Raw genomic sequence first — 119,350 nt, forward strand, 5'->3', positions numbered from 1 at the left:
ACCCGCAGCAGCCCTGCCGCCCCTGCCTCTTGCGCTCACAGCCATTATTGCCCTAGCAGGGCTGAAGATCAAGAGAAAGTTGCCGTGGCATCGCCACTCCAGTCTCCTCCAGGTATCTTCGGGACTAACTAGGACAGTGGTTCTCAACCTGTGGGTCGGGACCCCATTTGGGGTCAAACGACCATTTCACGGGGGTCGCCAAACAACACAGTCCGCCATTTTTTCCCCTTTTCCTTAGCTGTGCTACTCCCTTTTATTCTATTGGTTTTTGAAAGCCAATAGAATAGATTCTTTTGAATAGAGTCTAATTCTATTGGTTTTCAAAAGTCAGTAGGAATTGTCCAAGATGTCTCTGCCCTGCTGAGCCCGCCAAAAGTCCCATTCTGCAAACGGTGCTGCACCAGTTGAGTAGTCCTCGACTTACGACCAGTTGAGTAGTCCTCGACTTATGACCAGTTGGGGGTTGCGGCATTAAAAAGGTTGAGAACCACTGAACTAGGAGATGGTATAGTTGGGTAGCAGGGAGGGGTGCAAAGTTCCTGCCACTTCGCCTTCGCTGCAGACAACTTACATGTGCAAAGTTTGCTGGCCGGGTGTTTTGGTGCGCTCAGCAGCAATTCCTATTGGCTTTTGAAAGCCAATAGGGGGAGTAGCACAGCTCATGCAAAAGTTGAAAAAAAAAACCATCAAAAAAAGGTGCCGGAATGCCGTTCTGAGCGTTCTATGAGAAAAAAAAGGCCCTGCAGATTAGTCTTCAAAAATAGAAAAGGAGGACATGTAGAAGGACACTTTTTGAGGGAGGACAGAACTCACAAAAGGAGGACTGTCCTCCCTAAAGGAGGACGGTTGGTCACCTTAATAGTATACTTGCTTTAGTATACTGTAGTAGTTAATGCACCAGGCTAGAGCACAGGAAACTGAGTTCTAATCCTATCTTGGGCTTGAAACCAGCTAAATGATCTTGGGCCAGTCATTCCCTTTAAGCCCTAAGAAGAAGGCAATGAAAAACTACTTCTGAAATCTTGCCAAGAAAACTGTAGGGAGTAGTCCAGGCAATCAGCAGGAGTCAACACTGGATCACACACTGACACAAATCTTTAGTAATTGGAACTAGAAAATCAGTGCTTTATCTAAATCCTGTTAATAGATAAAAAGATTCTGGATAAACGAACAGCAGCTAACAATATATTGTATTATGTGTTTATTGAACATCCTTTTCACTGTCAACATTCATTTGTTAGAAAAAGTATATGAAGCTCCTAGAATAATTGGCTTTCTTAAGTTGAACCATGGGTATTTACAATCAGTGTGATGACAATCACATGCAGATTTGAAGGGCCCTCCCCTATTTAAAGAAAAACATGTTAGTTGCCATCATTAGATTCAGCTCTTCATAACAGTTCAGGAGGGAACAAAGAAGCCCAGAGATACAGCAAGGGATCTGCAAACTACTCTTACATTGTTGATGTTAGTATAAGAAATATACTGAATAAGACTATACATGCATAGAAGATAAAAAGGAAGAAGCCACAGCCTTCCACAAAGCAGATTTTTGCCTGCTCAGGTTTGACAAAGACCACCTGGATGATCCAGCAGAATGATGTTCTCGGAACTGGTGAGACTAAAGTGGAAGTTTCTGGCTTTAATGAGGAATGTTCTGTTTGGAGAAAACAAAATTGTAATCCAGCAAAACAACCTTGTTCCAACTTTGAAACATGGCAGTGGGAGCCTTTTCAAAACGGAGGCAGTTTGCAATCATTTAGGGAGCAGCAAATTCTGCAATAGTTTGGAAAAACGTCAGGGTTTTGTCAGTTCTCTGAAACTTAAATGAATGTGGGTCATGTAGTGTGATAATGATTCTAGAGACACAAGTATATTTACAAGAGATTGTAAATATTGTTTATGACTCAGCCATTTTGTTTTGAAATGGCTGAGTCCAAGCCCTCCTTTTAATTCAAGTGAAATATCGTGCTAAGGTCTGAAGTTCATCCAAAAATATCAATGCACTGAAGCAGTTCAGTAAAGATGAGTGGGCCAAATACCTACAAGCTAATAATAATAATAATAGTAATAATAGTAGTAAAGTTGGAAGGGACCTTGGAGGTCATCTAGTCCAACCCCCTGCTCGGGCAGGAAACCCTACACCATTTCGGACAAATGGCTGTCCAGTCTCTTCTTAAAAACTTCCAGTGTTGGAGCTTTTTCTGCTTCTGGAGGCAAGCTGTTCCACTGATTAATTGTTCTCACTGTCAGGAAGTTTCTCCTTAGTTCTAGGTTGCTTCTCTCCTTGATTAGTTTCCACCCGTTGCTTCTTGTCCTGCCTTCAGGTGCTTTGGAAAATAGCTTAATTCGCTCTTCTTTATGGCAGCCCCTGAGATATTGGAATACTGCTATCATGTCCCCCCTTGTCCGTCTCTTCGTTAAACTAGACATACCCAATTCTAGCAACCATTCCTTATATGTTTTAGCCTCCAGTCCCCTAATCATCTTTGTTGCTCTTCTCTGTACTCTTTCTAGAGTCTCAACACCTTTTTTACATCGTGGTGACCAAAACTGGATGCAGTATTCCAAGTGTGGCCTTACCAAGGCATTGAAGAGTGGTATTAATACTTCACGTGATCTTGATTCTATCCCTCTGTTAATGCAGCCTAGCACTGTGTTGGCCTTTTTGGCAGCTGCAGCACACTGCTGGCTCATATTTAAGTGATTGTCTACTAGGACTCCCGAGGTCAGGATTGATTGAAGTTGCTGTTGCTAAAGGATATGCCACCTGTTACAAAATAAAACTTCACATACCTTTTCCAGTGAAGACAGTGGATGTTGGCTCGATAAAGATATAGCACAACACGTGTTTCGTGTGTTGCTTATTTTGCTAGCATCTGCTTATTAGTGTGCAGTAGTTGGATTTAGACAAAGCGCAGCTCACATTATGGGTTTCCATATACAAGAATGATGGTGAGATAAAGTTCATGTATTTTTAAAGATTGAACAAACTTTATCTCAATATGTCTCAGATCCAATACTTGGTACTTCCAGATTCAGCAACCAAGAATACGGAAGATACATAGAACCACTTTCCCTGCAGAGAACCTGGAGAGCTGCTGCTGAATGGAGCAGTCAAACCCAAACATCAAGACTTTCAAGTTGTTTGATTAGGGATAGCACATTAGGTAATCTGCCTTCTTTGCCAAAGTGAGTTTGTGCTGGAATTCAGCCCTGGATTGTTTCAGTATCATCTGTATGGACTGGAATATTTAATATAATCAACAAATTATGCAAACTGCCTTTCCTTTCCCAGGGCCTGTTTCCACATAGCAGGAATTAAGGAAAAAGTCTTCCAAAACATAAGGCATCTGGCCAGGTCTGGTACTTTGTACATTCAATAGTATCATTCAAAGCTCTTGGCTCAAGTTTCTTTTCTACCTGCTACTAGTGTTAAAAACTCATGTCCAAAAAATGTTTGCCCACTACAGACACAAATGGTACAATATCTTTGCTGTGATTACGGCATAGGTACATACATCCACAACCATCGATCAATAACCCTAATTGGCAGGGAAAAGGTGAGACAGCCAAAATAAGCAGATGTAATCAACTGTTGTGTGAAACTGACTGGTAGGCAAAAAAATCTTTTGGTGGGCAAAAAAAGAACAAGAACCAAGATCTAACATCCAAAACCAAGTCCCTTTCAATCAGGAAGCCTGTAAATGTTATTTTCTGTTCCTAAAAACTGAGCTGGCAATGATCCTAAGCAAGCTATTTTTACCCAGACAGAAACTAAAAACCTAGAATACAGCAAGAGGGGAGGTTGGCCTCTTTCAACAGAGTTTGCTAATTTTTATCTGATTCATAATTTTAGACTGAAGCTGCCCCAGAACAGAGTGTTGACAGATCTCCGGAATGATCTTTCCTTGTCCTGGCCCTTCAGGTTTTCCAATGGAGCACCATCACCATCGTATTTGAGCAGATCGACCTCGCTGCTGGATGTTTTTTTTCTTTCTCTCTTTCCCAGCATTATAAACTTCTCAAGACAACTAAGTCTTAACTATGTCCAAAATATAATAATATAAGGCTGGTCATTGGTATATCAAGGGAGAATTCTGGGTTGATTTGCCCAAGGATCCATTTGTTTGTTTTGTTAGCTATCCATAGTATTCTGAGTCTTCTCCAACATCAACATTAAAAAACTATGAATCTGCCTCTTTAAACAACTTTTGCAGGGAAATTTTGAGTTTTGTTTAGGGACAGCTTAACATTTCATCTAGCATTTGCCATAAAGAATGTATCCATGTGTTGCTAGATCCAAAGCACATTTTCATCACCCTTAGGGTCAATTTTCGAAATACTGATTGAATTCATATCTAGTACAGGATACTTGTTGGGGGGGGGGGGAGAAACCCTGGAATTTATTGGCTAATTTATTAGAAAGCTCATGGCACAATGTTAATTTTTAAGCTGTTCATTTGTGTTATATCACAGATTGTGACTGCAGATTTAATTCTGGCGCCCAAATGACCAACCCCCAAATCACTATCTTCTGCTACTCTAAGGATTAATATGCTAATTTATGCCAGAATAAAGAATCTTTTTTTTTTAAGGGCAGCTATAAGCAGCAAGCAAGCAATTGTGGGCACTGTAGTCCAAAATACGTGCAGGGTCTTAGGGTCCTCACTCCTGGTTTCAAACAGGAAGCTAAGAAGGCGGGATGCGGAGGGGAGCTGGATGGAAAGGCAATCTGCAGGTGCTCAGGAACTCTCGAGCTTTCTAGTCAGTGTCCTGGCGCTGACTCCTGCCTCCGAAAATGGTTCAGAGAGCACTAGGACCTGGTGATCGCCCTCAGCCACTACAAATCCCTAGCGGGCAGCCGGGAATCTTTTTGGAACCTGGAAGAGAGCGGTGAAGCAAAAAGCAAGCAGCGAGTTGTGAGCGGAGAAAACGCCGGGGCTCAGCTGTGGACATCCGAGAGAGGAAGCCCTGCAGCCACATACATGTAAGGAAGCGCACGCCCCCTGCTTCCGGGCTCAGAAGGGGCGAGTCTCGACTATCGTGTTTCTTCCTTCGGGGGAGGGGGGGGGAGGGAAGGGCGAGAAAGCCCGCTGCTTCTGGAGCTCTTTAAAGCCTTAGATCCTCCCGCCTCCCCCAGATGGGCTCGATTTAGTTCTGATTGCAGGGACGGCTGGGGAAGGCGGCCACGTTTGCACTGACCGGCAGTGGCTCTCATTTGCCCGAAGTGAGGGCCAGTTTTGAGGTGGCGCTTACTGCTGGGGCATTGCCTTCCTACTAGCAATTTGCACTTGGCACACGTTGTTCCTCTTGAAAGTCATCTGCCGCGAGAGTCAGGCCCAAATGCGCTGCACGTGCTTCAGCGTAAGCGCCTGGAGGCAGAGCGGCTTACTCAGAAGCCTGCAGCTGGTGGCCTCTCGCTGCGCCTGCGCTGTTGGTTCATCTGGGTTCATTGGATTTGGGGAAATTCAGCTATGGTCTGTTCATATACGGGTAGTCCTCGACTTGCAGCAGTTCGTTTAGTAACCGAAGTTAGAACACTATTGAAAAAATGACTTATGACCATTGTTCACACTTACGACCATTGCAGCGTCCCCGTGGTCACGCAATCAAAATGCAGACAACTGGTTCATATTTATGACGGTTGGAGTGGCCTGGGGGTCATGTGATCACCTCTTGCAACCTTCTCGCAAGAAAAGTCAATGGGGAAGCCAGACTCACTTAACAACCGTGTTACTAACTTTAACAATTGCAGTGATTCACTTAACAACTCAGGCAAGAAAGGTTATAAAATGGGGCAAAACTCACTTAGCAACAGAAATTTTGGGCTCAATTGAGGTCCTAAAGTCGAGCACTACCTGTATTGGAATTACAAGCTAGTCTGTAATGTAGTGTATTTGTTTGATGTAACCTAGGTTTAGGGATTAGCAGATAATGCAAACGCAGCCTGGCAGTCATCTTAGATTTCCCAGCCATTCCTGTAGTGAGAAAGGTATCTGCACGTGTGCTTTGGACCTTTACTTCTTGCTAATAGTCAAATCCTAGGAGTGATGTCTTGTTGGGAATAATAATGTCCAGGCTGAGTGAGGATGATGGAAATTAAAAAGCAATAGCTTGGAAAGAAACCAAGTTGGAAAGGCCAGGAGGAGCACTTTTGATTTTGTTCTTGACTTTTAGCAAGAAAATATAGCAAAATCCCCTCTCCCATGCTTGGCTTTAGAAGGTATTCTCTGCTGCCGTTCAAAAATTTGTATACAGCCCTCTGAATACCAGATGATAGTGATGATTTTTTTTCAACATGTATGCTGTCCAACTCTGACAAATTGAAATGCTGCTCTGGACAATACAGGATGCCAGCAAATGAGAGAATTACATTACATAGCATGTTTCTGATAGGGAGCCATAACCATTCTAGAGTAATGTCCAAAGGAACTGTTGATAAGTCAGCCTGATCGCACATTTTAATGTTGACTAAAGAAATGGACCTTTGCAATGTAAGTCTAGGTGTGTTTTTCTCCTACTTGTCTTTTGAATGGATCTTTTTGCTGAGTCAAAACAAGATTAGAATGTGTTTAAATATCAGGCCAAGCAAGGACAGGAACCCTGGTTTGTGTTGTCCTTGGTGTTTACTACCCAGACCAGAATATCTGACTCCAGTTTCTCAAGGTCACAGTCTTGTGAAGTATACAGCAAAGACTCATTTCATTGCTTCCAGAACAGCCCTCCTCCAAGTTCAAAACGGTTTGGATTGGAAGGTCAGTGGTGGTAAATAACCATCTAGAGGTGAGAGCATACTGCATTTGTCTACTCAGGGCAGGAAACCAGAGACTGGGAGAGAAGCTGGAAAATTGCTTATGATACAAATAAGTATATATTTTAGAAAATGTGAGTGTGGCAGAATGTTCTTTAGAGCTGTCTTATGTTGAAAGGCATCCTCTTCACCTGGAGACTAAAACATAGGAAGAACGGCTGCAGGACTTGGGTTTGGCTAGTCTAAAGAAAAGAAGAAATAGGGGTGACATGATAGCAGTATTCCAGTATTTGAGGGGCTGCCACAAAGAAGAGGGGGTCAAATTATTATCCAAAGCACCAGAGGGCAGGACAAGAAACAATGGTTGGAAACTGATCAAAGAGAGAAGCAACCTGGAATTAAGGAGAAAATTCCTGTTTTAGTCTCCAGGACTTTGGTCAACTTAGTTGCTTTTCTCTGAATTTTTTCCAAATTTTCAATATCTTTTTTGTACTAAGGTGACCAGAATAAAGAATGAAGAACTTTGATTTTCTGGGACTGTAGTTCCTTTGCTTCCTAATCATCGACTATACTGATTGAGATTGTGAGAAATTGGAATCCAAATATAGGAGGGTCTCCTTTTGCCCTTGGCTTTAGATAATTGGTCATTCTAACATCCTAGTACAGTGGATAATATGTATCATCATCTTATTGTCCCCAAATATCAAGTTAAAAAAAAAAGACGGTAAGGCATGTTTCTGCAATTTTTCCTCCAATCCCACTTGAGGGCATTGTTTGGAAAAGACAGAGCTAAATATTTTTTAAAGGGGCCGTTAGAACATAATTGTGTGCATACTTGTTTATAAGTAAACTGTCATTGAGTGCAGAAGGACTTAATTTCGGAGGTGCAATTAAGATTACAGCTTTTGTTTTACGGTGATTAACTCTCCTCCAAAGGTATTTGTGTATACTGGCAACTAAACATGTTAAGCAGAATATGCCTGGGGTTGTACATGATATTCCCCTATCATAGAATTGTGAATAGTGATGTTATTTGTCAAGGATTGTGTTCTGTCATCTAGTTAAGAAAAGCCTACTGGTCCAAGATGAAGCTTGCAAATCAAGATGAAGAGACAAACTTTCTTCCAACAACTAAGCATCATTTCTCCAATCATCAACATGGATCCCAGTTTCATCTATGTACATTTTGTGTCTTTTTAGTAACACAACGATCACAGACCTTTATCTTTGGAGAAATAGAGGATAGATTTCCAGAGCCCAACTTTGGGCTAAGATTTGGATTGCAAAGCATCCTGTTCAGAATGCAGAGTCTCTGAGGCACCACTTCAGGAAAGAGTTTGTTGTCTTTATTCTCCTACACAAGATAGCACAAGGTAGCCTGCTGCCAAGGGGAAATTGAAGAATGTGCCTGTTTCATTGTTGCAGTTAAATGGGGTGTAGATAGAGGAATTGTAGGATCTCTACCAGTCTGGCAAGCCAGTCAACGGAAAGGTGACATGGCGGAATTTTCTGATGATCAGATTGCCTGACGCCTTCTAATAATTAGATGGTCTTTCTTTTGTTAAGGCTCTGGTCAAGCCTGCTGCCCATGCCCTGATCATTCCTTCCCTATCAGACTCCTGCCCAGTTAATTCATCTGAACTTTGGCTGTTCTGAATTAGTTTCTAAGATCTAAGCAATAAACACACCCTGAATGCTTTAAGATTTTACTCTAGAGACATCAGTAGTACAAAAGATTTCTACCCCCAAATATTTTGAATTTTTGGCTTGGCTATATGAGGTCAAGAAAAGTACTTCAATTCAGCATCCTTTAATTTTTTTTGGGGGGGGTAGCTTGAGCTGTGAAATTGAGTTACTCTTCAGAGCCCTTTTTGGAAATATTGTGCATTGTAAAGGTAGTATATTTTATATCAGAATGCCCTTTAATAGGATACGGTGAAACCATATTTCTGGGTGAGAAATATGTTCTTTTCCCGTCATTGTTATGTTGGGCACCAATTTGCAACTAGTCCCTGAAAGAGCTAATCAGGTCTAGATTACAGAATATGATGAGGATGTGATGAAAATGACCCCAACACCAGATGATTCCCAAATGACTTATTTCCTGTGACATGCAGCAGACAAGGTACATTTCTGCCAAGAAGTCACTAGTTCAATTTGTTGCATTTCTATATTTACATCAGTGTTTCTCAACCTTGACAATTTTAAGGCATGTGGACTTCAACTCCCAGAATTCCACAGCCAGCATTGCTGGCTGTGGAATTCTGGAAGTTGAAGTCCACATGCCTTAAAATTGTCAAGGTTGAGAAACACTGATGTATAGCATTCCTCAGCCTAGATAAAGCCTAGATGAGATTTCAGAGGAAAATCTGTCTACCTGTATGTCTGAATCACTTCTGCTCTTTTGACCCACACAGTAGAAACACAGGTCCCACAGCTGGCTGTGGAATTCTGGAAATTGAAGTCCACATGCCTTAAAATTGTTAAGGTTGAGAAACACTGATTTACAGGAACTATATAAGCCAGGCAGGGAAATCTGCATTTTTCCTTATACCAGACTGTGGAGGCTTCCAGCTTTAACATGGGAACTGGTCATACCAGTATTGAAGCCATGTAGTTTTGGGTCAGAGTTGCTTTCACTGATGAAGAGGACACGGCGATAGAACAACATTTCAAATTGGCCCTGATCTTACCAAGCCACAGGAAACAAGTCATTTATTTCACAATGCAACTTGCCATATTTTGTGTGGCTTATCATAAATCACTACAGACTTCTGTCTACTTTTTGTGTGTGTATTAAACCATAAGTAAATGCTTTTACTACAAATAGGAGATTTACATTTCCATCTCTCTTAAAAATTCCAGTGGACTTTCAGAAATACTGGAAAAAAATATATACCAAATCTGAAGATATGCCTTAAAACAGTCTTTCCCAATCTAATTGCAAAATATGATACTGCAGTTCCCAAATTATCTGAAAAGCATCAGACTGGAAATAACTGCTAAATATTGATCTGTTGCATTGTAAATTATGATCACAGAAGTTTTGTGAGTATCCAATTAGCTTGTTCACTAAGATGGTGCATTTCAATATCGCTGAATAAAGGAGAGGCCTAGCTTGTGTAAATTGCTTCATTGTTTTTTTTTTTAATCTAGACCAATGGTTCTCAACCTGTGGGTCGGGACCCCATTTGGGGTCGAATGACCATTTCACGGGGGTCGCCAAACCACGTTGTCCGCCATTTTTTTCCCTTTTCCCTAGCTGTCCTACTCCCTCTTATTGGTGGCCACACCCACTTGGGGGTCACCACAACATGGGGAACTGTATTATGGGGTCACGGCATTAGAAAGGTTGAGAACCACTGATCTAGACCAAGGATTACAATACAGAAATCACTTTGAGAGAATAATAATGTCTTGCTTTACAACTTCTTGTATACAACTTTTACCTGGTTTGCTTTTATCTGATATTAATGTTTTGTCCTTTGCACTTGTAATCTTGTTAGCATTAAAAAAAATTCAAGTCCATCAGCACAATGAATAATACCAATTTAACACACTCATTTTATTACTGAATTGAAAAATATATTTTATGTCTTTGTACCTCTTTCCCCCCCCCTCTCTCTTCCCCCCCCCCTTTGACTGCTTTTCTCTCCACCCGTCATAGGATGCTCTATTTACTTGCATGGTATCTGTGAACTCTGTGAATTTGGTGGCAACAGCATAAAGGTCTTTCATTAATCATGCAGTGTGTTTGCTTGACTATTACAAGCTGGGAAAACTACTGCCGACTCCATATATAAGAACCCATCCCCTTTTAATAGATGTTATTTTTCTATAACATTATGGGAAAGAATGGATGTTCTAACAGCATGTATTTGATTACTAGTGTTATGCAATCTTGTTCTAGTTTTACGTGGATATCAATGCACATGTCACGGATGGAGGCATTATAATATCAGATTGGTTTCTGGATTATTTTAATGACAGCCCGTTGGAACACGCTCTTGCTCAGCATAATAGTAATGCACAAACATTCTTTATAGTGTGTGTCAGATTGCTGATTTTTTGGCTCCCAGTGCTCTTATACAACAAATAGGTTTTTATGCAACAGGTGTTGACTCCACTTGGATGTTCTGCATCCTATCGGAAGATAATTTCAGTGGCAAAGAGGCTGTTACTCAGTAACCATTTGCCAGTAATGTGGGGCAGTAAGTAGAGTCATTAAGCAGAAACAACATATAGAGTATAGGTTAATGAGGAAATAAGGAGAGAAAGCTGAGAAAGGAGAATGTTTGTGGAAGAATATATTCATTGTTGTTTTCTCAATGCTCAACAACGTCAGTCAAATATTTTGCAGCTGCATTGCACAGCATGGGAAGATTGGTTAGTTTTTATTTGGGTTAGACTCTTTTGTGTTGTATGTCAAACTCATATGCTTAGTTGATAGGGCAACATCTTGCATGAATCCCACACAATAGTGAATTCTTCAGGAATCAGGCTGAGTGTATTGACCAAACACAGGCATTGAGTTGTAGTAGAGGGAAAAGACCAAATCAGATGCTGAGTGGTTGGTTTTTTATTAATAATGTTTCAACCTAAAATTTATTTTCCTGCATCAATTAATTTTGTGTACAAAATAAGTACACAAAATCAATGGAAACCTCTCCCCCCCTTCTGAGAGGAGGCCCCACCTCAGAAAACCACCAACAAAGGGCCCTTGTATCTCGGTTTTTACCCCCTGGCTGCCTCTTTCCAGCTTATGACATTCCCTAAATTGGCAGCTGCTTCATTCTTCCTAATGAGCCAACCTGATGGCTTTCCACACTTAAAGCTCTTCTTAAAAACTATAGCTTAGAGTCAAGCAACTGTACACAATGGGTACAGATTTGGAAGAGAAACTGGTAGCTCAACGTGAGGATCCTTTTACTCTAAGAAATAGCAAAATAAGCCACTTCTTGGTGCTCAAGCTGACTGTTTACTTGTCCTAAGTTAAGAGATTAGAAGTACCAAAGCTGTTCACGTTTTGGTATTTAGAATTTTGGACCCTTAAAACTATTGGCTTCCTAATAATAATAATACCACCAGCAAGGAACCATTGTAAAGTCCTGTTTAGGTTAGTTATTTATGTCACACACAGCTCAGGTAGAGAATCATGCAGTGCAATTATGAGGAATGTGCACAGCTGGGTTGAAGCCAGAGCTACAGACAGTACAAGTTTGTTTCTGCTTATTGAGGCAGAAGGGCAAATGCCATTAATTCCGGGACAATTAATAGTTCCCCCAGATTGCCACATTACTAGGTAGAAAATATCACCACCTCAAGAGTGGTGGCAGAAGGCCAAATGGTGGGCATACATTTGCATGCCATCACAAGTAATTGGGCATAATGACCCCTTTGGATGCTGGTGCATTTGGAGCTTATGGGCTGCTGCAGCTGGGTCAGTTTGGGCTTGGATGGTTAGATCTGGTCTACCATTTATCAACCAGGAGGCTGGAATGAGATGCCTTCCAAGCCACACAAGTTTCTCCAGCAGAGGGCAGTCATTCCATATACTGCATTGCATTGATATCCCAACAGCACCCAAAATTTAATTGCTAAGCTCTCATTATCCCCATTATATAATTTCATTTTTAAGCATTCTTCATTATATTTGTACATGCATCTTCAAACTTTGTTCGCCATCTTGTAATTGGGTTATAGATTGTCCATCTATCACACCAGCAGTACAAAATAAATTACTTGGGAACTTACTACAAGCACTGTAGGTATAAGTACAATAACTCAAAATTTCATTGCAGCACGATTCATTTTTAATACCAACCTCTTGTCTTTTCAGTTAGCCTATATTAATACAGTACATGTTAAAGTCATCTTCACCAGTGTGAAGGTATTGAACTGAACTCTAAAATACAAAATTAGGATTAAGTACAATTTAATTCAAAATTGGTTTTAGGATAATGACCTTATTAGGGCAATCAGGAAGAAAAAAATGTCTCTAATTTAGATCTCTCCCCCCTTATGATTGATGTGGTTCTCATTGAGAGCTTACTCAGTGAAGCAAAATAATTATTATGAAGTATTTGCCTGTTGGTGGCAAGCACTGATTCTAGATTGGATTTGATGTGACGCATATATTGAATTGACTTACGCCTATCTTGACTGGAATCAAGTCTTGAGATTTTTAAATAATTACAAGGTGAATATGTTTGGAATTGCTGTTTAATTATTTCTTTATGCCTTGATTTTTTTCAGTGGTTGATTTCTCTAGGGATTGAACATTAATTCTCTCAGACCTAATTAGCTGTTGTCCAGGAATGTAGTTTGATTTTTTTTTTTTAGGAGAGCATGTTGCTTGGGTACTTACTCCAATAACTTGCATGATTTTATTAATTTTCTTACTAGCGTCTTACTTGCATTTTATTTAATTTAGCCCAAATATACTCTTTCGCGCAAATAGAGACTACCGTTATCCATATCTGGCCAGCCACTTAACCCAGCACTTCTTTGATAGTTATCCATTGGGTTTAAGAATATGGAACACTGGAAAGTATAAAGACTAGATCTGGAGAAGCAGGCAGTCCTTGATCTTTTTAACTATAATAATTGTGTAACAGATTATCCAAATATGTATCCCTCAGGCTCTTAACAGCTGCTATCACTCAACACACGCAAACCTCTGTTGATTGGACCATGACAAATAAATCTATTTCCTTCTAGATTCTTAAACTGGATAAAAATTTAGGTATTGTTTTGTGGTAGAGCATGTGTTTGGTCCTAAATCTCTTTGGTTAAGGCTAGAAAAGACCTTTTCTCCAAAACTTCAAACAGCTATTGACAGTCTCTATCTATTAGCAGTAATATTTAACTGAATTTATATGTTGCAATAGCTACAAACAGATTATGTAATGCTACTATGTTAAAGCCAGTCTCTCTTTGCCTCCTGTTTCTTGTGTATTTGGTGGAGAGATTCTGCTCTTAGGAGATTTGTGGATTCCTGCAACTAAGTGGAGGTGTTTTTAAATATTTACCAAAGAACTCATCTTGTTGATACTTTAAGATAAGTATTTTACATGTATTTCCAGGTATATTTATTTTATTTTATTTGGAACAGTCAATTAAGCAAAGTTCTACAAGGACAGATGAGACAAAAAAGCTGTGTTTCAGCTCAGAAAAGGTCTCTGTTTGTCCACAGTTGGTTTAACCACTGCAAAATACACAAATCCTACTTGCTTACTTCCTAATGTCATTAAGATGAACTCACGGATTAGCCAGATAAGGTTTCTGTGGATTGAAAAGCTCCACACCATCAACACATTAGCAAACATTAACATGACACAAATCATTAAAGGCCCCATTAAGGTTAGACACTGCTGCCCTGAAACTTCACAGTAAAGCTTTTCTTTTTTTCTTTTTACACATTGCACTCATCTCTGCACTGAATATTGGGGGTGGGTGGATTTGCTGGAAAATGTACTTTGCTACATCCTCAGGATCCCAGTTTACATGTTATGTTTTAGGAAAAAGAAAAGACACCTCCCCAAGATTAAGGACTCTGAAATTTGGGAGAAGTCAGCCTTTCACTTCAACTTTTTGATCCTTCCTCTTTGTAGTTTTCCTTTCCCAAATTGTTTATTGCTTTGTGCTGGCATTACTAAAAGCTTTATACTAAAAGTATAAAGACCGTAGGAAGAAATCAGGGTTCCTTGTTCTTATCACTGTGCCACCAAGCTCAACTCCTGGGGCTCACAAGCAGAAAAAACCTGCCCTTCCACATCTGGAATGCTTTTTTTCTTCCTCTGAAACAGGTTACGTTGGCATCACAAACCTCAGCCTTTGTTCTCCTGTTTTCCCTCATTCTCTCAAGCAAGGGTAACTTTTCATCTTTAGCTTCCTCTTTATTCCTGGCACGTGGTTTGGGGCAGCTGAAGAGCTGCTTATTCCCACACACAGCCACCCGCATACTTCATTTTCAGAGACTCTTTTCTAGAAATTACCACCCTCTGACATAGGAAGGTGGCAAGCAGCAAGAGAGCCTTCTTGACTTTGGGAGAAGAGACGTAGTTAAGTGTTACCAGGAGGAGTCAGGTGGCACCTTTTCAGATGAACAGATTTTATTAAACTTGATTTACAGTTGAAGAAAACTTACACATTTGGGTAAAATGAAGTATTCTGATTTCCCCAAGAAGTGTGGCTTGATCTTGGCTTAATCACTGTGGAAGGTTTGCAAAAAGGGCTCCTACAGATGGCTCAGTGAGGCACACAGATGTCATCCGGAAGATATTGATAGAATTGCTTATTTAGGTTTTTATTAATAATCTTTTTCTTCTCTGAATGACTTGGCTCAGAAGAGACTTCTTAAAATAAAAGTGCTAGAATTGTTCTCTCTCTATAGACTCAAGTCTCTTTTTCTGGCTTGGTTTCCCTAAAGCAGCAATAAGGCAGTATGTGTATACATTCTGCATCTTAATCCTATCTCCTGCCACATCAAATGTTAAGTGACGGTGGTTTTATCATCATCATACTAGGTAAGGTATGCAAGAGGTAATGTAATCTAGCAAGGCAGGATCAATGACATGAGATACCTCAACAGGAGTCTAGTAGCAATAGAATAGCCCGGGGCTATTAGTAGTGACTAGGCATGGAGCATAATCAAGGCACAAGTGAAGGTTATTTGATTGATAACTAAGGCAGACTTCTAGATAGGTTTTCATAAACATTTTGCCCAGTGTTCCCAAAGAGTCAAGAAATAAAGTCTCGAGCACCATCTCATTCTATTCATTGGTCCTCTGCCAAGGAGCAGCAATAATTTCCTGAATCAGAGATTTGAGTTTCAAGGCATGAGGAGTTGGAGGGGACTGGTTCCAATCCGGATTCCATGCTAAAAACTATTTTTTTTTTTGGAAGCAGGCGATTGTCTGCAAAGGCTGTGCTACCATCATTTGATTTTCCCTCTCTCAGCCCTATAAGATAAACCAGATCAAGAAACTGTCACTGTGTAGCCTAAAACTAATTAGAGTGGCGATAGGTAGGTAGTAAGAGAAACTTGCAAGTCTCAATGTTCTTCTCCTCCTTCCTCTTTTATCTTCATGTGAATTAAGGAGGCATCTGTCTTAGGTGGTTTTCTTACTCTTTCTTTGTATGGACCTAAACTGCATTTATCTGTTCATTGCCTTGGTAACGGATCTTCTGTCTTTCACGCCATCATCTGTGCTCTCTCCACCCTCTTCCTCCATCAAGATATCTGAAGGAATCATGAAATTGGTCACATTAAAAGATACAGTGATGGAGGACAGAATTAGCAGAAATACCTGTTCAATGATTGGCTTACGCTTTGGATTTTCTTTTTATTTTCAGGAAAACCTTCACTGCTGTTTCTCAAGGAAGCTCTTTACAGGTATTCTATAATTGAGCTGGAATTACAGACATAAGTCACTGTGGTTGTAAGTCGAGGATCATGTGACCCGATTTTCCAAATTTTGTAGGGGTGGGATAGTTGTTAAGCAAACACCATGATCAATAAGCAAATCAGTTTTCCCTAAGGGTTTTTTTTTTTCTGGAAACCAGAAATAAAAGCTGGAAACCGGCAAAAAAAAAAACCATGCAAAAACCATTGCAAATCTCAGTCATGACCGCAGGATGTTGCAAATGGCCATAAAGGCAAGCCAGTTGTTAAGTGCCCAAATTGTAATCATGTGACTGCAGGGGTGTGTTTGTGCAACCATCGTAACTTCACGAATGTTTCATAAGTACTTTTTGTGGGTCCACTATAACTTTGAACTGTCACTAAGTGACCAGATATAAGTTGAGTGCAAACCTTAGTTTCAGATTCTTGTACCAGGTTTTCCTGCAACACTAGGTTGAGTTGGTCAGTTTGTTCAATACTCTTTTTTTTCATTATTAGTATTAATTGTTTTCAGGAGAGGGAGGGATCCACAGTACCTATATCATTTTTTTCTCAATATTTTATTCAAAAAAAGTTAAAATATAAAGTTCCAAGAAAAAAAAATCCACAGGAACAAACAAAAAAGCATTTAAAAAGTGCATTAAAAAAACACAAATACATATACACCTATTATTCCCCCCCAGTTGAGTACCAATAAATATATTGCAACAATATTACTTTGCTACCCCTTAGAAACAGCCCCCCAATTTTTAAAATATTTTATAAAACAGAAAGCTATTTCTATCACTGATTAATTTGGCAGTAATGAATGAATGTCAAGGATTTGACAATTATTTCCTTTAATTGGAAACTTTTGTGGATTTTGCAAATGAGATAATAACATTTATCCTCAAAATATTAACACTATATGTATCAAATGTAATCTTTTTGGGCAAATGTTTAGACAAATCTAAGTATGCCCACAGCTGACTGATGTAACCTGAAATCTAAAGAGCCTTTCCATAGGTAATAACAAAGGAGGACTTTGTAGTTCCTTAACATATTTGCTAGTATCAGTAACTACATTCATTATGTTAGATAATCCTGAACATTGGTGTTGTTTAGAAGCTATTTCTTCAGTGACTTGGAACAATTTGGTCTGACATTTCTTTGGGCCATAGCCCAAACAAAATTATAGTTTCATTTCTTCTGATATCTAGTCCGACTGTTGCGGATTTGTCAGATAGTGTTAGAAGCACAAACTTGTAGTGTGGGTTTGTGAGAAGTTAGGCATCCCATATTAACTAATTATAGTAATCAGGCAAGAAGTCACTGTAGTGGATGTGTTAAATTAGCACTTTCTGATTGGGCCTTGCTTTTTAGAGAAGTGGTTAGCTTTTGCATCCCACTTTTAAAGATGTTCCTGAAAATCCATCTTCTTTATAGTAGTGAAGATATAACACTTTGCACATAGTCAGTGAACCCTTCATTAGTTGCAGGGCTAAACCCTAAGAATTCTGGTTCTGAAGTTAGGATTTGGTGCCATCACATACAGCCATAGTTTGGAGCTAGAGAATCGGTGAGAAAAGGAAAACAGAAGGCAATTGGTCTTTCACCGACTCTGTGAAGATACTGTTAATACTCTGCAAATCTCGAAAAGTACGGTAAATACATCCTGGCCTCTCCCCTTGCTTGTTTAACAAGCACATTATGCAGAGTGTGTGGTTTACCAAGATAAAAACAAGGAAAAGGCTTTTATATATAGGAAAAGACTCTGTAGTCTGTTTAAGATTCAGATCCATCCCTATGTTAAGTAGGAAATCATGGTGACCCATTTTACTGTCCAGGTTCCTTAGAGAGAGGAAGCCATTCCTCAAGTAGCCTGAAGGGTAGCCAAATATGGAGAACTTTGAGGAGAAGGGAAAGCTTTAGGGACCCAGGCATTGGGTGGGCCTAGCTACATCATGAGTAAAATTCATGCCAGGAAGAAGGAGTAGTCAAAGTAGGCTCAGTGTCAGTCACAAAGATAAAAAGGGTATTGGTGTATTGAGATGACAGAAAAGATAGTCTTCCCATTCCAGATTATGTATGTCTATTAAGAAGACTTATAATGCACCCAAATGAATAGGCTTAACTCCCAAGAAAACAAATTTAGGTTTGGGGCAAAAATTAGATTGCAGATTTGGTCTTAGCTGCATGTTAGGGCAGTTTTAATTTTCACATTTTTATACTACACACTCCTACAGTGGGCTTCACAATGGCTGAATTCATGAATATCTAGACTCATTTTCAAACTTTTTCAGACTTCAGATCCTGTTCTTAAAAAAAAACAAAAACCTCCCAGAACCTGTGCCCAAGAATAAGAACTCTAGTGATAAAAACTGGCTGCATTTGTGTGAAGTTTTTATTGGCCATTAATCTTTCATGGAGACTCTCCAATTCTCAGAATTCAGTTTGCAGAAAAAAAAAATCCCTGATATGGACAGACCATGGCTTTCTCAAGCCAATGTTCTTGATTTATAATCTACATTAAATCGTAAACTAATCATACAGGCCTTGGTTTACATAACACCAGCTAGAGCAGTGGTTCTCAACCTGTGGGTTGGGACCCCATTTGGGGTCGAACGACCATTTCACGGGGGTCGCCAAACAAGGCTGTCTGCCATTTTTTCCCCCTTTTCTTTGGCCACGCCCCTGGCACCCAGTGATGTATAAGTGGTTGGGGGTCACCATAACATGGGGAACTGTATTATGGGGTCACGGCATTAGAAAGGTTGAGAACCACTGAGCTAGAGGTTCTCAAACTCTATTGTGTTTTCCTGGGGATTTAGAGTGGGTTGCAAAACTTTTTTTTTTTAATTTTGCCTTAAGCATGTTGGTTGATCATGGAGGTATCAACAATAGTCAAGCTTACAAATCAGGTTCTACCTGCTTCTGTTTTTAATGAACCACTAATAGTACTATCGTTTTTAAGAGATCATGTTTTAGAACATTAGTTTGAAATTAACTTTTATACTTGCTCATCTAAACTGTACGAAGGTATCTATTAAAATCTGTCATGTTGAGTCATGCATTGTGGTGTTCCAATAGAAACCCTGTGACTTACCTATGCCTGTTCAACGGTGCGGTGCAAATAGAAAAGACTGTTTTGATTTGTGGCATTACACGGCACATGTATGCATATTAGCAACATATTAGCATATTGTATTCATTTTATAATGTGGTTAGGTGCTATTATTTGATATGAGTGCGTGTATACCAGATAACCCTCGACTAGCAAGCATTCCTTTAGTGAGTGTTCGAAGTTACAATGGCACTGGGAAAAATGGCTTATGGCTGGTTCTCACTGGACCATTGCAACATCCCCCTAGTCATGTGATCAGATTTCGGGCACTTGGCAACTGGCATGTATTTATTATGGTTGCACTATCCCAGAGTCATGTGATTCCCCCTTTGTAACCTTCTCAGCCAGCTTTTGACAAGCAAAATCAATGGGGGGAGACAGCCGCAATAGTTCACTTAACAACGGTGGCAAAAAGGTTATAAAATGAGGGAGGCACCACTCACTTAAAAACTGCTTTGTTTAACAACAGATATTTTGGGCTCAATTGCAGTCATAAGTCAAAGATTTACCTTACTGAATTATGGAAAAGTGATGGTATACCCGTATTTCACATTTTGCCCAACCCTAACCACAATCATGGGAGGCTTGCACAAATTGATCAGCTATGTTGGCAAAGTTTGTGAATTCCTGGCACCAGACTCAAATTTACGTTTTGCTCATTTAGCAGTTCAGCCTGTGAGGCAGGGGAAAAGGCACCCAGAGCGTTTTGTCTGATCCTCAATGCCAGTCTGGCCAACTGCTTTTGGCTCACGTGTGATACGTTCATAACCACAGCCTGAGATTATAAAGAACGGAGGCTCCACGAAAGAAAAGGCTTATTTATACGAAGCAAACCAACTTTCTGCGGTAGAAACACATCCTTTAGTTTGAGGTCCGGGTCCCTTAAAAATGGCGTAACCCCGGAGTAGCTGAACCGGGGGTGCGTCCGGAACCTCCTCCTGCCACAAATAGTGGTCTCCGTTCATCTCTGGACTCGCTTGCGGGGGCTCTTAGCTTCTTCAGTATCCCGCCTCGCAACCATCCTGCCGCACCACCGTGATGTCTGTCTGTGGCGGGAAGGCAGGCAGGCGGGCGGGCGGGCAGTGGGAGGGTCTCTCAGTGGGCGGGATTGCCTCGAGTGACCCCGCCCCGTTTTATGTCAAACACGAGGCTCTCGGCCGCTAGCTGAGAAAGGGCAGCGCGACCGGATTGGAGTTCCCGGGTAGGTAGAAGCTGTTGGTCCCGCTCTTTGCCGCTTTCCCTTGCAGGTGCTTTCGGGGAAGAGGGAAGACCTTCCAGCGCACAGCGGCACGTCGTTTCCTCGACGCCCCAAAATGCTTTCCTTTCATGGCAAAGGAGCGGCCGGGCGGGGGGGGGTGCAGAATGGGCGCCCGCGGACTGCCGCCACCTGTTGCTTCCTGGGCTTCTCGCCCGGGAGCGGGTGGGATCGGCTTCCTGGCAGACTCATTCCGAGCCCCTGAGAATAGCGCCACCATGAAGTCCGTCTCCATCTCCCCTCCTAACTTAGACGGAGCGTAATTCCCTGCTGAATAGTTTACGGCTGCTAATGCCGAGAATTTCCCCCGAAAATGTGCCGAGAGCAGACCGCCGTGGCGGCACTTTGACCAGCAGCGTTGAAATTGGCGGTTCGGACGTGGTGGAAGTGGGGTTTGCAGGACAACTCTTCTGACACCCCCCCCACACACACACACACGCATACATTGATGTTCTCAGAACTTTAGCTGTCTTTGAACAACGTCTCTTAATGAATCGGGCATAGGAAGCGTAATTTAAAAAATTAATGGTGGTTGGGCGGGAAAGTGCCGTGTGATATCTGTAACCTTGCAGAACACCCGTTTTGGGCTAGACAAGGAAAGCCTAGTTCGCACTTTTTTTTTTAATCAAGTTCACACATTGCTTGATTTCTCTGCCTTTGATGACAGTAGCAGAATGTGTGAATGAGTTCCTGGGAAAAGCATTGTGGAAGGGAAGGGGAAGAGCTCAATGAACAGGATGCCTGTTCTGCGTGCAAGAGGTGTCACAGCGTTCAGTCCTTGGCATCTCCAGGTAATGCTAGGCTAGGGAAAGGGAAATCTGGTGAGCTACTGCTAGTTGTAAGACAACTTGGTGTGGATCCAGAGCATCCTGTAATCTAAGCTAAGGCTGGGACGGTAACATTAATATCCTAATAATAAATTTAATCACTATGGAGCAATGCAAAATCACATGATTCATGCTCAACAGCAGGCTTGAAAGAACCCTAAAGTTCATAAAAGTACAAAGTAATATGGGAGAGAGAATCCCATATTGTAAAGACTGCATGCTTTGTTGCAGGTAGGCAATGCATGGAAAATTGAGAAGAAAAAATGGAATATTGTAGGATACCCTCAAAAAGGGTATAGGTAAATGCCAAAAATTCAAGCAAGAATATTCTTTTGCTGCATTTTGTTGAAAATTCTTTTATTTTTTCTATTTAGCTGTGAATTTAGAAGATGGCAGGTAGTCCTCGAATTACAACAGTTCATTTAGTGACCATTCAAAGTTACAACAGCTCTGAAAAAAGGGCTTATGGCTGTTTCTCACACTTATGACTGTTGTAGCATCTCCATGGTCATGTGATCAAAATTCAGACGTTTGGCAACTGACTCACATTTATGACGGCTCCCTGAATTCCAACCTAGAACTCTTGGCAGTAAATAAAAGTTAAATGATAGATGAAAATTAGATAGCAGTAAATTACATTTTTAAGGGAAACAGAATAATGTTTAGTTCTTGAATGTATATGGAAATATTGACAGATCTTGGCTGTTAACAGAAATCAATTTGATCTAGTTGTCAGTAATAATCCTTTATCATTTTAAATACAACTTGGTTCCATCTATCAATGCACATGCAAATCTGCCAGACCTGCTTCCTAAAGGATTATGGTATGTATTTTGATAGGCAGCATAAAAAAATTATATAAACTCTAAATCCTTCCCAGCTCTGCAAGAAATCAAATGATGGGTATTGAATTTTGGGCCTTCTCCAAATATAAGCTGTGCCCCAGTGTAAAGAATAATAGGCTTAACTCAGCAGCAGGGTCCCTTTTCATTGGAAACAATTTTCAGAAAATTTTTAACATCAATGATGCGTTATTAAAAATTGGAATTTTTATGGTATTTCTTTTCTATCATTATTGAAGAAAGGGAAGGGTACAAATAAAAAAAAATACATTAGTACTGCTTTCCCCAGCTATTCCCAGAACATCTGAAGGCATCAAAGAGACAATGCTTTATCTTATAATCTTGTGCTATTTAAGTGTCTGTTTTCTTGTAAAGAAAATGGATACAGTACATGGAAAACTACATTTATTTACTGTCTTTGCAGAGTGCCCTTTGCAGAATGTAATACATTGCGGTTTGTTACATTACTTTTCATAGCAACTCACTTGGTAAGGCTGAGAAAGTGTATGAGCTAAGATCATTTTTGTCAGTCTTATGGCCAAATGGAGGTCTTACCCAGATTTTCCCTGGGGTAATATTTCCTGTTTCCCAGTCTAGCTGCCCGGTGTATGTTTATATAAGGAACGAAGCTGGGAGAAAATGTAATTACTTAAATACTGTTATATATAATTGCAATGGGAACATGTAGATTTTTTCCTGTTTTATTTTCCATTTAAAAAAAATCTGCCTGCTATTATAGTCCTTAATGGACAAGGACCCTTGTTTTTTGTATTGAGTTTCTTTTATTTAATATTTTATTTTATTTTCTGCCACTAATGAACCGGTGTTGCCTTCTACTTTCCCTGTAGGAATTCTGCTACCAGTGCACCAAACAGACACCAGCCAATCTTGGGAACAACAAGCACAGAAGGTTGGTGGATAAATAAAAAACAATGATGATGAATGAAACAATGAGTTTCATCAACACGGCTGGAACAAATCCTTCCATGCAAATAAAGGAAGCCCTCAACTTATGCCCACAGTTTCCATTGCTAAGCAAAATAGGTGTTAAGTACATTTTGCCTCATCTTATGACCTTTTTTCCCACAGTTGTAAAGCAAATCACCGCTTTACATATGCTTATTAAGCAAATCTGGCTTGCTCTTTTGACTTCTCAGAAGCCAGTTGATAAGATTTACAAATGGTGATCATATGACCTCAGGACAGTGCAACTGTCATAAGTACATGCCAGTTGCCAAGTGCCCAAAGTTTAATCATGTGACCATGGGGATGCCACAATGGTCTTAAATGTGAAAAATGATCATAAATCACTTTTTTTCAGTGCTGCTGTAACTTTGAACATGACTGGTCGTAAGTCGAGGATAATCTGTACTGATGAGCTTCCTCCTAAATTTATCATATGGTAGTTGATTAACCATCTTAAAACATTCAGTAAGATCCTTCTATGTTCATAATATCCTAAGGATCAGAGGTTCTGGAAAAAACTTGTAATTTCCTTCTCTGTGGTAATTATAAATCCCTAAGATTGTGGGAAAGTAACAGAAACCAGCAAATCCCATGAAAATTGTATTGCTGTTACTTTCAATTCAGTATATAGAAAATAGCATTGGCTTGTATCTGGGGCTTCATTTGTCTCTGCAAATAAATTTGTTGGGATTTTTCTTAAAGGCAATCCTACCTATCACCAGCAAGGTTGCATGAAAAAGATACCAGAGAATTGTGGTGACACAGTTGTATTTGATTCTATCCTTGTGCACTATTGATATTTGCATTCTTTCCCCAATATATGTTTAGCAAGTTAATATGATTCTCAACAAAGAAAAGGTACATTGGCTTCTTATTATGCTGTGTTGTGCTAATGCTTTTGAAATGTTGGGTAAATATTTGTTTTACACTGTGCTAATATTGTACACAAACCTTGTTGATCTAGTCAAAAAGGAAAACTTGGTTCATCCCACTCTATAACATTTGCAAAATTATATTCACACATAATATCACAGATATCATTAGTTGTAGAAATGAGCTGTAGAAATTAGCTTGAGTTTTTTAATCTCAATAGTTGTAGATATGGTTTCATGAAGAAGCTACCCTGACCCCTTTCAAACCTTGCTTATTTGAATGGGTTCATGTTGCAGCCATATAGTTAATAAAACACGTAAAGGGGTTGTACTGACTAATCATATCCCTTCGTACAAGCATGAGCATAGCTAAATATTTAGCTATTTATTAATATGGACAAGCTCTGTGAATGGACATGGTCATGAAATAAATAGGGAGCTAGGTTAGCCTACACAGTCCCAAGGTCTTCACCTGCTTACTTAAAAGTAATATAACTGTGATGGAACAATCTTCTGTAAGAGATTCATCTGATTTATGGAAGAACAGAAGTAGGAATATACTTTGTACTGACTGCAAATAGAAGTCTATTAGATACATTCATGTATTGCATAATAGGAATGGGGGAAAAAAGCTTAGCTGCCAGAAAACTGGGTGGAACTCCAACATTTATTCTTTTCTAGTATTCTCTAGTCTCATGTTCTTAAAACGCAAACTCTGAGATGGGTAGAATTTGTCACTTGAACTATCCATCTGGGATGATCATTCAATAATGGGACCTGTGTTCTCAGTAGGTCTCAAGACATTTGGAAAAAGGCAGAACAGGGAAGGCTTTTCTCCACCAGTATGATTGTGGTTTTCCATCCTGCAGTGTCCTATAAAAGGTAGTTTGTATTGCAAAAGTTATATTAATCTTTCCTCATTAGCCTGTAAGATTATAGGTAGAATCCACACTACACTGAAGTTTCAGGGAGGAACTACCTTCAAAAAATGTATGTAGCAATACATTCTTGTTTCAGCAAGCTTTGCCTTTCAGATTTAAGGAAGGGAGAGTTGGCCTGTATCCCTGGACTTCACAAATGGGAAAGCCATCAAATCCAAAGCTGTCTGTAATCAACTCTGGAGGCCCTTCTTAGTTACTATTGATTACACTGTAGCAACTTTCATGCCACTTCAATCTGGTTGACCCTTATGAAAGTATTAACACACTCAGTATGAACCAAAATAACATAGTAACAACCAATTTAATATATTGAAATTGTACTCTTGGCAGCACATCTCAACCGAGGGAATAACTAGTGATTCATCTTCAGTCATTCCCAGAAGGCTCTAAAAACAGATCTTCACAAACCTCTGTTAACTCATGATGGAAGAGGTTCCTCCTATCTCCAAGACAAGCTATTTCTGAGAAAAGGAGCCCCCACAGAAAACTGTCCATTTGCTTCCCTAAGATTCCCTAAGGATCCCCTTAGGCACTTTTTATTTGCTCATTTGAAAAGAGAGATTCTGTTTGGACTAGACGGTTTTGAAGATTCTACGATGCTTGCTTAGGGGAATCAGTTGAGCAATGGGCCAAGAGATCCTTCTTGTCCTAAATTTTTACAAGTCATGTTAGCATTAAAAAGGTATTTTAGCAGTTGTGTAGCTTAGCTATCTTTAAACACTATTATGCTGGTTGGTATTTTTATAATCCTTTTTAAAGAAGGTTTGTAAGAAATAAAAGTTTTTTTAAAAAAAACCCTGGAAAATGCCTTGCAAGGTTATAAATATTTTAAATAAATAAATATGCTTCTATTTAACACATACTTGCAATTATTTTGGGAGGGGCGGAGGCTGAGTTGATTGCCTTCTAGCATTGATTCTAAAAACAGATGATATAAGTGCCAGAAATTCCTTTGACTTGTATTAGCTTAGAATTATTAGAAACCACAATAATTATTACAGTATTGTTGTTTCCAACTGAGTAGCCTCCATTCCTGGTCAGTTGTTTGATATTTTTCTCTGGAGGCTTACTCCCACTTCATTTCCTGGGAATGTTTTCTAATTGCTTGTGATGCTGACTCACATTTAACCTAACACAGAAACAAAAGACAATAAAAACATAAGGCAGACTTTCTAAACAAGATGCCATCCAGGTTCCGGGTTGGAACTGCAGTTCAGACTACCCAGCTCTGCACTAATTGGGAATCCTAGAATTCTCAGCACCAAGACATTATTAGTCTAATGAAGGACTAGGGGTGACATGATAGCAGTTTTCCAATATTTGAGGTGCTGTCATAGAGAAGAGGAGGTCAACATATTCAAAGCACCTGAGGTCCGGACAAGAAGTAAGAGTTGGAAACTTATCAAAAAGAAATCCAATCTAGATCAGTGGAACAATCTGCCTCCAGAAGTTGTGAATGCTCCAATGCTGGAAGTTTTTAAGAAGAGATTGGACAACCATTTGTTTGTTTGCCTAAGCAGGGGGTTGGAATAGAACAGTGTTTCCCAAACTTGACAATTTTAAGGCATGAGGACTTCAACTCCCAGAATTCCACAGCCAGCGTTGCTGGCTGTGGAATTCTGGGAGTTGAAGTCCTCATGCCTTAAAATTGTCAAGTTTGGGAAACACTGGAATAGAAGATCTCCAAGGTCTCTCCCAACTCTTGTTATTTTGTATTCTGTATTTTGCATTCTGTATTTAGAGAACGCGGGCATATGCTGAAAGTCAGGACATTGTTTTAGGAGTTGGCTATTGAAGCAGATTGAGCTGGATTTTTTTTCTTGGCATGGAATATGTGGTCTGTATTGATTTGGCAAGATCATATTAGGACAGGGGCCTCCAAAGTTGGCAATTTTAAGACTTGTGGACTTCAATTCCCAAAATATCTCAGACAGCCATGCTAGCTGGGGAATTCTGGGACTTGAAGTTCACACTAAGACATTTGCCAAGTTTGAAGACCCCTGCAAACCTTCACCCTAATGGTGGAAATACTTTTAAATACATATTGTTGGGGCAAGCAGCCAGGATGCTTCTGATCATGCAGAAAATGCCAGGACACCATGGACGTGTCTAGTCTTTAGATTCAGCATGCTTATCTGGGGAGAGGAAGGGTTCTCTCAATTGGCAGTGGAAACAAAACTAAGCTTTGAGGTCTTCTATTTGATCACCACCTGTGCACTACACAAAGTGCAACCAGAGATAATGGCAAATGCATGAGTGACCACAGTCTTTTCTAAGAAATCAGGCATCATGTATATATTTCTGCTAGATTAGCCAGGGTTGGGTTTCTCCCATATTGATACTTACTTGAAGACCTTTTTTAAAAGATTGCTCATGTAGAATCTATTTGAACTAAGCCCTATTATTTCAAGTGGGATGGGAAAGATCCAGTTATCACTGTGATTCACAAATTGTGTACCAGCTGCCAGAGAACTCCCAGGGGGTTATTTTAAAGAAGGCAACTGTGACAGTTAAATAATTTGTGTGGCAGTTGAGCTTTAGTTATACTTTCCCTAAAAACTATTGCAGTAGTAAGGAATAAGGCTGCATTGAATTTACTGTGGCCATAAATATAAAAAAGAGCCTTAAGAACTTCAGTCTGCCACTTGCTGGATTTCAGATAGTCTAGGACCATTTCTGCAGCACAGTAATAATCCTGAACCTTCAACTTGATCTCTGACATTTTCCAGCTTCTAAATCTTTTGTTGATCACATGAGATACCTGATTCAGCAGTTAGGTTTCCTCCCTCCTTGTCACGTTCATACTAACCACACCTTAGTTACTTGGCACAGAATTTGGTTAGAGTGATATTTTTCAGCTGTGTCACATGTAGCTAATTACTGCCACCTACTCTCTTTTTCTGAGCTACGTTGCAGAGAGTCCATATAAAAGAAGCACAGTGTTCCATGGAAATGTAATTGGTTTTGATTGTACTGACAATCTCTAAAAACAAATATCTCTTGTTAAATTAGTGAACAGAGTACAATGCTATTAATGGTTTCTAGGTATGATAGCTATATATAATCTTCAGCATCCAAGGCTGTATGTTTGTCCTCCTACCAGCTGCTTGGATCATAAATTAGAGAGAACTATTGTGTTCTTGTCTTTCTTGAAGTACACTGTGGTTATTTTCTTCTCTAATAAATCTATTAATAATTTATGCATTCTGATTCAAAACTCCAAATATTTACTATTCCTGAGAACACTTTCAGGCTGTCCAGATCTGGAAACTAGAATCCCCTGTTCCCAATCATGCTTTCAAATCAAGAATAAAATCCCTGTTAGAGTCCCAAATGTTGTTGCTAAGCTTTACTGCCTAATACGATGTGGGTAATGAATGTGGTGTATTAAATAGTCTCAGATTTATAGCTGTATATGTAAATAGTGCACTCAAAATAAACAGTGGAAAGTATACAAATAATGATAAAAGTTTATTTAATTATTCCAAAATGTATATATTTGGGTGGAAAAGCTTACACTGCTTTCTTTAGTAAAGCAACTGTTTGTACATTTTATGGGTAATGCCATGTGAGAGTCATTTGCTTAAAAATGAATTTTTTTTAGGAAACAGATGTTTAGTTAGGCAGAACAGATAGTTAGGCAGAATTATTGTTACCTGTACTATTGTATCACCTAAGATTTATAAACAAAATATTTAGGGGATATTGAGAGTAATTCCACTAAGAGCCTTTTTTACAACAAGGTTATTAAGAACTTCATTATAAAATTAAAACTAATACAAACTACAAAAGATTTAAAAAAATAAAAAGTCAGAAAAAAGAAGCTATCCCCCATCCCAGCAATGTATAGTAAACATCAACAGCATATCACTATCTCTTAAAATACAACCAACCATCTTGATTTTCGTAAAGTGGTCAATGATTTTGGGAGAAGAGACACTAAGTATAAGAAGAAGGATGTGGATTACCTCTTCATTCTGTGTCTACAAAAGGAGCTTACTAAAGTTCCCAGTGCATTTGTGAGAAGAGAGCAAGAGAACATAAAAAGAAAACAGATGTCTAGATATTATCTGAGGTGATTAAAGATGGTTTTCAGAAAGGGAAAAGAATACAGAACCAGTTTATTTGATCACAGTTAAAAATAGATGAATAGAGGACTGCTAAAAGATAATATTTGTAGCTGAGGGCTGAACTGTAGGGTCCTTCATGCTCTCTGAAGTTGGTTGTTTTCTTGCAGACATTTAATTACCAAACTAGGTAGCATCATCAGTGCTAGAAGGCAGTGGGGTTTACTATCATTTTATATACTAGAGGCTTGCCCTGTCAGGTTTGGTGGAAGTGGTCTTGGTGGTTCCTTGATTAGGCTGTTGTTTAGTGTAGCTTGTTTGTGTGAGTTGATTGGGACATAGTTATTCAAAATTTATCCTGTGCCTATAAACAACTGCTGAAGTTGTGGGCCTCACTGATGCATAGTGTTCAATGATGAATTATAACTCTAGGGAGAAGTTTGGAGTTGCAAGCCTTTAATGAAGCTAGAGGTATTTTTCTGAAGAAATATTGTTATAATTCTTTCTAACTGAAGGGAGATAATATGCAGAGGTGTTAGTGAAGAAGACTGGTTGAAGTGAGCAGTTAAGCTAGATACATGAAACATTTGTGGTAATCCCAAAGGTGCTTTTTCCAAAAGGTAACTGGACTTTTTTGTGTTTTTTTCTTTAAAAACATTTTGCTTCTTTTTCAAAAACCTTCTTCAGTTCTCTTTTTCAGAAGCACCGTGTGGACAATCACGACCTAGATCAGAGTTGCCCTTGGAGATCTTCTAGTCCAACCCCCTGCTTAGGCAGGAAACCCCATACCAGGGGTAGGCAACCTTGGCTCTTTTATGATTTATGGACTTCAACTCCCAGAATTTCTGAGTCAGCCATGCTGACTCAGGAATTCTGGGAATTGAAGTCCACGAGTCGTAAAAGAGCCAAGGTTGCCTACCCCTGCCCTGTACCATTTCAGACAAATGGTTGTCCAATCTCTTCTTAAAAACTTCCAGGGTTGGAGGCAAGTTGTTCCACTGATCTAGATTGGATTTCTTTTTGATAAGTTTCCAACTCTTACTTCTTGTCCAGACCTCACATGCTTTGAATATGTTGACCTCCTCTTCTCTATGACAGCACCTCAAATATTGGAAAACTGCTATCATGTCAACCCTAGTCCTTCTCTTCATTAGACTAATAATGTCTTGGTGCTGAGAATTCTAGAATTCCCAATTAGTGCAGAGCAATACTGTCTGGGAATTCGGAATTGCAGTTCCAATCTGGAACCTGGATGGTTTGCCCTATATTTTTATTGTCTTTTGTTTCTGTGTTAGGTTAGATGTGAGTCAGTATCACAGAGTTGCGGGGGGAGGAGAGGGGATGGTTCTGCGCGTGTGGTGGGTAAGTGCATACTTGTTGCTTGTGCAAATGGAATGTGCACACATGCTCACATGCTGCTTGGGGATGCATGTGTGCACTCATCGCTTCTTCCGGGGCCTACCAAAGGCTCGAGGCTCGGTATGGGCCAGGTGTTGGGGACCCCTGACCTAGATGATTGAGAATCTCCATAGACACTTATGGTTATCTAATATATTCCATTCATCTAGTTGGAAGTAGGGTTTTTTTTTTTTAATCTAGCAAGCCTTTTCCCCAGTCCTGTCACATAAGACTTATAGACACCATGGGTCACCATTAAACTATATTTTTCATTCTACTGATATCTCATTTCTTGATCAGATGATTTTAAAATCGCAGCAAAACATGTTCAGAAAGGCCCTAAAAAGAGAAAGAGAGAGAAAAGATATTACAGTAAAGTAGAAAAGTGTAGGAAAGGAAAATAAACTAACAGCAAAGATTTTAAAGCCTCTTTAAGTGCCAATTCACACTGTAGTAGTGTGAACGGTAGTTAATGGATGTCTCATGAGTTCATATTTCACAAGGGGCCACTACTTACATCTGTAATAGAATTTCTAGGTTGAATTTCAACTTAGGTAAGCCATTCAGAAGAGGTTTTCATTAGTAAAAATAAAAGTACTTATTATTGACTTTGTAGGAGGAGAGCCATGTTAGCCTATGGTAGCTACTGTATGTAAAAATCAGGAGGAATCTAGCTTTGTATCACTGAATGAGCTCAGTTCCATTCTATATACGGTGTCTTCCAGTCTAGGTACCCCCTCTATCCTTGACTGGGGTTATTTTAGATGCTGGCTCAGGAATTCTGGGAGTTGAAGTCCACAAGTCATAAAAGAGCCAAAGTTCCCTACCCCTGATCTAGATGATATGAAATCAGGGCAAGAACTGTTCAACTTCCATAATGTACAGGGCAGTAAATCAGAGTATTTTCTTGGAAAATCTTTGTGTTGATTGTTCTGAGATTTTCCAGATCTGCTGGTGGAGAAAAACACAAAATGCAGTCCACTCAGCCAAGATTTGTTATGGTTACCCAGCTTTTATTTGTTGCATTATTCCTACAGGTTGTTGATATTGTATGAAGGTGAGTGCCAGAGCTCACTAGGGGCCAGGATGCAAGCAATCAGTTTAGGTGTCCAGGTCAAAGTGCTTTTCAGTTCAGTGATAATCAGGGCTGGATAAATATATTTCAGAGCAGGTGCAAATCTAATTCCAAAAGCAACAACTGAAAGGGAGTTTTGCTTCATCCAAGGTAAGTGAACCAGCCCCCAAAGGAATAAACTTGTAATTTGGCAAAATTTCCTTGCAACAAAATGAGGTCATGTTAACATTTTATACAAGGCATAAGATGCTGCCTTTTATAAATAGTGAGAGTTGGATTGATTCTTGGGATTTAATTTGCAGCCAGTTGGCACCCATCAAAGTTTGCAGATTGAATAACTGCCAACATGGTTCTGGTGATATAGAAGATAATGTTTTAGAGTCTGGCTATTGTGGGCTCTTCTTCAGCATGCACCTTATACTACATGTTACATCATTTGTGAAAGAAAATGGCAGATTTAAACAACTTTTAATATTCTTTTATTTATGAATGCACATAGCTTAAATTGAGATAAAGCAGGCACTGCTCGACAGTACTTTCTATTTTGTCCGTGCTTAGATGCAGTGCTATACCCCTAAAGGGCCTCCAGATAACCCACTGTACTTCATGCATTCTCTCATTACCTCTGTCTATACTAAGCTGTTGTGTATCCATGTATGCCTTGTGTTGACAGTAGTGAGCATGTAGATCTATCAGGTTATCTCACATCTTTCATCCATCTTTCCTCTCCTTTTTATCAGATAATTTGCTTCATTATTGCCCAATTAGTCAAAATTTAAAGCTATGTTAGAGCCACTGTACATATGGGCTGCTTAAAACTGGAGTATCACTGTGGCAGCCAAAGTATATAAAAGCCTCCATTTCCTACTCTTTAGTGGTGATTTCCTGCCATCTAATAGAATTTTGCAGCTCATATGTGATAGTTCTGAGAGTATGTTAGTGGTTAAGGCACTGGATTAGAAGTAGGATGATCCAGATTCAAGTCATCCCTTAGACTTAACCTTCAACCAGTCAGTTTCTCTCAGCCTCGAATCAGCATCAGGTTGAGGAACCAACCCTCTATCACATCTTTCATTGATGAGACATTGCTGTGTGAACCAGGCAAGCACAGTGCAGCCAAATGGGACAAAATACTAAGAAAGTCCTAGATTCTGCTTGGTCTGCTATTTTGTCATGATCCAGTCAGCCATCATTATTCTTGAACTTTCTGAGGAAAATATGTACATCAGCAAACACATTCAACTTAGTTTGAAGAAACAGATGTGGTGATACACAAAGGTGTGGCTTGAAAAGAGGTATTTCTGCTTTAAAGTTGTGGAGAGGGCTGTGGAACCAGACATGACTTTTGGATAATTAATCTTCCATGGAGGTATCACTTTTCTTCTGCTGTTGCATACTGATGATCAGGTAGTCCAGTCATTTGGGATTTAGCCATTGTGATCAAGTCATGACTTAGTGCCATATGTAAAGGCAGCAATGTCTTTTGAAGGAGTGAACTGAAATATAGTTAGAAGGTAGATTAGAAGACCTGAGATTCTACAGCTCTGGAGCAGGGTAAGAAAATATTTCTTAAATAATTGTTTTCAATTTTTGGTGGTAGCAGAATTTTCTTTGTGTACTATCTTTTTCCTCTCTGCTTTTATTGATTAGTGATATTAGTAGTCAGTAGGGGTGCTTCTTGTGTGTTTGGCAGCTGTTTTGTATCCATTTGCATGCTTCTTCTTTTGTCCTTTCTTTCCCCTTGATAACTACTATTCCTGTCCATGGATTTCAATTAGAATTCATTATGCTATGCAATATTTGCTTTTGCATTAATTCCATCTCTTTTTAACATTTGAATATTGGTTTAATGTGATGTGAATGTTTGGCTAAAAGCTTGGCTTGAAATGGACCCAGCTTTTTAGCCCTTGCTGTCTCATGAAGTAAACTGAATCAAAACCATAAATATGATGTTCCTCCAGTAATGATTGCCTACCAAACTGTCAGTCTTCTTTGTGAGATCAATCATGACCCACAAGGACTAGGTCTGCCACTGTCAGCTTGAATTTCATTTTTAAAGAAATTATTTTTAGCATGTAGAACATGCTGTCCTGAATTTTGGTTTCGGCTACATTATCTTTGAATTAGAACCAGCTGCTAGGTTTTGAAATGGCCCCAATGCTGAATTGGAGAAGAGCAGAAGCCTCATATATCTGGAAGGGAGCAGCTAGGCATAAATAATGGTTGAGTGAAAACTGGGCCTTTATGAAGATGGAGGAGAGGGCCTCTTTTGCCATCCCATAGCAGGCCTTTATGTTATCTCACAACTCTGCCAATGTGAGATGTTCGGAATTATTTTTGTTTTGCAGTACATTCCAGATTGTGCTACTAACCAGCTGTTTGGTTTGATTGGATTAATTTCAGTAGTGGAATGAAAGAATAGTGATTATCCATATGCCGTAGAACTGGTTTGAATGTAATCTATTGGAATGTTAGTGCAAACGTACATGCTTTTGGAGTGATTTTGCCTAAATATCCTTGCATCATTCTGCTTTCTGTGTAGGATTTTTGCAAGGATTAAGATAATAGCTGAGGAAGAAGAAAAACCATAACATCCTGCAGAAAATTATATAGCAGACATACCTGCCATTTCAACATGAATGGCAGTGTTAATGTAGCATGAAGATATGGATCAAAACTTAAGGCCTGACTTGTTCTAACTGAAATATTAAATTTCATCCCTTGTGCTCTGATAACTGTATTATATTTCAGTTAATATAAACACTTTCTAGGCCATGGGTGTCAAAGTCGCCACGTGACATGTCGCGACGTATCATGACTCTCTTTGCATTGCTGGACGCTGCTTCAGTATGATGAAACTGGCCTGTGGGCTGGCAGCTTAACACCCCTGTTCTAGGGAGAGATCTGTGCTTTTTATATAAAAATACGAGAGTAATACATAGAAACTTGAGATGTTATCATACAAATGGCTTAGTGTACTTTTAGTGAAGACATTTCACAGTATGAAATATATATATATATATATATATATATATATATATATATATATATATATATATATATATCACAGTATATATATGTTTTCTGAGGTTTTCGCGGGTATTTGTATGTAGGTCTTTGGTTGTTCGAGGCACGAAGCTGAAAGCACCAGCCTGAAGATGACGAATGGGACTTCGTCGAAACGTCGCCAAGACACTTCCAATTTTACGTGGGAGAAAACCCGAACAACCAAAGACCTACATATATATATATATATTTGTTTTCTGAGGTTTTCGCGGGTGTTTGTATGTAGGTCTTTGGTTATTCGGGTTTTCTCCCGCGTAAAAATTGGAAGTGTCTTGGCGACGTTTCGACGAAGTCTCATTCGTCATCTTCAGGCTGGTGTTTTCAGCTTCGTGCTTCTAGGAGCAATGTGTGATCGTAGCTGTTTCTTCCTTTTAACTGCCAGTGGGGGTATGAACTGATTGGGTGGGAGCTTGGCTGCATTCTGATTGGGTGGAGGTGTGTTCTGATTGGTTAGGGGCTTGGCTGTGCTCTAATTGGATGGGGGTTGGCTTTGCTCTGATTGAATGGGGGAGTGTTCTGTTTGGGTGGGGGCTTTGTTGTGCTCAGGTTAGTCTGAGTTGCAGGGGGATTTGAGATAGTGAGCTGCGTTGCTGTTGTTTGGCTTTGTGGTCGTGCTTCATCTTCATGGTGGGTGTCAGTTTGCTTCATGTATGGATTGGAGGGGTTTAAAGTGGCTAATGATGCAGCTGTGGTCTGGCTTCTGGTTTGTGGTTGTAAATGACACCAGACCCACACTCACGAAAACCACACAGCATGTCACCACCACACATCCACGCAAAAAGCAAACCCAAACCCACACCTATGATGAGGCATACTGTGTGTGTGTGTGTGTGTGTGTGTGTGTGTGTATGTGTATATATATATATATGTATATAGATATACATATATATGGTAAGAAAAAGGATGGAGGAAGAGATAAGAAAACATGGAGGATTACAAATGGAAAGTGATATCTGGTTATTTAACAGAATAACAGAGTTGGAAGGGATCTTCGAGGTCTTGGAGGTCAGCATCCTGTGATGAGATTGGGCAACTGCACAAAAAGAGCTACACTTGGAAGCTGCCATAGATTTAGAGCAGACAATACTATTTTGAAAGTATTGTTGCCAGGCAAGCAGGGTAGATTGTTCTATTGTATACAGAAAATCGATATGTAGACTTTTCTAAAGGATTGTTTCTGTGCGTTTCACATGTGACCAATAGCTGTTTGGTCACTATTCTATCATCCCTTCATATAAGTGTCCAATAAGAATCTCTGCTGCATCTCTGCATAACTCCACCCAATTATATGGTTCTAAGTGCAAAATTACTCAATAGTTTCTAGATGGCAATGCCTGTTCAGCATGAGAAACCATGGCTTGCCACCTGCTAAACAAGAATGCACTGTTTCTGGGCAATCCATTGAGTTGAACTAAGGTGAGCTGCCAGGCTGCCACCTCCCTGCCAGTCTTTCTTTAAACGCTCCTCATGCTCCTGCCAATGGATCTGTATAGCACTCGGGCACCCTGGCCTTGCACATTAATACAAAATTTCTGGTTGCAATGCTCAGGGTCAGGTTAATTTTATCCTAGGCTACTGAACTAATTAGCACAGGTGATTGTGGAGCCACCAGTTGTAGAATTTGGAAAAATGTCATGACCCTAGAAGAATGGAGGAGAAAATGCCCTTGCTTCAGAGGCAGAGCAGGATAATTTTAATATATACTGGACAAGGTCCTTGAGATTATTAAACAGTATGTTTATGGACATATGGATAGGAATGTAACAATTAACAAGAATCAATTTGGGCTTGTTATCACAAGTCATGTCAAACTAACCTCATCTCTCTCTCTCTCTCTCTCTCTCTCTCTCTTTGCAGTATTATTAGATTAATAGATGGGGAAATTAATGGATATAGTGTACTTTGATCCAAGCAGCCCTAAAGATTTGACAAAATCCTATAGCTTCATTAATAAAATAAAATGGTAAAACATGGGCTTGATAATACAATTATTAGATAACAGTCATAATGGGCTGAATGACCACATCCCAAAAATACGCATTAATGATTCCATATCAGTTTGAAGAATATTATTGAATAAATATTTTTAGCATGCAGAAGAGAAGAATAAGAGGAAATAAAGGTAGCAGTCTTCAGATTTCTAGAGTTCTCATAGAAAGGAGGGCATAGATTTGTTCTGTTTTGCTCGGATGACAGGACCAGAAACTATAAGGAAGTAGAGTTAAGTTAAATATTGAAAGAAATTTCTTGAGAGAGTAGTTCAACTACTAGTGTGACATGTTGCACGATAGAATGCTATATTCTGCTTCATCTGAGGTCTTCAAATAGAGGCCGGAGAGCCTTTTGTCTGGAATCGTTCGGCAGATCCCACATTGAGCAGGTTGTTGGACAGATGATTTGCGAAGTCTTTTTAATACTGCTGTAGTGGTTTCTTAAAAGTTATGTAGGAATAAGTAAAAATATTAAAAAATAGTTTCATCTCATTATACTTTTTCTCTAATTTCGTTCAGGACACAAGTGGTTGTCTTGCTGTATGTGAGGCCATTCATCGCTTCGTCATTTCCAAACTGAAATATATTAAGACGTGGCTCACTTTAGTAATGTAGGCTGCAGTCCTATAGGTCAGCCTGCCCCAGCACAGGACCTTACAGAGGCTTGAGAAAAGCTCTTAAATGACCTCAGACTTCCTCACTTTAATACAAGAAAAATTCAGAAATGGCTTACATTTAGACAGGTGGTAGAGCGTTTGAATGGTTCATATAAACAGCATTTTCTTTTGATTAAACAATAACATAAAGTACACACTACAGTACAAAAGGCAGTATCTCATAAGCCACCCAGAGTTGCTTAAGATGGGTGGCCATTTTACAAAAATAAAATAAACATTTACATTGGAGGCCACCACCCTGCCATTTGTTATTAAATGTATAGGTATCTTGGTGGACATAATTTCATTTCCATATTTGTAATATGCCACAGTTCCAAGGGACTCTTGGCAATTCACAAAGTTAAAATACACAACTGAAACATTCATAAGCTTCTTTCCAGGGCTGAGAGAGAGTTGCTGGCCCAGGGTTATCCTCTTGACTACAAACCACTACAGCAAATTGGCCCTCTGCTGTGCTGTTTTCTTGTCAAATAAAGATGACCTTCTACTAGAAACAGTATGACCTCTTTGTTTTTGGACCACACCACATATTCAGCAATCCACTGTGAAGTAATAACTGTTTTCTAGTTAATTCTGTTTCCAGTCAGAACTAACAGCTGTATTAAAGGCACAAATTGGGGCCTCCTTTGGCTAACACAACTGTATATCAGCCTTCTCATGTTGGCTAAGTCCATAGCTGGAACAGTGAGGAGGATTGTGCAAAAGCATATTGCAAAGAAGAAACCCTGTGAGCTAGGAATAAATTAGAAATGTGTGCTTTCCAAATACAAATTTTTGTTCAATCCAGGAAACAAAACAATTAAAAAAATAAATACTTTTAATTTGTTTATTTTAATTTCTTTAATAAGTCCAGTAATCTGATTCAAGCCTTCCTTGGCTCATTTTTACAACTAATATGCTAGGGACCAACTGTGGTAATATGGAAATGTTGCAGCCACACCATATTTTGCAATGCAAATCCAAAGAATGTGGCCAAGCTTAACATGAAAGGAAATGTTTCTTCATCGTTTACAAAATCTGCATTCTGGTGATTCCCAGTGAAGCCCACCCATAGTAATTAAAAATAACAATCCAAACAAAAATAACCAATATAATAGAACACGTAAAAAGGTCAGATGAAACTTAACATTATAAAATTAATGGGGGAAAACAGCTAAGATAAATTTTTAAAGCTATCTAGAGAAGAAACAGATGTCACCCAAAAGGTATTATATTGAAATAAAAATAAATGGTACTATTAAACTGTCAAAGAAGTTCCATGAGATTATGGAGTTTTTTTTCTACGACTCTTACACCACACCAGCCTACTGTTTAACAACTTTTAAATCATTTTTCTGCTTCCTTCTACTTTTTCTCCTCTAGAAAAAAATCAGGGGTGCACAGGGAAAGTACTTTCTTTCCACTGAGAGGAAAGGCCTTGTCTTATCTGTCGGTGTTTAAAAAAGAAGAGAATGTTTGACAGGACATGAAAAGTTAATGCCTGTATCTCCCCTTTCAGTCCTGATACCTAGAACAGAGATCCTTTCACAAAGTTGGAGATGGCTGCAATTTATCTTTGGTAGTATTGTTCTGATGGTAACCTTGCAGCCAAAAATAGTTACTCTTATCATGTTAAGAAGCTCAAATGATAATTTGTCCCTAGTTGTAGCCTTGCTGGCTGCCACCTCTTGGCTCCAGCCTGTTGAAATGAATCTAGGTGAACCTCGTGAGGAAAATACAAGGAAACCATCTTCTCTGCAATCCAGAGGCTGGTCTGCTTTCCATGTTTATCTCTGCTGCAGCATGATGCCGGATGACAGCTGGATAATAGAACACTCTATATCAGTGTTTCTCAACCTTGGTGACTAAGATGTGTGGACTTCATCTTCCAGAATTACTCAGCCAGCATGTTCTGTATAAATAAAATAATATGAATCGTTATTATTTTTTCCTAGCAAGTTCACTGTTCCATATTCTCAAGAATAATGTGAATAGTCATTTTTAAAAGGTAGGTTGAAGAGGAAATGGAAATAAAATTTGTTTTCAACATATGACAATAAGGCTCTTTTTCAGCAATTTGTAGAATGACATGACTAGTTAGCATTAGATCTATTGGTGTCCTCCTCCTAGTTTGAGGATACTGGTTATAGCATACTGTGTTATCTTTTCCATGTCTCCACAAAATAGACATTTACCTTTAAACAGAATGATGGTCTGGCATATCCTACAGAGCAAATCTCTGTAGGAATTTATACCTCGGGAAAAATTGAAGAGGCCATCTGTCTCTCTGCAGCCAGAAAAGGGGTACTCTTGTATGCTGGAACTTAAGGAGTTACTTTGAATTATATCCATCTACAAAAGTGATTAAATGTTCAGAATGAACTTTGCACTTTTTTCTGAGTACAATATATTTTGCAACATTATGAGTATTTTGGCAAGAATTGGGGTAAAACAGGACAAGGGGAAAGGCAGTTTAGCCAAATGGAATTAGGTGGGGCCGTGGCTATTTTTGCTAATAATATTTTAAGCTTAGTCCTCAAGTGGAATTCACTTTTAGATTTTGTATATTTATAATTAGAATTATAATTGGTAAATTATTTTGGAAACTTTATGCACATAGAGAGAAAAAAAGGACAGAAGTCATCATTCTTTGTGGCCAGAAGGACTGCCTTCCATCAAGAGATTCTGGGCTGCACAAGAAAGAGTTTATCAGGCTGGGATGGTAGAGAGTTTGCCTCTCTGAGCACTGGGAAAGGGTGCTGGAGATACAAGATAGGCTTGCCCTAACTTATATAGGTAGTCCTCTACTTATAATCATTCACTGAATGACCAGTCAAAGTTACGAATGGACTAAAAAAAGTGATTTATGACTGTTTTACACACACGACTGTTGCAGCATCCCCGTGATTATGTGATCAAAATTCGGGCATTTGGCAACTGGCATATATTTATGACAAGTGCTCTGTCCCAGAGTCATATGATTGCCATTTGTAACCTTCCCAGCCAACCTCCAACAAGCAAAATCAATGGGGGAAGCCAGATTCCCTTAACAACCATATAATTCAGTTAACAACTGCAGTGATTCGCTTAACTGTAGCAAAAAGGTCATAAAATGAGGCCCAACTCACTTAAAACCTGCCTTGCTTAACAACATGAATTTTGGGCTCAGTTGTGGTTGTAGGTTGAGGACTACTGTACTTGTTTAGATGAAACTTTTTCTAATGCTAGTGTAAGGGAAACTTGTGAGGCTTGGGAAGAAAGGCAGTGAGGCTTGGGAAGAAAGGCAGAGTCTGGAGAAGAAGCTTGGTGAACTGAGAGGTACGTACTCAGATTTCGTTTAGCCATAGGCTAACAGCGCCATAATGGATAAGCAACCAGTGAATTATGTAGAAGCCATACTATACCCTTTATACTTCCCAGAGCATTGTAAAAGATTTCAGCAGGTAAGACCAAGGTGAAGGAAGAATTAGTTTACTTTCATAGATTTAGAAAAGAAGGATCTGAACTCCAACTCCACTTCTAGTTCCTGTTAAGATTTTATTGTCCATCATAAAATAACTATATAACATTATCTTAACAGTGAATCTCTTTTATACAGTTCTTGCCAACTAATGCAGTTGCAGGTCAGATATCAAAAAAGGTGAACACTAGGAAAGACACCAGGACTGATATTTATTAGAATAGTCCTTATGCTTATACACTGGTGAGTGATGCTCTCAGTACAACCACAGTCAGTTTGGATTGCAGTGAGGCCTGACTCACACAAAGGGGTTGACTTTATTGGGCAAGTTTCATAGTTCTTTATTCCTCCTCCAAGATTTGCTTAGTTTAGGTATCAGCAAAGGAAGCTTATATATTAGTGAAGATTTGAGTTCTTTGAGAGCCAGTATGGTCTAAAATCAGAGCAGGAACCAGGAGATATGAACTTGCCTTAAGCACAAAGCCAGCTGGGTGACCTTGGGCCAATTACTTTTTCTTAGCCCTAGGAAAGAGGCAGTGGCAAATTACTTCTGAAAAACCTTGCCAAGAAGTCTCTGAGAATCAGACATGATTGAACAGAAGAAAAAAAAAAAGTGTCTAATACAGTGTTTCTCAACCTCAACAATTTTGAGATGTACGGACTTTAACATCCAGAAAATCCCGGCCAGTCCATGCTAGGAGCAATGCACACAACTTAAAATTGCTGAGGATGAGAAACAATGGTCTAGAGGACATCGGGTGCTTGCTAAGACAAAGGAGGGAAAATAATTATTTAATTTGTGTCAAAATGGGAAGTTTGTTATCTCACAATATGTGAAAGTAAATTGAAAGAGCTAACTTGTTTAATTAGCCTCTCTTCCGTGTGTTATTTAAAAAGCAAGGATCAAACAGAGGACAACTTAAAATAATCGTTTCCTATTTTTTAAAAATGTAATCATTACTCTCTTTTTGTTAAAGGTTAATAATAATTCAACAGTATGATAACAATACGTTTAAAGTAGTTACTTGTAATGAAGAAAAAACCAAAAAAATTGTAGGTAAAAATTCAGCATTTCCAACTTTTTCCTTTCTAGCCACCAAATGCCAGTAAGAAAATGTTTGATTTTGCTGAAAACTAATTGAGTAGGACATCATTAAAGTCACTGGAGAGACTTATTTCTAACCACAAGGCTGTCATATGACAATCCTGCTCCATGTTGTTACTGTTTACCAGTAACGTATTTTCCGGCGTATAAGACGACCCCCAACTTCGGCGCCGATTTCCATGCCTAGAAAGTCGTCTTATACGCTGGAAACTACTGTAATTTCTGGTATATAAGACGACTCAGCGTATAAGACGACCCCTGACTTCGGTGCTGATTTCCACGCTTCAGAAAGTCATATGCCGGAAAATATGGTATATACATTGTCTCTAATATAAGTGAAAACCAGAAGATGACAGGAAATGAAGCTATAACTTTTGGCAAGCAACTCATATGCCTAGATGTGTATGTGAGAGAGAAAAGATTAATTAGCCCTATTCAGGGGTTTCACTTTTCATACATCAACACATGATGGGTAAGAACAAAGATGGCATATTAGTTTTACCCATCCATTGTTCTGGAAAATCTTGTGATACCTAGAATTATCACTGTCTGCTTTTCTGGATTCTGCCTTCTTCTCAAAGGGGCACTTGTTAGTGATCTGTCCCGTGAACACTGTTAAGAGCAGGTGGTTCAGCTTAGATACCAAATCTGTTGATTCCTCAAAGGCGTTCTGCAGGAGCTTTTGGCAAATGTAGCCTGTGCAGATTCCCCTGAACTCTGCATAGGTTTTATTTCAATGTTATTTTAAGATTAGAGGGGCTAAAGTCAGAGGAACGGAGATATTTCTGCTCAATCCTCTCCACCCCTTCTGAGATTTGAAGGTATAATTTGACTCATTTGTATAGTGTCTGAAAGAAGCAAAATTAGAAATGGGATTATTTTAGATGATAAAAAGTTAGGCAAAGTGAAAAAGGGCCCTTACTGTTTGCTTGACTAGTAAGGTCTAATTACAGATGTTATTAATTTCAGACACTGAATTATCTTGTGTAGAACTGTCCTGGGTAGTATTACTTCTCTGGTGGATGAATGTATATAGAGCTAGAGGTCTGGGAGAAGAGTACAAACAACCAATTAGTCTTTTGGATATTGGCAGTTGTTTCTAAGGGAAATCTGGCTCCAGTTGATATTTGCTGTGGCAGAGGCTTTTTGAAGATTGAGGAATAGAGTCTTTTCATGCTGCTTCCTGAAAAATTGGGTGTTGACTTGATTATAATGTTTATAACATGACTATAAGGTCAACATGACTATAATGTCCAGTGGCTCTTAAGTTTATACCACCTTAAGGGAAAAAATGTAACTACCCAAAGGCCTGTTCTGAATGTTTATATGTAAGTGTAGCGGTAATAAGTCCATGCAAATTGGCCCAGCTTTGCCCTCCAAAGAATAACATATAATGATAAATGAGCCAGCTTGGCAGTTGGTATAACAACTTGGATATTTTCAGTATGGCACCCACAGTTTATATAAGCAAAAGGGATAGATCTCTTTCCCTCTGAGCATTATTTGATTAATTTAAATTTTGTGTTGCACTTTTTTCTTATAGTTATACTTAAATATAAATAGTTAAGTACAAACTGCTCTAAGTTTCTGATTTAGTCTTTCATCAATTCCCTTTACTGGTATCTAATCCTTGTTGGGCTATAAATGAAGTTTCAGTGGATGTACATGGTTGCATTAGTTCAGTGCATTTAAATCATTATAAGTAAAGAAATTATCACCAAACTGTTTATTATTGAATATTGCTGTCATTTACAGTGCTGAGTCTTACAAGATTGCAGTGAAAACTTCAGTAATGGGAGCAATTTCCATGGCTAATGAAAATATTTTTTTCTGCACTAATAAAGGGAGGATCATTCAATCCCTTTTTCTTTAAGTGGGGACAAGTTTCATCTACATTTTCAGTTATTAAGTACTAAATGAATTCAACATCCAAGCTTCATTTGAATCATACAGTACTAAATTTTCCAGTTTTGTGGGCTGGGGGGGAGAGGGGATGGTTCTGCATGAGCAGTGGGCTAATGTGTGCGTGCACATAACTCCATTTGCACAAGCGGTGGGCATGGGCACTCACCACTCTCACAAATGGAGCTGCGCATGCGCTTTCCCACCACTTGTGCATGCAAAACTGTGCGCATACTCACCTGCCATTACTGCGGCCTGGGTCACCCCAAGGGGTTGAGGACCCTTGCTTTGGACAACTTCCCTCAATTCCATATCTCAGTTATAATGCAGAATAGAAATGTAACAAAACAGTACCCTCCTTTTACATCCATTTCATTCAGAAATTGTTCTCACTGGTTGCTCCAATGTTCCCACTTGAGAAAGTAATAGCTGCAAATGGAGGCTATAAAAAAACAAACGAACGCCACACACAGTTTGAGCTTTAGCCAAATAGTTCCCCCTCATTTTTTGGACTATAAAGCAATTACCTATATGCAAGTTGGAAACTTACAGAAATTAAAGTCCAACAGATCCGTGACATTCCAAAGATAGACCATATTATGATGGTGATACTACAGATGGATAGTTTGGGATTCAGTCATCTCTGACAATAGATTTGAAAGGCTAACTTTGAGTTAGGTGGGTGATAGGTTAGGGTCGTTAGGCTCTTCAGGAAACAACTGCTCTTTGATAAAGCAGTGTGTTTGTGTCTCTTTGAATATCAGCAAACCACAAGGAAGTGTCTTGACATTATGTTATACATTAATTTACCTAAGAAGACGAAGTCTCCTGATTGTCAAACAAAGCAAATGTTGTTTACATATTTAAAAAAACATACCTGTTGTAAAATTCTTCCTGTGCTGCTTTTTTTTTACTTTTATTGTGTTTTTCCCAATAGACTATATGATAATGTCAGTGAAAACAACTAAGATAGCTTCAGAGCAGAGAATATCAGTTTAAGAACAGAGGAAGAAAAAAAGGGAGAAAGAGACAGGACAGGAAAGGCCAAGTTCTAAGATCTTTGGAGATCCTTTCAGACAAAATGGGGATCCTTTTGCACAAAATGATGGTATCTCCTTATTTCAGAACAAGGTTAAAATAAGCGAAGCAGGAGCATAAATGTAAAAGAGCAAAGCAAAAAAGCCCTCTTAGTGTGTAACTGCTGATTGTACTGCTTGTCTAATGTTGTTGGTTGGGTTTGCAATGTGTTAAGGTAGATAAATGTTTGTTTATCAAAGGTTCAAGTGTTTTAAAATGGTACAAAGTTTTCCATAACATAACCTTACCCATGTCTGCTGAAAAGTAAGTCCTAGTTGTTTTCAATGGAACTTGATCCCAGATAAATTATATATAAGACTTCATTCTATGATTACACTTGAATAATATGGCTCTATTGATAACCAATGACAAGTAATTAGTAGTTACATGAAGTAGTTTGCATCTCATGTATTCAAACAGTTCTGTAGTTATTTTTATGGAATTGTACAGTATTGAATTTTAAAATTCATACATTTGGAGTCAGCCCATATCTAACTTGTTTTATTTGAGTAATGGCTTATCTATCAGTTTAGTACTTTTAATCCAAACAACTAATTGGATTCCTGTTATTGATATATTTGATACTTATCTTTTTCATAACAGTGAGAAATTGTAAAGAAGGTTAAGAAGTGACATGAGGCAGATAACTTTTAATTCAAATATGGGATGTATAGGAATGTAAATACAATTGTAACTTATTTTAAACCAATCTTTTTCATAATATCTTCAATTAAGAATACAAAACTCCTCTCTCCTGTACATTGTGTGAACATTTTTATAAAAAATATTAATAAATTTTACCCCACTAAAATATATCTAATTGATATCTGGAGTAGTAACACTTGAATTAAAACTGCCGTTTCTGTGAACATCTCTGAATACCATGGCTGGCTTTGTAATCTGCAGTTCTATTTTCTGACCAAGAATATTCTTAGGAATCAAGATGATGTATTATTAGGATTGGTTGCATAGTCAGCGAGATGCTTAGACTGGATTTGGCACTTTTATTCACCTTTTGAGGCCTTCCCAAGGACTTGGGATAGCAAATGTTGCTGTTAGATGGTGTCAAAATAATCATTGCAGGATGTAAACTGTTCCATATAAAGCTGCCTTTTGTAATTGACTAACGGTGATTTTGTCAATGCTGATAAGGTTCAAATAGTGCTCTTGATGTTATGGGATTGCATCCAAGCTGCCTAATAACTATGGCTTTTTTTGTCATAGTCATTCTGTTTGCTATAGGTCCTTATATTTTGTGATCTTCTCTAGTTCTTTCTGTTGTATTCTACTGTCTCCAGATATTGCCACCCTACCATTGTCTTTCTTATTGACAAGACTAGCAAAAATGTTTAAAAACATGTCAGATAGATGTTGGAAATGCAAACATAAGTCAGGCACTTATTACCAGGTTTGGTAGACATGTGCCAAAGCAAAGAGTTATTAGGAAAAGATACATGCTTGGCTAGAAAAGATGTTGGGAGAATACATAGATTTTAAACCTGAACTTTTTTTATTAGGTATAATGCCAGAAAAGACTGATAAACAAAGCATATATTTGACTTTGCATGTTACAACAGCGGCAAGAATTATATTTGTGCAGTATTGGAAAAATGAAGAAATACCATCAGATGAAGAAATAATTTAAAAAATACTAGAATGCGTGGCTGAAGGCTGAAAGAAAAAGAAGAAACAAAATATTATCAAACTTGGGACTTATTTTATCAATGGCTAGAGGAAAGAATAAAGGATTAGGAACTAAATATGCATTAGTCTTATTGAGGATGGTTAAGCCTGGGTGTTATGTGACAGATGCTTGTCTAGTTGAATTCTATGTAAATTCCAAGAGCACTTTATCTTCTTCGTTTTCAATTACTTCATCTATTCTGTGGCTCTACTACTGTAATATTTGCTTGCAGGTAAATGGTATTTCTTGCAGATATTCCAGAACATCATTGATACTACTGTGTCATATCATTGTTTGTAATCAGTTTGTGCAAATCTTCTTGCAGCAGCTAATTAGGTGATCCATTGTTTCTTCAGCTTCTTTGCAAAGATTGCAATTACTGCCTGTTGCTTTCTTCCCAATTCTGGCTTTGTATGCATTTGTTCTTAAAGGTTGGTCTTGTGCACACAGAATTAGTCCCTCTGGTTGTTTCTTCAACTTTCCTGTTCTCAGCCATTCCCAACATTTGTTGTTTTACCTGCTATTTTTTTAATGTTCTGGCCATGTAATACTTTGTCTTGCCATGTCTCTTTTTTATTTTTCATTTGGTCTTTCTTGTAGACCAGTTTGGTCTCTCCAGCAGTTAGTAAGCTTTCCTGGTATACTGTATTAGCTTCTGTGCATCTTCTTCACTACCCTTCAGATTGTCTTCCAATGCCCTTTTCTCTTTTTCAACTGTCTATTGTACTTGCAACATTTCATGCCCACCTATTTTCCTTGATAAGTAGAATCTGTCAACATTGCTGCATTAATGAAGTGCATCATTCATTGTCATTGTTTTTCTGGCATTCTTATCCAGGGTTTTAAATTCTCCTTGTGTTCAGTCCACTACTCCAGCCATTTATCTAATGACTGGAATTCCCTCAGGCTTCATTGTGCATCTATTTGCTTTGGGTCTCTTGTTTGTTTTTGAGGTATACTTCTCTGATGGATTATAATCTTCTTCCACCTTCCCCCTCCCCAATTCTTCAGATAATCCTTGATTTATAAGCTCAGTTGGGATCAGATTTTGCTTGTAAGTAGTTACAGTCATAAACTGAGGTACCCACATGACTGAACCCAATTTTACAACATTTTTGTGGTGGTTAAGTGAACCACCACAGTTGTTGGTAACATAACTCAGTATTATACAGTGGTGAAGGATGCTTCACATTTATAGTGATGTTACATTCACAATTGGATAAGCCATGCTCTGGATTAATTTTTCCTCTTTGAAATGGCTCACAGAGATAAAAGAAATATTTGACAAAGGATATGGATGAGAGATGTAAAAGACCTGATTCACATGTAACACATTGCAATGTATAAAGAAGGGGACAAAATGCCCAATCTAAGGATCAGCTCACATTTACCAAAGAATTTCATATGATCCACTCAGCTATTTTTGAGGGTGTTTTTGCATAACAACTACTTTGGAATGAAAGTACGGAGAAAATAGTTGGCAGTAACTCTTGGAAGCAGTTTTTGCAGGAACTGCCATAGTTTTGCTAGCGTCTAAAAAATAGATGAAATAATGATTTGATAAAGGAATATGCCAGCAAATTTTGTAAACAGAGTTTAGCTACATAATAGATGATAAATATTTAAACTATTCATTATAGTGATTATACAGAGTGACAGTTTGTTATCGGCATTTATCCAGAACCCTGCACCGTTAGGGCAGGATGCTTGTGGAAATTGGTGACAATGGATTTCCTGGTTGTTTTTGGCACTTTTAAAAATTCATTCCAAAGAAAGTTGTGTAAGATAAGTCATTGTCAGAACAGAGAAAAACAAGATTTGGGTAAGATTTTTTGAAGAGATATCTTAACTGTTAAATGTTTCTTATTTATCTGTTCTTGATTAGCTTCCTTTTCATCTTCCTTTATTCTTACTCCTTTAGAGTTAAATAACTTTCCCCCTTTTTAGCTGGCTTACATTCTGGCCCTAGAAAAGATTGTCAAACAATGAGTCTCCCAATTCTTATGAAAGAATGACTCTCTGTTATTCTAACTAATCCCAACTGAAGGATGGAATGAAGGGGTATTTTTTAAATTTTTTTAGATATGCCACATTTGAGAGGATTGACTAATATATTAGAGGACAAAGCTGCAATTTTAAATGACTTTAATACCTGAGTAATAGGCCAGATTCCGCAAGATGATGCTAGGTAAGAATGAATATAAAATATAGTGCATTTGGATAGGGACAGTCAAATTTATAGGCACATGATTGCAAAATTGGCTTGCTTGCTTATTAGAAATGTACTTTTTTGCATATTTAGTTTTTTTCTGCATTTTTAGGCCCCTCCTTTTGTTTTATTCTGGAAAGTTTTGCTGGAAAGGAATTCTTAATTCCCAAAGTTGAAATAATAGAGGGGACTTAGTAACTGTACTTCTGTCCTCCCTAATAGGAAGAAAGAGGCAGAAATAATGGTCTTGAATCTCAGAACAAATGATGTTGTAGCCCTGCTAATCCTTCCCATGTTCCTGACAGTGAAGAGCTTTCTCTACCCCATCTAATGCCAGACTCAGCATCTTTTATGGTGCTGAATTTTCAGTCCTATCCGGAAGGTGGGAAACCCACTATTTCCTTACTGAACATCACTGATCAGATATGACATTTCAGACCCTGCTCTGATGGAAGCTCCCTAGTTCAGCTCTCCAGCATGTAGGCCTTATTCTGAAACATAGAAAATACTATTTGGTTCTGTTTCCTTCCCACGGGTAATTCTCAAGCTCATCAACCCAAAACCTAGTGTATTGCCAAGAACATTTAGCATTTGCTTCCTTCAGTATACTGTGCTTACAACCAGGGTATAAACAGGATTATGTGTCATCATGTTGGTGTTGATTCTTAGTTAACCACGTCGTAGATAATCTCCAGGATGATGCGGCCCCACCTGGTTACACAAGCAGTATAGCATAGATATTTTTCTATTTGGCACATTTTGTCAGGTTCCTATTTCTAGGAAACACTGACAATATTTGTTCTATGTCACTACGTATGCAAAGTCCTAGATCCAAGGTGGAATTGGGTTTTGATGTCATGTTTTCCGGTGGCATTCCAATAGTGAGGCCTTTTCAACTACAGTAGTTAATAAAACTGGCAAATCTTCTTCAGTATGAAAATCAGACAATTCTAGAACATTAAAAGTGGGTATTGAAACAGAGCGATTAAACTGATTTAGGAGGACATTAGATGCATTAAATTATTTTCATTTTTTTAAAATGGAGAAACGAAATTTCCTCCATCTCATGGTATAAATAATAATATATAGTTAGCAATTTATTAATCACTTAAGGCAGGAGTTCTCAACCGGGGATGCTTGCACCCCCTGGGGGTGCAAGACAATATTCCAAGGGGTGCGAAAACTTGGGTTTTCAAAATTATGGTGTATACACATAATTTGTTGCTATTATTTCAAACTTTTGTAAGGGGTGTGAGAATATATCAGAATATATCAGAATCGTTCTAGGAGTACAGTTTTGTTTAAACCTTAAGCCACTGACTTAAGGTTTAAACAAAAATTAGGTCCATAGTAATTTTTCTGAAAGTGTCCGTATATGCACAATGAAGTATGTATTTTCTAAAATTACAGTGCTTAAATTATGTTACCTTTATTACGGTGGGTATTTCCAGAGAATTTCTCAGCACATAAACAATCCGTACCTTAAAACCTTTATTTGTGATCATAACTATTATATCTTTTTTGGAACTTGTCAGGGTATTTGAGCCACCTAATTCATTTTATTTTGTATTACTTTTTGAAACTTTGTTGTCTAATGCAAAGCATCAGTCCTAAACATAACCTCTCTTTTCTCAGATGATCTCGGAGTCTAACTTATATCTCAGAAACTTTCTTAGAAATAAAATGGTACATATTTGCAAGTCTCATTCGTAAGGGTGCCAAACTACTTAAAGGGAGGAAAGATAGCAAAGCATATCTAGGAGTATTATTGGCCCAACTAGGCTGAGGGATCCTGTTCCCCCCCACCCCTTTAAACTAACATATATTGTAGTTATTGTACTTCTGTAGATAATTTAAATTCTGATTATTTCTTAATCTTGTTTCTTGACTCCATGAATTATCCTACTTCTTTCTCTTAAATTAATTATTTTCTCTTTTCCCCATTGTTTTCTTTTCAGGTGATCAACCGTGACGTAAAACAATTCTGCAACCATTCTAAAGTGCCGTTATGACAGGCAACACTCCCCAAGACAGGTACAGTAATTGTATAGTGAGATGGTGTTGTTTCTCTCATGAACAAGTGCACACATGTCATGTAAATCAGGGCTTTTCAACCTTTTCACCCATTGTACCACTTTTAGGATATGGCAATATCAGAGTACCACCAGTTGCCTAGCAAGGTGTCAAGAACTTGATGACCCCCCCCAAAAAGGAAAAAAGTGATAAAGTACCGGTAGTCCTCGACTTACAACAGTTCGCTTAGTGACTGTTCGAAGTTACAATGGCACTGAAAAAAGTGCCCCCCAAGCCACAGCCGAGCAAGACACCTGCCTGCCCACCAGACGGTGCTCTTCCTCCTGTCCGAGGTTTTCATTGTTGTGAGCATTTCTGTTCAGGATTGGCAGCCGGGGTAGGGTGGGGGTGTTTGGTTTTTATTCTGCTGGGTGGTTGCAGCAGGATTTGGTCACTTCACATGACCCTGGGACACTGTGACCGTCATAAATATGAATCAGTTGCCAAGCATCTGAATGTAAATCACAAGACCCTGGAGAGGCTGCAACATTCCAGCTGATCGGCCCTTCTTCTGGGCTCAGCAGAAGCACCAGGATCAGCGCCGAGTTCCAGCTGGAGCCTGGTGCTGATCCTGGTGCTTCCACTGAGCCCTGACAGCCCTGCAGATCCAGCCATCTCTCGCTCAGGCTTGTGCAGTGCTGCCATTGGTTCAGCTCATTCCCCTCCCCCACTACTTTTTCTAGGATGGTCGCGTACCACCTGCCAGGTGCCAATGTACCACAGGTGGTACCCGTACCATTGGTTGAAAAGCCCTGATGTAAATGCAGAACATACTGTTTGCTAAATGCTAAGTCAGGTGTCAGTAAATTGCAGTCTTGGGCATCTGTTGGTTCCTACTGTCCTGACTAGGATTATTTTTGGTATCTGCTATGGGCAACCCATTAGAATATTTTTTTTCTGCTATTGGATAGAACCACACATTTAAACTTTGGAATTACTGCAAATTTAGCAAATATTTGACAATCAGGGAAAAAACAATTTACTTTGTCATTCTGGTACTAGACCATTTTTCAAGAAGCACATATGCGTTCTCCTTTCTTGTTAATTATTTTTATCTGAGGCTTTTATGAATTTGCATAGCCCTTCTATGCAGGGCTTTTTTTTTTTCATAGAATGCCCAGAACGGAGTTCCAGCACCATTTTTATAAAAGCCTTGCTTCTATGTATTTTCAGTTTCCTTGTATGGTTTATTCTGTTATTGTGAAATATTTTTAGTTTTAGTTGAGGGCGTTTGTTTAATAGTTTAAACAATATTTTAAGATTGCTTTTGTCTTTACTGTGTCTTTATTTTTAATTTCTGTTTTACACTGTTCAGGGATATGCAAGGATATTTGTAAATGTTACACATAGGTATTGTAGAGTTCCTGGTGCTCTCTGAGCTTGGTGATTTGCAGATTTTCATTGCCCAGTTAGAGAGAATCATCAGTATGGGTGGTGATGATGTTACCTACGTGTCTAATGAAACATCTGCAAGCAAACAGTAAGCTCAGAGAGAGTCAAGATCTCAACAGTTCAACAGTGAGGTATATGTATTCCCTTCTACTGGAGACAGACATGGATCCTCACCTTGCTTTGTCAATTTTAGTGTGCATTAATCAACCTTGTTTCTTATAGATATAAGACTGTTTGGCTCATCTTTTTCATACTTGGTCTTGGGACACTCTTGCCATGGAACTTTTTCATGACAGCTACAACAGTAAGTTAAAGATGTATGAGCATAATTTGTACCAGATTCCAGACCAAGGAATTGCCCATACCTCTGAGTCTCAGATTGTATGGTTCCACTAAGATTATATTAAAAGATGCAAAACTTTACATTGATCGTTGTTGAAAACACAGTACAGGTAATCCTTGACTTACAGCCATTCATTTAATGACCATTTGAAATTAAAATGGCACTGGAAAAAGATTTCTTATGACCGTTTTTCACATTTATGACCGTTGCAGCATCTCCATGGTCATATGATCAAAATCCAGATGCTTGGCAACTAGCTTGTATTATGATGGCTGCAGTGTCTTGGGATTATGTGATCACCTTTTGCAAACTTCTGACAAGCAATGGGGAAGCCAGTTTCGCAGTTAAGTAGTGATTCGCTTAACAATTGTGGCAAGAAAAGACATAAAATGGGCAAAACTCACTTAACAATGGTCTTGCTTAACAACAGAAATTTTGGGCACAGTTGTGTTTGTAAGTCAAGGACTACCTCTAATCCTTTTCATTTTAATGGGAGTTCAATGCAGTTAACCTACTCTCTGTTACTCTATTCAATTTATGTAACCGATCATTTTTAGTCCATTTTCTATCTTCATAAAGATTAAAAGTACTGGAGAAATGTGACTATTTTATACTTGCACACAAAAGGCGGAATTCTTCTGTGTGAACTACTTGGGAAATAAAAGAAAAGTGCTAGATTTGGAATTGATTTCTTTCATTGGTTTGTCTGACCAATTCTTTATTTGTTTTCTGTAGTACTTTACCAACCGCCTCAACATATCATCATCTGATTCCTATGCTAATGTGAGTGTCACAGGAAAAGAGGTAGTTTCTCCCAAATATTTGCTGTCATTAATCAACCAAGTGAATTCAAGGGGGATGTTTGTGAATTGTGTGAAGCAGCTGTACTTGATCTTGAATTCCTCCGTTAGGGCAGGTAATTGGAATGGGTCAGTGGTTCCAAGCCATACACTTTGGTAGTTGCAAGGTAGATTAGGCTTTCAAACAGTATATGTATCTATCATTGTATATAAATATGGTTTTTTTCTAAATGTTATAGTTTCTTTTGTTCATGAGATAGGTGCAAGCATCTTTATTTAGTTTACACACATTTGCCACAATGTGTAATCAATTTTATTATTTATTATTTATTTATAGCACAGTGTGATATAAATTTTAAAATAATAGTTGTTAAATTAAATTGTCAATAAAAAAAGTTTGAAAAGGATATATTGCAGTATATGGAGAATACAAGAGAAATAAATAGCAGAAATCACAGAAGAAAAAGAAGTAGAATGACTGTGGCAAAAGAAGGCAAATATAGTACCAATAGATAGGTGCCTTGGGTGCAATCCCTAAACATCTGGAGCACTACTTGAACACCATCAGCAATGACAAAATTACCAATAGTCAATTGCAAAATGTAGCTTTACTTGGAAGAACTTACATCTTGCAACAATACTGCCTAAAACATCTCCATTTCTTAGTTCCTTGGGAAGGGCTCAATAGATAGATAGAAATGCCACATCTAATCTAATTGGCTAACTATGAGACCAACCATAATAATAATGATGATGATACCCCTTTCTAATCACTTGCAGGACTCTTATAATTATACTAATGTGAATGTCACAGAGAAGAAGGAAGTTTCTCTCTCAAACCTGCCATCCATATTTAATAATGTGATGACATTGTGTGCCATGTTGCCTCTACTCATCTTCACGTGCCTTAACTCTTTTATCCACCAGAGGTATGATTTTTATAGATTTTCTGAAATGAAAATTTTAGACTTCAATTGCTCTGAGTCCTTTGATTTCCAGCATATTGGCAGCATTCAGACTAGGTCATTTTGAGCTTCTCAGTGGGAAAAGAACTTTATTTTCTGTTCTGCAAAGTTGGATCACTTTTAAATATTTATGATGCTATCCAAACATTTTAATTATTTCCATATAGTGATCCAGAACAGTTTTAGGAGCACAGTACCTAAAAGCAAAAAATAAATTGTTTCATTTTGCTGTATTGTCTTTAGGTTTTTGAAGTACATACCCGTAAATGCCGGCGTATAAGACGACTTCCGCAAGCGCTGAAATCGGTGCCAAAGACGGGGGGTCGTCTTATACGCCAAGTCGTCTTATACGCCGGAAATACTGGTAGTTTCCGACGTATAAGACGACGTTCTAGGAATGCGGCCCGGCTATAAAGACGGGGGTCGTCTTATACGCCGGGTCGCCTAATACGGCGGCATATACGGTAATTATTTCAGTTTTACTACATGTTACTTTTGTTTTATACAGATGGAAGCAACTGCTTATATCATTACTGAATCATAATGCAACAGATAATTTATACATACATAAAATCTCTTCATTTATGTTCACAAATTCAACATAGTCAGTCTAGATAGCTTCCCAACCTGAATGTTTCTAGATGTTTGAACTTTAACTCCTTGAAGCAGGATCTCTGTTGAACATTCTGAGAAATGAAGACCAGCCATTTGAAGGATGCACAGGTTGGGAAAAGCTATCTTAGATTGTGATTACACATCTAAAAATAGATTATCCATTGATTGAAGTTTTATCTCAATTGAACGAATTGGATTTTATTATGATTTTAGAAAGTCAGGGTTTTTTTATCTTTATCTTTTTCCATTTATTAGGATCCCTCAGCAAATACGGATCATATCTAGTTTGGCTGCCATCTTCTTGGTCTTCATGGTAACAGCAATCCTAGTCAAGGTCCCAATGGAGCCTTTGCCTTTTTTCATCATTACCATGGTCAAGATAGTTCTCATCAATTGTAAGTGAAGTTCTGTTGTGTGTCTATAAATTTATGAATTATTAAAGTGACCACACTTTTCCCATTCTTACAGGTATATATATATATATACACATATAGATAAACACATTCTATCTCTGATGTGCAGTATTTCACCCTTACCTGTGTTTGAGAATCTAAGCAGTTTTTAGCATTGAGCACTCTGTCAGGGTGTTGAAATGGGTAGAATGTAATTCTTGCAGATCCAATTTTTGCCAGTGGGAGAATGTGCAAGAGCAGATAGAAACATTTCCCATCCATGGTCAATATAATGTGCAAACTATAGTGATGTAAGCCAGAGGTCTCCAACCTTTCTCAGCTGGCGGACCAGAGAGAAAGGGAGGGAGAAGCATTTTACGCGTGCGCATACATGACATACAAACAGGGCCAAGAGCACGTGCAACGCAAACAGGGCAGTGTTAGCGTCCACGTGACACTTGCTAGCCACACCCATTTTTGCTGCACGGGCACTAGCAGTGCCCCAGTTTCACCACACTGCTCCTTGTTTTTGCACCGTACCTGGTTTTAGTGCTGCAAGGTGCTCTGTTTGCATAGCTGCGGTGCCCTGCTTTCACGGCGCTAGCACGAATGGGGGTGAGTGGGTACACACATGCATGCACTGGCCAGCCTGTTCCGCAGCCCGGTGGCTAGCAAGCCACAGCCCGGTAGTGGCCCATGGACCGCAGCTTGGGGACCCCTGATGCAAGCTACATCCTGTCCTTCAGCTTTGGGTTCATTTTATAGTGCTTACTTTTTGTGGATAAGATCTATTTACAATTACCTTTTAAATGTTTTTTTTCTTCTTTTTTGACAGCCTTTGGGGCCATTCTTCAAGGCAGCATTTTTGGACTGGCAGGGCTCCTTCCTGCCAGTTACACAGCACCCATTATGAGTGGGCAGGGCCTCGCAGGGACATTCGCAGCAGCAGCAATGATCTGTACTATTGCCAGTGAGTATTACATATTGCTTGTTTTGGTTTATGCTACACCTTTCAGCCTATAAAGCAGCCAAGGCTGGGTATTCATTATCTCTCTCTCTGTATTATTGATGTACAGCTGTACATCACTTACAGGCATCCTTTGTTTTTCAGAGAACAAGAGGTTTGCTCATTAGCCACCCATCACCAAAGAAAGAGTCACCACTTTTCTCTAAATCTTTTTTCAGGTGGTTCCAGACTAGAAGAAAGTGCCTTTGGTTACTTCATCACTGCCTGTGTTGTGATCCTGATAGCAATTGGCTCCTATATCATGTTGCCTCGTCTGGTAAATATGTTTTTTTCTGGAAATAGCCTTGAGTATGCTGAGGTAGTGGGCAAGTGGGGGAGTCTCCTGACATGCAAGCACCTTTGTGCAAAGAGAGCTGAGCTCTTCATTCAGTCCTCAATAAGAGGTATGAATAAGTCAGAAGATACCCAGCTTGTTTCAGAAGAGTTCCCATTGTCCAGCCACAAGCAGTTTTTTTGACCCCTGTTTCATTTTCATTCTACACCACCTGCATAGTATCTTAATATTTCCCCAGGATTTTTTCTGCTTTTATTCGATGAAGAATAAGAGAGAATATGCAACTTCTGTGACTCAGGCTGAGATGGAAACAAAAGTTGATCTCATCAAGAAAGGTAAAAACTTGAGTATGGAAAAAAGGGAAATGTATTCGTGTCCATTAATGCAGGTTGAAAAGTGGTATTTCAGATATTCCCAAGTTACAAATAATATTGCAACCAATGTTAAGGGATGCTGGAAACCGTAAATCAGGCATATATCAAAGCTTAAAAGTAGCAAATCTCTTAATTTAATACATGTGGGGTCCTCATCAGAACCAAAAGGCAATTAAAAAAACATAGCCTATTTTTATTGTCTTCTAATTTCTTTTCAAGTTAGCAAGTTACAATAAAACCCATGGTCATCATCACATCAACACATATTGATGGCCTAGCTTGAGATTTCTTATACAATTTTCTAGTGGTAATAGTTTCATCTAAGGCTCTCCAGAATAACCAGCAGCAAGCACCCACTGAGCAATTTTTTATTTTCTAACCTTTGCTATTGTCTTTCAAAGATTGTATGTGAGAAGAGATGTACCGATCTTTAAATACCCACCAGACTAGAAGGCCAGTGATTAAAAAAACGAACTCTTGTTTATTTAGGCAATCTCTCAAAAACACATTTTTAGAAAAACAATTTACTGAAATGCCATAATGGGTTTTACAACCTGTCTGTTCTCGTTAAATTTCCCTCATATTCTCCACTGAACAAAATGTTTCATTCTGATTTCTGCTGTCCACAATTCTAAACATTTTTTTCATATGCATTTATATACAAAACAGCAAGGATTAAAATGTAACAGGCAACAGTGACTAAAACAGTTCCATGCAGATAAAAGCACTTTAAAATAGCAATTAGAAGCATTTAAGAAACCTCTGCACAGAAAACATCTTGGCCTTTCACCAAATTGATTCCTGGCCAGCGTCTCTGGAAAGAACATTTCATGACTGAGGGCTATTCAAAGTCACTTGCAGTTCAGAATGTAAAGGTGCTTGGGGCTCAAATCTCACTGACACCTAAGACGTGGGCAGGAATATAGGATAGGAGGCTCTTCTTCAGATACAGTAGCCCTGAATTATGAAGCTTTAAATAATAAAATTAACATTTTAAATTGGGTACAGTACTGGAATGGGGCACTGTACTGGTTCAAGGCATAGTACTGGTTCAATAATAAAGTGCAGACCTAGTTTCTGCAAAATATATGTATTAAAAGTTCATTTTGTCAAACTTGTCCTTTTCATCTGTCTACAGATATGGTTAATGGTGTTGAACGAAACCATTCTGTGAATGGAGATTCCCTTCCCGCCAGACACACATCTTCAGTCCTTGGCATCTTTAAAAAGGTAATTGGCCTATGGATTGGCCTAGGTGTGGGGGGGGTGGGGTTTCACACCCTAATATTCTGTTTCTTTGTTTGTTTAAAATTGTTATCTGGAATTCTTTGATTATATTTTGCCTTTGCAAATACAATCATAGGGAGTGCGATGGCTCAGAGGTTAAAGATGCTGAGCTTGTCAGCTGGAAAACTGACAGCCCAGCTTCAAGACCTGAGCACCGCACAACAGGGTGAGCTCTCATTCCTGCCCCAGTTTCTGCCCACATATCAGTTTGAAAGCAGGCAAATGTGAGTAGATTAATAGGTACCACAGCATTCCATGAGCCTCTGGCATATAGCCATGCTGGCCACATTACCATGAAAAATGTCTTCAGACAATGCTGGTTCCCTTGGTTATGAAATGGAGATGAGCATTGCGCCCTAGAGTCCAACATGACTGGTTAGGGAAACCTTTACCTATTTGCCTTGCATATATGTTCTCTTTTCTAGATATGGGTTATGGCTGTTTCTGTCTGCTTAGTTTTTACTGTTACAATTGGAGTCTTCCCAACTATCACTGTTGCAGTAAGGCCAACTATTGGACAAAATACACTTTGGGGTAAGCTAAACTTGGTTCTTAGAAGTGATTAAGATACACAATGATGAAACAGTTTGTGAATCTTTTAGAACAGGGGTCTTCAAACTTGGCAATTTTAAGACTTGTGGACTTCAACTCTCAGAATGTTTTAGAACTATCTGTAATCCTGCAGTCCTATGACAGTGTAATCTGAACTCCATCTAAATCCCACAAAACAAAAAACAAACAAAGCAAGACATTTATGTAACTGCTTCATTTCATTGACGTTTTGGGGTTGAATTCTTACAACATTTCATATCTACCATTTCAGTTGGGTCATGTCAGGATTTTGACTCATCCATTCCAAAACATGAAATTTCTTCCGCTTCATCTAGCCATTCTGTTCTAGATGTATTTGTGTGTTGCTTAAAATTAATGTTATGCTGCATGGCCCACATTTAAGCTTAAGTTCATGGACAGGCAATCTGATATTTCCTGTACAGTTTGTTAATATAATCCAAAATTCATTGTTGGCATCTATAATTGTGATCCATCTAGATCTAGATCCTGAGGCTGCAAAGTTGGTTCTAACCAAGATACTGTCATGGCTTCCTTCGCAGTTGAGATGAAATACTTCTATTTTCATTTTCTCCAACTGTCATGTTTCTAAATAATGAAAATTCCACTTTCCATCTCTCCATTTCCGTAGGGAGAGGTAGATATGGCGGGAGCCAAGGGATGGGCCATCTTCGAGGAACAAGGACTCGCTGCATTAAAGCGATTACCTGTTCCGGCCCCTTGGACTCTTCTCCAATACCTGGAGAGGAGGGTGTTCAGGACCCTGGCCTCAGGTTGCTGCTTCTTAATGCCAGGTCGGTTATTAATAAAGCTCCCCTCATCCGGGACCTGATACTGGATGAGGAGGCCAACCTGGCATGTATCACTGAGACCTGGCTGGGCCAAGAGGGAGGTGTTCCTCTCTCGGAGATGTGCCCAGACGGGTTTCAGATAATGCACCAACCGCGATTTAGGGAAGGGGTGGGGGAGTGGTGATTCTTGTCCGAGAATCCTTGAGACCTCGCAGGATCCCTGCCCCAGAGGTTGTTGGGTGTGAGTCCCTTCTCTTGAGGTTGGATTCAAGGGTTCAGTTGGGCTTGTTGCTGACATACCTGCCTCCCAGCTATGTGACAACAGCCCTGCCTGAGCTGCTGGAGGGGGTAGCCGGGTTGGCGGTGGAATTCCCCAGGCTTATGGTGCTGGGGGATTTCAACTTGCCGTCACTCGGCGAATCCTCCGGTGCAGCTCAGGAGGTCATGGCTTCCATGACAACCATAGACCTGACCCAGATAATTCAGGGTCCGACCCACATAGGAGGACACACGCTCGACTTGGTATTCCTCTCGGGGCAGTGGAGACGTGATTTTGATTTAAGGGGTATAGTTACTTCTCCCTTGTCATGGTCGGATCACTTCCTGGTGAGGTTAGATTTCTCGGTCCTACTCCCCCACTGCACGGAGACGGAACCGATTAGGTGGTTCCGCCCCAGGCGGTTAATGGACCCGGAGGGGTTCAGAATAGCGCTTGGGGGTTTTCCTGATTCCCTCCTCCATGAACTGGCTGAGTCCTTGGTTGCTGCTTGGAATAAGGCAGCATCAGGGGCGTTAGACCGGATTGCGCCTTTGCGACCTCTCCGTGATTGTGGATCCTGGAGGGCACCTTGGTTTACCGAGGAGCTACGGGAAATGAAGCGTCAGAAGAGACGTCTAGAGCGATGCTGGAGGGCTAGTAACTCCGAACCCGACCGGACACTTTTAAGAGCCTATATTAGGACTTATTTAGTGGTGATACGAGCGGCAAAATGTTTGCATTTTTCTGCACTTATTGCGTCTGCAGAATCTCGCCCCGCAGCCCTGTTTAGGGTGACCCGTTCCCTACTTAATGTTCGGGAAGCCGGGGAGCCCTTACAGGGTAGGGCGGACGAATTTGTGTAGTTTCTATCAGATAAAATCGCTCAGATTCAGACAGACCTAGACTCCGATTGGGCAGGGCCTTCTGACATGACCGGGGCAGGTCTTAGCTCGGTTTTATGGGATGAATTTGAGTTTGTGACTGCTGAAGATGTTGACAGAGCGGTGGGAGTGATGAGCGCCTCCACTTGTTTACTGGACCCATGTCCTTCCTGGTTGGTCTCGGCCGCCAAGGAGGTGACACGAGGCTGGCTCCAGGTGTTGATCAACGTTTCGTTGAGGGAGGGGGTCTTTCCCGCAACCCTTGAAGGAAGCAGTTGTGAGGCCCCTTCTCACCCTGGATCCGGCTGATTAAAACAACTTCCACCCAGTCTCCAATCTCCCCTTTTGGGGAGAGAGTGGTGGCGCTCCAGCTCCGACGGTCTCTGGATGAAGCAGATTACCTAGACCCTTTTCAATCTGGCTTCAGGCCCGGTTTCAGCACAGAAACTGCTTTGGTCGCGCTGATGGATGATCTCTGGCGGACCCGAGACAGGGGTTATTCCTCTGTCTTGGTGCTACTTGACCTCTCAGCGGCTTTTGATACCATCGATCATGGTATCCTTTTGCGACGACTTGGAGGGGTGGGAGTGGGAGGCACCGTTTTATGGTGGTTCTCCTCCTACCTCTCTGGCCAGTCGCAATCGATACTGGTGGGGGGGCAGAGGTCAACCCCGAGGCCCCTTGAATGCGGGGTGCCACAGGGGTCAGTCCTCTCCCCCCTCCTATTTAACATTTACATGAAGCTGCTGGGTGAGATCATCAGACAGCACGGGGTGAGGTTTCATCAGTATGCTGATGATACCCAGCTATATATCTCTTCCCCGAGCTCTCTCAGTGAAGCGGCTGATGTGATGGGCCGTTGCCCTGAAGCAGTGAGGGTCTGGATGGGGGTTAACAGACTCAGGCTCACTCCTGACAAGACCAAGTGGCTTTGGATGTTGCCTCCCAAGGATCATGTTAACTGTCCAGTGTTGACTCTAGCAGGGGAAAATATATCCCCTTCGGAGCGGGTTCGCAACTTGGGTGTCCTCCTTGATCCACAGCTGAAATTGGAACATCATTTGATGGCTGTGGCTGGGAGGACCTTTGCACAAGTTCGGCTGTTGCACCAGTTGCGACCCTACCTGGACCGGGAGGCTCTCCTTACAGTCACTCATGCCCTTGTCACCTCACGTCTGGACTACTGCAACGCGCTCTACGTGGGGCTACCCTTGAAAAATATTCGGAGACTACAGTTGGTCCAGAATGCAGCCGCGCGAGTGATAGTGGGTGCTCCTCAGTACACCCACGTTACACCTATCCTCCGTGAGCTGCACTGGTTGCCTATTGATCTCCGGGTCCAATTCAAGGTGTTGGTTATTACCTTTAAAGCTCTATATGGCTCAGGGCCAGGCTATTTGCAAGACCGCCTACTACCTCATAGTTCCCTTCGTCCGGTTAGTTCCCACAGGCTGGGCCTCCTTCAGGTCCCGTTGGCCAAGCAGTGCCATTTGGCGGGGCCGCGGGGGAGGGCTTTCTCTGTGATGGCGCCCACGTCTTGGAATCAGCTCCCCCCGGAGATTAGGACCGCTCCCACCCTGTTGGTTTTCCGCAAGCTGCTTAAGACCTTTTCCGGCAGGCCTGGGGTTTATAAAATCTGACCTCTGGATGAATGTTACTGTATTGTTTGTCTTGTTAAGTTATGTTGTTTTTATTGTAAACCGCCCGGAGTCCTGCGGGAGTGGGGCGGTCTATAAATTTTATTAAATAAATAAATAAATAAATAATGTGTCCACAGCATATTGTTCCAATAGCCAGCTGACTTATCCAGGTAATCTTGGTATCTTTCTATGCATACCACTTTGTCTTAATTTAACTAGAATCTTAGAATCTGTTAATAGAAGCTATATGAAGTTCAGATCACATTGTAAGTCACAGAATGGCAAGATTACAGAGATGTGCAGAGTTCACAAAAGGTTTCTCTTGTAAGCTAAAGTTCCTCTGGATCAGTTTACAGAAAGTCTCCTGGCAGTCTGCTTAGCCTTAACTTTATTTGCCATCTGCATTTGTAGGAGTCTTACTATGAGTAAAGATGATTAAGTATGGGTGTATTTAGACTGGAGAGTGGGAAGACCTGGAAGAGAAGGATAGGGTGTGGGACAAAGTAGTTAGGAAAATACTGAAAACTAAATAAACCCTTTCTGTTTAGTTTTCCATATCTGATGAAGACACAATTTGTTTGTTTTCCTGTTTTGTGGGTGTTGCTCTTCCCACATCCACATACATTTATGTCATTTATTATCCCACAATAGACTATATAGATACTTTATTGTTTATTTTATTTTATTTTGCACTCTCCAGTTCCACATATTTTACAATGTACTGGTTCTTAATTCTAAGGAAGTATTTAATAAAGAATTAAACATAATCACTGTATTACATTAATTGAGCATTGTGATGATGGACTCAAATAGACTAGAGAGGTAATAATAATCCAGATTAGAATTGAAGAAGAATGAGGATTGGTATAAACCTGTTAGAAAAAAATCCATGTTGAGAAATTATGGATGCACACTTCTTTTTGAAGACAGAGCAGGCTTTGAAGATCAGATCAACCTTTCTAAAACAGATCAAATCAAAAGGAAAGTTAAAAGGAATTCTTAGACTATTCAGATCTGTATGTAAGGTGCTGTTTTAGTCTCATGTCTATCTTCAGATTCTTCTCCTTCATCAGACCTAAATTGCAAACTCGAACTTCAGGATTCTGCTATGTTTACTTAGACAAACAGATTCACAAGTGCTTCAGTAATGATTTGGTAAAAATCCCTCACAGCTTTCCGTGTCGTTATTATTATCGGTTTGAAGAAGATGGAAAAGAGGAGCTAACATGTACTATCTGCCTGAGCCTGGCTAAAGTCATCTCGATATTGCCCATTGGACACTGCAGCAGACAAGAGTTCTAGTCCTGAGACTGACCACACTTCTCTATTATTCTCTCTTCAGTTGACTATTTCAGCCCAGTTGCTTGTTTCCTGATGTTTAACATCTTTGATTGGGCAGGAAGGAGCCTCACAGCTGTCTGTGTTTGGGTGAGTATAGGGAAACTAAGCTTTATGGTAGTCAGTTAATCCACCCTCTTAACGTTCAGATATGTCTTCTGAGCTAGGATCAAGAAAAAAGGTACTTTTGTGAAAAAAGAGTTCTGAGGAAAAAATACAGAAGGATCTGAGGAAGAATAGTACTTTTTGTTCAGTTTTTCCTTAAATGGGGCAGTAAATCTCATAACTATATACATTGAAGAAGGAAAAATATTAAAGACAGTGATCCTGATGAAGCCATTTCCGATAAGCCTGGCTAAGTTGTGTAATGCTGCTTATTGCTTATGTATGTGATATAAAGAAAAGAAGACTGATCTGGCAATGGCACGGAAGTGCCACAAATAAAGATGGTAGAATAGTCTGAACTTACCTTTGAATAACAAATGCTAGTTATATACTCATACTGCAACATAACAGCAAAGAAGTAAGAAGAGGCAGGAGACAGATTTTCAAGTTGCTTACTAGTAAATAAAAAAAATCTAAATAATGAACGAATATTATTGGTGTAATTTTTGTACAATAAAGGTGCCACAAAAAGTCAACTGTGGAGAGAAGTCTTAAGTTGACAAATCACCAGGAATCATAAAAAAGGAGCTTAAGAGGCGGGATGAGGGAGAAGGAAAATACTTCAAGCAGGCAAAGAAGAAAAATGATTAATGGAAAAAAAATAAGTCTGACAGTCTAATTAACTAGACACATGAGTAACAATGGAAGAAAGAAAGAAAAATGCAGGGATGACATATTAGTTTCTTTGTCCAAATAATAAGGTCTGTTTTTTTCCTGTCATCTATTGCCCACCTATTTGGTGAGGGCACTTCCAGTTGTCTAGTCAGTAATCCCGCACTCACTATTTACAATTTACAGTCTATCTGGCACAGCATAGGGATACTCAGGTTGAAGGGCTAAAAAAGAAATATTACAGAGCAACCCAAGATCTTGAATGACAATAAAGAAGCCGAAAACATTTCTCATGGGGGCTGGGAGAAATATATTTCCCCACTATCACTTCAGCTCAGCATTTGAAACATTATGTCAGCCCTTACCTTTCAGGCCAATAGCTTCAGCATAATCTTAATAAGACTGCTTGATTAAGATTGATTAAGGTTGTCGTTGTACAACCTTGTATACTGTACACCTTCAGCAGGAAACCCATCCCAGTTCCAGTTTCTCCCTTTGTACTGGGATCAGTTATGTTGGCTGCTTTCCCTCCTGCCCAGCCTTCTCAGGCTTATCCCAAAGAGAAAGATGGGTGTGCACAAAATATGTTTACCAAACTTCTTTGTGGAAAGTTTGACTCCACAGAGATGATGGGTGGGTGGTTTGAGGCTGATGAGCCACACAGAACCTTCCTTTCCTTGGTCTGGCACTTCTTCCTGCTGCTGCCTTCCCTCTGGCAAAAAGTCTTATTTTGTATGTCTCCCACAACACACATGGGAAATGAAGGGGAGAGAGGGCTTTTCAACCACTTTAACATCTAAAGCGAGTCCCTGATTATCCAGCTCCAAGGGGGAATAATGCTATTTTTGCAACCAAGCAAAACTTCAGAAAGTCTCATTCTGTTCTCAGAAGTTTCATTGCCCTGTCAGTGAAAGTTTCTGAGTTAAATTGGAACTAACAATCTAGGATATGTTTGACTATGTCACTCGGTTTTTGGAAAGAGCCTTCTCTTTCCTTTTTTTGGAGAGATTCATATGTTTCATTGGGATGAAAAGAATTATTTTATTTCTATTCCATTGAAGTAATTAGCCTTCCAATAAACATATATAAGGCACTATGACATAATTTGGTCTGCACCCACAGAAAGATGCCATTAGACCTGATAGATGATCCTAGTAGGAAGGCCAAATGGTATGTTACAGAAGAGGGAAAAAACATTTCCAGTTTAGAGAGCAAGTATGTATAGTTGAGGTAGCTGATTTTAAAATATATATATAACCTTTATTTACAATCTTGCATGAAATGATGAGGTTGACATAAATTCTCTGTTATTGAAAAAAACTACATTTAGCCTGAATCAGATCATTTAGCCCCATGAGATCAATTCCATTCTTCTATAATCCTGCTACCCCAAAAGGTGTTAAATTATACATTTGTACTCCTAAAGATTCATAGCAGTTGTTAACAGATCTACTTTGACTGGCTATAAGTTTCCAAGACTTCAGGTAAAACAGGAACTTTCAAAATTCAAATCGTGTGTTTTATCAGTAAATTGTAGCCTTTCCCAACAGCTTACTGATGAAGCCTGGGCTCTGAATTCAGAAAGTGCTCCAGTTCTGATATATCCTGAAGAGAATTCTCTGAACTCACATTTAATGTTCAAATTTAAACTGCAGATTAACTTGATGCTAACTATACTAAAAATACTTTTTTTTGGCAGAATGAGCTGAAATGTGATCTAGATAGGGAAAAGGAGACAGGTTAACAAGTCCTCTGAAGTTCTGAGTAAGAAATGATCTAAGGGTTGTACTGTCTCCTTGCCAAAGTTGAGGAAAGAACATGGGTTTTTTTTTTTTTTTTTAGAGTTTCCTGTTTGTTTGGGTGAGTTTTACAACTGGGTTTTTTTTTAGGATTATTTTTCCCCTTCTGATTGGTTCATTATTGGTTTTGTGGAATGACTGCTCAGTGTTTTGTCTGACGGTGACCCAGAACCGAAGAACAGCTGTCCTTTCAATCTGATATTTTTGTTCAAATATAGAGAAGTGTGGCTGTGGAGGAGGTAGAACTAAAGGAAGCATATAATGAATGTGGAAAACAAGAAAGCCACAATGTCCAGTTCCCTGGCCTAAGCTCTGCGGAGCAGCCAACACAGCTTCTACTACAAAGGATATGGCCAGTGGTATTTTGGCTGGCACACCCAGCTCTGGAGCCCTCTGAAGCCCAAGAATGTATGAGGAAAAACTGTTTTCTGATTTATAATTTGAATAGTATACTGTACTAAAGGTACTTCATGAAACATAACACTGTGACTCAGTAAAAACAGATTAATAAACTAAATAAATATTAGTATTTGCAAAAAATGTTCAAACATTTTCCTTCACATAGACACAGACATGAACACACACACACACACACATACACACATACACGGTTGAGAAAGAGAGAGAGATCTTTTGAAAAGGGAACTTTCAGATTATTTCTCACAAAAAATAATAAAATTATACAATTTAAGAGGACTTTTTAAAATATTCTTCCCTAAATATAATATGTTGGTTAGGCGGGATTCTAAATCTAATATAATAATAAATAAAATTTAACAATGACATCATATACTGTAAATAGAACAGATATGTCCTTTCGTATTTCTATTCAGAGAAAATCCCTCATCGTATTTTCACTCTGAATATTATTTTTTTCTTATTATTAGTTCCTGACACTTATTGAAACAATCAAAGCTGTATGGGCCATATATCTTGTTTTTCTTTCTGATCAAGGACGGTAACTCTCATCACTTTCAAGTAATTTCTGCTGTGGTTTTTCCATATAAACAAAGTTAAATTGTGGCTGAGGCCAGCAATGAAGTGAGTTGGCAAAGGAAAGAGATGATAGAATGATTGCAGCACTTTGATCTCAATTGGTAGATCTCATTTATATGCCCACCTTCGAAAAACTCCATGTAAAAAAGGAGCCAAAATAATAGTGAATGTATTAAGCTATAGCCTCTCTCCTTAATGCACATGTAATTACAGAATAAAATCTAGAGAAACATTCAAAATAATGGCCTCCATCCACAGGATGCCTCCTTTCCAATTCTGTTGCCCCAGCATAAGAAAACTCCCATTAGAATAGAATAATAACAGAGTTGGAAGGGACCTTGTAGGTCATGTAGTCCAACCCCTGCTCAAGCAGGAGAACCTATACCTTTTCTGACAAGTGGCTGTCCAGTCTCTTCTTGAAAGTTTCCAGTGATGAAGCATCCACAACTTCTGAAAGCAAGCTGTTCCATTGGTTGATTGTTGTCAGAAAATTTCTCTTAATTTCTAGGTTGAACCTCTCCTTGATCAGTTTCCATCCATTGTTCCTTCTGTGGCCTTTGGGTGCTTTGGAAAATAAATTGTTCCCCTTCTCCCTGTGACAGCCCCTCAAATATTGGAACACTGCTATCATCTCATCCTGGTCCTTCTCTTCACAAGTTCTTGTAACCATTCTTCATATGTTTTAATCGCCAGGCTCCTAATCATCTTTGTTGCTCTTCTCTGCACTCTTACTAGAGTCTCAACATCTTTCTTATAATGTGGTGACCAAAACTGGAATGCAGTATTCTAGGTGTGGCCTTACTAGAGCTTTATAGAGCTTGCACTTACCTTTCTACAGACAGGCAAACACAAGACCCAGCTCACTCCAGATAAAAAATTATTCCCAAGTCAGAAATATGAAAGGATTGAGATTAAAGTAAATAAGTATTGATTGCGTGGAAATCAGTGAAAAAATGCCCCTTAATTTTAAAATATTAGCTTTGCCAATAGTTCCACATAACCTCCAGTTGATGTAAAAACCAGGTAAATACATTACAGGTAGTCCTCGATGTACAACAGAAATGGGGCCTGCCCTTTATGGTCGTAAATCGTAATGGTCGTAAAGTCGGTCATTTTGTGACTGGGCCCAATTTTACAACCTTTTTGTGGCAGTTATTAAGCAAATAGAATGGTCATAAAACAAACGTGGTCATTATGCAAACCCACTGTTTGCTATGGGGCATTTTTGTTGAAAATGGAAGTAAACATTAGTTTTCGGTAAAAACATTATAAATCACAGTCATATTACTATAGGACATTGTAAACAGCTGTAAATGTGGGCCAGTTCTAATCACCTGAAATGTGGTCATGTGACCAATAGGTGGTGGGCCACACATCATACAATTATGACAGTGGGATACGTTATAACTTCAAACCATTGCTAGCAACCAATCGTAAATCAGAGGCTACCTGCCTCCACCTATTCAAGGCATCTAATGGCCTAAGAGCTCTAATTTGTTCTTCCAACAACTGCGAATCTTCATTTGGACAAGACAGATTAAGTAACAAATGCCTGACTTGAGTAAATTGCTAACCAGCAGTCTGAGGTAAACCAAACTAACTTTTCAGTTATGAAATGTATCTAGAAATGGCTTAATCAGAATTGCATTGCTCCAAAGTAATAATATTACAAGAAGCCCAATTTATTACAAAACATTTACCTTTGTGTCCCTCTCATACTGTAAGCTTTTCCTGGATAACGTTAGCCAGTGTTCTCCATAGGCAGTTTGTGGCATTACGTGCAGGGTTCAAAGTGATTCCAATACTTGTTAGGATTTAGATCAAATAGTAATGGATCAAGTAAAGTCTTACACTTAGGCAAGAAAAACCAAAAGTACACATATAGATTGGGTGAAACCAGGTTTCATAGCAATAACTGTGAGAGGGATCTTGGAGTCTTAGTGGACAATCAATTAAATATGAGCCAACAGTGCAGCAGCAGCCAAAAAAGCCAATGCAATCCTAAGTTGCATTAACAGAAGGATTCAATCAAGATCATGTGAGGTACTAATACTACTCTATAAAGCCTTAGTAAGACCATACCTAGAATACTGCAACCAGTTTTGGTCTCCAAACTATAAAAAAGATGTTGAGACTCTAGAAAAAGTGCAAAGAAGACCAACAAGAATGATTAGGAGACTGGAGGCTAAAACATATGAAGAACCGTTACAGGAACTGGGCATGGCTACTCTAGTGAAGAGAAGGACCAGGGGAGACATGATAGCAGTGTTCCAATATTTGAGGGGCTGTCACAGAGAGGAGAGGGACAACTTATTTTCCAAAGCATCTGAAGGCCAGACAAGGAATAACGGATGGAAACTGATCAAGGAGAGATTCAACCTAGAAATAAGGAGAAATTTTCTGAACAATCCACCAATGGAACAGTTTGCCTCCACATGTTGTGGGAGTTTCCTCACTGGAAGCTTTCAAGAGACTGGACTGCCTTCTGTCAGAAATGGTGTAGGGTCTCCTACTTGGATGGGGGATTGGATTACATGACCTACAAGGTCCCTTCCAACTCTGTTATTCTAATTTTAAGCGATAATGCTCAAGTCGAGTATATAGAGAAAGTAAATTCTGAAAGTCTCCTAATGCCATCACTATTGGCAGTTAAAATAAATGCCGAGTGATAAACCTTTCCCCAACAGGTGATTTTAATTTGTAAAGTGAAAATTCCCTGCCAAGGGAATTTGTTTTTATTTTATTATTGTTAGTTGCAAAGTCGTGTCCGACCCATCGCGACTCCATGGACAACGTTCCTCCAGGCCTTCCTGTCCTCTACCATCTTCTGGAGTCCATTCAAATTCACACCTACTGCTTCAGTGACTCCATCCAGCCATCTCATTCTCTGTCGTCCCCTTCTTCTATTGCCCTCAATCTTTCCCAGCATTCGGCTCGTCTCCAGTGAGTCCTTCCTTCTCATTAGGTGGCCAAAGTATTTGAGTTTCAACTTCAGGATCTGGCCTTCTAAAGAGCAGTCGGGGTTAATCTCTTCTAGGACTGACCGGTTTGAACACCTTGCAGTCCAAGGGATTCGCAGGAGTCTTCTCCAGCACCATAGTTCAAAGGCCTCAATTCTTTGGCGCTCAGCCTTTCTTATGGTCCATCTTTCACAGCCATACATTGCAACTGGGAAAACCATGGCCTGGACTATACGCACTTTTGTTGGCAAGGTGATGTCTCTGCTTTTTAGTATAGGAAATAGTTATTTATGCATCCTCTAAGTATGAATGTATTGTACCCTGGTTAGCTTTTGGAGAGTTATTTTAAATCTTATGAAAATAGTCTATGATTTTTAAAGGAGGCTAATAGAGGAAAAAGTATTTTACGTATACCAGATATCTCACATAAAATTGATTTAAAAGTTCTCATAATTGTTTTGCTCTTAACCATGCAGTTTAGGAGTTGGAAATGAATGTGTCCTATTATTGCCACATTCTTGGTAAGCATTAATATGGCTCTAGTTTTATCATTATATGTTAAAGATAAAATCATGGCTGTACCCCGTATCAACAAGACAATAAGAATTGTGGACTTTTTGAGCATAGCAAAAGGGGAAATCTACACCTGATCTACAGGAATGAATTGTTAATATACTGTATATCTTACTAGCGTTTATTTATTTGTTACACTGGGCCAGAGAAGGCATTTAAACAATAGGGACAAATTTTTGTAGAGTTGTGTTTATGATATAATTTTCCAGTCTTCTTTTTATCACGATGACCAATGTTGATATCATAATATATTATTCTTGTTCTTCCCTTCCCACAGCCTGGAAAGGAGAGCCGCCTGTTACCCTTCCTGGTGATTATCCGTGTGATTTTCATTCCCCTCTTCATGCTGTGTAACGTGGTGGACCGCCAGAACCTGCCTGTCATCTTTGCTCACGATGCCTGGTACCTCACCTTCATGCTGTTATTCTCCTTCTCCAATGGTTACTTGGCCAGCCTCTGCATGTGCTTTGGACCCAAGTAAGTGTGGCTTGAGATGAATGAATTGCAGAGAAGGAAAAGCAGCTGATATTTGGATGGCTGGTTGTTAAGCTGAGCTGACTAGTTTTTATTTTTCCTTCTAGGAAGGTGCTATCTCATGAAGCAGAAACTGCTGGAGCCATCATGGCCTTCTTCCTCTCCTTGGGTCTGGCTTTAGGAGCCATCTTATCCTTTCCACTCAAATACGCAATTTAATGGGGCATCTCTGGACAGAGGAGCAGTGGAGTCATAGTACAATTGCCTGGTTCCTGGGAACTTGTTGCCTTAATATCTCTTGGCTTGGAGGAGGGCTTCTCTCTCACACTGACAAGATGGCTTGGCTTCTCCTTGGGTATAAGACCTTCCCCTTCACATATACACACACACATACACACACACATGCATATAAACTTTACCAGTGCCAGCTATGAATGATTTACATTGTCTCGATGTGTTCTGCTTCACTGTGTGTAGCAAAAGAATTCTTCCCCATCCACCTTCCAGTTTTTCAGCTGCTCCTATGAACTTGTTGAGTGTGCTCACATTAGTGTCTACTCTACCCTCAAAAGCCAAGTGATTGAAAGAGCTGCTGCGCCCCCAAAATGCTCTTCATTAAATGACCTGCCCTCCATGGACAAGGATTCCTCTTCCGCTACATGTTCAAGCTTCTAAACTCCATGGTTTGTGGACATCAGAATTAGGCAAGAACTTCAAAAACTATCCCTTCCAGATGGGTGATGGAAAGTGGACCTTGGCTATTCCCACACCTTAAGTAGTTTGGACAACAACAATCAGGGCCATGAAGAACTGGTGACTTTGAAAATTGAAGTGTATTGTATACAGACTGAATATGCCCCATTCTTCTGAAGGCTCACCTTGTACCTCCTTTCCAAGATTTTGCATGATCTGGCTCTAGGTTGCAGTGGTAGATGAGCTCATGAACTCTTCAGCATAGTACAAATGATAAAATGGATCATTCCCGAATCCAGCTGTTCGGAGCCCCTGCAGTTTTCTGTGCTTCTTCATGAATTTATGAAACTCAGGATTTGCGTATTTGAACTCTTGTTTAAAAATGGTGAAGTTATTTTTTTTTAAGAGAAAGGTAATAAATAAAGAATAGGGGGGGTTGTAAAGCTTGAAGCCATAATGTTACCTTGTATTTAAATTATTCCGTATTGTTAATTATAAAAGTCCATTTCATATGGGAATACAGCAAAGACCAATCATATTAGAAAATAGTGATTCACTCAGATCATGTTCAACATCCTAAAATCTGTTTGCCTGTCCTTTTTTTGTGAACGAAAAATGAAACTAGAGCGCCATCTATTGGTCATCTTTTATATATTGCCATCTGGGTGTCAGAACCGTCTTTCTATGGGCATTGGGCTTTTTGTTCTTTTTCGGATTCTGCCATTTCTCGAGGGGGGAGGGGGGAGCTTGGGGTTGATGCAGTGTATTTCCTTTGCTTTGTTCCTTGCTCCATCCTCTTCAATGTTTCTTTCTCGGGGTGAGAATGGAATGTACTTCCAGCCATCTGCCTTATCTCTGGAGGCACGGAGACCTAACAGCCTTGGAAGTGGCACCTTACTGCTCCATTCCCACAACATTTTCACACCTGTGGATTGGCCCATTTGAACTATCCGGAGGGACAGTTGGGGTGGGGTTTTCACTGACTCCTTTGACTTATTGATTCGCGCAGGAAATCCTCAGATCCTGCCTTCTGTTACTGCTGTCAACACCTTCCAATAAAAGTTTTTTTTTGAAATGATGTCCATTTCAAGAGTTCTGCTTTCTTAGGAGAACTGATTGAGGCAGATCCTTACAGTGGGTTATAATGATACAGATAGTCTCAACCTAGGAATATTAGTTTAATGATGATTTGAAGTTATGGCCTTGAGAAAAGTGGCTTATGATTGGTCCACAAAATTAGAACTATTGCACCTGCATGCACATCTCCCTGTAGTCATGTGTTCACAGTTTAAGCACTTGGCAACTGGCTTATACTTATGACAGTTGCAGTGTCTTAGAATTATATGACTTTCCCAGCTAGCTTCCAATAAGCAGTCAATTGGGGAATCCAAATTTGTTTAAAGACCATGTGATTCACTCAATAATTACAGTAAAAAAAGTCATAAAATTAAGTCTGGTCACTTGCTTAGTGACTGCATCGCTTAGCGACCAAAATTCAGGTGCTAATTATAGTTATAAGTCAAGAACTACCTGTATATTTATGCATAAAAAGCCAAAATACATCAGAGCTTTTGAAAAAGCCTCCATAAAGCATTTAAATTGTTTGATGTCCCCGAATAGCAAGTAGTATAATGCTCCTTTATTTGTTGCTCAGTGGTTTGAATTAAGGCAGCAGTTTTATTATTGGGTTCTGAAGTGTGTACAGCTAAGCAGAAAGTTGGAAATTTTAAATAAAATGCAGAATATCTCTGATAGGCTCACAGTCAACTTTTCTAAACACAAAGTGTAGAATGATATCAGTTGTTGGAATCATGGATCTTTTCTACTTCTTCAGTGCTGAGACATAATCCTGCATCTCTTTTAAAGCATTTAATGGAATATTTAGGAAGCAATTACATCTTGCAGCCTTATTGGCCTTACAGAGGAGAAGTTATGAAAGGTGTTCACATAATGATGACTGGTCCTTTGATTATTTTATTAGCCACAAGCATTATTGTTTTTCCTGCATAGCATATAAAGGGCATTATCTGCAATAACACAGTGATACCCATGAAAATAAGCTAACTAGTTGGAGCCCTATGAATTTCTTTAATGCAATTTTTTGGCTTAATTTGGAGGAGGGTACATTGATGTAAACAAGAATATAATAAATTATATAGTCAGGATAGGATAGGATAGAATAGAATTCTTTATTGGCCATGTGTGGTTGGACACACAAGGAATTTGTTTCCAATGCATAAGCTCTCAGCGTACATGAAAGTAATAGTGATAATCATGATCATATACAACATGAAAATACATCATAAATCGTGAAATAACAACACTTCATCATAAATCATAAGATGCAACACTTAGTGATAGTCATAGAGTACTACCTAAGCAAACAACATAAATCATACTAGGGTACAAAAAAACCCAATATAAATTGTAAGATACAAGCAGCAAAGTTATAGTCATGAGAAGATAAGGATAGGTAATAGGAAAGATGAGTATCATAGTAATAAAGCTTTACTAAGTATTTTGACAGTGTTGTAGGAATTAGTTGTTAAGCAGAGTGACGGCATGGGGGAAAAAACTGTCCTTATGTCTAGTTGTTCTGGTGTGCAATGCCCTGTAGCGTCCTCTTGAGGGAAGAAGTTGAAATAGTTTATGTCCAGGATGTGAGGGGTCTGTAGATATTTTCACAGCTACAGGTCCTCAATGGAATGCAGGCTGGTAGTTGTTTTTTCTGCAGTTCTAACTATCCGTTGAAGTCTGTGTTTGTCTTGTTTGGCTGCAGTGCCAAACCAGACAGTTATAGAAGTGCAAATGACAGACTCAATAATTATTTTGTAGAACTGTATCAGCAACTCCTTGGGCAGTCTGAGTTTTCTGAGTTGGCGCAGGAAGAACATTCTTTGTTGTGCTTTTTTGATTACATTTTTGATGTTAGGTGTCCATTTTAAATCTTGAGATATTATAGAACCTAGAAACTTGAAGGTGTCTACTGTTGACACTGTGTTGTCTAGTATTGTAAGAGGTTGTAGGGTTTCTCCTAAAGTCTACTATCATTTCTACAGCTTTGAGTGTGTTCAGTTCAAGATTGTTCCAGCCACACCACAAGGCTAGTTGTTCGACCTCCCATCTGTATGCCGATTTGTTGTTGTTTCTAATGAAGCCAATCACTATTGTATTATCTGCAAACTTCTGTACTTTAACAGAGGGATCTTCTGAGATGCAGTCATCAGTATATAGAGAGGAGAGAGCAAACAGCCCTGGGGGGGGGGCTGTGCTAATTGTACAGGTATCTGATGTGATTTTTGCCTAGCTTCACTTGCTGCTTCCTGTTAGAAAGCTTACGATCTAGTTACAGGTGTGGTCAGACACGGCTAGCTGATTTAGTTTAGTGAGAAGAATGTCTGGAATGATGGTACTGAAATCTACAAAAAGTACCCTTGCATAGATCTTTGGAGATTCAAGATGTTGTAGAATGTAGTGCAGAGCCATATTAACAGCATCATCTGCTAACCTATTTGCTCAGTAGGCAAACTGCAAGGGGTTTAATAGCAGATCTGTGATGGTTTTCAGGTGGGCCAGCACTAACCTTTCAAAGGCTTTCGTAACTACGGATGTCAGAGCAACCGGTCTGTAGTTATTCAGTTCTTTGATAGAGGGTTTCTTTGGCCCTAGGATGATAGTAGAACATTTGAAGCAAGAAGGAACATAGGAACATCTCTAGTGATTTATTAAAGATTTGGGTGAAGATGGGGACCAATTGATCAGCACAAGCTTTCAAGCAAGAAGGAGTTATCTTGTCTGGGCCTGATGCTTTTCCAGGATTTTGTCTGTGAAATAGACCTTGCATATCATTCTCTGTGATCACGAGAAGTGGGGGGCCCAAGGAGATGGGGTCAGTTGTAGGAGATATGGTTACCTCATGAGTTCACCTATCCCCTGGGGTTCCCAGACCTGTTGCCATAACCAGGTCTTGAAGGAACTTTGAAAGCTCAGGAGTTACAAGGCCAAACTAAACTCTGGGGAGAGAAGATCCCACCATGTGGGCACCGCAGCAGAAGAAGCCTGCTTCATAGGACCTGCTGGGTGGAATCTGTAACATGCCAATTGTGTTGGATCTGGTGGGTTGGGCAGATAAAATCAGGAGGCAGTCCCTCAAATAAGCAAGATATATATGTATGTATGTATGTATGTATGTATGTATGTATGTATGTATGTATGTATGTAGATCTTTGGTTATGTAGGTCTTTGGTTGTTCGGGTTTTCTCCCATTCGTCATCTTCAGGCTGGTGTTTTCAGCTTCGTGCTCAGGAATTCTGGGAGTTGAAGTCCACGAGTCATAAAAGAGCCAAGGTTGCCTACCCCTGCCCTAGCCTAGTGGATGCATCTGCCTAGGCATCAAAAGCCAGGAGGCAGCTAACATTTTTTTTTTTTTAAGGAAAGGAGGAAGACAGATGAAGTCAGAGCTCTCTCTGGTGGCGATAATGGGAATTTCAAGTTCTCGTGGGAAGGGCGGGAAAAGGGGCGGGAGGTAAAAAAAAAAAAAAAAAAAAAAGCCGACTGTCGAAACCCAGCAAGGCGGGAGACTTCGCGCAGAAACTATGGTTTCATCACCAACCAGCCCCCACAGTCTCCCTGCGCCACCGTGGGAAGGATCTCAGAAAATAGTCCCTGCCGGCCTCCTTGGCTTGAAACACGCCAATCCAAGCCGTTTCGACGACCCTCCTGGATGGAGCGGCCCGTGGGGATACTCGAGCGCTTTGCGGAGAAAGTTTGCTTGAAATCCAAACGCAAGAACAAGCCAACGTCTCTGAAACGCGCCCAGGGCTTTCTCCAGCGAGATCAGGCATCTCTGGAAGTGCTCGGGGCCAGGTTTTCAAGTCAAAAAGGCTGTGACTGAAGAGCGAAACACAATCTTTTCCATCGCAATCATGCAAGCCCCATTTTAGATCTCATTTCAACCTCCGCCATCACTGCAGAACATCACTAATAGGAGATCGGAGAAAGTCTCCGCCCACCGCCCGTTCGCTTTCACTTAAGAGAGAAAGATCGGTGGGCCCCACAATACACACACCACGCGATTAAAATCCTTTAGGTTACAACAATGACCAGCATTAAAAACGGATTCGGAGCCATTCCATAGACCCCGTCAGAAACATTTTCAAGTTGATTTATTTTTTAATCCAATTTCTCTATGGCAGGAACTGTAGAACTACTGATAATTAAAAATAGGAATTCTGTAAACATTTCAGCCGGAGCCTTTCAGATCTTGAAGTTCTGGACTTTTTAATAAACATTTTCATATTTCAATATTCTTCTCCAACCATTTCTTGTTTTTTTTTTTTGTTTGTTTAAATATCCAAGTAGCTGGTAGGGCAGGCAGATAGAATAGCATCTTTATACAGGCAAGGTCTTGTATAAAAACTCTGTATTTTATTACTCATTTTAGAGACTTGAAGTATATCCATACACCACATTTGTTATTGTGGGGGTCCTTGGCGTTCTGAGTTTGGATGTTTTCTTGAAGATGTTTCATTAGCTAACTGCATAACATCATTGGAGACTGATGATATTACCTAGATTGGTAATGAAATATCTGCAGACAAGCGCTATAAAAACTTCACAGTGCAGCACTGAGCTATAGATATTCTCTTTTATTGGAAATTTAAGTTATTGCTGAGCAGATCTGCTTCATCATCTGCTAACCAGGAATGGATTATTGATTTCCTGCTGCTATTCTGCTGGTAGACAGGAAACTGATCTATAACATTGTTAGGAAAGGCAATTATATCTGCAGTGAATTGTTACAGCTGGAAACAATGGGGAAAAGTTGAGGTTGAAAGTTACCAATCATAAAATTAGCTGAGGAATGGGGCTAATCTGCAGAAAGGCTGAAGACTGGTGGAAACGTGGCTGGAGTGGAAGTGGCTGAGATTTTCTGATCTCTTTTTGTTTGTGGGAAGAGAATTAAGAGGGTTGGGTTGAAACAATGTAACTGGGGACCCTTTGTGGCCCATAACTTCTGCTCCTAAGTAAAAAAATAATCAACCCAAAGAAAATGGGCTGAGATTTTAAGAGTGTTTATGCATCTACAAGGTTTAAGAAACCATTTTTTGCCCTTAAAATTTGTAAAATTGAAAAAAAAAAGCCAACCTTGAAAGTTTCAAATAGTATCACAAAATGTTCAGTTCTGACATCCAGGTTTTTAAGCCTTTAAGTTGCCAACCAAGTCTACTTAGCAACAAATAAACCCACAGATGTTCCTTCAGGGTTGGCTTCATAAAATTTTATGGAAGCTTACATTAGAACAAAGCTTCTATTTATAATCCACCCCACCTTTAATACAAATGTTTTAATACCAGGTGGATTTTATACATTATAGATCATGGAACTGTCCATGAAATCATACTCTAGAGACATGTATGTAAGGCATTTCAGGAAAAAAAATGGAATAAAGGAAGAGTACACTACAAATTCATTTGGTGGGGGTGATTTTAAAATGCATTGTAATTGCAATACATCGACAGAGATTGTATAGGATACTGCAAGCTAGTCACTTAATATTTCAGTTTAGTGTGTTAGGTAAATCCAGTCCACTAAATCAGTTTATAGTTCAGTGTATTGTAAACTGAAACATTTGGGTTAAACACCAATAAGCATGCATGTTGTACAAACCTAGCTTTAAGTGCTTAGTTTTCTGGGAAAACATCCCCACAAATTAAATATTATTTTCAAATAAAAATGATTAATTCATCAATCAAGCAACGTGAATGAAAATTAGGCTTTAAAAAGCTACTAATATGGGCTCTTATAAAAAGTGGAGATAGTGTGTGTGTGTGTGCCATCTGAAGAACAGCATTCCCACCACAGGATTACTTTTTCTGGAGACGATGCATCCATCACTCATCCAAACAGAGGAAAAATAGAGATTTCATACTCGGAGGCAAATGGACGCATGTTTTGTGGGCTTTAAAAACATACTGCTTTTCAATGTATAAGACAAATGCGTGGATGTCAAGAGATCAGAACCCTTAACGATCAGTCGGCTGAAATGATTTCTGCCATTATTGGACGATAAGAGATGGAATCAGTGCAAACCTGAGAAGAACAAAGGCATCGCAAGTAGCGCCGTAAGAGGGTGCTGTCGATCGCGGAACAGGCCCTTTTAAGGCGGACGGAGCAAAGGCTCGAAGGAGTTCGACATCAGGCTCTATATAGGGCCGAGGGAGGCGACGACAGTTCCTCTCCAGGCTGCGCCGCGCTCCGTCGGAAGGTCACGCCGTGCTCCAGGCTCGTCTCCCGCCGTCCATCAAAGTAAGCGGCTTCTTCCTCCTCCGCCAGTCAGAAATGGAAAAGGAGAATATTCTCTACAATTTCCAGAATGGAAACGGGCCGGAAAGTCTCGCCGATTCCTCCCCCCTCCGCGGCCGGCCCCGTTCGTTGCCTCTGGCGCAGTGAAGACCGACCAGGAGGCCGGTGCCCGGGCCACGTGTTCCCGGGCGCCAGAATTACGAGCGGAGCGCCTCGGCCGGCGGCTCCTAGCGGCGCCCGGTCTCAGCTCGCGGGGCTCGCTGTTGCCTAGGTCACCGGGATGGCCGATTCGTGTTAATCCACGCGCGGCCGCGAGGCGGTTGGGCCTAGTCAGGCCTGTCCCCGCCTGCCATGCTGGTGCATGGAGCCCCGGATTCGCGCCCAGATTAGCCTCCGCTCACCGGCTTGGTTTGCGATTATCCGCCTTCTCGCGAGCAGGGAGAAATATGTGCAAAAGGGCTGCTTTTCTTTCCGTTCCTCGCGAGTTGTAAATCGGTTGACCTCCAGCCTTACTTAGAGATGCCGCTCTAATGCCCGAAACACCGATTTAGATTTTTTATTTTATTTTTATTTTTGGTCTGCCGTCTACGGCTGGTATGGTTGCTATTTTCGATAACACCCGTGGAGATTTCAGCAGGATTAGAATAGAGGAGTCAAAAGAACAAAGGAAAAACGGAGGTGGATCTCCAGTAGCCTTGCAAAACATAATTGTGGTGCTTCCTTTTGGAGCTTTGCTCTCTTTAAACGGCGAGATAATCCTAGCTATAAATCCTTGTTCGAGGGTGGGGGAGGGGAATTTAGGGTGAAGGATGACAATGTGTTGGAAGTCAGTCAATTTAAATCCAGGTTTAAGCTGGGCTGGTGTAATGGAATGTCTGGATGACCTTGGGGAAAGAGTAGAAGAGATGCTGCTTTGGAAACAATCAGAAAAGAGAGACAGGAACCCCCCAGTAGTTTAATGGGCATAGAAAGAAATTTAGGAAGGCTTGTCCTAGGATCAAGCAATTAAAAAGCAGCTGTGGGAAGTTTGTACTCTCAAACTTGCAGATTATGTTAATATGGCTTTACAATAAAATGAAATTAAATCCTGTTGCCTGTCTGATTTACCTGGGAGGGCTGACAGCTTTTTTAGAACAGCTGAACTTCAGGCTTCTGGTATGTTCTGGTTTTGTAAAGATGTTGTAACAGAACTAAAAATGCCATGTTCTGCTATAGCACGATGCTCATTGCTAAAAGTAATTTTCTAGGGCCCTGGAGGAGATGGGAGAATAACTAGGGTTATGTTTTGTGCTGGAGAGGGGTGTTGCCACTTAGTAATAAGAGTCATTTTTTTTTTATATCTAGAGAGAGAAAGAGGAAGGCATGCCGTTTGCCCTCTGCATGCACATTCTTATTTTCAGTAACCTGTGGCTTGGTTGGTTCAGCTTGAGCTGAAATAACAAGCCTATCTTAGTCTCAGCCCTCCATCTTTAAAGAGGGGCAATGCTAGAGGTCTGTCTTGCAAAGTAGTTGGCTATTACAATCCACAATATAAGATGCAACTTTAATATTGTGTAAAGAGATATGTGAGTATTAGAAAGGGTGTGAACTCTTATTTTCCAGATGCCTGAAGAAATCCAGCATGGTGAAGAGGAGGTGGAAACCTTTGCCTTCCAGGCAGAGATTGCCCAGCTAATGTCCCTGATCATCAATACTTTCTACTCCAACAAGGAAATCTTCATGCGGGAGATAATTTCCAATGCCTCTGATGTGAGTATAGAGACTTGGAGCTGGGGCAGAGGAAAAGTAGAAGGCGAGTGCAGGGAATTTGGTAATACTTGGAGTGGACTGAGTAAAACGAAAACATTTAAATCACATCTCCTTGTAGTCCTTTGCCCTGAGGTCTCAAGAGATAGGAGGTAAATCCAACCCAGGCAGAAGACACCAGGTTGGGGAAAAAATAAGACAAGTTATCTGGACAACATCATAATATGAAACCCAACTATAATAGCACGATGTGTTGTTCTGATTATTGGACTTCAAAACAGTGTTTTAAATATGATCAGTTAAATTGATTAAAGAACATTATTTCAGATTTAAGAAGTAACTCTAGCTCTTTAAGGCATGTTCTATTTAAATACTAGCCTAATAGGCATTGGTGAAGTTACATGTAAACAAATGATGGATTTGCTAAGGAAGGGCTCAGGGTTCTGGTCCTCAGCTGGGCTCAGCTTAATGATGAAGGAAGTGTTAGGAGGGAAAGTAGAATTCCCTGAGCTCCTCTGCCAGTAGGTTAGTAATTCTTTTGAGTTCTTTTGCATGGCTACTTCGTAGGCTTGTATACTTTTTTCTAAAAGATAAGCACACTGTATGCTTTTGCTTTGATAATACTGGAAAAGAGAGCTTAACAGTAGGTACAATAATTGCAAAAATTGTTCAGTGTGTTATTGTTAATAACAGAAAATCGAGCTCTAATGTTTCATCCTTTGTAATATGAAGGCATAAGGAAGCATGGTAGCCTTAGTATAATGAAAGAGAAACCAGTTGTGTTGCTGAATGTCTGCCACTGGGTATAAAATCAAATCTAAGTAGATCACACAAACATCCATCTGTCTCTGTGTTCTGTTCCTATTAGTAGTCAGCCACACGCCTGAGAATCCCACAAGGCTGTTACGATTTTAGTCCTCCCTGATTTATCTCAGGTTCTATAACTTCAGGATCAATGCCCCATCTGTTCTTTGAAAATCTTGAATGTAGTTTCTGGAATGCTTCTAAAGCTTGCTATGGAATTGCAATGTTGACTATATTAAATGCAGGGAGAGCAGTAATACTAATCCTATTTTAATTGAATCAGCATAATTTTATCTTGGCTGTTTTCATTAAATCAACATAATTTTACCTTGACTGTAACCACTTATCTGTTCTAGCCCTCCCTATTGTTTGAAATATGGTTTCCAGTTTTCAATGTAAAATCAAGCCCATTAGGGACATATTGCCTAAGACTTAACTCTCTTTCTCATTTATGGTTTACAGGTAGCTGTGAATCAGTTGCCCTCTCTGCCATGTTCTGTAAATGTGAACATGGCTTTAATGAGTGATAATTACTGGTGAACCCTAGTGAATTCCTTTAAGCCAAGATCATCACTTCATGTTATGATTGCAGATTTCACAATTTCATGTCCTTGCATGTTCTTTGTTTGACACTTACTTAGTTCCTCTAATTCATTGTATGGTATGAGAGGAGGGTGAGGCATTTGCCGTGTCTGATTTTTTTTAATTCAAAGATATATATTTTTTAAAGCAAAATATATCTTTAAATCATTTCATTAAATTATGAAGTACAGGAGAATATCGGCCTTAGTTTGAAGAAAGCAATAATATGGTATCCTCTTTGTTTCTAGGAGCTAATAAAGCAGAGCTAGATTATGATCATACATTCAGTGACTGAGTGCCACTGAATTCAAAGGGATGCCCTTCTGAATGGGTATTACAATTGTATTAAGAAATATGCCTTTTTATCATTGGTAAGTTTCTCTAGAGTAAGATGTGAATCCTTGTGCAGTTCACAAGAGACATATGCTTTGGAATAGGTTTGTTTTTCTATCCTTTTAAGGTTTAAAGCCGAAATCTTGTTTCCTGAACTTCCTTTCTTTAAACTTAGAGGCAACATCCTTGAATGATAGTTAAAGTTTCACAAAACGTACATTTTACAACCTAGGCTTTGGACAAGATCCGCTATGAGAGTCTAACAGATCCCTCCAAACTGGAAAGTGGCAAAGAGCTGAAAATAGATATCATCCCCAATCCTCATGACCGTACCCTTACACTGGTGGACACTGGCATTGGGATGACGAAGGCAGATCTTGTTAACAATCTGGGCACCATTGCCAAGTCTGGTACAAAAGCCTTCATGGAAGCATTGCAGGTGAGTGGTTTCAATCCAGACTTTTGGTAATGCTTAGGGCTTTCACTAGGCTATGAGGTTATGATATTAAAATATTCTCATAGTGTGGTCATTTTGTCATAAATACGTATATCTTCAAAATTGGGAATCACCTGAATTTCTTCGTTGGTGGACTAAGTATAGGATGTACTGTATCATATGCTATGATATGACATACTATATTATAAACTGTGGTGTATTATTTATCCTTATTATTATCTTCCTTACTCCTATTTTATTGGGATGATGATGATGATGATTCTGTACATGAAGTGCCTCTGTACCGGAGACAAATTCCTTGTGTGTCTAATCCCACTTGGCCAAATAAAGTTCAGTTCAATTCCACTGACTAAGTATAGAAAGGGATTTGCTAAAAGAGACAAAATTGTCAAGAATAATATTTCAGAGCTTCGTGTCTAAAGGGTAGTGGCAAAATTAGCAGGGGCATCAAAATAGGAGTCTAAGTAATTAATAAAAAAAGAGGCTAAAACTTCACACTTAACACGCTAAATTGATTTGATTAGTGAAGCTAATTCCCCTTAAGCAAAATAGCACTATGGACGTGATTTATGCGACAGGAAAAGGGTTCTCGGATCCCTTTGACTGTTTGAGATACTGCTTAGCTTGTCCGTATTTTAAAACCCTATCAAAACATTTCCAGGACAAGAAATTTGCTTTAAAAATAAATAAGCAAAGCATGGCTTTGCCTTCAAGTCTGAGGATCTAAGGGTGACATGGAGAATGTGAAATAATTATGGGAATGTCAGCCACCCAGAGTCAAATATGCAAGGTGGATGGCTATGCAAATTGAATAAATAAAATCAAACATTACAGGATATGGAATCCTATGTCCAAGATGTATTTTCACACTATTGGCACAGAATGTAGAATTCTCAAGATGTATGTCAGAGTTATATCCAATTCTTACTTGGAGATGCCAAATTTAGCATAAGATGTAGCTGAACTGAATTTCCTATGATAAAACATGTTTTTGTGGCTATGTCAAAACCTGGTGTGGTATATAAGTTACTGTTGCCTTTTGTAAATGTTAACATCTCTTTCTCTAGGCTGGTGCAGACATCTCCATGATTGGGCAGTTTGGTGTGGGGTTTTACTCTGCTTACCTTGTGGCTGAGAAAGTTGTGGTCATCTCCAAGCACAATGATGATGAGCAATATGCTTGGGAGTCATCTGCAGGAGGCTCCTTCACTGTTCGGATTGATCATGGTATGTTGTGATCTTTGCTTTTGGAAAACATTTGCCACTTAAAGAGTGATAGGAGAGGAGAGAGAAAGAGGTTGAACCAGGGTTTTCAGTTGCTTTGAAGTAGCAGGAAGATTATGACAGCCCGGTTCATGACTAAGGGACATTGCTGCAGCATTCATTCTGGTTCCAGGACCCCTAAGTCACAGTGATGGGGTCAACATGGGATATTTTTAATATTTTAAAAATGGATTGGTCTACATTTTTATTGTCCTTAAGTCAAGCTCAATGCATAAAGTAATATTCATGATTCCATATCCCTTACTAAATAGGTATACCTGAAATGAGGCTACAGTTTTTTTTACTGTATCTTATTAGATATGATGCAGTTACACAGTGACTTACTATTAACATTGTGGGACATACCTCTGACTGAAATCTTCATATGCCCCTTCATTGGGTACCTTTATTCCTCGTTTTTCATTTCCATTTCCATTGTTAATTACTTTTTTGCACCAGTATATTTTTTTTCTTTAGGCAATATTGTGCTTTTCAAGAGGATTTCTTTTAGAATACAGACTATATTTCTAGAAAATAATACTTTGCATTTTGTGTATTTGGCAGGGGTAGACCTTTGGGGCAAGTAAATGATGCAGTTTTGATCCAATTGGTGAGACAGAGTTAAAAAAATGTTTAAAGCAAATGTACAAAGCTTTTGTATGTGCAGCAAGTATCAATTGAGACAATAACTACTTCAGATCACTATAGCTTTCTTTTCAAAAACTGCGGAACAAAGTTGCCCTAATGTTTATCCAAGCTTAATATTCCGGGTTAGGTAAACTACCCTAAAAGAGCCAATTTAGCTATTTAGCATATAAGAACAATTTGAATTTTGCATTCAAAAGGATGCAGATCTATTTTTATTTATCATTCTGATTTGAATATATGCCTAATGCTGAAATGATTAGTGATGTTCTGTCTTTAGAATATTATAGTGGGAATAATTATGCGAGTTGTCTATAAAAACAAAACACGAGTTCCTAGAGCGAAAAAGAAAACTGCTTTGTAGGATTCATACGTATGGAATTTTACATGCGTGCACATTCACTTAAAAATATTTCCAGTTACAAAACCTGGGAACTTATTTTTCTTTTTTTAAAAAAGTAATCAATTCAAGTTTTATTCTGTCCTCTCGAAATTACCGTATACAATTCTGGCCATTCCCTGACATTTCTCTTGTATTTGTTGGAAATTGTAATGTTGGCTTTTGATAGAAACACTTCCATTTTTAAGTTCCAGCCTGGATTGCTCAGTTTATATTAAGAATAAATAGCACAGTTCAGTGCAGTATCTGATCCTGTAAAATGCCTCTCTTTACCTCTTCTAGGTGAACCCATTGGCCGAGGCACCAAAGTGATCTTGTACCTAAAGGATGATCAGACAGAGTATCTGGAGGAACGCCGTATCAAGGAAGTTGTGAAGAAGCACTCACAGTTCATCGGATACCCCATCACCCTCTACGTATGTATTGGAGAGCAACAGGTCTGATAATAAATATCCTTGCTGCTTTTAGCTCTTTGCTCTAACCAATTTCACATCCATGCTGCTGAAGAGTACTTCCTGATCACTCCCAAGCTTGAGGGTCTCTTTTTTTCTGTTCTAGCATTCGGGTTTCACCACATTCCCAAAATATGCTTTGAAAGTAAGTCATTGTAAGAAGAACATTGACTAATCTTGGGGAGGGTGATCAGAATGGTGAAAGGTCTTTCAACCAAGTTTTTTGAAAAATGGTTGAGTTTTGCCTGGAAAAAAAAGAGAAGAGAGTTAATGGCCTTCAGATATCTGAAGGGCTATCATGCACACAGAGCAAGCAGATTTGTTCACATTTAAAAAAAAAAAAACAGAAGTGGAAACAATGGGTGAGAATTGTAGGGTTTGGCTAAAGTTTGAAGAGACATCCTAATGCTGATGCAAAGAGCTACATGTAGTCCTTGACTTATAATCATTTGATCTGCTCTTAGCTTGTCTTCTTCCAATCAGCAAATTCATTCAGACAAGCACAGGAGATGTTTTTTGAGCTTGGATAGGTTTAACTTGATATCTTGTGGGTAAATGTGACTCTTCCAGATTTACTGAAACATGGGCAATGCTATAACAAGCCTGATGAAATCAAAATGGTGGCATATACACAATGATGTCATCATGCACGTGTCATCCCATACTGCACCGATGCTCATACATATTGTTCCAGAGCATGTTGCATTATCTTGTAACATAGAATATTTTTTGCCTGTGATGAAGTCTTTTATTATAATTAATACACCATAAATGTATATGTAATCCATTCCCCATTGTTCTGAAAAGTTACAGTAGAAATGTATTAAAAACTGCTTGGGTTCAATGGCAAAAAAAAAGGGCAAAAGAAAAGTGTGCTACTTCATGAAATTACAGACGGGTATTATGTTCAAGGGCTCAAAAGTATGTCTTCACTTTGAATCCGAAGTTGCATTCTTACTTAACACACACATGCACACTTCAAAACCTGCAGCATTAATCCTCAAGAGTTAGAAAACAAGCTTGAAGTTCCTGGATAGTCCTAAGGAAAGGATGTGACTTTTTTTCTGAGTGCTTGCAGAAGACTTGATGCGAGGGATGCTATATCTTGTCTCCCATTTAATATGCCCCTCTCTTAATTGTTCAGCAGACCTTAATAACACCTTTCCTTGTCTTTGTAGCTGGAAAAGGAGCGTGACAAGGAGATCAGTGACGATGAGGTGGAAGAGGAGGAGGAGGAGAAGAAGAAAACTGAGAAAGAGGAGGAACAAGAAGCCCCCAAAGATGAAGAGAAGCCCAAGATTGAGGATGTGGGTTCAGATGAGGAGGAGGAGGAAAGTGGCAAGAGCAAAAAGAAGACCAAGAAGATCAAAGAGAAGTATATTGACCGGGAGGAGCTGAACAAGACCAAGCCCATCTGGACCCGCAACCCTGATGACATCACGCAGGAGGAATATGGCGAGTTCTACAAGAGCCTCACTAATGACTGGGAAGACCACTTGGCGGTCAAGGTGAGTGACTCAGGCGATGAGAGGCAAACTGTTCCTGGCTGTCTGAGCACAAGGTCTTTCCCAGTCAGCAGAGATGTCCAAATGGCAGCTGTTGGGCTTCTTTAGAACTGGCCGTGCTTAACGTTACTGTTTACAGCTGTCTGGTAGAGCCCTGAAACTTGACAGGTTGTCTTGTTTGTTACAGAATATCTTCCACAATTTTCCATTAACGCAGCTCTCACAGATATTCAGCTTTCAGCTTCTCTTTTGTTCCATCTGCTTTCTCTTACCGTTGCAGCTGAGAGAATATTTCAAGGTGTTCCTTACTGTTGACTAAGTGTTCCATGATGAGAGTGTTAAAGGCAGCTCACCCTGTGAAGGATAAACTTTGTTTTTTCCCCTCAGTGCTTCTTCTGTTAATACTTGTCATGAAAAATAAACAGTAAATGTAAGACCCTGCTCGAAATTGGGTGAATGGAAATAATGGGAACTGCAGCGCCGGTACATTATTGTCCCTCATGTCAGTTTTTCCATAATGTGATATTTAGTATAGTGCTTCAAGTCAAGGGTCATGGGCGGAGGAGAGAATGAGACTTCCTCTCTCTTTTACTTGCTTTTTTGCCCTGTTAAAGTCAAATTTAGAAGATAATATTGAAAATGAGATCTTGTCTCTGGTGGTTGCTTCCCATATCAGAACAAGATTCTGTCCCTCAGGAAAAGTTGGAAGTGGGCAAGAAGAGCTTCTAATATTAATGATAGAGGCTGCTCTCCTGCTTCCATATTTTTAAGCAGATGAGAAGAAATTCTGACTTTTCTGCTAGTGCACAAGGATTTTTTTTCTGTCCCAAGTTTGTGTCAGGACTCCTAATTTCTTCTCATTTCGGGAGATTTTGCCACAAATATATTCCAGCTTAGGGCCAAGGCCAGAATGCAGCAGTTGAAGTAATTTCTCAGTTTGCCCAATTAACAGCTGGACAGAGAGAGCTGCGCTGGTTTCCATTTAGCTTTGGGTAATTCAAGGTTCTGGTTCTTTAAAACCCTACATGGCTCAGGACCTGTATTATCTGTGGGATTATTTTCTCCCACGTTTCTGCCATCTGCAAGATCTGGGGAGGGCACCCTTCAAGTCTCTTCATATTGCCCTAACTGGGGGCTGCAAGGGCATGCTGTTTCTAGTGGTGCCCCTCTCTCTTTTGGAAGGGTGCACAGCCCAAGGTTAAGTTGGCAGCAGCCCTGCTGGCATCCAGGAAAAAGCTGCCAAGAGGTGGCTGTTCTAGAAAGCCTTTGGCAAATGATGGTGGTAATGGTCATAATCATGTTGCCTCTAGTGTGTCGATGGATAGGACAGTCCGCTGTTGTTAGTGGTAATGAGTTTTGCTGTATTTCCTTTGTTCTCTATGTTTTATTTTTGTGTTATTAGTAAGCAGATAATAATATTAGTAATTTTTGGAACCGCAGCAAATACATTGCAGAAAGGAAAGAAGAAATGTTCTTTAAGGCTAGGGATGGCGTGTTTCTAAGTGGATGTCAGTCAATTGGAAGTCAGGTCAGGTGCTCACAGGCTCCTCCGTTCTTCCCAGCATTTCTCTGTGGAGGGGCAGTTGGAATTCCGGGCACTCCTCTTCATCCCCCGTCGGGCCCCATTTGACCTTTTTGAGAACAAGAAGAAAAAGAACAACATCAAACTCTACGTCAGGAGGGTCTTTATCATGGACAGCTGTGATGAACTCATCCCAGAATACTTGAGTAAGTCCTGCAGCCTTCCTACATTTTTCAGCTAGAATGACAAGTTGTTTAATTAGCCTTTGGCTGACTCATCTGCATTAACAGTCACCCTTTTCCCACATCATCCATACATAATTCAGTCACCCACTAATCCAGTCAGAACTCTTTTAGTACTGGTTTTGGCAACAGACAAGGACAGCGATCAGGCTTCAAATCACTATCTTGGGAATACTCAACTTATGACCACAATTGAGCTCAAAATTTCTGTTGCTAAGCGAGACGGCTGTTAAGTGACTATTCTTCACACTTGACGACTGTTGTAGCATCCCTGTGGTAGGCGATCAAAATTCAGATGCTTGGCAATAGACTCACATTTGTGATGGTTGCAGTGTCTCGGGGACATGTGGTTATCTTTTGTGGTACCTTCTGGCAAGCAAAGTCAGTGGGGAAACCAGATTCACTTAACAACCACGTTACTAACTTAACAACTGCAGTCATTCCCGTAACAACTGTGGCAAGAAAGGTTGTAAAATGGGGCAAAACTAAAACAGAAATTTTGGGCTCAGTTATGGTTATAAGTCAAGGACTTCCTGTACTGTACAAGGTTGGTGCAGTTACAGTAGGCCATGGTTGACCTGTGTGATCATCTTTGCTCTGTAGCCGAGGCCATTTTACCTTAATAGTGATAGTTCATCCAAAGGCTGGGTTTAGCCATGCCAGTGTCCTACTATTGAACTGCAGTCCCTTCTTTTGCCAGCCCAGCGTTCTCTATGTTGTATCATGTTTTCTTCTGATAGAGCTGACAAGAGCTGATTAGTTGAAGGGAGACAAAAAGGAGATTGGCTTCCTTTGCACATTCCTGTTTATCCACTATTCCTTCCACAAATTTGAAGCATGTGTATCCCTGAATTCCTTTTGTTTAAAAACATGTTTAGTGGGATGGAGTAGGTGAATTATCTGGCCTAACCTTCCCCAGTACCCATCTCAGTGGAACAAATAGCATAAATAACTTTGCCCTACAGGAGAAAGGAAGAGATGTTGGCGTATTCAGGATGTTTTAAATTTCCATCAATCTTAAGTCATCTTGGCCAGGGCAAAGGGACTGGGAATTATTTAGAACAATTGGAATGCATTGCATGGCTTCCTCTGTAGCAGTGTTTCTCAACCTTGACAATTTTAAGGCATGTGGACTTCAACTCCCAGAATTCCACAGCCAGCATTGCTGGCTGTGGAATTCTGGGAGTTGAAGTCCACATGCCTTAAAATTGTCAAGGTTGAGAAACACTGCAGTCTGTAGGGATATAGGAAATGTTTTGGGAAGAAATGGGTGCAGGTGATCCAAACTAGAGAATGAAACCTGACAATAAATCCAGGTGGAAGAGAGTGAAATTCCTCTGTAAATTTCTTCAGCGCATCATTGTTGGATGGGAAAGAGTTCTTCACTTCTATGCATAAATTCAATCAGACATGCAATATGAACAAAATACACTTTAGGAGAAGAGAGGATACACATGCATGGTATTTATAGACATTTGTTTTTCATCCTCAAATCACTGTAGGAGTTTAAAAAACGTTCATCAGTCTGTTCTTATCCAGATTACATCACCGCCGCAGCTGTTTCCCCACCCCCCACCCCCTGATTTTGTTTATTTCTCTTACAAACACAGATTTTATTCGAGGTGTAGTGGATTCTGAAGATCTGCCCTTGAACATCTCTCGTGAAATGTTACAGCAAAGCAAGATCCTCAAAGTGATTCGCAAGAACATTGTCAAGAAATGTCTGGAACTTTTTGCAGAGCTGGCTGAAGACAAAGAGAATTATAAAAAATTCTATGAGGCCTTTTCCAAAAATCTGAAGGTGAGAGAGTTCTGCCCCATCCATTTGGTAGCAAGCACAGCAATTCAAACTATTTTTTTAGTTTGTTTCCTAACTTAACTATTTATTTTAGCTATGCTATCTGTGAAACCAGTACTGAACAGCTAAGTATTTCGGTAGATATATCAGGTGTTTTTTTTTTTAAAAAAAAATCCTTTTGTTTCTTACATAAAAAGAAAAGGATCTATAATTGTTTCCAGCTACCGTTTTTGGTTCATTTCCATATTTAAATGAAAATTTTGATCATATGTACGGGATCAGGATTTGTCCTTTTAGTTTAGATTGCCCGGTTGCAATAGAGGTGGAGAGTCTGTATAAACCCTGATATATAAATAAATAAATAACTCCTTTCACCTTCAGCTGGGCATCCATGAAGATTCTGCCAACAGGAAGCGTCTCTCGGAGCTCTTGCGCTATCACACTTCTCATTCTGGAGATGAGATGAATTCCCTAACGGAGTACGTGTCCCGAATGAAGGAGAACCAGAAGAACATTTATTACATCACAGGTGAGTGACAGTTCATTGGCCCAGACCAGGGGTAGGCAACCTTGGCTCTTTTATGACTCGTGGACTTCAGCTCCCAGAATTCCTGAGCCAGCATGGCTGGCTCAAGAATTCTGGGAGTTGAAGTCCACGAGTCATAAAAGAGCCAAGGTTGCCTACCCCTGGCCCGGACTGAACATATGTCCGGAATGCTGTTTGCCCTGAACAGCCATCTTCTTGGCCTTGATCTTAGCTTCAAGACTTTAAATTGAATTTTCTAGGTTCTTTGGAAGCCTGTAATACCATCTGTACTGCCTTTCTAGATCTTATGAAGTGGTGTGGGATGGCTGGGCTCATTCTCTAAACTTCAGGATTGCAAAGACCTGACCTGAAAATCTCTTAAGCAGTTTTAATTTAAATGTTTAAGGGAGTAGAAGGCCTTTGAGAAAGGCTTGTGAATATTCATATTTTCATCCTCCTACAAATTGCCATATTCCAAGTTTCAAAACCTACTTTTTTTATTAAAAGTTTTAAAAAAATTTTTTTACAGTATATAACCCAAATCCCTCCCACCCACCCCCCTCCTCCACTTCCCAGAGCTGATTACAGGGTAACAAATAAGCAATCATAATTTAACTAACATTACCCAACTCTACTAACAATCAAATGCATAACATACTTTAACTCCTTTTCAAAATAAATATTAACAAATTAAAAACCAAAAATAATAATATAATAATATAATTAAACAATAATACTAAAAATTATATAAATTCAATCATATTAAACTATTAAAAATAATCTAAAATTTACTCATAAGCTAAATAATACTTTTTAGTCTCATATTTATTCTGGATATAATCTATCCATCTTCTCCAAACCAAAATATATCTTTCTTGGGAATAATCCTTCAAATAAGCGGAAATTTTTGCCATTTCTGCTAAATTAGACACCTTGAATATCCATTCTTCCATAGTAGGCACTGAATCTTTCTTCCAATATTGCCCCATCAGTAATCTTGCAGCTGTTACAAGATTCAACATCAAATTAATTTCTTTAACATCAAAGTCTACAATAACACCTAATAAAAATAATTGTGGCGTAAACTTTATCTTTCTCTTAAAAATCTTTTCAATGTTCCACCAAATCTTAATCCAAAAAACTTTTATATTTCTACAAGTCCACCAAATATGAAAAGTTGCATCTAAGCTTCCACATCTCCAACATTTGGGCTGTAAATTAGAATACATACAAGACAACTTTTGAGGATCCAAATGCCACCTGTAAAACATTTTATAAAAGTTTTCTCTTAAATTTTGAGCTTGAGTAAATTTTACATTTCTAACCCAAATTGTCTCCCATGTATCCAATAGAATTGGCTCTTGAATATTTTGAGCCCATTTTACCATACAATCTTTAACTAACTCCGTTTCAGAATCCAATTCTATTAAAACGTTATAAATTCTCTTTATATGGGCTCGAGTTTGATCTTTAATCTGTTTTACCAAATTCACGTCCTCTAAAGTAATACCAACCTTTTGATCTAAACTCCATCTAACTAACAATTGATTATACTGAAACCAAGAGTGTACAATATTTTCTTGCTTCAACTCAGCTAAAGATTTTAATTACCAATCCTTCCCTACCAAACTAAGTAATTCCTTATAAGAAATCCTATCCAAATTCACTCCCCAAGATACCCCCTCTATCACGTGTCCAGGAATCCCCCAAATTGGAATTTTATAATTTAACCTATAATAATATTTCTTCCAAACATGTAATAGAGCGTTTCTTAAAATATGAGATTTAAAAACCTGATCTACTTTTTTATTATAAATTAAATATGCATGCCATCCGTATAATAAATCCCATCCCTCAAGAAAAAGTATATTTTTATTTGTTAAGTTAAGCCAATCACTAATCATAGTTAAAGCCACCGCATCATAATACAATTTTAAATTAGGCGCCTTAAGTCCTCTTTCCCGTGCATCTTGTATAATCTTAAACTTAACTCTTGGTTTTTTCCCTGCCCAAATAAACTTATTAATACCCTTCTGCCATTCCTCCAAGTTGGCATTTTTTTTCAAAATAGGTATCATTTGGAACAAAAAAAGAAACTTTGGAAGAACATTCATTTTAACCGCTGAGATTCTCCCCAGCAAAGATAACTGTAGTTTTTTCCAATCATTTAAATCCTTTTGCACTTTTAGCCATAATGTCTCATAATTATTTTTGTACAACTTAACATTAGAAGCTGTAATGTATACTCCCAAATATTTAACCTTTTTCACTATTTCAAAACCTGTTAATCTAGCTAACATATCCTTTTCCTTCATAGACATATTTTTCGAAAGTATTTTAGTCTTATTGTTATTTACCTTAAAACCAGAAACTTTCCCATATTGGTTTATGATTTCCACCAAATCCCTTACCGAATCTATCGGTTGAGATAATGTCACAACCAGATCATCGGCAAAAGCTCTCAACGTGTAATCATTCTGTTTTATTCCCTTTATTGTAGTTGATTCACAAATTTTAATTAATAAAATCTCCATTGTTAAAACAAATAACAACGGGATAGTGGACATCCTTGTCTAGTACCCTTTTCAATTTTAAATGCTTCTGTTAATCCTCCATTAATTATAATTTGTGCCGATTGCTGTTGGTATATAGCCTTAAAGAGCATACAAAATTTTTTCCCCAAAATTCATTTTCTCTACAACTCTCAATAAAAATTGCCAGTTTAACTGATCAAAAGCTTTTTCAGCATCCAAAAATATCAAAGCCGCAGGGATTTGATTATTCTTATCCAAATACTCAATTAGGTTAACAATTTGTCTTACATTATATTTCATATATCTTCCAATTATAAATTCAGATTGATGACTATGGATCAATTGCTTCAAAACTTGCATTAATCTATTTGCCAATACTTTTGAGAAAATCTTGTAATCTGTATTCAAAAGAGATATAGGTCTATAATTCTTAGGCTGGGTCAAATCTTGATCCTCCTTTGGGATCAACGATATGAAAGCCCTTCTCCAAGATGGAGGTACCTCTGCTCCTACTTTTTCAATGCGTTGTTAAAAATGGTGACTCACTATCAGAGTCTTCTTAAATTATGTTATGTAATACATACAGATTAAAATCTGCAAAATTAACACACATAATAGAAAATGAAATTTGCATTCTCAAAGCCTGGAGGTTTCTGCAGTTGGTTTACTTTGTGTTGAAATACTGGCTTCACACAGTTTTAACAGTGGATATAAAACTGTGTTTTTTTAGTGCATTGCTTAAAGTTACAAGAGTTTTTTAAATTTTTAAAGCACCCAGTTTTATTATGAGTTATTGATTCTTTGGGTATTTTAAATAAATATTGCAGAAATATAAATAGTAAAATCGAAAAGTAAATGAAAGAAGAAAAAGTAAGTGGCATTGCTTCCTGGTACCACCAGCTTTGGAAATGCGAAAGGATTTGGGGCTTTTTAATAACCATCATATTGAGAGAATCAACACATATTGGAATACATTTGAAGATTAGGATAATTAAAAGTATATGTTTTGAATCCTCTTTGAGGGGAAGGCTTGCCCATTCTCAAAGTTGTCCAGTAAGTGTGGTAACTTGGACTGTACTTTTACCAAATTTAAGGGCTCTTGCTTGAGACATAATAGTTTTGCTAACTAGATAAATGACTAATAATTACAAGTAAACATTTTAAATCTTGGAATCCTGAGGCATCAACAAAGGGTCTTCCAGTGAGATCAAGGGCAAGGCCATTTATAGCGGTGCCCCTTTATGGGAGTTAATATCTAAAAGGGAATTGTGCTGTGATATTATTGGAGGTCCAAGCGTGTAACTGGAGATTTAGCACTCCCACCTCTCTGGTACTGCAGGGGAGAGCAAAGAACAAGTGGCCAACTCTGCCTTTGTGGAACGTGTGAGGAAGCGTGGTTTTGAGGTGATATACATGACGGAGCCCATTGATGAGTATAGTGTTCAACAGCTGAAGGAATTTGATGGAAAGACATTAGTATCAGTCACCAAGGAAGGCCTGGAACTGCCAGAAGATGAAGATGAAAAGAAAAAGATGGAAGAGAACAAATCCAAATTTGAGAATCTTTGCAAATTAATGAAAGAAATCCTGGAGAAGAAGGTTGAAAAGGTGAGATCCTTATGTTGTTGTCGCTCTTTAACTCTGTTGATGTCATTGTGGCTGTTGGGAGCATACCTGTGCTCCCATCATTGTTGAAGTGCCATGACTACATTTGGCTTATCTTTCTAGGTGACAGTTTCAAACCGGCTAGTCTCTTCCCCCTGTTGTATTGTCACCAGCACCTATGGCTGGACAGCCAACATGGAACGTATCATGAAGGCCCAGGCTTTACGAGATAACTCTACAATGGGCTACATGATGGCCAAGAAGCATCTGGAGATAAATCCTGATCACCCCATTGTAGAGACTTTACGTCAAAAGGCTGAGGCAGATAAAAATGACAAGGCTGTCAAGGATCTAGTGGTACTTCTCTTTGAGACCGCATTACTTTCTTCGGGTTTCTCCTTGGAGGATCCACAGACCCACTCTAATCGAATCTATAGAATGATCAAGCTGGGATTAGGTGAGTTGCTAAAATCTTAGCAGGAATTTGATACTTTTATTACCTAAAGAGGGAAAACTTGGCAAGTGATTGCTTCACAATATTAGTATTTTGTCCTGATGTTTTCACCTGGGATGAAAACATCAAGGCAAAATACTAGTGGATATTTGGCAATATAAATCGTGGATATTTGGGCTCAGCGAAGACATACCTTTTTGATTTGGGTATTCCTGGAAATCTTCCCATAAATTTGTATTAAACCTTTTAAGAAGAAGAAATTTGTCCTGAGAGGGTAAAGAAAACTACACAGGGTGCTCCATATAACACTGCAGTCTCTCCCATTGGCTGGCTATGGGTAAAGACATGAAGCAGTGCTTGAAATCAGATACCAAGCTGTGAAGCACCAAGAAAATATAGCCATGATGCAAACAGGAAGTTTGAAAGACCAGATACTCACATACTCATTGAGTGCTCTGCCTCAGATTCATTACATTGCTCTACATAAAAAAAAAAACACCTGCCTACAATATGGAGAATACATTTGCCCTCCTTCATCTTAAATTGTAGAACAAACTCTGAGGCTAGATGTGATTTACTCACCCCTCTTAACATTTAAGTTATAACCATAAAGATATTCACAGTGGGCTTTAGAATTTTAGTATATTTGTAAATCTTTAGTCATACTAAGGTCATGGATGGGTAGCATTATCAGCCAAGGATTAAACAATAGTTTGGCTTTACTGAATACTTTTCCCCTAGGAATTGATGAAGAAGAAGTTGCTGTTGAAGAATCCACTTCTACTGTATCTGAAGAGATCCCTCCCCTGGAAGGAGATGAGGATGCATCACGCATGGAGGAGGTGGATTAAAGAGGAGGACCTGATCTTCCCTCTTTCCTGCCTCCCCCCCCCCCATTCCCTGTGCCATCACCTTGCTCAGGAAGCCTGGCAGTGCTAACTGCACCCTCAAGATGGTCTCTGTGTCTTTTATAAATGGTAACTAATGTGGCAGGCAGCCTCCCACATTTATTTGGTCTGTCTGCTTGTTCAAACATGCTGCTTTAGGGGGGGAAGGGTCAGTCTAATTGTTCAAAGGTTTTTGCTCTCCTGTCCATGAAGATTTTATTCTAGCTTTAGCTTGACCACCAAACATCCATCCCACAGTAGCTGAAGTAAACACCCAGAGAATGTCCTTCCCACTAATATAGCAGTGAGACTCCCACCCACCCACTCCAATCTCTCGCTGCTCTTTGTTGTCTTGGGAAAGCAGGGACTTACAATTTGTTCACTGGTATTTGGTTTTGTTCTACTGGAATTAAAATAAAGAAGAATATGGTTTACAATGAAATGAGGTTATTGATTTCATCATTATTACCGTTGGTCACATAATAAAACCAGATATTTAGACTGGGTTTCGCCTTGTTATCAAGGAACTAGGAGTGGCAGATGTTTGATGGTGTTAAAGGCATTGTTGCAGGATGTAAACTGTTCTAAATAAAGATGCCTTTTGCGTTTGATTGATGGTGATTTGTTAAAGCTGATGGTGTTCCAAGTGGTGCTCCAGATGCTTTGTGATTTCACCCAAGACATCTAGTATCTAGTACTATTGGTACAATCTTTGCTTTCTTTTGCCACAGTCATGCTGCTTCTATTTGCAGGTCTTTGTCTGCTAGAATTTTGTCCAGTTCTTTCTCATCTATTCTGCTGTCTTCAGGTCAGCATCCACAATTATCACTTCAATGTCCACGATCAAGAGTTTTGTGTTTTTCCTTATCAACAGTTGTTAAGTCTTGGGTGTTGTGTGGCAGATGCTTGTCTGCTTGAATTCTAAAGCCCCAGGGCACTGTAGCTTCTTCATTTTCTATTACTTCTATTTTGTGGTCCCACCAGTTCTTCCTTGCAGGGAAATGGTATTTCTTGCACGTTCCAATGCATCAGTATTGCTGCTTTGGCATGCCATTGTTTAAAATTAGCTAAGTGGTGCACTATTTCTTCAGCTTCTTTGCGGAGGTAGCATAAATGTACTCTTCTACTGTTGCATGCATTTATTCTTAAGGCTTGGTTTTATGAAGCCAGAATTAGCCCGTCTCCTTCAACGTTACTGCTCTTAGCCATTATCAGGTCTTGTTATCTGCTTTGCCTGCTATTTTTTAATTTATTGGCCATATAATACTTTACTTTGCCATGTCTCTCCTGTTGTTCATTTGCTCTTTCTTCTAAGCCAGTTTGGTTTCTTTGGTATTCAGTCAGCCTTCATGGTATACTAGCTTCAGTGCATCTTCTTCACTGCACTTCAAATTTTCTTCCAAGCACTATTTTCTTTTTCAATCATCTGGTGTACTTGCAACATTCCATGTCCAACTATTTTCTTTGGCAAGTAGAATCTAACATCACTGCATGGGTGAAGGGCATACTTTATTGTCATTATTTTTCTTGTCTTCCTATTCAGGGGTTTTTAGTTTTGCTTGTGTCTGGTCTACTATTCCAGCTGGGTTTTTTTTCTAATGACTGGAATTGTCCAGGTGATAATGGCCTTGATGTTATTTCCTCCAGTGAGTTTAATGTGTGTCAGCTTAAAGAATGCCTAGATATTTGTTGTGATCTTCACGCACATTCTTGATGTTATTTTATTTCCATAAGGCATCTTGATTCTTCAGTTTTTACTATGTGTGGGTAATCTACAATTAAATTAATAGTCTAAGGCAGATGAGAACTTAAGAATTATTAAGATGGGGGCCTAAAAATATAAATAGTTCCAACCAGAATGGGGTGGGGTTATTTTTTGTAAAATTAGGATATTCAGGTCCAATAAATTCAATACTTTCAGATATTGAGAGTTCTTTAGGTATTACTCTAAGGCTCCGATCACAATTGATATAACAAGAGATTTCTTTTCCATAGGCACTAAACTTTGACCTACAAGCCCCTGTAGTTTGTATAATGTTTTCCAATTGTTTTTCCTCAATTTTTGCATCTTGGGCTACAACAGCATCAATGAATAAGACTTCCTTCTTTTCCAGTAACTTATGTTAGCATGTTATGAACGAGATGCCTATCTGTTCGGATCTTAAAGTCTTATAAAATCTCAACCTTCTCATTTTCTAAAACTTTCTCAATTTGATGATTCCGGTGGTTTTTATTACGTTCAGATCCAAATCTCTGGCAATATTCCTAATGATTTTGGCAACTTGGTCATGACATGCTTTTAGTCAGTTTGTGAAATTTTGCTGCAGCCATTGATCAAATGGTCAATTGTTTCATCTTTTTCACTACAAAGGAGACATTTGCTACTGTTGTTATATATTGAATGTTTGCTTTCAAAACTTGCTCTTCAGCCACTAGAACCAAGCCTTCAGTTTCTTCTTTAAATCCTGATCTTAACCAACTCCATGTGGGGTTTTTATTGAGTTTTCCTTCCATATATTTGCACAGAACCACAGCAGCTGTAGTCTGGATGTTATACTGTAGAATACACCTCTGATCAGAAATCACATGTCAATTCTGGATATGCAGAGCCACTTCGCTGAGGTACAGTGGGGCAAAAAAGTATTGTGCAAGTTCTCCCACTTAAAAAGATGAGAGAGGCCTGTAATTGTCATCATAGGTAGACCTCAACTATGAGAGACAAAATGAGACAAATCAGACAATCACGTCTGATTTGGAAAGAATTTGTTTGCAAATTATGGTGGAAAATAAGTATTTGGTCAATATCAAACGTTCATCTCAATACTTTGTTATATATCCTTTGTTGGCAATGACAGAGGTCAAATGTTTCCTGTAAGTCTTCACAAGGTTGGCACACACTGTTGCTGGTATGTAGGCCCATTCCTCCATGCAGATCTCTAGAGCAGTGATGTTTTGGGGCTGTCGCTGGGCAACACGGACTTTCAACTCCCTCCAAAGGTTTTCTATGGGGTTGAGATCTGGAGACTGGCTAGGCCACTCCAGGACCTTGAAATGCTTCTTACAAAGCCACTCCTTCATTGCCCAGGCGGTGTGTTTGGGATCATTGTCATGCTGAAAGACCCAGCCACGTTTCATCTTCAATGCCCTTGCTGATGGAAGGAGGTTTGCACTCAAAATCTTACGATACATGGCCCCATTCATTCTTTCCTGTACACGGATCAGTCATCCTGGTCCCTTTGCAGAGAAACAGCCCCAAAGCATGATGTTGCCACCCCCATGCTTCACAGTAGGTATGTTCTTTGGATGCAACTCAGCATTCTCTCTCCTCCAAACACGACTGAGTTGTGTTTCTACCAAACAGTTCTACTTTGGTTTCATCTGACCATAGGACATTCTCCCAATCCTCTTCTGGATCATCCAAATGCTCTCTAGCAAACTTCAGACGGGCCCGGACATGTACTGGCTTAAGCAGGGGGACATGTCTGGCACTGCAGGATCTGAGTCCCTGGTGGCGTAATGTGTTACTGATGGTTGCCTTTGTTACGTTGGTCCCAGCTCTCTGCAGGTCATTCACTAGGTCCCCCTGTGTGGTTCTGGGATTTTTGCTCTCCGTTCTTGTGATCATGTTGACCCCACAGGGTGAGATCTTGCGTGGAGCCCCAGATCATTATCAGATTATCAGTGGTCTTGTATGTTTTCCATTTTCTAATTATTGCTCCCACAGTTGATTTCTTCACACCAAGCTGCTTGCCTATTGCAGATTCAGTCTTCCCAGCCTGGTGCAGGTCTACAATTTTGTTTCTGGTGTCCTTCGACAGCTCTTTGGTCTTCACCATAGTGGAGTTTGGAGTGTGACTGTTTGAGGTTGTGGACAGGTGTCTTTTATACTGATAACAAGTTCAAACAGGTGCCATTAATACAGGTATTGAGTGGAGGACAGAGGAGCCTCTTAAAGAAGAAGTTACAGGTCTGTGAGAGCCAGAAATCTTGTTTGTAGGTGACGAAATACTTATTTTCCACCATAATTTGCAAATAAATTCTTTCCAAATCAGACAATGTGATTGTCTGGATTTGTTTTCTCATTTTGTCTCTCATAGTTGAGGTCTACCTATGATGACAATTACAGGCCTCTCTCATCTTTTTAAGTGGGAGAACTTGCACAACTGGTGGCTGACTAAATACTTTTTTGCCCCACTGTAGTTAAGGCATTAGGCTAGAAACTGGGAGACCTGGGTGAATTTGAAAATAGTCACCCTCTAGGAAGGAGGCAAAGGAAAAGCATTTCCAAAACACCTTGCCAAAAAAGCTGCAGGGATTTGTCCAGGCAGTCACCAGAAGTCAAAAACTGACTCAAAGTATTGTAGTCCCTAATTTCCAATGTACTTTGATTATTATGGAAACAAACTAAATAGGGCTTTTAGCCCCAAAGAAAAAAAAGCTCCAGCTCTGCATAGACAAGGGTACCTCACTTTCTATTTACCATTCACTAAGAGATCCATACATCTTGCTAAACATGGAGTTTTGGTTGAAAACGAAATGGTGTATATCCAAAATTGGAGCACCAACTATTACCTTCTTTCTTTGAGGGCATTTAATCTACTTCTTTGACTCATAGATTCCCACTTGCGGATCTCTAGCTGGTTCCCTGGTCCAATGTTATTACCATCCTATTTTAGGCTTTGGGAAGAGGTGTCACTTCCACAAGAAGTTTTATCAGTACCTCAATCTTTTAGGCTGATCTATTGGTCTAAGACTCTCCATACAAAATACATGGAATGGGCTGCAGCCCTACCATTTTCAATTCCTGTATTGGGTTACCCATCATACAATAGCTTCTACTCAAATGGGTGCATAAAGATCCACGCTGTTAATTAGGAATTACTGCTTATAACAACTCTGTTGTGTGAAGTTACCTGTTCTTATTTGTTCTTGGATTTAAAGGACTAGTTCACACAATTTTAGGATGTGAAGAAATGTTAAAATTCCCAAGCAAGGGACTAGTTTGCTTTACCCTATGCTCAACATAATTTACAGATTACAAAACATAGCCTGAGCCATTTCTTTGCTGCATATTTTGAATTTAATAAAATAAGATAGTTTTATTTCAAGAAATATTTGCACTGCACAATTTCAGCTTGGCAGTTTAAAATTGTTAAATTGGTAAAATCCAGACATTCTAGGTGGAACTGGAAAAGTAACTCCAATGCTGTAGTGAGGTTTCAGAGCAATTGTGTTTGGACATATCCATCACTCCTGTCCTGTACAACTCTGAGCTACTGTTTCTTAATTCCAAAAATGATAAAAAGACCAGGGAACTGCTTTGAGCAACAACATTCAAAGTTCTCACCCTCAACAGTTACAACATGCTGAGCGCACTATGTAAAATGAGGGTGTGTATACCAGAACTCTGCAATACTCCAGTTTTCAAGGGAAGCCATCTTGTTGGAAGAATACAAGGCTGACCTGTTTGTCTTGTATTGCTGGTTCCTTGTGTAAATTGCGAAGCTGTAGCAAATTCTGCAAAGTCAAGATGTACAGCTGTACCACTTTGTCAAGGACAATGAAAAAAAAAAATTGAATCTCTACCAAAAAGTTCAACCTTTAAAAAAAGATAATGGATGTGCTTTTCTGAACTGCTTGCTACAATTATAAATCCCAGGAAAATGTTCCAAGAAAATGGATGAATGGCTGACTGTCAGCTAGCAAAATGCAAGAACCAACAAAAGCAAAAACGGTGCACTATCTAAACTTTTCAGCAAAATTATGAGCATACCAAACTAGAAAACGCAGAGGCAATGATTTGAAAGCGCTCACTATTTCAACAAATCAAAATCTGTAGGATAGGAGTAAGTGGGCTGCAAATGGCTCCAGCTGCCATTATGCAATCCCAATTAATTTGATCTAATTATACAAAAAAAGGTAGAAAGCAGGTATGAAATTTTTAAATGCTGATTTTGTACTTCAGCATTACCTCAAATCTTGCTGAAAAATAAAAGGTGAACATCTGGCATGACTGTACCAAAATATTGCCATGTCCCTATGGCTCTTACAGGCTGAAATCTTTTTTTTTTTTAAGTGCAGCCCCCCTCCCCCCTCAATTATAGAAAAAGGTTACCCCCAGTAAGAAAAGTCCCAAATTTCCTGTGGGAGCTGGGCTAGGATTGGTCTTCCAATAGTGAAGTCTGGATATTTTGTTCTGATTAGAACTTTTCAAAGTTTTATTCTTGATATTCCCTTTCAGACAGCAGGATGGGAACTGTACAAAATCAACTTCACTTTGCCCTGATCATAAATAAGCCATCTTTTATAAAACCACAAACCAGGGTTAGCCCATTAGGCTCACCTCCCCCTGTTCATTGAGGAAGGGATCGTGGTACCACTTGTTTTGAGAAGACTGTTCAGACGTTAACAGTCAGAAGAAGCCCTCCTTCATTTCCTTCAAGTCAACCCAGTATTTTTTTTTTAAAAAAAATCATCTGGGAAAAATTAATCAAGCTTCACCTCTTTTCCAGCTCTTTACTTAAAGTTCATGACCAGGGTTAAGCAAATGCTTGGGATCTGGTGGGGAGGGCACAGCTTTTCCTGCAGCTCCTAAACCTTCTGTACTATGCCCTCGCCAGCAGGTACTTTTTTTGCTCGCTTCTTCATGCGACTGCGGGCATAGACACGGAGGAAAAGGGCTATGAAAACCACAGCTACTCCCAGCCCACCCATCACAGTGACTGCATGGCCATAGATGAGACAGGAAAGCAGGATGGCAAAGGCTTGGCGTAGAGTCATGATAATGGTGAAGACAGCTGCTCCAAATTGGTTGATGGTGTAGAAAATGAACAGCTGTCCAAAAGCGGAACACACTGACAAAAGCACAGCATGGGCAGCAAACTCTGAATGCCGTGCCATAAAGCGTATTGATTCTATCAAGGCACCTTGCTCCAGCAGCGAACCCACGGTGAACAGGCATGAAAAGACATTCACCCCAAACATCATTTGCACCGAGGACATCTTATAGGTGAAGAGGGCATCCTGCCAGTTGGAAGTGAAGCTGTCAAAAGCAATGTAGCCACTGAGGAGGATCACGCCAGAGAAGGTAGTGACGGTGGAGACATGCTTGTCGTGGGCACTAGAGAGCAAAAACATGCTAACCCCTACTGAAATGAGTGCTGCTGTTAAATATTCCCAGTACTCGTAGCTTTTGCGTGACACCAACTTGCCCATCAGCATGACCGGAATCACCTTGGAGGCTTTGGCTAGCACTTGTGTGGGGAAACTAATATACTTGAGAGCTTCGTATTGACACCAGCTGCTGAGAATGTTGGAGAGGGAAGCAAAAGAATACTTGTACATGGGAGCGCCATGACGGGGCTGCTTGATCAGAGCACAGCAGAGGCCAGCTACAGTACAGGCCAGGATCCGGTTCATGAAGACGAGGAACTGAGAATCTTTGAACTTCTCTCCAGGCTCTGAGTCACTTGCTCCATATGACCTGGTCATGACACGCTCCTGGAGGACACCCCATGTCAAATAGGAGATCTACAAAGTGAGAGGGAGGAAAGGTGATTAGGAGAGCGACTATCAGATAGGAAGTGACACATGGTAACCATCTGACATTCTGAGTGGAATCTTCTAACTCTTTATCTGTCCAGAGTGATAGACAAATGGGCTGTTGGTAGATAAATGCTTGTAAACACTTTATCAGCACTAACTGAAAGCTAAAAGCTAGATTTGATCATATAGGCCTCATAGGCAAATTACCACGTTTTGTTAATTTTATCTAAAGTATTCATAAAAAAATACTTCTCTGACAAGAGCATGGCAACTATGATGCTATCAGTGTGTCCTGACTGGAGTGGAAAGAAAAGAATTGGCAATTAGGCAACTCACATTTTTAAAAAGTTATCAACACCCAATAGCCTGCTTGTCATTTTGCACATGTATAAAATGACAAAAAGAGGTCATAAGAAATTACAATAATTAAAAAAAAAAATAACCTCCTGCTAATAGAAAATTAGGGAACCTTATTTTAAAATATCAATAGCTTATCTATGTGAGCCAAACCTTTAGGTTTAAATTAAAAATGATTGGGTGAAATGTTATAGTCTATGCATTTGTGTAAAAGGTGAATTCACGGAATCTTAAAGATTCTAGGTTCTAGATACTGCAAATTTCTACAAGTTTTCCTAGCATTCAGCATATATCACTGACTCAAGAAAAATTTGGTTAGCACACATCATGATAACATCATTTGATTATTTTAACTGATTTGTACAATAAACTATAATGCCCTGGTTCCCAAATAATGCTAAACAATTAAGTTTACAAAGAACAATAGCTGGGATTATCTTATTACATTAAATTATCTCCATTACATTAGGTTATCTCAGTTATCTCCACTACAGATGAAAATTAACTGGTATTTGGACCCTACGTCATCTATATATTCACCTATGAGCTAACTACGCTGTCAAGTTCCTTTACCAACTGAAGAAATCAGCGTTGCTACAATTTGCAGTAAAGTTTGTGGTAAAGTTCATTTTATACATTTATACGTTCATTTCATGCAACATATATTGTTCCCAACTTCTGTCATTGCAAAACTGGTACTTGGCTTTCTCAAAAAGGTAAATCTTAATTTAGGGCCACAACTGGGACTAGAAACTTGGTTGTTAAGCAAATTAGTCATCAAACAAGATATCATGTGACCACTTCTGCCTACCATTGATCAGAGAGAATCATGGGTCAGTAAGCAGAGTCCCAAGAAAGGAGCACAGGATGCCCTGAGGTGGGGATGGCCTGATCCAGGCCGTACGTGAGTTGAGGATGTGGTGCAAACCGCAGCCTCCCCTGGAAGCCTCAGATCTTCTATTCTTTTCATTTTGCACAAACTGCAGCCTTTTTGCAAGTACACTGCTCTCTGTCATTGACACACTCCACATCCGTCGCTAACCTGCACTGCACCCTTCTTTACTCCCATACACACCATGTCTTCCTTCCCTTTGCCCATTCACACTGTGCCCTCCTTGCCTTCTTGGCTCACTCTGCAGAGAATCTTTTGCAGACGCTCTAGGGTTGTAAGTAAAGAACTATCTGCAATTTCCTGTCAATCTCAAAACTGGGTGACCCAAAACCGTGTGATCTAAAGCCTATCTGTTCTTTACCTGTAAGCCAGTTGCACAGAATAGCAGCTTAAAAACCTGACGGGCTGTAGATGACTCTACAGTCTCATTTCGAGCTGCTGAAATGGCATCATCCTGATGCACTGATTTGGCCTCATTGCCAAAAACACAGGATTTGATTACTGGAAAACAAATTCCACGGCCTAAGAAAGAAAAAGAAAAAAGAAAATTATCTACAGCAATCAATTATCTCAATGGCTAAAGGTAAAGATTTCCCCTTTCCAGTCTTGTCCAAAGACATTTCCATGATCATGTGGCCAGCATGACTATCTGCTTTACCACTTTAATGCTTTAATGATACCTATTTATCTAGTTGCATTTGCATGCTTTCAAACTGCTAGGTGGGCAAAAGCTGGGGCAAGTAACAAGAGCTCACCTCATTGCACAGCGCTCAGGTTTCGAACCCAGCTGACAAGCTCAGCATTTTTAACCACTAAGCCGTCACCCCTTTCATTAATGCTAATTAGAAACTTATTCCTAACAGCACTATCCATGTAAATGCAGTTTTATTTTCATTTTCTCATGTTAGTTGTTCCTGCCAAGATACATTTTCTTTATTTCTGGTGATATAGAAAGCCAAATTCACATTCTATGTCTCTTCTCCACAACATTGCAGAAAGTGAATGTTACTCACAGGACATAATAATAAAACAATTGAAAAAATAAAAAGATAACAGCTGATATTACTGGACAATAAAATTGTCATTGCGCTCAGAACATAGTACACATTTGGATGGGAATTCCTTGCATAGGACACTATAAAAGAGGACACTTTCCTCTTAATTTAAATGTGCAGGGAGCATCTTAATAGAACTAAAAAATAAAAACCAGGCAACCAAGGCCACTCCTTTACTATTTTTCTAATGAGATTTCCATCTGGCTGAATTTTGCCCATTTTGGCAAGCTAGCATTCACATTTTGCATTACCAATCCAATGGTAAGGCATAGAATACTGCCACCACATCAACTCTTATCCAGAAAGAGTATAATATGTGAACCAGCTGGAGGCAGTAAAAGGTACTTTTATAACATCTACCAAGGACAATGCAGACTCAAAGGAAACTGTCAAGAGGTACACTTGCTGTCTGAGAGGATTGAGTACATGGAAGTCACCCATTCAAAGAGCTTCTGTCTTCCTGCAAGTCAGTTTTGGTTTATTCACCTTTATCTTTCCCACTAACAATTCCAACCAACAGTTCAGTACCCGAACAGCTTTATATACTTAGCTGATAAAAACGATAGAAGGGGATGTATCCTATATAGGTACTTACCTGTTTCAAGGTAATTCTTCCTCTTAAAATACTGTATGAGCAAAAAACCTGGCACGAGGATGCTTGCATAGCCTGCAGCATTGACCAAAAACCGTAACAGCCAAAAATCGCCCCAGGAATCTTGGTGAACAAGGGGTGCCCCTTCATCAGCAGCCACCGTTTGAAGAGCGGTTAGCGCAAGAGACAGGCAGAACCTGCGGAGAAGAACAATTTAGCAGTAAGACAAAGGAAACCCACATTATCTCCCTAAACACCTGAGGGGAGAACATGCAAGGTCTTCTTCGTCTGCATCCCTATCCCTCTCCTCTTTTACTAGCCAGGGGTAGGCAACTTTTATGATTCGTGGACTTCAACTCCCAGAATTCCTGAGCCAGCATGGCTCAGCTTGGAAACCTCTCCCTTTCCCCTCAGCATGGCTGGCTCAGGAATTCTGGGAGTTGAAGTCCACGAGTCAGAAAAGAGCCAAGGTTGTGATAAGAAAACTAACCTGATTCAGCAGCAGCCTGAGGCTGGATGGCAAACACTTAACACACACTGAATGGAGAACTGGCTAGCTGCAATTAAGATTAACAAATATACAACAATAAAGTAATTAACACCTTTTAGGCAGGATTAGGAAGGAAATTTGCCCAACAATAGTCACTGACCAGCAAATCAGGGAAGACGGATTCGAACTCACCAATCAAAAATGACAATTTTGGAAACCACAAAAGGGTATAAAAACTTCATTTTTTTATACCTTCTGTCTAGCTAGCAGGGGATTCATGCTGAATTGTCACTCAACTTTGATCTCCGTGATTAAATCTCTCTTTCCGGTAGCTGGCTTCACGTTCTATTTGTCCTCCTCTGCGCTATTAAGAAGAATCCCGGCTGAAAGAGCCTGGACGGGGGAATTCCTCCCAACATTTGCCTACCCCTGGCCTAGGCAAAACTAGGAAAGCAATTACAGGTGGTCCTCAACTTACAACTTATAGCTCATTTAGTGGCTGTTCAAAGTTATAATAGTACTTGTAGAAAAAGTGGCACGACCGTTGCAGCATCCTCATGGTCACGTGATCAAAAGTCGGGCACTTGGGCAATTGACTCATGTTTATGACAGTTGCAGTGTCAATTTTTTGCAGCCTCCTGACAAGACAATGGGAAAGCCAGATTCACTTAACAACTATGTTACTAAATGAAGAATTGCAGGGATTCACTTAACAATTGTGTGCACTTTTTTTCCAATAGATTTTCAAAATAAGTATTTCAAAACAGCTCGCAGCTTCCAGCCACACATCTCAGCCATATCTGCACATTAAACAATGCCTACTGGGACAAGTAGATCATCCAGGAAGTAAGAAGACCTTCCTACAAAGCCAACATTAGTAGCTGTAGAGAATCACAATAAAAAAGCACAATCCTCACCATAAAGCTCACTATTTCCAGGCATGTCAGTGAAGGGGGGGGGGAGGAAGTATTAGGAGTTACCTCTCAAGGACAATGGAAAATATGATCGGTTCTTTCATGAAACAATTGTATAGGTCAGGGGTAGGCAACCTTGGCTTTTTATGACTCGTGGATGGCTCAGGAATTCTGGGAATTTAAGTCCACGAGTCATAAAAAGAGCCAAGGTTGCCTACCCCTGGTATGGGTGCTACTGAAACCATATCACCTCTCATCCGTTGAGCGTATTGGTGTGGATTTCTGGGACTTACGATTCAGCAACTTGTGTATGAGTTTTGGAGGAAATCATCGTGAGGTATTTTTAGAAGTCAGAATGAAATTAAGACATAGCAGGGGAGTAACATCTTTCTGTTGTGCAACTGCATCATGGGCCAGCCAAAACAAATATTACTGTATTCAAAAGGGGTAAGTAGATTAAGGCTGTACAAATGCCCTCTATTGTTTGTTCATCCCATTCACTGACTAGCACCTATCCGGATGAGAATTTTACAGCAGGGTGAAGGTTAATGATTGATAAAATGCTGGCCATGGCAGTCTTGAGTCTTCTCCTGAAATCTCTACATCCCCACCCCCCCCCCAATAAAGGCTTGGAGTTGTAGTTTGCTTCCCCTCCTCTTTTCAGGAATATAAATGTTCAGAATAAACAACCACCCAGAAGCAATTTCCCTCAATGAAACAGCTTGTTTCTGAGCATGCACAGAATTTCTGCCTTGCTCATAGTTACTCCACTACTGTACCAATTCCTGAAAGAGCTTTCAAAGCAGATTATGCCTCTGAATGAAAACGCAGCCCTTCAACCGTTCCAATAGCACTTCCCTTTTCTTCCCATTAACAGAAAAGTTGCAAAAGGATGCCACAGAAACATGGTTTTGAGAAAATATCAACAGGAATTTATAGCCCATTTCACTGTGAGGTTAATTTCAACATCTCTTGCATTATTTAGTTTTTCTGTCACAAAGATATCCAAGAATGCAAAAGTAACTGTTAGAAAAATGGTGACATCTTCAAATTTCTGTTTGTTTTTTAACGTAAAATATAATTTTGCAACTCCTGAAATTCCAACATTCTGGAGAGGCTTGAAAAGAGTAAGCACTACCCCGACGACAGAAAACACTGGAGATGCCCCCCCCCCTAACAGGGAGAGCAGGGTTCCCTGGACCCTAGAGACAGAGGGACCCAGAGACAGGAATGGTGTCGGTGAATGGAGAAGGAGGGAAGTGTTCAAGATGGTTGGAGCAAGGCAAGGGGCCATGCCAAAATGTGTTCCCAAGCAGAATAATAGTTGAAAATAATAGAGCGGCTAGAGATTTTCAGAGATCTGCTTACATAAATGCTATTAAAAAGTAAATAATATTTGGCAGAATTTATTGTTCTTGCCACAGAGCAATTGATTGGATGGTACCTGTGTTTGCCGCTCTGTGAAACTCCAATAATTCATCACAGCATTTCTTCTCCTTTGTGATACATTGCATAAGGCTTGTGTCTAATATTAAGCATGCATTAACATTACTCTAGTTTGTATCAATGTCTACTTGACAGAATATTGGGCCTGGTTATGGGATAATATGATTTAAATTTCCTATTTGACACTGAACTTAAACAGATGGTCTTGGATTTGTAACACTGTATCGAATATACATTGCATATTCACTACAGTAAGTTGAAAGAACATAATATAAACATCTAAGAAGTGCAGTGCATCAGGCACAAAAAATATGCTCCAGTCCTGGCCAGCCAAATATTTATGGGAATCTCACAAGCACAAGATAGCATCCCTGCCACTCAGGCCATCCAAAACCCAAAATGAACAGTTATTAGTAGCTGACATTGGAAGCCATATAGAAACATTATAATTAGCAGTAATTGATGGCTTTGCTTTCCATGCATTTGTCTTTTAATACCATTAAAATTATGGGCTGTTACTATGTCTTATGGCAGCAAACTTCACAATCTGATGTGGAGTCAAATGTTAGGTCAGGTTTCATTTTACTGACCTGGAATACCATTGAGCTCAGTATCTGGACAGTCTGACTAGGAAGGAACAGACTCATTTATGAGTAACCATGAGTAGATCCCACCAATCCAAGAATGGGCACAACTGGTGCACAAGACTACCCAACCCAGGGTTTCTCCTTTTTCAATCCTAGATGCAATAAGACTTTTGCATTCAGGTCTGGCACACAATCAGGAGGGATTTTGTCTTATTTCTCTTTGCAGATCTCTAAGTCATTAAGGTTTCTTGGCAGATGTTTGGCAGCTCGAATCTTCAGCTCCCTCCACAGATTTTCTATGGGATTAAGGTCTGGAGACTGGCTAGGCTACTCCAGGACATTAATGTGCTTCTTCTTGAGCCACTCTTTTGTTACCTTGGTCGTGTGTTTTGGGTCATTGTTATGCTGGAATAATAATCCACAACTCATTTTCAATGCCCTGGCTGAGGGAAGGAGGTTCTCACCCAAGATTTGAGGATACATGCGGTGAAGTTGTCCTGGCCCCCTAGCAGAAAAAACACCCCCAAAGCATAATGTTTCCACCTCCATGTTTGATGGTGGGAATGATGTTCTTGGGTCATCATAGCAGCATTCCTCTTCCTCCAAACACAGCAAATTAAGTTGATACCAAAGAGATCGATTTTGGTCTCATCTGACCACAACACTTTCACCCACTTCTCCTCTGAACCATTCAGATATTCATTGGCAAACTTCAGACGGGCCTATACATGTGCTTTCTTGAGCAGGGGAACCTTGCGGGCACTACAGGATTTCAGTCTTTCATGGCCTAGTGTGTCACCAATTGTTTTCTTGGTGACTATGGTCCCAGCTGCCTTGAGATCATTGACAAGATCCTCCCGTGTAGCTCTGGGCTGATTCCTCGCCGTTCTCATGATCATTGAAACTCCATGAGGTGAGATCTTGCATGGAGCTCCAGACCAGGGTAGCGTGACAGTTATTTTGTGTTTCTTCCATTTGCAAATAATCGTACCAATTGTTGTCACCTTCTCACCAAGCTGCTTAGTGATAGGCTTGAAGCCCATTCCAGCCTTTTGTAGGTCTACAATCTTGTCCCTGACATCCTTGGACAGCTCTTTGCCATGGTGGCCTGTTTGGAATCTGATTGGTTCCATGGACAGGTGTCTTTTATACAGGTAACAAGCTGAGATTAGAAGCGTTCCCTTCAAGAGAGTGCTCCTAATCTCAGCATGTTACCTCTATAAAAGACATCTGGGAGCCAGAAATCTTGCTGATTGCTAGAGAATCAAATACTTATTTCACTCATTAAAATGCAAATCAATTTATAACTTTTTTGAAATGCGTTTTTTTTATTTTTTTTTTGTTGTTATTCTGTCTCTCGCTGTTAAAGTAAACCTACCATTACAATGATAGACTGATCTTTTTTTTTTCAGTGGCAAACATACAAAATCAGCAGGGGATCAAATAATTTCCCCCCCTCACTGTATAAACTACTAGAAGAATTCTAGAATTACTGTTTCTCAGCACACAGAATAAAAGAGCCAAACAATGGTTCTCTTTTGTTCTCTGACTCGGACTTCCCTGGCTAATGAAATTTACAATACTGTTTCTCTGTTCCAGCTTTCTGCGACAGACCAGTTAGTGTTACAGGTAAGCTCTTATTTCTGCCTGGCTGGCATCATCAGTTTCAGCATTAGACATGAAAGAACCTTTCAAAATTTCTAACCCACAAACTTAGCAGGAAAACTTGAGCTCGTACATTCATGTACTGTTTCCCATCTAATTGGATATGCATGCTTTTCATGCCCCAGTAGTTAAGGGCAAGGGATATTTGTAACAAAACTGGCAGTCTCTTCCATTTTAGCCCTTTAGGCAACTACTGATGTAGGAGATAACAAATCCTCATAGACTCCAATTCCAAATGCCAAAGCCAAATAACCAGGCAAAGAGTAAAATATCCTAAAAATGATCCCTTGTCCTTAAGCAGCCATTGTGTAACTATAGTTCTAGGGATGCTTTATTAATCTCTTATGTAATTTGAACAAGAGTCAGAGTAGTTTAGGAATAGCAAAAGATTTATAAATTCTGTATTAATACACACATATGAATGAAAGGTAAAGTCTGGTTTCCATTAAAGAGTTCAAGTATCAAACTGGAACATTAAAAACATCAGAGTTTGATTTGATTAGACAGAAGGCTATTTAGTATGATATTGTTCTCTTAAACAGATATGCTTCAGGGACACTCATAAAAAGAACCTGAACATCATGCTATTTCTGAGAGTGAGATGGGTGGTGCCTAAATTTGGCAAATAAATAAATAACTAAATTACTTCTCTACTCATTCTCCAGAAAAGTTACTCAGAATTTCAGAGCCAAGATATAATACCCAATTCTCCTCACTAATAGTAGCCATCAATCTGCCTAGTCTCCCTTGTTAAAGTCATACAAGTAGACAGATATCACTAAATGAAAGCAAATTTCATAGTCTAACTAGGTTCTATGTGAAATAGTACATTATAGTTATTGCTCTAGATTGGTTAATGCAGAGTATAAATATAGGATCTTATAGTGTTTCCAATCAAATTTTAAAAAATTAACTATTTACTTCATCACAAACCAAGAGAATTCTTTGACTCTGAATTATGGAAATCTGTTATGTAATTTTTATTTGACTTCCAAGACTAGCTCTAAAATATAGTTTAAATTTATATTAAAAATACAGCACAAAATTTCATAAGCTCCAAATGTAATTCTCATTGCTGCAATAAAAAGTAACAGTGGATACAGTTGCCAATTTAGTATTGCTTAATTTTTATAGTATAGAGAAATCCAGAGTTTATTTATGGAATAAAATAAGTGGTGTCTGAACCAATAAAAATGAGGGTACTGTGAACAAGAACAAAAATGAATAGTTCTATAAATTTACATATACACATATAACACCAATGCAAAACCTATAAATATTAAGTAAAATTATTCTTCAAAACATTTTCTTTCTTTGATGTTCCACAATAAAAATAACTTCAAAAGCCCGCTCACACAAATTTGTTCTGAGTGTGTAAGGAGTATTTTGGATGTTAATATATATAATATGGAGATCATGAAATATTAATGGGTAACATGAATATGCATGAGAGGAATTATGCTGAAGATTCAAGATTCGAAGGAAGGATAACATTTGGAAGGTTAACTTGAACATGATTGATTCACGGTATCAAGTGTTCTAAAAACTAACTACTAAAACTAGCACACTATTCACGTCAAACTAAACTTTGATATTAATAAATCAGGCCACTTAACTGTGTGCTAATTTTATGGTGTGTGTGTGTGTGTGTGTGTGTGTGTGTGTGTGTGTGTGTGTAAGTAAAGTGAGGGCCTGTATAGTACAGTGGTTAAGTTGCTGGACGAGGAACAGTGAGACACAGATTCTAGTCTTCTCTTAAGCATGCATGCATGCAGGCTGGCTGGATGATTCTGTTTCAGTCTTAGACGGGGAAGCTGAGAAACATCTTTCTACTAAGCTACTCTGAATCAGCATAGTAGATTATGTCCATAAGCTTCAATGAAGATGGCTTCATCCTGCAGGGGACTAATTCAGGCTGACGATAATAATATAAAATGAATCTTCTTTATATTCATGACATTGAAATTTGTTTTTCAGTTTCATTCAATATAAGTTATTAGATAAAAGGATAGAAGTAGCAAATCTTCTCAGGGTTGGCACTGTATTTATCTAATACAGTGTTTCTCAACCTTGACAATTTTAAGGCATGTGGACTTCAACTCCCAGAATTCCACAGCCAGCAGCTGTGGAATTCTGGGAGTTGAAGTCCACATGCCTTAAAATTGCCAAGGTTGAGAAACACTGATCTAATATGTTCCATAAAGAGGTTCATCCTCTCTCTCCTCTACCATCCTCTCCCTTCTCTACTAGACTGTGAAATGTCAAGTGATCACAATATTCTTTATAAGTATGTTCGCATGGTACCAAATTTATTTTGTGTTTTGCTACTGGTTGTTTTGTTTATATAATTTCAGAGGACTTTTTATTTTTAATCTGTTTTTACTGGGGGATTTGCCAACAGCTTTGCAGCCTTGTTTGTGAAGAAAGTAAGATTCAAATATGGTTAAATCTAGCGGGAGACTGTTTTTATGTTTCTGTAAATATACATATTTCAGATCTAATGTTGTACTAAGGCATTGAGCGTCATTTGCACAACAGGCATAACTATTGATGGCAGAGGTGGGTGGGGAAAATAAGTTATACAAACTCCAAAACCACAGGTAATTAACCCAATAAATTCAGATAAGACTAGATTTTTTTTTCTATCTAAAGCAATTCTTGTTTGGGGCTAAACTAATTCCCATCAGTCAACTAGTCCTCCCCACAACATAGAAACATTTTGCCTTTTAGTTATTCTTGATTACTGGCAATTCCCTGGATAAGTAAGTTTAGGGTTTAACATGAGGATTAACTATCCCTTCCAACATACAGCATCACAAGAAAGAGGGATCTTATAAAAACAGACCTTTTCTATACAACAATGTAATTCTGTAACCATTTCATCCCAGCAGCCACTTGGAAGGGGGGAAGGTGAAAAGGAAACAGAAATGGGTATTCCAAAACCTGTTAAATAATGGCACTGATGCTGCTGTTGCCAACAGAAGTTGTTCATCCCCCTTCCAAAGGAGAAAAACGAGAGGCAGGAAGTGGTAAGTGTTGTAACTGCCTCCTAATTCTCTTTGTTTTTGGCTGGAAGGACTAAAAACTTGGCTGCTAGTCAACAAAATCCATTGTTGCACACAATATATGATACCAATCAAAAGTGACTGAATTCACTGGAGGACAGGATCACTAGGTTAGCCATGAGATGTAAATAAAGCTTGTACGATCCAATAAAACTATAGTCCTTGGTAGGAAAAAACTGGATTCAAATCCCTTTAAAAACTAAACGGCCTTGAAAAGGTGATCCTCTGTTTTTTTCCTCTAATAAATGGAGGACTGAATGAAAATCAGTGATTAAGTCTCAGAACATATGCAAAATAAAAATTACACTGTCAACTTTGAGCGTCATGCAAACCTTTTGGAAGAAAGGTTTAATATGTAAATCTAACAATGAATAAATTTGTTAGTAATCATGCATTAAATTATACAGACATAACAAATACACTTTAATCACATCTTTGCACACCCAGATTAGCAGAACATTTTTTCTCCTAAATTATCCAGATTTAAAATTCTTGTTCCACAGGCTGTATTTGCAATTACTTAATGTGGATCCAAACCACTGTCCTGTTCAAATGTTACAGCCCATCCATTCTGTTTCTAAGTTCCTACTTGTGCTTTCAGTAGGATAGAAGGTGTCAGGAACAATACGTAATTTGCAATTAGATGAAATATTAAAATGCAGCAGGAGCCTTTCAGATCAGTCCAGTTTAATAGTACAATTATCTACCCAGCTATTCATCAAATGACACTGAAAGGCCAACCTTGAACAAACGCTACTCTGTAGTCTCCATTCATTACTACTGTATGCTGATTTCATCCCGCGTCCAATCTGAAAAAAAAGTTTAATCGCCAGCCATGGCTATTATCCATCTCCCGGTGAAAGAAAGAAAAAATGCTATCCCAAAGTGCCCAATTTCTATGGAAAGGTCTCCACACCGCACACACAACCAGAACTGCTCTCAGCCTTCCCAGTGTCAGAGTCCCCATTAGATTCTCCCAGGGTTGGAGATGAACTAAGCATCCCGCGTTTTTTGCAGGAGCCCATGGTCTGAAAAGCCTCCTGTTCTGCTCCCCAAGGCACCTCCGCCCCTCTTGACCCGCCAACACCGGCTTCCTTGCTCGGCCGGATCCGAGCTTTCCAGATTGTCGGCGTGGGTCGGCGCTTCCCCGTGCGCCCGCCGGGGCACAGCAGCTTCCTCCCCCCCGCCAAGACCCTCTTCCTCCCGCGCCCGCCAAAGCAGCCCACCTGCGGCCCATGATGCCGGCGAGGCCGGTGCGCGGTGCTCCCAGCACTCGAAGTCCTTCGAAAAGGGCCGCGCCTCCGTCCCGACGCCACAGGCCAAAAAGCGGCGCTTCGTCCGGCTCCCCACAGCGCCACCTGCCGTTCCGGAGGCCGCAGCAAGGGACGCGGTTCCGAAGGGGAAGGGCAAGTGGATGGAAAGCCGGGCACGACTGAGACGGAAAGTGAACAGGCGGCCCCGAGCAGGAGCGGAGCGTTTCCGTTTTACAGCCCCCGGTACGTCTCGGGGGGGGGGATTCCCAATCAAGGTTTCCCCCCCCCCCGAGTGCTCGCGTTGCAAGAAGCAAGAGCTGCCTTGTTCCAAGGATGCCCACAAATGGGCAAGTCCGCGATGGCAAGACGGCGGGCGAAAATAACGTCGCCCGTCCAGGTTTGAAAGGCCGGCTGATTTTGCACCCTGTTCAATCTGCCTCTATGCCTCCTCAATTCATTTTGTTTCATATTTAGCATTTCTGGTACCCGTGAGAGTAAATGCACTACTAATTTGACGTAATAGCTATGGCCTTCGCTTGCTTTTTTTCCCCAGAGGAACTTGAAGTGCTATTGCTATACAATATTCTCCGATTCTGCTTAGCCTGACTAAGCAATAGAGAGCTCCAGACTCTCTATGGCAGGGCTTTTCAATCTTTTCACCCGTTGCACCACTTTTAGGATATGGCAACATCTGAGTACCACCAGTCGCCTAGCAAAGTGTCAAAAACTTGATGACCCCCCCCCAAAAAAGGAAAAAAGTGATAAAGTATAGGTAGTCCTCAACTTACAACAGTTCGCTTAGTGACTGTTCAAAGTTACAATGGCACTGAAAAAAGTGCCCCCCAAGCCACGGCCGAGCAAGATACCTGCCTGCCTAGCCATTGGCGCTCTTCCTCCTTTCCGAGGTTTTCATTGTTGTGAACATTTCTGTTGAGGATTGGCAGCGGGGATGGGGTGGGGGGGGTGTTTGGTTTTTATTCCCCCCATCAGATGGGTGGTTGCAGCAGGTTTTGGTCATTTCACATGACCCTGGGACACTGTGACCGTCATACATATGAATCAGTTGCCAAGCATCTGAATGTAAATCACAAGACCTTGGAGATGCTGCAACATTCCAGCTGATCGGCGCTTCTTCTGGGCTCAGCAGAAGTGCCAGGATCAGTGCTGCTTTCCAGCTGATTGGTGCTTCTTCAGAGCTCAGCAGAAGCACCAGGATCAGCACTGAGCTCCAGCTGGAGCCTGGTGCTGGTCCTGGCACTTCCACTGAGCCCTGACAGCCCGAAGAAGCGCCGATCAGCTGGAAAGCAGCACTGATCCTGGCACTTCCGCTGAGCCCTGATAGCCCTGCAGCACCAGCCATCTTTTACTCAAGCTTGTGCGGTGCTGCCACCGGTTCAGCTCATTCCTCTCCCCCACTCTAGGATGGTTGCATACTACCTGCCAGGTGCCAATGTACCACAGGTGGTACCCGTACCACTGGTTGAAAAGCCTAGCTCTATGGTGGCCAGTAAGCATCTATTTTACCAAGTCTCTAAGTCAATAATTGTATTTCTGAGCTCCTGTAAACTTATGCTTGTGTCTTCAATGAGAATGTCTGATTACTGTAGTTACTCTTCTGTCTCCCTTTAAAAATAAATAAAAATGTCTTTGATTTTCCAAAGTCAGGCATAACCATCCTTTCCTAACCACAAGGAAACCAAAATAACAGAACATAATTTAGGACATCACATTCTTTCTTACTTGCATGGCAATGTCACAGGTAGCCACGTAAAGGGCAAAGTTTACATCACATTTAATTCTTTGCCCTCTCTTCTCAGGGCAAATACCTATAGCATCAGGTCTTCTTTACTTATTCCTGGCTTCTCATTATGTGTCCAAAATAAAGCTTCATTTTTAGGGTGCTCCCAGTGAGTAGTTTTATTTCACGTTACACTGAACAATTTGTTCCAAGCTATACTTTTTTCAGCACTAAGCAATACTTTTTTCAACACCACAATTTGTCTTTCTGCAGCCTTTCTGATGAATTAGCTTTCACAGCCCTATGTTACAACTGAAAAAAACATGGCCTTGACAATATGTATCTTTCTGTGTCAGTGCAATTTTAAGATTTGGTCTAGATTTGTTACAGTTTTGTTTTTCCCCAAGTAACAAATGTCTCATTATTTCATGGCTACAAAGCCTGGGAAGATGTGTTAAGTTCCTCAACTTGTTCTTTAGCTTTCTATGGTGATTTGGCATTGCCTGTGGACATAGTTTTTCAATACTCTCTTCTTTCATCTTCAACAACTTCCTCATTACCAGTTATCGGGTGTTAGGATCTAACGTCTAACAAGGGCTGCTGTTGAACCCAGGGAAATTGAATATTTTCATTCCCAGGCTAAAAAATATTGTGGATTCTCTTTCTTTTGAATAAGCTGTAGATGGCCAAGTAATGTTGCTTTGATCAGGGGCAGCAGTTACTAGCTTGCTTACAGGCTTCT

At 39.6% G+C, this 119,350-nt stretch overlaps 3 protein-coding genes across 5 annotated transcripts; 2 read left to right on the top strand and 1 right to left on the bottom strand.

The window, feature by feature from the left end:
- Positions 1-4,890: 4,890 nt before the first annotated feature.
- Positions 4,891-73,027, top strand: SLC29A1 (solute carrier family 29 member 1 (Augustine blood group)). Of its 3 annotated transcripts, none has more exons than XM_039347029.1 (15): positions 4,891-4,990; positions 23,036-23,097; positions 50,615-50,690; positions 52,344-52,425; positions 53,200-53,268; positions 54,045-54,193; positions 55,100-55,239; positions 56,072-56,206; positions 56,422-56,519; positions 56,776-56,872; positions 58,050-58,141; positions 58,624-58,732; positions 63,682-63,767; positions 71,060-71,259; positions 71,364-73,027. In XM_039347029.1, exons 3-15 carry the CDS (start codon positions 50,665-50,667, stop codon positions 71,473-71,475), a joined length of 1,395 nt encoding a protein of 464 aa, XP_039202963.1. In that variant the 5' UTR covers positions 4,891-4,990; positions 23,036-23,097; positions 50,615-50,664; the 3' UTR covers positions 71,476-73,027. The 3 variants fall into 3 exon arrangements, with proteins under 3 accessions (XP_039202963.1, XP_039202962.1, XP_039202964.1); XM_039347028.1 differs by lacking the exon at positions 4,891-4,990 and adding an exon at positions 20,376-20,464; XM_039347030.1 differs by lacking the exon at positions 4,891-4,990 and adding an exon at positions 20,376-20,464 and having other exon boundaries at positions 53,200-53,247.
- Positions 73,028-79,101: 6,074 nt separating this feature from the next.
- HSP90AB1 (heat shock protein 90 alpha family class B member 1) lies at positions 79,102-97,451 on the top strand. Its single transcript, XM_039347031.1, has 12 exons — positions 79,102-79,257; positions 80,857-81,003; positions 82,952-83,158; positions 84,244-84,403; positions 85,767-85,900; positions 87,115-87,444; positions 89,004-89,169; positions 90,816-91,006; positions 91,385-91,532; positions 95,403-95,671; positions 95,792-96,125; positions 96,864-97,451. The coding sequence occupies exons 2-12, from the start codon at positions 80,857-80,859 to the stop codon at positions 96,971-96,973; spliced, it is 2,196 nt and encodes a 731-aa protein (XP_039202965.1). The 5' UTR covers positions 79,102-79,257; the 3' UTR covers positions 96,974-97,451.
- Positions 97,452-102,066: 4,615 nt separating this feature from the next.
- On the bottom strand, positions 102,067-116,999 carry SLC35B2 (solute carrier family 35 member B2). The gene is made up of 4 exons (XM_039347033.1): positions 116,844-116,999; positions 107,454-107,647; positions 106,165-106,325; positions 102,067-104,539 (listed from the first exon to the last, which is right to left on the bottom strand). The coding sequence occupies exons 1-4, from the start codon at positions 116,852-116,854 to the stop codon at positions 103,601-103,603; spliced, it is 1,305 nt and encodes a 434-aa protein (XP_039202967.1). The 5' UTR covers positions 116,855-116,999; the 3' UTR covers positions 102,067-103,600.
- Positions 117,000-119,350: the final 2,351 nt, after the last annotated feature.

This window comes from Crotalus tigris, unplaced genomic scaffold (assembly GCF_016545835.1).
Source record: "Crotalus tigris isolate CLP2741 ecotype Arizona unplaced genomic scaffold, ASM1654583v1 scf7180000018048.2368360, whole genome shotgun sequence".
Lineage (NCBI taxonomy): Eukaryota > Metazoa > Chordata > Lepidosauria > Squamata > Viperidae > Crotalus > Crotalus tigris.

Excerpts from the sequence above, each read along its gene's own strand:
- SLC29A1 (XM_039347029.1), top strand. The coding sequence starts at position 50,665 with ATGACAGGCAACACTCCCCAAGACAG. Across the intron at positions 55,240-56,071 it reads CAAGATAGTTCTCATCAATT|CCTTTGGGGCCATTCTTCAA; the intron begins GTAAGTGAAGTT and ends CTTTTTTGACAG. Across the intron at positions 56,520-56,775 it reads ATATCATGTTGCCTCGTCTG|GATTTTTTCTGCTTTTATTC; the intron begins GTAAATATGTTT and ends ATATTTCCCCAG.
- HSP90AB1 (XM_039347031.1), top strand. The coding sequence starts at position 80,857 with ATGCCTGAAGAAATCCAGCATGGTGAAGAGGAGGTGGAAACCTTTGCC. Across the intron at positions 83,159-84,243 it reads CCTTCATGGAAGCATTGCAG|GCTGGTGCAGACATCTCCAT; the intron begins GTGAGTGGTTTC and ends CTCTTTCTCTAG. Across the intron at positions 91,007-91,384 it reads CCTTTTCCAAAAATCTGAAG|CTGGGCATCCATGAAGATTC; the intron begins GTGAGAGAGTTC and ends TTTCACCTTCAG.
- SLC35B2 (XM_039347033.1), bottom strand. Across the intron at positions 106,326-107,453 it reads GAAGAATTACCTTGAAACAG|GCCGTGGAATTTGTTTTCCA; the intron begins GTAAGTACCTAT and ends TTTCTTTCTTAG. Across the intron at positions 104,540-106,164 it reads TCTGTGCAACTGGCTTACAG|ATCTCCTATTTGACATGGGG; the intron begins GTAAAGAACAGA and ends CTCACTTTGTAG.